Raw genomic sequence first — 115,047 nt, forward strand, 5'->3', positions numbered from 1 at the left:
ATATGAGAAATAAAAGAGTCTTATATATCAATGGTCATAATGAAACCTGTGTGCTGCTACCACTGGTCATAAAACCACCAAAAAAAAAAAAAAATGAAATACACATATACAAAACAATGTAAAAAAGTTATTACTGATGAGATGAATGCCCTATTAAGTAGAAAATTTGAAGTACATGAAGTAGAAGTGACCTTGCAACAAATGGCTCCCCTTAGAGCCCCTAGTCTGGACGGAATGCCACCATTATTTTACCAACACTTTTGGGGAATAGTTAGGCATGATGTTACCTCCTCCATCCTCATGTGGCTAAACTCAGGTATATTGCCCCAATCTTTCAACCATACTTTTATCACACTAATCCCCAAAATTAAATCCCCTGAATTTGCCCACAATTTTCGCCCTATTAGCTTGTGTAACGTGTTGTATAAAATTTTTTCAAATGTTTTAGCCAACCGCTTAAAAAAAGTTTTACCTTCTATCATCACCGAACACCAATCTGCCTTTACTAAAGATAGACTTATCTCTGACAATATAATGGTGGCATTTGAGACTTTACATTGTCTGCAAAGATATAAATCTGGCTCACATGGTTATATGACAGTTAAACTTGACATGAGTAAGGCATATGATAGGATGAAATGGCCTTTTTTGGAAGGTATTATGAGGAGGATGGGTTTCAATGAAGGATGGATAAACCTGATTATGCTGTGTGTGAAAACTGTTACTTATTCAGTGTTGGTGAATGGAGAACCTTGTGGAATGATTCATCCTACAAGGGGAATTAGGCAAGGCGACCCTATTTCCCCTTTTCTCTTCCTGCTTTGCACTGAAGGGTTGAATGGTTTGACAAAAAAAGCAGAAGGGAATGGAGATATCCTGGTTTTTCCCTTTGTAGAAGAGGCCTAAAACTAACACATTTGCTTTTTGCAGATGATAGTCTCCTTTTTTGCAGGGCAACAATGGAGGAATGTGGCAAAGTATTGGATATTTTGAATACCTATGAAGTTGCTTCCGGTCAAAAAGTAAATAGGAGCAAGACAGCATTCTTCTTCAGCAAAGCAACTGATGGTGCTCTAAAGGACCAAGTTAAAGAAGGGTGGGTTGTACCTAAAATTATGCAATATGAGAAATACTTGGGCCTACCATCCTTGGTAGGGAAAAGGAAAAAAGAAAGCTTCAATTACATTAAGGAGCAGGTGTGGTGAAAAATTCAAGGATAGGAAGGGAAGTTACTTTCACAAGCTGGAAGGGAGGTATTGATAAAATCAGTCATCCAAGCTATTCCCACATACACCATGGGATGCTTCAAAATCCCTATGGGCCTATGTAATGAGATTAAGGCCATGATTAAAAAATTCTGGTGGGGTCAAAGAGGAGAACAGAGGAAGATCCATTAGGTTAAGTGGGATGACTTGACCAAGGGCAAAGGAGTGGGAGGCATGGGCTTTAGAGATTTGGCAAAATTCAATGATTCATTACTAGCAAAGCAAGCGTGGCGGCTTTTACATAATCACAACTCCTTTTTCTACAAAGTGTTCAAGGCCTGGTTTTTTCCAAATACAACTATTATGGAGGCCAAGGACTCAAGAATGGGATCTTATGCTTGGAAGAGTATACTTATAGGGAGGGATGTTATTAAAAGGGGGGCTAGGTGGAGAGTCGGTGATGGGAAAAAATTTAGTATTTGGCAAGATCATTGACTGCCAAAGAAGCACCCTTCACAAGCATTTTTCTTTCCATTGACAGAATTTGAGAACTCTAATGTGGACATCCTTATCAACCCAAACAGTAGGCAGTGGAATGAAGAGATGTTATATGGGTTGTTCAATACGGAGGAAGCAGAGCTGATCAAGACTATCCCTTTAAGCAGTGAAGCTTCAGAAGATGTCCTGTTCTGGCCTCACTCAAGCAATGGTTAATATAGCTGCAAGTCTGGATATAGGTTTTTAAAAATGGAAGAAGAGCTGCCTAATAAACCACAGGAGGTCACAAATGATGAGAAGCAGCTGTGGAATGGAATTTGGTCAATGCGAGTTCCTCCCAAATTGAAAACACTGCTATGGCGTGCTTGCCAAGAAGCCATGCTGACGAAGAGTGCTCTGTTTCGTCGTACCATCTCAATAGATTCGCTATGTGTCAGATGCCACGCCCATTCAGAAGATTCGATGCATGCTTTGTGGTTTTGCTCAGAGTTAGATTCGGTGTGGTCAAATATGGAGCTTTGGAGTTTCCAGTTTTTAGTTCAGTTTGTGACTTTCAAGGAGCTGTTATCGTTGTTAATTAAAAACAACCATCAGCCAGAGCTTTTTGCAGTTACGGTTTAGACAATCTGGAACCAACGGAATCAAGTTCGCCTTAACCAACCAGCGGACTCACTCCATCAGATTCCCAACATTGCAAAGTCCTGGCTAGCTAGCTGAATATCATGCGAGGCAAGTGGCTACTGCTACTCCAATGCAGTGGACTCACCGTTCCAGCACTCATTGGAGGCCACCACCATTTGAGCTATTCAAGATTAACTTTGATGGTGCTGTTTTCGCACATGATAAAAAATCTGGCATTGGAGTTGTAATACGTGATCACCAAGGATTAGTGATTGCATCATGTTCAAAACCGGTACACCAAGTATTACGCAGCAATGATATTGAAGCAAAAGCTGCGGGCTGGGCTCTCTCATTTGCTTTGGATGTGGGAGTGAAACGGGCTGTATTAGAGGGTGATTCATTGACAGTTATTAAAGGGTTAATGGAGGAAGAAAGTTTGCTCATACCAATGGGTTTGCTCAATGAAGATGCAAAACAGTTATCTTAGCATTTCGAAGAATTACTTTACTCTCATGCAAACAGGGATTGTAATGTTTTAGCTCATAATCGGGCTTGACATGCCACTGGCATTCCAGATTTGTTAGTTTGGATGAAGGATGTTCCTTCACATTTTTATAATGTACTACAAGCCGATTTATTAGGCTTAGCTGAATAAAAGCAATTTCCGTTGTTACTCAAAAAAAAAAAAAAAAAGATGTAATTACCTATATCTTTCTTAAAAATAAAAATGTAATTACTTATATATCGCCATAAAAATAATGACTTTGTAGTACCTTTTTTTGTTTTTTTTTTGTTTTTTGTTTGACCTATATTATGATTTTAGAGTAAACACAATTAAATTATGTAAGACTGTAATGCAAAACCCATGTTTTACCCCTCAAATCTCAACATGCCACATCATCTTATTACATATTTAAAAATAAGCACAATCACACCTAATATTTCTAATACCCATATATAAATCCAACTAAATTAAGAGTTTATTGAGATGTTACTATGTGTGGTAGAATGTAATGAATTTAAGTAAAATGTTGATAAGACAATTTCTTATTGGATGATGTAAAATCCATTCTTGCCAAATTCAGACTCTTAAATTTTGTAAGGATGTGGTGTAAAATTTATGTTTTACCCCTCTAATCTTAACATGCCACATCATCTTATCACATATTTAAAAATAAGTACAACCACACCCAATCAATTCTAATATCCATATATAAATCCAATCAAATTGGGAGTTTATTGAGATTTTACTGTGTATAGTAGGATGTAATGAGTTTTAAGTAAAATGTTGATATGACAATCTCTTATTAGAGATGGTATAAAATATGGGTTTTACATCACATCCTTATCAAATTCAGACTTTTACTTATATATACACAACTCAAAAAAAAAAATTGTGAGTAATTGAAATAAATTTAATTGACAAATGAGATGAATTCAAGTTATACACCTAGTGCAATTTTACAAAAGTTTCACCATTTTTAAACTATACATCCTTATTAAATCTAATGGTGATAAATCACTACTTCTCATGTCATTACTATAGAGTAAATAATTATAGATTTTAGAGGATATCCTAGCATTAATGATTGTCTGTTAAATTTTTTGTTTTCCATTTCTTTCTTCCCCTTCTGTTTTTTCTTTCTTTTTATTTTTTTTGGATAAAGTGATAAACACACCTGTGAACCTATATTTACATCCATCTCTTTGACCACCTTAAGTTGAATATTGTATAATTGTATGCACCATGCAGTCATGCTTATAGTTATCCTAGGCTAGTGGCAACTCTATATGCACTATGATGAGTCCTTTATGACAAGTTCACTCGTTGAATTTTGCTCTTTATAAGTCCCACACCAACTCTAATATGTCAAAGAGAAACTTAATTTCATAAGAAAAACTAGACTTGATGTAGGTTTTTAAGAAATAAAACACCATCTTAGGATTAAAATGGGTAAATTGCAAATTACACTCCTAATGTTTAGGAGTGTTTGAATTTTACACCTTAAAATTTTAGAATTTAGAAATTACCTTTGACGTTTCAGAATTTGAATTTTACTTCTTAAAATTAGGGGGTGTCTGGATTCTACATTCCTAAATTCTAAAACTTTTGAGTTAAAAATCTAAATATCCCAAAATTTTAGGGAGTAAAATCTTATCACTTTTAAAATTTAGGAGTAAAATTCAAATTATAAAATGTTAGGGGTGTAAAATCTAAATACCCCAAAGTCTAATGATTAAAATCTAAATTCCAAAATTTAAGATGTAAAATTCAAACAAATCCAAACTTTAGAGGCCTGATTTGGGGGAAATGTGCATAATAACGTTGAAAATCATTTGTATATAGTTAGTTAGGCATTGCTTGAAACTATAAGGGAAAGTAGACATCTCGAGTTTTAGAAAATCGAGATCCATTTACATAAATCTCGAGTTTCTAAAACTCGAGTTCCATGCAAAAAAATTTTTAGTTTTATCGCCCCTATAGTGGCGTTTTTAAGTTTTATAGTGGCGTTTTAAAACCCTATAGTGGCGTTTTTCTGCAAAATTTTTTCATAAATGTTCAATACTAGATTCAGGCAGCCCTATAGTGGCGTTTTTCTGCTAAATTTTTTTATAACTCCATTTTTAAGCCCTATAGTGACGTTTTTAAGCCCTATAGCGGCGTTTTTTGAACTCGAGTTTTTAAAACTCGATTTTCACTTGGATTTTTTTTACGGTTCAGGCCTCAAAAACTTGATTTTTATCTTGGAACTCGAGTTTTAGACACTCGAGATGCTAGTTTTCAAAATTCTTTTGCAACGTGACAACTAACTAAATTTTTTAATATTTATTGTTATTTAAAAAAAAAATTCGCCTGATTTGCAATTTACCTTGTAAACTTTAGACGCCTTTTTTAAGCAATTTCCCAATCTTATAAATATCATAAAGAACTAAACGACACAGCTACTTGCAGGTGGCGAGATTTAACAGAAACACAGACTCACTCTCCCCAATTGCAAATGCATCAATAATGTATGGTTTAATATTCGAATTCCAATTTCGAAATCTGAGGCTCTGATCACAGTCCTCATTTTCTACAAACAAAAAATCAAATGGAGGAAGCCTCAGACAACAACAACAACGTTGGCGATAGTACCACTGACGACGAGAGCACTTGTGTCGCTGTTCGAAACCAAAACCAAAACCAAAACGACAATCCAAATTCGCAACCTGAATCGGAGGCTGTGGCGAAGGGAATATCTTCGACGCTGGGCACTGTGATTAGCGACTTCGATTCCAGAGCTCAATCCACTCTCACAAGCCAGGACCAACTCTCTTCCTCCATCGATCGTCTTACCCGAGGTTACTTTCTTTTGGGTCATCTTAGCTTTCCTCAAATTTGTGATCTTTTTTTTGCCTATTTCGTTTCATTCGCATGCGTTTGTTGCTCTTGCGGCCATTGTAGTGTGACTTGTTCTAGGCTTTTATGATAGAATGGGGGAAAATAGTGTTTCACTTTCACACTCTTTCATTTGAAAATGTTTCACATGATGTCCACTCCAGATGTCAACTTTTTTGTTAGATCAATGTGAAGTGGAACAATCTGAACTTGCTTTGGATATATGAGGATCATTTAGAGTTGCTGGGTAACTCTGATATTACATTCTATATGTATACAGGATCATCTAGAGTTCTTAGGATAATTTCATTGCAGAGTTTTTTAAATATAGCTGTTAGTAGTTTATGTTTTGTTATGTCATCAACAGTTAAACAAACATTTACAAGCAATATTTAAACAAACATTTACAAGCAATATTTTGGCATTTATTCGAGTTATTGATGGTAAGGTGAAATCTAGACCACTCATTTAATAAAGGATTTTAAGAATTTTATGGTGGAGTTACTTAGAAACTTTATAGACACCTCTAATATCTGAACCCCTTTAAAGCAGGGTTTGAACTTAGGACCACTTACTCTAATACCATGATAATTTACTACTTGTCCTTACTCTAATACCATGATAATTTACTACTTGTCCCAAAAGTTTAAGTTATTAGGAAATGGTGAATTCAATCATATAATTGTTATTCTAACATTGAGTGCATGCATGTGTGGGTATATGGGTATAGTAGATCTTCACGTATGCCATCTTCGTTTAATAGGTTGTGGCGCTTGTGTTCCAGTAGGTTAGGAGTTGTTTGATCAAATTCTTCCAAAGTAATGGCTTTTGAAAAATTTTCTGGAAAGGGCATTGTAGGCTTGAGATAAAGAAGAAATATGGAGAGGGGTGGATGAATGGTCTAGTAGGTAAGGGACTTCTTCTTATGGAGTGGACTTTGGATAGGAATAAGGTGGTTGTATAGCAGGGCTGGTGGCATTTTTGGGGATTTACCTTTATAGTTTGTATTTCTTACATTTTTCAATATGTTTTTGGATGAGTACACTTAGAAGGTATAATGGGTAATTGGCTAAGCAGATTCATTTATGCCCTAAGCTATTTTTTTCACCCAGCAACATTGCTCAAATCCAAAAGGAATAATTTTGTTATCTTCCCCTGTAATCCCTTTATTACAAAGTCAACCTTAAACTCTACCACAACAGTATCTTGCTTATTGGAGGACCCATAACTGTGAATATTGGCATTGACTATAGGCAGGCGGGCAGCTTGAGGTTTGGTGCATAAGTGTATTTATATAAAATGCCTCATATCTTGAGCCAAAGCCAGTGTGTTATGAAGAGCATGACTCATCTAACAAGTAGAACAGAATAGTCTTTTATTTGTTATATTTTATTTTTTGGCCGATGGAACTGAATAGTATAAGCAGCAGTAAAATAATTGAAGGAAAGAAAAAAGTTTCAACGTGCAAATAGAGTAGAGACAGTTGAAACATCATGTGATTACTAGGTACCTTTTGGATGTTGTTCTTCTCCAGGTTTGGAATGCATGGGTTTATGCCAAATTTAGTTGTATAGATGTTTTCAGCTTGGAGTGGTGCTTTGGGGATTTGGAAGAAGTATACTTGCATGAGGCATCCTTGAGGGGAATGACATGGTGTCAGAAGTTGTGGAGTTATACATAGGCAATGCTAAAGATGGGAATCCTGATGATGCTATTCTCTTGGCCTCTTCTCAGTCCTTTTTGGGTTTTCTTAATATCTTGTGCTTATGATTTTGATTGATGTGTGTGTGTGTGTGTATATATTCACTTTTTTCACTTTTGCTGATTCTCTTCTAATGAATTACTTAACAAATTTAAAGAGACTGGTAGAGTTAGGCTGATAAGCCTGTAAATAATCAAATTTTTCTTAGAAGATTGCTTATAGTCATCACTTAGAGAATGAAAATTGCCCAACTGTTTAAGAGTAGAATGCATGTACAAGAGTATGGGCTACTGCATCCTCAGGACACAGTTCACTTGCTCCATATTTGATGTCTTTTATTCTAAGTGTATTCTGGTTAGGAAGAGGAAAAATAAATTTTAAACGCATGTTGATTTTGTACTCTTTAAGTAAATTATATCAAATTAAAATGGAGATGGCAAAGGTAGAGGAGGATATTCTATGTAAAGATTTATTTGCTATTCTTAAAGCACATCAATTTAAGTAAAATATGGTCTTACCAAATAATTCATTGAGTTTATGTGGTCTTGATTCCTAGTTTAGTTGTCTAAAAAATTAGATAATCAGGAAAAGCCTAAGACATCAAGGGTCACATTTGAAGGCCTATAAGACAGTGAAGTGTGTTTACTGACTAATTACAACCCATGACCTTTAATTACTTGTAGGCCCAAAATATATAAAATTCTTTTGAATTACTTCAGATTGGCATATAGAGCAAAACCAGCAATATACAGCCTCAAAGAATAGAAAGTTTAGGATTGGTTTTAGCAAGCTCAGTCATGCAAGGTCTGAAGAGGTCCCCGTCCTGAAATTGAATTGATTTCCAATATCTTTGCGATATTGCTTCTATTTTTTGCGCTGAAGCTTTCATTTGGATTCACATATTTTATCGTCTTAGCTTATTATTCTACATAAATAGCAATGCTTATAAAACCAAATCAGGAATCGCATAAAAAGAACTTTTTACTCACTGTTCTGATATTTCTCAAGTAATGGGTTATAATTACTATGATCATGAATGATGGTCTTAATTAGTCAATGGTTGAACCATGATAACTTTTTTTTACAAGTGAATAATTTTATTCAAAATGAAGAAGGGAAAGCCACTTTCGAGAGATGTGATTCTATCCCTTTCTAAAGAATACAATCACAAATACAAAAATTCTGTAAAGTCAACAAATGACATTGAGAGGATGCTACCCTAGGCAGTCATCTAATCATACAAGGACCTCAAAAGAAACTCTTTGACTACAAAATTAGGTAGCTCAACACCATCAAAATTCCTGTTTCTTTCATGCCAAAGAGTCACAGGTGGTCAATAGATTCCCCATTCCTCTTACACATACAATAGCAATGAATGGGTAATCTATTGCGCCAAAGAGTCAAAGAGTTTCTTTTGAGGTCCATCTAGAAGTTTTGAGGGATGTGAACATTTTATTCTCGAGATTAAGTCTTTCTTCTTTCATACTTTACTTGAGTTGAGTTTAGCTTTACAAACATTTTAACGTTTTTCTATATCTGGTTTGTTGGATCATTGTATTTTGGGATCTTGATTGTTTTGCACCCTTAGTACATTCCTAGTGTACTTGGGTCTATTTTGTTTTCAATAAATTATTCGTTACTTATTAAAAAGAAAAAAAGTGCCCCTTATGGATATTAGCAATAGATGAATGAAAATCTGAATTGCATTCTTCTTGATGGATGTGATAGTTAGATCCACTTTCTATGCATTGCCTTTTTCTTGTTGTATAAGTTGGAATGCTATGTTTGAGATTATTATATTGACTTTAAAAAAAATGTCACATCCTTTGACAGAACTTGATCAATTGTTAGAAGATGCACCCTTGCCATTCATTATGCAGCATGCTGCCAAGATTTCTGGTGTTAGAAAGAGAGTCTCATCATTGAATTCAGTTTTAAAATCCATACAGCGTCGAGTTGATAATATAGATCGAATGCTATCGGCGGGCATGCTACACGGTATCTATAATTCTTCCTAGACTACCTGTTATGTTGTCTTAATTTTTAATAGTCAGTGAGTTTCTTGCTCTGTTGATACCTGTTTCCTCATTTTTGTGGTATAAATATGCTCAGCAATCTATGTGATTCTATCCCTTTCTAAAGAATACAATCACAAATACAAAAATTCTGTAAAGTCAACAAATGACATTGAGAGGATGCTACCCTAGGCAGTCATCTAATCATACAAGGACCTCAAAAGAAACTCTTTGACTACAAAATTAGGTAGCTCAACACCATCAAAATTCCTGTTTCTTTCATGCCAAAGAGTCACAGGTGGTCAATAGATTCCCCATTCCTCTTACACATACAATAGCAATGAATGGGTAATCTATTGCGCCAAAGAGTCAAAGAGTTTCTTTTGAGGTCCATCTAGAAGTTTTGAGGGATGTGAACATTTTATTCTCGAGATTAAGTCTTTCTTCTTTCATACTTTACTTGAGTTGAGTTTAGCTTTACAAACATTTTAACGTTTTTCTATATCTGGTTTGTTGGATCATTGTATTTTGGGATCTTGATTGTTTTGCACCCTTAGTACATTCCCAGTGTACTTGGGTCTATTTTGTTTTCAATAAATTATTCGTTACTTATTAAAAAAAAAAAAAGTGCCCCTTATGGATATTAGCAATAGATGAATGAAAATCTGAATTGCATTCTTCTTGATGGATGTGATAGTTAGATCCACTTTCTATGCATTGCCTTTTTCTTGTTGTATAAGTTGGAATGCTATGTTTGAGATTATTATATTGACTTTAAAAAAAATGTCACATCCTTTGACAGAACTTGATCAATTGTTAGAAGATGCACCCTTGCCATTCATTATGCAGCATGCTGCCAAGATTTCTGGTGTTAGAAAGAGAGTCTCATCATTGAATTCAGTTTTAAAATCCATACAGCGTCGAGTTGATAATATAGATCGAATGCTATCGGCGGGCATGCTACACGGTATCTATAATTCTTCCTAGACTACCTGTTATGTTGTCTTAATTTTTAATAGTCAGTGAGTTTCTTGCTCTGTTGATACCTGTTTCCTCATTTTTGTGGTATAAATATGCTCAGCAATCGATGTACTACATTGCAATGCCTTCTGCTCTGAACAATATAAATTTATGGCACGTTTGGCAATTCCTCCTATTCTATACAACAAATTTGATATGGATCGTGGAAGACACTACTTTGTGGTTTGAAAATACAATGAAGAATTGGATTTTTTTTGTTCTTTTTATTTTGGGTTCTTCCTTTTGATGGTGGGTGGAATAGGTTGAAGTGGATTAGATATGAAAGAAATTTTAGAAATTCTACTAGTAGCCCTAAAATCATTGGTTTTAATATCTAGCCATTTTCTAATTTAAATATGCTAAAATCAAGGCAACAACATTTAAAAACTCATGTCAACTTGTTATGGTAAAGTTCAAAAATGGAAAATGTAATACTATTTTTTTTTTTTTGATAAGTAATAAAGATGTATATTCAAGAACACTACCTCATGCAGAAAGACATAAGGCAGAGATAAAAGAGTACAGAGGACGAAGATAAAAAACAGAAAGAAAAGATACTAATTACAAAGGAGAGAGCTAAGAAACATAGGTAGAGAATCACTAGAGGTGAGTCCTCAAGTCCTAGACCATTCAAAAAGGGTGCCACTGAACGAAGGCAATAGCTGGTTGTCAGAACTTTCCATGTCCTCAAACATCCTTCAATTTCGTTCCCTTCAAAGACACCACATTACGCATAGAGGAGCTAAATTCCAAATGCTAGATGAATGCTTTCCAAGCCAATTCCACCTACCAAAGAGAGTATCCGCCACTAATCTTGGCAAGACCAATGCAATCCCAAAAGATCTAAACACCAAACTCCACAACTGGTAAGTCTTACCACAATGCAATAGCAGATGATCCACAGTCTCCCCATTACAATGACACATAATGCACCAGTCAACAAAGTCCATCCCTCTACCCTTCAAATTCTCACCTGTAAGTATCTTATTTATCCCATATAGCCGTCCACACAAAAAAGGAAACATACCGAGGGGCCTTAACCTTCCAAACACCTTTCTAAGGAAAGATAATGGGCAATGGATCTCTTAACTTATTATAAAATGATTGGATATCAAAATCCCTTTTCTTCGTCATCTTCCATCGCATTCATTCTCCATTCTCAATTGAAGGTAAATTAGAACCCAAAGTACAGAGAAATTCATCCACAACACCCATTTCCCAATTATTTGGTCTCCAACTGAAATGAACATCCCAGCTTCTCTGATCTCCTATCCCCAACCGTTTAAGAGAAGAAGCCACAAATGCCTCTTTATTGGAGGCAATCCCATACACAATTGAAAAGGTCAATTGAAGTGGAGAATCCCCACACCATTGATCCGTCTAGAGCTTCACTCTATCCTCCACCCCTACCTCAAACCAAATATATTTACTTAAAATCTCCCAACCCATACGGATGCTTCTCCACAAACCACATCCATGAGCTCCTCTATCTAGCTTGGAGGTCCATCCCCTCCATTCTTCCCCAAACTTTAGAGCTACAACCCTTCTCCAAAGCCTTGTCTTCTCAACCCCAAACCACCATAGCCATTTCCCTAGTAAGGTTTTATTAAAATTAGTTAATTTCCTTACTCCTAACCCATCATTCTCCAGAGGTGCACACACCTTATCCCATCACGCCAAATGTGTCTTGGATTCCCCCCATAAGAAATCCTTTTGCAATCTCTCAATTTTATTGGCCACATGCGTAGGGATAGTAAAAAGAGATAAAAAGTAAGTCGGAAGACTAGATAATGTGCTTTTAAGCAATGTCAGTCTTCCACCTTTTGACAAATATATCTTTTTCCACCTAGCCAACTTACGCTCAATTTTCTCCAAGATAGAATTCCAAATAGTAGGGGATTTGTGGGACGCCCCTAGTGGCATACCAAGATAGGTCATAGGCAAAGACCTAATCCAGCAACCCAGAATCTCTGCCAAGACATGGATATTAGGAACCTCTCCAATGGGAACCATCTCACTCTTCAAGACATTAACCTTTAATCCTGGCACAGCCTGGAAACAAAGAAGGAGCATCCGAACATGTAGAATCTGCTCCACATCTGTATCACAAAATAGAATCGTAACATCCGCAAATAAAAGATGCGAGACACAAACCCCTCCACCTTGTCTACCATCGGCCCTGAAGCCTCGAAGTAAACCAGCACTTTCAGCTCTTTTCATCATCTTACTGAAAACCTCCATCATAACTAGAAACAACATAGGAGATAGCGGGTCCCCTTGTCTCAATCCCCTCGAACTCCCAAAAAACTCAGCTGGAGACCCATTAACCAAGACAGAGAACTGGACTGTAGCTATACAAGTATGGATCCACCTACACCACCTCACCCCAAATCCCATTCTCCTCAACAAATCTAGAAAAGCCTCCCAATTCACATAATCATAGGTTTTTTCAATGTCTAGCTTACAAATAACCCCCGAAATCTTGCTCTTCACCCTACTATCAACACACTCATTGGCAATAAGAACTTAATCAAGTATCTGTCTACTGCCCACAAAACTGTTCTGAGCCTTAGATATCAGATGATCTAAGACCGCTTTCAAGCGGTTTGCCAAAGCCTTAGCTAAGATCTTGTATACACTCCCCACCAACTTTATAGGTTTGAAATCTCGAATATTGGAGGCACCATTCTTCTTGGGGATTTGGGGTATAAAAGTTGCATTAAGAGATTTTTCAAACTTACTGTGTTGATAAAATTCTTCAAACACAGTTAAAACATCCCTTTCCACAACTCCCCAACAATGATGATAGAAGGCCATAGAAAACCCATCAGGACCTGGGGCTTTATCTCCTTCCAACTCTTTGACAACTCAAAGAATCTCCTCCTTGTCAAACCTCCTTTCAAGCTAGTCCCTCTCTAGCCCCTCGATTTGATCAAACTCCAATCCTTCCACAAAAGGCCTCCACTCCTTTGTCTCCTTGTACAAGTTTTTATAAGACTGAACTACTTGGTCCGCCATCTCTGATTCGTCCTTATAAATAACCCCATCCACCTCTAGCATTCTAATATGATTATACCTTCTCCTGGAATTAGCCACCTTATGGAAGAACTTGGTATTGTTGTCTCCTTCCTTAATGCAAAGCATCTTTGATTTCTGTCTCCATGAAACTTCTTCTAAAGAAAGAAGGTTCTATATTTGAGATCTCATCACAGCCCTCTCCCCTATCTCCACTTCAGAAAGGCCATACTCCCCTTCCTTAGCATCCAATAATTTCAAGGCTTCCAACAATTCTTTCTTTTGACGACCTACGTTTCCAAACACACTTTGGTTCCACTGAATAATGTCTCCTTTCAGAGCCTTCAGCTTCTCTCTATGTAATACTATTATTTAGTGACAAAAGCACAAATCTATATTCCAACGGCTAAGTGCATTTTTTTTTTTGTGCTAAATGCAATTGATATAAACTAGATTATAGACAAAAGCAATGGTGTACAAAATAGTTGTCTAACTAAAGGTAGACAGAATTTCGGATAATCATGAAAGTATGGTATACAAACATATTTATTCCAACTTGGTGAAGTGGGGATTGAAATCAAACAAAGTAATGTACCTTTGTTTCCAGTTTCTGTATTTAATCATAAGCCATGTTTTGGGTGTCTATTTACAACAACACAATCACAATGGGGGTCCTTTTAACAAACTTTCAAGTCTAAATCCATTTTATCTGTTCGTACATTATAGATGACTTCTACCTGCTTGAAAAGAGTTTAGTCTTTAGATATCTCTGTATCCTTACAGAAATAAAAGTGTTGTTTAATTAGAGCATGTCAATATAGTTTACTTTTGCTGCATAAGCTGTGGTTTGAAGATTATACAAAAATAAGCTAGATACATGACTGTTCCTTTTGGCTGAAGTTGCAAGACTAGATACAAAGTAAAATAGCCAGGAGTGGATTGTTGAAATAAATGACTGCTATCCTAGTCAGAATCACTAAAACTTGTCACAAACAGAGAAACAAAGGGCTGTACAATAGTCCTTATCCAGGATTACCCTCATGTAATCAAAGATATGACAAATAACTTCATAGTGAGGTTGACGTGGAGCATGCATATACTAACTAACCAAATTAACAGCATATGTCAAGACATGTAAAGATAAGGTCCAATTGTTGGTATCAACTGAAATCAATAAACAATTTACCTTGCTCACCATGAAGATTAACAGTATAGTCCATAGGGGTATTAACTAGCCAAGCACCCAAGAAACCAGTCTCAGACAAAAGATCAAGAACGTGTCTCTTTTAAGTTAAGGAAATACCCTAAGATAAATACAACGCAGCTTCATTCCCAAGAAAATAATGAAGAACACCCAAGTCCTTGGAATGGAATTGCTGACACAAATATGTTTTCAAATCAGCAATATCACTGAAGTCACTTCTAGTAGGGGTGTTCATTGGCCAGTGCAGCCATTTTTGGGAAGGATTTCTGAGCTGCACTGGTAGTGTCAGTGGCCTGAAAATGCCAATGGTAGTCACTGCCGTTGGAATGGTTCTCCAGTAGCATCGGCAACGGTTTCATTAGAGTGGTGACTCAATCTGGATCAATGAGCTTGAGAGATCTGAAACAACCCTTAAATTCAAAGATTCAAAACACAAATCAAACCTAAACTACCACATTAGATCCAAAGGGGAGAGAGCTTACCTGGGATCTCAAAAAAGAGAGAAAGAGAGATCAGATCAGAGCTTGTGAGTGTGGTGGCATCAAAGAGAGAGCAGATCAGAGAGAGGGAGAGCATATCAAAGCTAAAGGCTAAAATAGATCTGGGCTGGGGTGACTGAGAGTGAAGAGTGCTGAAAGGCTTTTTTTAAGTATACACACAGCGGTGCGGTGGGGCGGTTGAAATACAAGACCTACCACCAACAGACCGGCCAGCCAAGATCAGAAAACAGATACTGCCTCTGACCACTGCCCCAGGCACCGTCGACATCCTCCTTTGGCAGTGCAAACTCCGGTCAGATCGTCGGTGCCAGATCAGTGGTGTTCACCCCAAACTTCTAGAGATAATAATATAATCCACATAAACAATCAAAAAAATAGTACCAGCAGAAGAATGACAAACAAAAACAGAATGATCAGAAGTAGAACCTTGGAAAAAACCATACCCAACTACAACTGCATTAAATTGATCAAACCTTTTGCAGTCAATAGATTAGGTGTTCACCACTAGTAACATATCCTAGAGGTTGATCCCTGTCTTGCATCCTCATGAAGTTCGTCACAACAATGAATTTCTTGGAATCTAAACAACTCAGACTATAACAAAAACCCCAACCAACAAACCAATATGTAGTAGTACACACCAAACCAAAACAAGAATTAAATTCAACCAATGAGAAAGTAGGGGAAAAAAATTAAAATCAACTTAAAACTCACATCAGATGGGGTCCAAAGAAAAAAAAAAGAGAAAAATCATCAAATGATGTAGTTGCCAGATTTGGTGACTGTGCTGGTATTGATGTCATCTTTTAGCTTCTGACATCAACACACCTCTTTCATCTAACAACAATCTCCATATGGTTTTAGCACATTCTAGGGTTCAATCAGGACACTCCTATTCCAAGTTAAGTTGTAAATATGAAGATTTTGGGTTAAGAGAAAGTAAGGGGGAGAGAGAGAGAGAGAGTTGCAAAAAAACAGTGTAGGGTTTTTATCCATCAGTCCCTCATCGTAGGACATATTCCTATGCTAATATAAAAATAACAATAGTAATTCTAACAGAAAATATTTTTGGATTAAAATCTGAATCCTATTATACATATGGTTAATTCATTTTTGTTGTTGTTTTACTTTTTTTTCTTGGTACTTAACATGCTTGCAACTGAAAATGTTATATGCATCATGCAGAGAAGATGGCCTCTGAAAGTGCTGGACAACATTAGCGTCGGTTGCTTGGAATCTTTAGTACGTGTTCTATTTTTATTTTTAATTTTTTTCCCTCTTTCACACTCACATTCTTTGAATAATTTTTTTGTTGTAAATTGTAACAGTAAATACAAGATTATGAATCAAGATTTTTCCCTAGAAATTGCAAACTGAGGTTCTTGGGAAAATATTTGCTTTGGATGGTCAACATTACAAAATGGTTTTATATACTGACACTTGAACACGAAATTTGTAACATCAAAAGTATTTGCTAAATGACACTTTTGAGTGGATTAGGAATGTCTAAAGTTAGGGAACCATACAATTTAGAGTTCAAGCAATTCTCACCATCTTTCTTATGCATATGGTGCCACATTAGAAATATTTCCAAATCAATTTTTTCTTACTGTACCCACAGAGAAAAATGTTTTCTCCATTCTACACCCTCTGCATCTTCACTTATGGACTGATTATTTCCAATATGGCTATCGAGTACTTATTCACCATGGTCAAGGACAAGGCCTTAGTTGTTCGCTACCTCAATTTACCAACAATAGTATTGAGGGAATTGAGTGATGCAAAATGAGATGGGAAATCAACAAACCTAATCCCAGTTACAAAGTATTTTGGTGGGGAACCCAGCTGTTTGATTTAATTACAGGCATGTTACACACCATGTGAGACATTTTGGAGAAATTGACATTTTCATGGAATGCAGATTTCTTTAATATTTTTTTATTTGCTCTGATGGATTTCTCATGATTTGGGGATAAAATTATGGAATACACAATAGAAAGGGTGAGATATTGGAGGAGTTAGCGGTTGTGGGTTGACATGGTTCTCGATTAAGTGGACTTGGCTGGCCTTGTTAGTTGTTAGCCTGACTTATTTAAGCTTATTGGTTAGAGTACTTAGAGTAGAGAAACTCTTGAATTGAAAGGTTAGGACCCAGAAGTCAGTAATTCCTTGGAATGTCCATGACCTCGAGTTAAAATGACAAGTATTGTTTTTAACCTGAACTTAGTCAGGATGAAAGTTAAAAATTGTTTCATGTGTAGGGTGTGCAGTTAATCCATATATGATGTGTTGGGTTGGTTTTCTATAGATTGATGGGTTGGGTTGGGTCTTAAATCTTTTTTGAAGCTTAAGTTGGGTCAAGTTTGGGTTGACAAAATTTTTAATCTGAGTGACTTGACTAGATCCACACCATTAGTATTTAAAAAATATGTACTTATTTTATTTTATTTTTTTGATCTATGCTATACTAAAAATAAATGACCCAAAATTTTTCCTTCTTTATAATTTCCACCTACACGATGTTATGCATCAGATTGAAACTTCTAATTTGATTTTAGATTTTGAGACTTAGTTTAAATAAGTTTAATTTATTTTAATATTTTGAGATTTAGTTTTGATAAAGTTGAAATACTAGGTCTAATTGTGTAATTATAATAATTTATTGAATAATGATTTGATATGGTCAAATAAAAACTCAATTTTTCTTTATTAGGCCAGACAAAACAGCTGTAATCCATCCTTACGGGTTGGGTTGGGTTAGAGATTTTTAACCTTAGGAGATTGGGTTGGCTGAAAGTAGAAATATATCTCATGCACAGCTCTAATTTCACAAGCCTTAATATATTACAGTAATGGGAGTTCCACATTTTCACCATTTCACTATTTAACAATAGCTGCAAGTCTACATAATACTCAACGTTCTCCAGTACAACATGGATTGTGATCCATACATATTTGACCATACATAGTGCATGCATATTTGACTATACCCTTCATAGTTGATGCTACAGTGTATGTACTATGAGGTGAGCACCATACTGTGGTTGGAGTTATAACAGGAGTAGGAGCATGACGATAGGATGGGGAGAGCTCAAATGAGAAGCGTTGTAGAATTGTTGTCAGTGCCATTTTTGCTTCCATCATTGCAAAGTTTTGTCCAATGCATATCCGGGGACCCCAACCAAGGGGAAGAAAGAAACTTTACCCTTTGTTGTCTTTGAAATTTTGAAATTCCTTCTGAAAACCTCTGGCCTGAACTCTGATGCATCGTCTCCCCAAAGTTCATGGTCCTAGTGAACGAGGACTGTTGGTAAGCAAAGCATTACTCCAGCTGGTAAAGACAAATTGCCAAGTTTTGTTTTGTTGTGAACACTTAGAGCAAGCATAACTATTGCAGGGTACAACCTTAGATCCTTGTACAATATCATGTTACCTGTGAATTTGAGATGTTTTACTTTAGTTTGCAAGATTTATGGCATCAAGAAATCATTGTATGCAATAAAACAATAGTAAAATAAATAAAAAAAAGGTAGATTCAAGGGAATGGTACCCCTCTTGAAAATTGATATGAATGCCTATATACGCACACACAGAGTCATGCATATGTGCATGCGTCTAGGAAAAATTTTATGAATGTCTAGAATGTAGTTGTCCTCCTACAATTTATAAAGAATTAAAAAAAAAAAAAAATGAAAAACTTAGTTGAGAAAGACACTTCAAAATAAAACATAAATGATACTTACAAGTCATCATGTGTCGAAATTCTGATATGAGAATTATGGATTTGCATAGCTCGATAGATCGAGAGGTGTCGAGCTAGTGTTGAGGTCCACTATTTTAGCTTTTCTTCACTTATTTCTCAGCTCAATCTTCACGACTTCAATGATATCACTTGTTTTGATTTATCAGCACATTTCTAGGAATGACAATTTTTACATGACTTGACCCGACCTGCGAAATAGTAGGGTTGGGTTTAGGTTTTTAAAATAAAACCCGAACTGGGTTTGGGTCGGGTGCTGGTTTTAGTGATACCCAGCCTGAATGTAGACCTAGACTCGATCAGAATATAGTCAAATTACAAAATTGCCCTATATATATATATATATATATTCTTAACCCATTACCCAAACCCTAAACCTAATCCCCAGCCGCCCCTCTCTCTCTCAAGCTCTAACTTCCACTCTCACTCTCTCTGTCTCTCAAGCTCTCAATCTCACTCTCTTTGCTAGCCACCTAATCAATCTCAGCCGCCCCTCTCTCTCTCTCTTTTTGTCTCTCAAGCTCTCACCACGCAACTCACCCAAACCACCACAGCCACAACCAAGCCAAGAAAAAAAGACCTTCGAAAAAAAAATCTTCACTGACGGATCATCCTAAATCCTTGCCACTGACAAGTCGAAACTCTCGTCAATCACGATCCCATACAGCTCTGCCAATAGCCACCAATAGAAGCCTGCGACCTTCATCGCTAGCTGCGGACTCACATCACATGAAGCTATTGTTACGTTGAGAGCTTCATTTTCTTTTTCTCTCAGTAAAGTAAGGGGAATTTGTCATGTGGTTGGCTAGGTTTGCCATTATTGTGAGCCAAATTTGTTGAGTTTTTTTGTGTTTTGTTGGTGGGATTTTCAGATTTGCTAATTATCCTTCTAAGTTTGCAAAATTTTTGGGATTTGTTGGATTTTTGGAATGGATTGGTTTGTTAGATCTTGGCACCCGTTTGGATGCCAAGAAAATGCTGTAATTATTTTTATTCATTTTTTGGTTCGGTTTATTCATTTTTGGGTTTGGTTTAAGGGCCTTTAGATTGGCCCAAAAGTGGCATGCCGAGACGAGGCTTGCGGGGTCCAACGAGGCAGGTTTGGGTTTAGGAAAAAACCGTTTATTAAATGGGGTGGGTTCGGGTAATAGGGGCAGGTTTGGTCATAAAAAAACATGCCCTGAACTCGATCTGTTACCATTCCTACACATTTTGTGATATTCTAAACACATCTTAGATCTACCAAATTACAAGTAAAGTGCATTTTGTCAAAGAATATGTTAACACATAATGAGTATGACCCTAACATATTGAAAAAAAAAATGCATAAAAAAAAATATATTGCTTTTAAATAAACAACCGAGTGCAAAGTGATGGAATTTCAAAACTATAGCCTTTATAATTATATTTGAGATTTATAAAAACAATTAATAATGCCGTCTTAAATAGTTTCAGAATAATCTTTAAATAATTTTCAAATGCGATAACTTTGTGCGGGTAATATATATATATATATATATATATATATATGTAATTACAGGGTACTTTTCTAGATTTTGGTGAGGAAAGGTAGTTTGCCCTCATACTATAGATTGTAGATTTTATCTCTACAATTATTTGCAAAAACTTATATATTTACTATATTCATCATACGTGCTTTACATGTGCAACAATGCTTTTTTATTTTATTTTATTTATTTGTTTTTTTGTTTGGTGTTATGAAGCTTAAAAGTGATATATAAATAACTTTTTTTTTTTTTTTTTTTAAAGAAGGAGGTAAGGTAGCGTGGAATAATGTTTAAAAATAAGATAGAGAACCGTAAGAAGTTGAAACCCAATGAGACATTTGAATTTATTGATTGGGATAAGAATTGTGATAAGTAAACAAATTTAAGATTTGAACAAAAATAAGAATGATATACGTTAGTGTGGATGAATGGGGATTTATGATAACTGCATAGAATTTGGATAACAAACATTTAGGAATGTTTTAAAGAATTCAAAAAAAAAAAAAAAACTTAAAAATTTTAAGATAAGAATGAGTAGTTTTTACTTTTTACATGAGGTGGGTTTTTTCTTTTTAAAGAAGTAATTTTGTATTTTTTTATATAAAGATAATTGAAGTATTTGAATTCAAATAGATAACAAATATTGATAGGAATCAAGTATTTGAATACAAATGAGTAGTGAGAATAACAGTTTTTTTTTCCCCTCTTTTGTATGTGAGATAGTATTACTGTTTTAACCTTTTTTGCTTTTTTGTAGGAAAAGAAAAATTAAACTAAAGGGTATTTTATTTTAGAATTTGTATGAGGATATTTTGGTACGCTAAAATTATAGACAAAATGAGAGAATCCTCTTATTAATAGTATAGATTCTAAATCTTTTTTTTTTTTTTTTGGGAGAAGAAGGTTGTAAATAACTAAATATCATTAAGAAAAAGCGGTCAAATCGGCTAAGATTTTAGCATTAAGGTGAGGTAGATCAATAAATCACTAATATGTCGACTATGTCTAGATTGGTTATGAGTTATAAAATTACCTTATCCCTTAACATGGACACAACTAAAATTAGAAAAGGTTTCTAAAAGGATCTTAGAATCCGCTATCAAATGACTAATTGAAGCAAAAGACGCTACTTCCTCTCCAAAAAATTAATGACTACAAGGGAATTACCTGGCCAAAATTGGCAAATGTCCATTTCACATAAACTTTCCAGCATTTTGCCCAATTTCCTAAACTAATTAGAGAAATGCCCCTATTTTGAAACTCGATTTTCTAAAAATCAAGTTCCAAATGTAAAACTCGATTTTTGGAACATTGAGTTATAACGAATGTGGACTTAGAGAAATTTTTTTTTTTTTTTTTTTTTGGCTAAGATTATAGCATTAAGGTGAGGTAGATCAATAAATCACTAATATGTTGACCATGTCTAGATTGGTTATGAGTTATAAAATTACCTTATCCCTTAACATGGACACAACTAAAATTAGAAAAGGTTTCTAAAAGGATCTTAGAATCCGCTATCAAATGACTAATTGAAGCAAAAGATGCTACTTCCTCTCCAAAAAATTAATGACTACAAGGGAATTACCTAGCCAAAATTGGCAAATGCCCATTTCACACAAACTTTCCAGCATTTTGCCCCATTTCCTAAACTAATTAGAGAAATACTCCTATTTTGAAACTAGATTTTCTAAAAATCGAGTTCCAAATGTAAAACTCAATTTTTGGAACATTGAGTTATAACGAATGTGGACTTAGAGAATTTTTTTTTTTTTTTTTTGAAACTCGAGTTCCATTTAAAAGTTCCATTTAAACTCGAGTTCCAAGAATTTTTTTTTTTTAATTTTTCGGTTCACAATAACTCGATTGTCCAAAAATTGAATTTTAAATTGAAACTTAATTTTTAGAAAATCGAGTTTCAAAACAAAGACATTTCCCTAATTAGTTTGGGAAATGGGACAAAATGTTGCAAAGTTTGTGTAAAAGGGGTATTTGCCAATTTTCTCTGAATTACCTTCTAAAATCATTGAAGGAACACCAATCTCTTGGGCAAAAACCAAAGCTCTTGTTGTAGCCAGTGCCTCGACCTCATCTACAGTGTGTGGAAGAGGAAGTCTAAATCTTAAATTTTTTTTTTTTTTTGCTGAGATAAATCTTAAATCCTTTTGATAATGAAATGTTTATTTCTTTAATTTTTTTAAAGTATTATATTCATACAGATGTGACTTTGATTTAGTAGTGGATAAGATTTGTTATTAGCTGTTACTTCATGGATTTTATTAATGGCTATCTCTCATTTATATTACTATCACCCATCATTATTGAAGGTTATGGGTAATGGCCACCTAACAAATTGACAAATTATATATTAGGTAGTAGCTTATTTTACCAAGCCAAAGGTCAAACATACAGTTGTTCAATGATGTTGTTCAATCTCTTTCATAGAAGAGAATGAGTTCTAATCCTTTTCCCATATTTGTGGTAAATATGTTAATAAAAAAAAATGTTTATCTGTGTTTTAATTGATTTAGTGGATAAGATTTGTTATTAGCTGTTACTTCATGGATTTTATTAATGGCTATCTCTCATTTATATTACTATCACCCATCATTATTGAAGGTTATGGGTAATGGCCACCTAACAAATTGACAAATTATATATTAGGTAGTAGCTTATTTTACCAAGCCAAAGGTCAAACATACAGTTGTTCAATGATGTTGTTCAATCTCTTTCATAGAAGAGAATGAGTTCTAATCCTTTTCCCATATTTGTGGTAAATATGTTAATAAAAAAAAATGTTTATCTGTGTTTTAATTGATAAAAATAAATGTTATTTCATGGATTTTAATGGCTATCTCTCATTTATATTAATATCATCCCATCATTGTTGAAAGATATGGGTAATGGCCACCTAACAAATTGGCAATTATATATTAGGTAGCAACTTATTTTACCAAGCCAAAGGTCAAGAATACAGTTGTTTGATGATGTTGTTCGATCTCTTCCATAGAAGTGAATATGGGTTCAAATCATTTTCCCATACTAGTGGTAAATAACATCACCAACAGTGGTTTTCATGTTTATCGGGCTGAAGACAACATCACCAGTAGTGGTTTTCTTATATGATTTTTGTGACAATGGGATAAATGATTTTTGTTTTATTTTTTTGAAATGGATTAAATGAATTAACTCGGCTATTAGAACTTAAACCCAAAAAGCCATTTTAAAAAATGCAGTCTCACAACGTTGATTGGTCGTTGGATTTGATAATCCCCCTTCAAATGGTTATTATATAACCTTTCCTTTCTTGCACACATTCGGTAGTTTTTTTTTAAAAAAAAAGAAACAGATCAGGTTGTATTATTAACAAGGGGCTGGAAAATCAGCTACAACAAGAGGAGTGATGTTGGATGGAACATCCTCCATTCACATAAGCAAGGGTGAAGAAAATCTAACTCTTTTAACTAATGTATCTGCCGCGACATTACCTTGTCTATAAGAGTGAGAGAAATAAATACTCTAAAAAGAGTTTACATAAAATAAAACATTGTTAATCAAATGGCCAAACATTGAATAGAGATTGTTTACAAATTTAAAAGAGTTTATCACAAACTCAAAATTGCCTTCAAGGATCATGTGAAAAGCTCCAGAATGAACCCTAAACATCTTTGTTAAAAATACTAATGTCAATTGAATTATAACATTCTTGATAAACTACTTTTAGGTACATAAGAAAAATGAGAAATGAATAAAATAACAAATGCAATATACATATGTAAAAAAAAAAAAAAAATGCAACATACATATATAAAATAAAAAATAAAAAACAAATGCAACACAAATTATATATTTTTTTAAAAAAGAAAAGAAAAAAGACCTAGAGAATGGGCCAACTCTGGTTGACTGTTACCCAGCTTTGTTTAAACTAGCCCGCCCATTTTTTTAGTGAGAACTTTAAACTTCAAGAGCCAGCCCACCAATATTTATGGGCCAACAAGTTCATAACCATTCCCCGCAACCTTTTTTAGGTGAAAGTGAAACTCTAATATCACCTTTAAATATGCTTTTCTCGTATATTATATAAGTAATAAATAAACAATAATAATTACTATACATATTAAATAATAATAAATAAACTTTTTTAAAAGAATAATAATAAATAACCTTAGTACAACTTAGGTTATGTTTGGTAACAGTTTTTGTTTTCTATTTTCAAAAACTTGTTTTTGGGAGAATAAAGAAAAAATCAATTTTCTTGTATTTTTGAAATAAAAAACATGTTTAGTTAGTTGAAATTTAAAAAAAAAAATACTGAAAATATGTTGTTACTAGGATTTGAATTCTAATGCTAACTCATTAAATGAGACAGATTGATTAAATTAGACGCATGTTTTTATTGATTTTTAAAAACTAGAAACTGAAAACATCTTTTTGCATGTTTTCAGTTTCCTTCGCAAATTGAGTTTTGAAAAAAAAATTTATTTTTTGTCCATTTTGGATTACCAAACAAGTTTTTTAGTCTCATAATAGAAAATTGTTTTTGGGAATAGAAAATAAGGGAAAAAGCAATTACCAAACATACCCTTAGTTTCTCTATTGCTAAAAAAGTTAGAATTTCCTTCTTCTTTTAGGCTGTAGAATTGTCGTCCATTTTTTTTAGAAGGTGTCTTTGTTTTCTCTAGGTACTAAGTGTGCCTATAGAGCTTGTGGATTTTTTTTAGGCGAAAATGCACTTTTCGTCCCTATAAAAAAAAAAAAAAAATGCAACATACATATATAAAATAAAAAATAAAAAACAAATGCAACACAAATTATATATTTTTTTAAAAAAGAAAAGAAAAAAGACCTAGAGAATGGGCCAACTCTGGTTGACTGTTACCCAGCTTTGTTTAAACTAGCCCGCCCATTTTTTTAGTGAGAACTTTAAACTTCAAGAGCCAGCCCACCAATATTTATGGGCCAACAAGTTCATAACCATTCCCCGCAACCTTTTTTAGGTGAAAGTGAAACTCTAATATCACCTTTAAATATGCTTTTCTCGTATATTATATAAGTAATAAATAAACAATAATAATTACTATACATATTAAATAATAATAAATAAACTTTTTTAAAAGAATAATAATAAATAACCTTAGTACAACTTAGGTTATGTTTGGTAACAGTTTTTGTTTTCTATTTTCAAAAACTTGTTTTTGGGAGAATAAAGAAAAAATCAATTTTCTTGTATTTTTGAAATAAAAAACATGTTTAGTTAGTTGAAATTTAAAAAAAAAAATACTGAAAATATGTTGTTACTAGGATTTGAATTCTAATGCTAACTCATTAAATGAGACAGATTGATTAAATTAGACGCATGTTTTTATTGATTTTTAAAAACTAGAAACTGAAAACATCTTTTTGCATGTTTTCAGTTTCCTTCGCAAATTGAGTTTTGAAAAAAAAATTTATTTTTTGTCCATTTTGGATTACCAAACAAGTTTTTTAGTCTCATAATAGAAAATTGTTTTTGGGAATAGAAAATAAGGGAAAAAGCAATTACCAAACATACCCTTAGTTTCTCTATTGCTAAAAAAGTTAGAATTTCCTTCTTCTTTTAGGCTGTAGAATTGTCGTCCATTTTTTTTAGAAGGTGTCTTTGTTTTCTCTAGGTACTAAGTGTGCCTATAGAGCTTGTGGATTTTTTTTAGGCGAAAATGCACTTTTCGTCCCTACATTTTGGGTCAATTTTTATTTTGGTCCCAAAATTGATTTCTTTGCAAATTTCATCCCTAAAATTTGAAAATCGTTTTTAAAATGGTCCTTGCCGTGAACCAATAGACGGAACCCTCCTACGTGGCAGACGGAGTGCCCTTATTGCTGACGTGTCGCTGACGTGGCCATTAAAATATTGTTAAAAATCATTATTTGGCATTTTTAAATACACATCAGCATTTTAGTTAATAAAAAAAAAAAAAAGCCCAGAAAATAAAAAGCTAGGTCAGAAAATAAATAAAAAATTTAAAATAAACATTAATCTAATTAAATTATTTTTCTTTTTTACTTTTCAATTTTTTTTTTAAACTTTTCATTCTAATTAAATTAGTTTTCATATATTAATTGTTTAAAACATTTTTTTCATGAGAGAATTTTCGGAATATTTTCTTCCCCAAATCTGTTCTTCTTCTTCCTCTCTCTTCACACAGACTCTCTCTCTTCCTTCCACCCAGAGCCCCTCCAGGAACAACCACTTTAGGAATTTGTTGATTCTCACTCTCCCTCTCTTTGATCTTTCTCTCTTCTAACCGATTGATTGCTCTGGAATGGTATTGGTCTAAATCGAGTTCTCAAGCTCGACCATGGAGCTTTTATGGATGAGTGAAGGCGGTGGGATCAGTTTGGATGGTGGGTTGGTTGGATTCGTCGGTTATGTATTGGTTGGTGGTGGCTATTGTGTGTTGTTGTGAAGCCCCAGATCTGTGGTGGTTGTGGATTGGTTTGAATTCGTGGGTTGCGATCGGTTGGTGGAGGGTGTTGTGAAACACAGATCAGTTGTTGGTGGGTATTGTGAAACACAGGTAGGTGGTTGGTAGTTGGGTGAATCACGGAAGCGAGAGAATTAGAGAGAAAGGTGTTGATGAACGACGGCTTGTATTGCTTTGGTTGTTGTCACGGCATGGCTAGTGGTAGTCGGGTTCTGGGTTTGTGTTCATTATCTGGGTTTTTGATGTGTGTTCACTTTTTGGGTTTATGTTCATAGAGGGATGGAGAGTTTAATAACATTGGGATTTTGGTTGCAACGTTTGTTGTCAATTTTTTTTTTTCTGGTCAATCTGGGTTTTTGCTATCATCTCAGGCTAAGATTTTGATACCGCTGGGACTGTGTTTGTGTTTGATCTCTGTTTCTTTCTTTTTCTTTTTTTTTCTTTTTTGTTGTTGAGATCTGAGTTTGAGTTATTGGTTGTTGGGTTTGTGTTCTTGTAATCTGGGTTGAGTTCTTCCTTGCTAGGTTTGATTGGGAAGAACACGAAGAACAAGTGTAATGTTCTTATGAAATGAAAATTAATAATAATAAGTAATATTTTTTTTAATTAAATTAGATTTAAGGTTTTATTTTTAAATTTTAATTTCTTTTTTATATAAATTTTCTGACGTGGATTGAGTAAAAAAATTAAAATGCTGATGTGTATTTAAAAATGCCAAATAATGATTTTTAACAATATTTTAATGGCCACGTCAGCGACACGTCAGAAATAAGGGCACTCCGTCTGCCACGTAGGAGGGTTCCGTCTATTGGTTCACGACAAGGACCATTTTAAAAACGATTTTCAAATTTTAGGGATGAAATTTGCAAAGAAATCAATTTTGGGACCAAAATAAAAATTGACCCAAAATGTAGGGACGAAAAGTGCATTTTCGCCTTTTTTTTACCCCAGGTTCGAGGAATCAATCTAGATAAATGTGAACTATAAGACTTTAGGTAAACAACTTTTAGGTATATAACATAATATATTTCACACTCAAATCATCAATTGAAAAAATAAATAAATAAATAAATAACACTAGAGTATAGGCCAAAGCTGGTCTAACTGGTACCAAAATTTGATGAAATTAGCCCGCACAGATATTTAGTGGCAGCTTTGAACTTTTACATTGTCCCACCAAACTTTATGGGCCAACAAGAACATATCCCCACGTTAGCCTCTGAAAGTTGAAACCTGAAACCCTAATTTCACCTTCTTCTTCTTTTTTGTTTGTTTGTTTGTTTGTTTGTTTGAAAAGACCCTAATTTCGTCTTTTAATATGCTTTTTCTCATATACAAATTAAATAATAATAAATAACATTTTTTTAGATTAATAATACTAAATAATCTTAGTATAATAACTTAGTTTCTCTGTCGCTAAGAAAGTTAGACTTTCCTTCTTCTCTTAAGCTGTAGAATTGTAGTTCCTTCTTCTACAAGGTGTCTTTGTTCTCTTTAGGTACTAAGCGGGCCTATAGAGCTGGTGGGGTTTTTTTTTCAGGGATATAGGAAACAGTCTAGATAAATATGAACTATAAGACTAATATATTTCACACTCAAATCATCATTTAAAAAAAAAAAAAAAAAAATCACTAGAGTATGGGCCAAGCTGGGATGACTGGTACCAAAATTTGATGAAATTAGCCCGCCCAAATTTTTAGTGAGAGCATTGAACTTTTACATCGGCCCACCAAAGTTTATGGGCCAACAAGTTCATATCCCCACGTTAGCCTCTTTTACCTGAAAGTTGAAACCTGAAACCCTAAATATTGCCTTTAAATATGCTGTTCTCCTATGTTTCTCTTCATTGTGTCAGTGCGAGTTGTGGCCGTGTGGCTTGTGTTCTATGCTTTTCCTATTTGTGGTCTGTGTGTGTTTTTTTTTTTGTAGGAACATAAACAATGGGAAGATGATGATACTAGTTGTCGCCCCAGTCTTACAAGCATCTCTGTATTTGATGCTTCATGGTGATTGACATACTCTTTTTCTGATTCCTCAACAAACCCATAAAAAAAAAAAAAAATAGATTTTTGTTTTTGTTTTTTGGTAAAGAAAGTATGCAAAGGAGGCGTGATGATTGTTATCCATACAAGTCTGTATATATCACAACTTGATGATTCTACAACATGCACTACCATCTGATCTCTTTTTGCTCTTTCAATTTCTATTTCTTATTGTTGTATTTTTTTTTTTAGTTGTTTATTGTGCAATCAAGGATGAAAATATTTCCGATAAGTACTGATTTTACAGTGATTAGTACACAAATAATCACCATCTTTCGGCTGAGATTGCATTTACTTTGATAAAATTATATTTATTTTTTTGAAGACTTTTTAGATTTGCCCTTGTATCTGACGCCTAGATTTAATTCTTTGTGGCTGGGCGTTTCGTTTAAAGGGCAGAAATTAAGAGGTTTTTAAACAGGTTGCGACACAGTTTGCTTCTTTCTTTCATAAGCTTGCTGTTACATTATTCCTGCTTACATTTATTTTTCCTTTTCACTTCAAAATTTCTCTCTTGGATTTTTAAAATTATAGATATTTTATCTACTGTTTTGAATGTGCAAACATAGCGTTGGTTGTGACTAATTTGAAAGAATAATTTTAGTAAGGTTATTTATCTTTTTGTAAAACTTAGGTATGGGTATATTAGGTTCTCCTATTGAATTGGTTGTTTTAATTTAATTCTCCTTGAAAGTGCAACAAGTGTTTGAATTCAATTGGGAACCCAATGTAATGGACCAAAGTTATTATCTTTATATGACACAAAATGAAAAGAAGTAAATTGGTACATCCAATTTCCAACTCCTTGGTCAAATTCATCAATTCTCAGTTTTCTCACTGCAATCTGATGCAGTTTACATTATATTTTCTCCTTTGTAATTAATCAGATGAGAAAATAATATAGAACAAGAAGCAAATGGAATGCTGCAAATTAAACTCGGACATTCACGAATCAATCTTAGGAAAAGAAACTTGCTTGTAGCAAATTGATTAACAAAATTGAGAAATATTTCCAGAAAATGTTCAGAGTAAATTGAGGACCTTGGAAAATCAACATATTTCTTTGATATGGAGGTTGCATACTTGCTTTATTAAACAAGGGATGTTCCTGTCTCAACACTGATATGCCCTCAAAGGTCTTCAATGTAACAAAATTTGTCACCTAATGAACATGCATGATGGTGAAACCGGAGCGTTTTTTCATGTAAGTGACCAATTAGATAGATGGTTTACTTAATCCTCCATTGGATTACTAGGCTAATCAATTTATGGACAAACTACATTTGGATGCGACACATCAGGTATTATGATGCATCAAGCAGACATAGGCCAAGTAATTTCATGTCAGCTTCCAGCGTCAATCAAAATTACATGCATATTGTTGTGATGTCAGCTGGGCAAAATGCAGCGACAATCGTCAATCGGTCATTGAATACTGCATATAACTTGGTCAGTCACTTACTTCTTCGAAGATCAAGAAGCAAACAACTATTTCACGTTCATATAGATCAATGACTACTACTATTTGTAGTGAGATTACTTTGATTAAAACTGCTTTTGGCATAACTCATTACAAACCAAACTATATTGCGACATCAAGGCTACCATTTAGATAGCCTCAAATCCTGTGTTCCATGAGTGCACAAAGCACATAGAAGAAATTGTTTGCTATAATTGCTATTTAGTATGTGAGAAATTGAAAACCAAGCTTTACAAGATTACCTACATCTCAACAAGTCAACTTCTGAAATCCCCTTCACCTAAATCTCCTCCAATAAGGCCAATCTTTTAGTGGTTGAGATGTGACCATGCACCAAAAGACCCCCGCAGCCCCAAGCAACTCGTAGCATTTGTCTCAGCATCAAATTGGTAGGATATGGATCAAGGTTAGGTTAAAGCTATCAAATGGAGTGCAGCCCATTTTAATTAGAGCTATTTGTTCTACTTTGAAGTAAAAGAGTATGCCCTATCATGGTACAGAGTGAGCACTACTGCAATGTTCATCTTTCAAGAGTTTTAAATTTATCTGTTGTTACTTCATTTAATATTCACTTATTTAGTAGTATTCTTACATAGGATGAAAATTTCAAATAGATATTGTCAACAACTTTTCTTCATTTTCCTTTTGTACATATTTTGTTATGCAGATTTGAAAGACTAAAATTCATACATGCTTAGTGGTAATGTATAGCCATATCTATATTTTACAGCTACACAAAGGGAACAGTGTCATATGCACTACATCATGCCATATCGTGGTCGCGTAACTTTAACCAGATACGCATCATGCTGCTTACTATATGCAGGTCACACAGTGCCAGATATTTACCACACCAGGCTTTGGTGCAATAGGATTCAGGCCTGCTTTGGTGGAATTTGTGATATCTCTACTAGAATTTTGTTTAGGGACTGAGGCCTTGAGAAGAAAGGTGCATGATCAGAACCTTTAAGCCAAAAAACCTGTTCTGGGGGATTTGTATTTATTATGTTCTCCTGTAGAGCAGCTGGTATGGCAGAGTCTTCAGGAGTTCCAATGTAGAATCTCCGCATAAAGCCATAATGCGCATCAGAAAGTGAGAGTTTCTCTATAACAGGCCCAAAAGGTATTGGCCTCATTGAAACTAATGACAATGCAACGTCCTGGACATCAAGGAAAATAAAAACTTAATCTTCAGCGTCGTATTGATATCACACTCTTAAATTAGACCTGGTCCAAGAATGTTTAATTCAAGCGGTAATGACAATGTTATAAAGATACCTTAGCAGGACTTTGATTGAACAAGAAGTCTTTCACCAATTCTTTGTCAAGACCTATAGCAGTTGGGGGCTGATCTTTCCCATTTGTGTACAAAAATCTCTGAGCTTGCTGCATCAGATCATTTGAACCAGTCTGTAATAGCATAGATAATCAGTTTAAGAAGTAAGCCGAGTACATAAATCTCATGCTAGAAAATAATATTTGGAACATTGGACTACAGAGCTTCCTTCATACTAAATTAAATCCTATGCAGCAAATCTGATATAACAAGATGTCAAGGATTGAAACTAATCATAACAAACAATACGTTCAAGAGTGCAATTCATCAAAATAAGGGGTCTAAGTATATACAGATCTAAAAGAATTAAAGTTAAGTATATCCTCTCCATTTCACTGGAAATGAAGGAAGTACATTCCACCTATAAGATTTTATTTCTTGGATTTTATAGTGTATAGAGTGCTATGTAATTTAAAATTTTAAGTGGTGTGACACTAGATACACGATTAAATTTTTAATGTTTAATCTGAACTATGAAATGGATCAATTTCAAATGAAGATGATCATTTTACAGAGAGACATATATCTCACTACATAGGAAAAAGGTAAAACCTTGAAGTCACTTGGAAAATAAAATGAGGTTTCCCTTGTTACAGTTATGAATTATGAATGAAACCAAAGGTACATGAGTTCAATATAATTCTCTCTTTTCTTTCCCACTTTTTAAGTCCAAGAAATTATAGAGTGAAGAACAACCTGTTGGGAAAACATATCAAGGAAACTCTGCCCACTACTCAACATTGCTGCAGCTATAAAAATTGCTTTTGAGATTTTAGATGGAAACAACTCCATTACATATGAAATACAAGCACCACCAAAATCATGTCCCACCAAAATCACCTGCATTTAAAAGAAAACTATTAGCTCCAGTACATCTAAATGGAAAAATTTACCAACATTACTGCTACTGATATGGATAAAAATGGCATAAAGATGTTAAAATTGGCATATTGTGGATCAACATATACCAATGCTGAATTTAGTTTCAATCATTTCTCCCACAAAGCATATTATGGATCAACATATGTCAATGCTGAATTTAGTTTCATTTATTTCCCTATAAAGCTTTAAAGTTTCTTATTTTCATAGAGGCAGGTGAATTTTACCAGAATATTTTTCCCACCTGAATATATATATATATATATATGAAATTATAGATAGAGAATTGAATAAAATATATTTATACTAAATTAAAGTGCAAGAAAGTGAGAATACCAAAAATGATTATTGCTTAATCATCCCTTCCTGTATTAGTTATCTCTGTATAAGATAACAACAATATGAGGGTCTTATCCTTGTAAATTGCAATTGAGAATAACAAACCAACTAATCAAAGGCATTGGCCATTTTTTAAAAATTTGTTTAAATACCTTATAAGCATATATGAATGCCAAAAAATAATAGTGCACTGTAATTTCACATTATTATTCTAACATAGATTCAAAGAGAGAGAGAGAGTAGAAAACCTTTTCTCCATCTCCAAGTTTCTCTAGGATATCAGTAAGTGGCTTTACGTACTGTGCAAGGCTCGTAATGCTGTTTGTATCAAATGTATGAATTCCAGAACCTGCTAAGTCAACTGCATCAACTCTATATCCACTTTCTTCCAATAGTGTGATTGTTTTATACCAACACCAAGCACCAAAGCCACCTCCGTGAACAAGAACAAAATGTATGGTTTCCAGGCCATCAATATTTAGATCCTAAGGAATGGAAATTAACAAAATGATGTTGGGTGATATATATAATTGGAAGAATATACTTTTATTGGATGACATATATATAACCATCATTCTTTCCATCTCCTAATGAACAGTGCTGTAAAAAAATACAAAATCAAAGTGATTGTATGCTAGTATTTGAACAGCATTTTGAGTTAAGAAACCAATGATAGTTATAATTAACGCATGTATGATGGGCAATTATAAGAAATAGATAATATCAAATTTCCACAAACTCAAGCAAAATGCATCCACACCAAACTGCCTAATCCCATTAACCCTACTCCATATTCAGTCCTTACTTGAAGCCTAGATTCAATTGCATACTTTCTAAGTACTGTCTTTTAGTCTCATTACGGATTCAGTTTTGATGTCAAAAGCATTCAAATTGCTGAAAAGGTAATTCTTTGATGGTAAAAAGTAATAGGTAAGCAACAAAAAAATGTTGCCAGGAAAAAATTACAGCTTAATAAAAAATATAAAAAAGTAAAGAAGTGAAGGTAAAAAAGTAAAATTAGTAAAAAAAAATTTGTGAGAGGTAGGGGGTGAATTGCATCGGATCTCAATCCGTAATATAGGTAGACTTGTCTCGTATGGCCGGAGTCAGAAGAAAGTAGCTTCCTTCAATGTGGCAAGAAGGTCATGTAACTTAAGGCTAAAGCACAACAAAGATATTGGACATGACATTTCCCCTCTTGGGTCTTCGAATTGTCGAGGTCACTAACTAGTTACGACTCTTCAACATACAAGTTAGGCCACAACAATGGAATCCATGGATGTTTCCAGCCATCATTTATGAAAAACTTTTGTGAACGTTTGATGTTTGACCAAACCCACTGAATTTTATGGTTTGAGTTGAAATCTAACAAGCCCATGATGCAATGCTTTGTCCTATGACAAATGAGAACTCTTTGCTTAAACCCTCGTAAAAACGTGATGTAATCTAATATTATAGTATATATTAATCCTTTAGAATAAGATATATTAATCTTTATTTTTTATAAAGACCAAGAGGTCGCTCTTTGAACCGGTCCGTGAGCTATTGTACAGATTGACCAACTCATTCAAAGACTATTGAGTGTGAAAAAAAAAAAAAACTCAAATTCCTATCCTTTGTCGGAATGGATTTGGCTTGCATCTAATGCTCTATGTACCTAGATGCAAAATGGACACAACATATATATTAAAAATACCATATGTTAGCTCGATATTTCGTCTAGAGCACGGGATAAGTCTTATCCTGCTAGAATAATGGTTAAATGACCGTATACACTCAATCTCACATCATAAAAAGTTAAAAATGATAAAATTAAGATTCAACTCTTTTAAGTCCATGTAGTATATTAGGTTTCTCAATTCATTTCAAGCATGTTGTTGTATTAATCAAATAATCATAAACAATGTTATCTTCTCTAAGCATGTTGTTGTATTAATCAAATTATCATAAACAATGTTATCTTCTCTAAAGAAAATTAAATTCAAAGCAACTATATGTTTTAAAGAGAAACTTATATACTGTACGGTAAGAAACTCTATATAAGTATTAGCATATTAGAAAAAATAGTTAAATACTTACATTTACCAGTTCATAATAGCTAGGTGGTGGTTTATCAATTATCATCCACTAGCTTTACATTTAATTGTAAAAAAAATTGATAATAGTTCAATTCACAAAAAGGAGGAGGAAGAAGAACAAGAAGAAATAAAACTATATTGATGAAAATCCAGACTATACGAAATCAGTTTTCACTTGGGAATACTTATGTTTTTTAGTAAAAGAAGTATAAAACTATGACACAATTAATCATCCAAAAACCATAGAATTCTCATTTTTCCAGTCATGAATCAACTTTGAATAGCTCAAAACAAGCATTATAAACACATATTCTCCAGCAAATGAACTCAAGAATCACTAAAAACCAAAAAGAAACAAAGTCAAACCTTGTTAACAAGCTGAAGAGGCTGAATGAGAGAATGATCAGTACGTGACCTCTGCCTAGAACTTGAACTCTTTGGAAGCTTTTTAGGAGCAGCTGTAGATGGGTACACCACAGAAGTGGACCTGTTAAGGTTAACGGGTAGAGAACCGTTCAGCTGATGCTGGTGGAAGAGGAAAGCTGCAGAAAGAGCCTGTTGGTGAATGAGAGCATCATCAAACTCAAGCTCCTCATCCTTTTTCTTAGTCCTTTTGGTTGAAGAAGAGTTTGGTAAACGTTTTGAGGGTTTTTTTGTGAAGGTTACCTCCTTGGGAGTGAAACATGCCCATGAGTTTCCCATTTGCTATGCCAATGCATGTAAGTTAGAAAACGAGGCTCATATGATACTTATGTGAATGGAAAGTCTATGCTAGGGGTTTGGACTTTGAAAATGCTAGCTAAGGCTATTTAATTTTGTGTGTGCTAGAAGAATTTTATGCTTATACGTGTGAGCTCCCAATTTAGTATTACCCCTATTTTAATGTCTACGTGTGAGCTCCAAGTTTCCTCCTAATAGGGCCAAAATGGCCAAATATCAATATTTGCCAAAATTATTACTATTTTACCACTATTTGAGAAATATTCAGCAATTTATCACTTTTTGAAACTTAAGTTTGTGAAATTTGATTTTGACATGGGACTTGAGTTTTAAAAACTCGAGTTCCATAAAAAATGCCACTAACATGGATTATTTTAATTAAAAAATGCCACGGGGGAACTCAAGTTTATGAAACTTGAGTTCCTTGCAATGTGTTACTCAAATTAATAAAACTCAAGTACCATGTAAGATTCCTTGAACCTGATAGAAAAACATGAACCCAGAAAATTAGACATGGAATGAACCCAAAAGAAGAACATGAACACAAAAAAACTCAACAACTCAATTCTAGATCTAAAGAAACTCAACAATTTAGCAACCCGTTCAAACCTCTATGGCTAATGATTCTCTTGCCGCTGCATGCCACTGCCACCACCGGCGGTGGCTTCTCTTCTTATTCCCCCTCTCACTTCCTCTCTCCTCAACTTGGTTTGATCTCTTTTAACTAAACCCAAAGACCCCAATCTTAGGGATCATGTACAGAGTTCAATTGGCAATTTCGGCAGAGCAGATATAAGTAGAGAGAGATTGAAAATAATACTGTCCCAAGCAAATTTGAGTTTTTTTTTTTTTTTTTTTAGTTGCTCAGACTTTATGATTTTTTTTGCTCGAAAATTTTGGTTTAGCTAACAATTGAGATTTGAGACTCTTGCCACTGAAGAATTACAGCATCGATTCGACACAAAGCTACTAGAGAGTGCCAAGGAACGTATGACTTATGTAAGGAATTTGTTAGAATTCTACTCATATCAAGCACTTCATCAGTTAAGCACAAGTCTAGAAGGAACTCGAGCTCCACAAGCTCGAGTTCGAGATGACATTTTTAATTTAAAAAAAGTCTAGCTCAGCCACTGTCACAGTGGAAATTTTTAATGGAACTCGAGTTTCTAGAATTTGAGTAACATGCCAAACTCGAGTTTGAGGAACTTGAGTTCCAAAAGAGTAGTAGATTGCCAATTAGTTCCAAAATAGTAGTAGATCGCTACATATGTCGACCAACAGTGGTATCTGACCATTTGGCCCCTAAATAGGACACTTCTAAATTCTAATACTTAAGCACAAGGTGGTGTCATGTATATTAGCATTGGTCAATACAATACACTATGAGACAATTAAATTGAATACATGGTACAACCATGTGTGTGTTTGAATTTAATTAAGAGTTGTACCTACATAACTAACTTTGTTACATAGATAGTGGAGAGAAGATGCATATGTTATGTTGGATTATTTAGACCCCTGTACTCTCAGATTGTTTAACCTCATTAATTAACTAAGTTACTTAGATTTCTTTTCAAATCTAGGTTAAACACAAACAATCATATCACTAAGGTGCAGAAAAGTAAAAAAGACAAGCGATATGATGACCTAGGAAAACCAATGAAATCGTCCAGTTTTAAGGTAAAAAAGCTGGGGAGGATTTAACCTAAACTATTCTTAATGCAACAAATTCACTATATAGAATGGAAGTTTTACAATAGATTTCCCCCTAAGGGTCCGTTTGTTTTGGTGGTAAATAATTTCAGGAAATCATTTACCACCTGACCCATGTGTTTGGAAGGCAAGGAAAATGCTAATTTCCGGAAAATATGGCTCCACTTTGACCATATTTTCCCCTTTGACCCGGAAATGGTTTTACGCTTTTATTTTACCTTCAAACCATTTCCGGGTCTCGCACAAAAACGCACACAAGAGTAGACGCACAAAATAGAGCCTCTGAGAGAAATTGATTGGGAACGAAACAGAAGAAGAAAACACACAACAGAGAGAGCCAGAGAAATTGATTGAGAGAAATGAAAGAGAGAAAACGCCGGCGACATTGAGAGAGCCAAGAAACTTGAAGAAGACATCCTCCACGCCGAGACCATCTGAGGAAGAAGACACCGGAGCTCGACGCCGAGACCACGCCGAGAGAAGTCATCCTCCACCACTCATAACCGCGCAGTCCGATCCACCTCCGATCTGAGAAACCCAGACGTCACCGAGCCGATTTCGACGCCGTTCCACCACCACCACTCAACGGCGAGTCCGATCCACATCCCGATCTGAGAAACCCAGAGCTCACCTCGCCGATTTCAACGCCGATCCACCACCACCACTTAACGGTGAGTCCGATTGCAATTTTTTTTTTTTTTTGATTGAGTCCGATGGCATTATATATATATATTTATTTGTTTATTTATATATTTATTTACATAAATATATACATATTTATTTATAAATAATATTTATATATTTATTTATATATTTACATAAATATTTATATATTTAGGGTCTGTTATGGTGCCTAAGGAGAATGTGCCTAAAGTGCCTAAGGAGCTCAAGGGAATGGTAATTCACAATTTGTGTTTTTTTTTTTGGCTTTGTAATTTTGAATGTAGTTTGTAATTTGAGAGGGTTGTGAATTAGTGAAGAATGTGTGTTTATGTGATTAGTGCTTGATTGGAATTGAGAGCTTATATGTGATTTAGTGAGTATTGGATTGAATGCCCAATTGAAGTGAATTAAATTTTAGAGCTTGTATGGGATTTAGTGAATGCCCATTTGAAGAATTTTAAATTTTGTTTAAATGTGATTTAGTGAGTGCCCAATGTGAAGGGCTTTAATGGTTTTAAGTGATTTAGTGAATGCCCACTTGAATTGAATTAAATTTGAGAGCTTTATATGTGATTTAGTGAGTGCCATTTGAAGAATTTTGAGTTTTTATTTTATTTATTTATTGTGATTTAGTGAATGCTTGTTTGAAAGAATTTGAGTTGTGCTAGTGAATGTCTGCCTGAAGAGTTCTGATGTTTCTATGTGATTTAGTGAATGCTCCATTTTGAAGGTTTGAAGAGATATGTTGTTTTTTGTGTATGCTGGTCTGAATTTGAAGAGTTAAGTGCATGTCTCTATGTGATTTAGTTAATGCGTAGTTGGAATTGAGAGCTTATAGTTATATAGATTTAGTGAGTGTCTATTTGAAGGGTTCTAATGGTTTATGTGATTTAGTGAATGCCCACTTGAAGTGAATTAAATTTGAGAGCTTACATGCAATTTATGAGTGCCCCCATTTGAAGGATTTTGATGGTTCTTTTTAATGTGATTTAGCAATGCTTGTTTGAAAAGATTTGAGGAGTGCGCTATTGAATGCTCACTTGAAGAACTATAATTTTCTATGTGATTTAGTGAACCCCCATATGAAGGTTTGAAATGAAATGTGACTTTTAGTGTATGCTTGCCTGAATTTGAATGGTGCTACATGATTTAGAGGACTCTATTATGAATTTGAAGAGTTATATTTAGTAAAGGCCATTTGGTAATTTAATGGCTTTGATTGCCCTTGCTTTTGTGGGTAGATTGATTGTGAGGAAGAATTTTGTTGTCACACTACCTCCTATTTGGTTATTTTGTGTTCTGAATTCTGGTGGTGGCCTGTTAATTTTTTCAGCTATTCCTTCTCAATGCCATTCTGAAAAAGTGCTTATTCTTAGGCTATAGGTTATGCACTATGCTTCTATCTAGTTTGCTGACATAGGACTTTTTATTTTTTTTTTTTTTAAATTTGCAGGAAATGGGTTTGTTGGAGGTGAAGCATGGTTTGCTCTCAGATGGCGGAAACCTTGGACTTCTCCATAACAATGCACGTCTTATTCATCGGGCTTTCTCCATTGGAATTCACTTTTGTTGACCTACCCTTGTATTATATACGTAGTATTTTGTATTATTGGGACAATACAATTGCCCAAATTATGTATTTAAACTGTTTAGATACCACGAGTAGGTATCATTTTTGTACACCATGGAGGTGTAATGACAATGGTGAACGATTAATGTGACTGTTTTTATATTAATATTATGGGTATATTTATGGAAATCGATTTTTGTTGTTGAAGTGGATGATTATTTTTGTACTGTTACAGATATATCTAGGCAATGCAGGTACTTGAATTTGGATGATTAATGTTGATGTTGAAGTGGATGATTAGTTTTGTATTGTTACAGGTTTGTCTGGGTAATGCAGGAGCAGAAATTTGTAAGGAATTTCATATTTTCCGTAAAATGATCCACAAACCAAACATAGGAATTGATTTTTCGTAAAAAATGAATTTTATTTTTCGTAAAATTTTTGACCGAACCAAACATGAGAATTGATTTTCCGTAAAATAAAAAGCATTTTCCGTAAAATATTTGACCGAACCAAACACTGGAATTGATTTTTCGTAAAACGATTTCCGAGACAGCCAAACAACCTGAATACATTTTCCTTTTCCGGAAAATAGCATTTCCGGAAAATATGTATTTTCCGGAAAATGTTTTACGCGAACCAAACGCAGCCTTTCTCTCCATCTCCTCCTCTCATCTCGTGATCTGGTTTCCACCTCTGAAAAAAACTCTAGTAATCAGAAGCATAAATGGCATTTCAGATAATTTGTTGCTCTCTTGAAAACAAAGTTTTGGGATAATTATGGTTGGTATAATGAAGAAGAAACGGTCATCTATGTTTTGTACACTCAAAAATTCATGGGACTGCTTAAAACTTGGTTTTGGGTACCATGCCTGATTGTAAAAGTATCTCTGTATCTATCTAAAGTCTAAACACCTTCGGGTCTATTGGTTTTAGTTTCCAGCTTCCCCTCAATCTTATAGGTTTCTTGGGATGACTAGAAGATTTGCTGAACGAGAGTGAAGTTTGTTGTGTCTGCTGAAGTTTAGCATCTTCTTGTTTTGGGCAGTGGATACTGAAATTAAGGGGTGGCTGCTGCTGAAACTAATCTGATCTTGACCAATCTGCTGGCCAAAAGCCACCAGAAGTGCTTCTTCTAAAAGGAAAACAATTAATCTGACTATAATTTGCTGAATTTAAGGATTTAAGACAATCGGCATTGCTTCTTTTATGGAAGATCAAGATGTGTGTTAAGTGTGGGTATTAATTCATTAGACGGTCCATACAGCAGAACCAAGAGGAAAATGACAGTAGCTCTATATGAACTGTCCTTGACATCATCAAGTGTAAAAAGCAAATATTTTGTTGATTACTGGGGTCCGAATTCAATTTACTTAGAGAGAAAAAGGCCCAGCAGGTAGCCCGTTTATATCACTAGCCCAAATCATGGCTTTGTTTTATGTAACAAAGGCTGCATCTGGGCTGGCCTTTATTTAACATTTGCAATATATCTTTTCAATTTGGACTGACGATTGTGGACAGTTGGCGATGAGTCTCCGTTCTCACCCACAGAACTATAGATTTAGCTTTTGTGTTTTGAGAAGAGCGATAGATTTAGCTGAGTGAGTGAAATTCAAATAAGTCTCACAATTAATTTAAGGATAAAATTTAGTTACAATATAAGTTGAAGTTTGAGACTACAGTCTGGCTCAATATTATTTTATTGAAAATGAATTTTAACAAATTTATCATTAAATTATATCTTCTTCTTATATCTTCTGTGCTTGCAAAATTTCTTGAAAATTAAAAATTAATAGCTATGTCATTAATAAATTGTTTAAATTGCAAATTTTTGTAGTTTAAAATTATGGGTAAATATAAGTTTATATATCATATAGTAAATAATATTCGATTGACACAAAATTTGACGTGTATATTAAGAGGGCAAAAAACATGAAATTTAACAGTTAGATTTTTAAAATATTTAGTAATGTTTATTTTATTAATGTTATAGTTTCAGACTATAACCAATTTTGAAACTAAATTTTGTCCTTAATCTAATCTCTTTTTATGGTAGTTATTGTTGAAGATGAAGAGAGAGAGATTGAAAATAAACTGTAATATTTCCTTTAAAGTAAAAACTAAGGTCCAACTGATTCTATTTCAAATATTTACTTCAAAGTGAATTCGATTGCTAATTGCTTCCAAAAAAAAAAGGTGAATTAGATCAACATCTAGACTCTAGTGCCATATAAAAATAACACCATCTCCTCTATCCGAAAGGATATTTTATTGTAACTGAACTTATATAAATAAGTTTTTAATTTTAAAGAATAACCTAGATAAAATTCATAGATAGGAAATTTGTTACGTCAAGGTTGTTAAAATCGCAATCCTACAATCCCACTTATATTAAACAATTAGAACCATTGAAGAAGCAGAATCACAGCTAGGATTGTTGAGATTGCACGATCGATCCTACGAAAAGATCCTTCAAAACTTTTGAGTTTGAGCCATGGCAAGGTTAAGTTGATTCAGCCCTAGAGGATGGAGCGACTGATCTCCTTTATCAAGAAGGTTTCAGACTGCAACAGCGTAGTCATGGTGTGCAGAAGTACATATATTTGGGATTGTGGGTCCATTAGACTAATTGTAGGAGTGCATAGCCTGTTTGGTTTTCAGGCAGGGGACATGTAGTAGTGGGTTATTTTTGTTCCTACTTGCATGGGATAAATCGAATTGTTTAGCCAGAGTTGTTGTGTTATTGGAATTCATTGTAATGTTAGGTTTGTTAGGATGAGTCAGAATGTTTAGTTGGTGGAGTGGTTGAGTCATAAAGAGAATCTGAGTCCTTTATTTTATGAGTCATTCTGAGTCCTTTATTTTTGTTCCTATCTGTATGGGATAGATCGAATTGTTTAGCCAGAGTTGTTGTGTTATTGGAATTCATTGTAATGTTAGGTTTGTTAGGATGAGTCAGAATGTTTAGTCGGTGGAGTGGTTGAGTCATAAAGAGAATCTGAGTCCTTGGAATAATATTACCGCACCAATTATTTTACAATATTTTTATAATTTTTTTTTATTTTATATTTATACAAGATAGAATTTCTACTATAACTTAATCTAAGTGTATATGTGTGTGAAACTTCTTCTTGGAGACTTGAACCCCGACCTTTCCCTCCACACCCCACAAGCATTTATACTTTTGTAGTAACCACCGCACCAAAGGTGCGCAGTGGTTACAAACTGTTAATATGACTAACTTTTATTGGTACCATTGATATTACTTTTTCATCTACTAATAACAACTCACCACATCAGTAATTTATAAAAAAAATTGCGAAAAAATTTGTATCTTTAACATTATTCTTATTTTAGATTGAGTTGGTATTTGAGTCCTTAAATTTAGCATTTGAACGTTAGCTTTCATTGTATATAAATAGGTGGAATTATCTTTATATATTAAGAGGATTCAGAAAATTAGTTATTGCCTTTTTGATTTACAAAAACACTCATAATTTAATTAACTTATCCTTATTACTAAAAAATAAAAAAGGAGTTCAAATTGTAAATCGACAAAAATTAATTATAAAATAATGAAAAAGTAAAAACTCTCCAGAATCCCTACCTTCTCCTTAAAAAAACCATCCCACCTTTTATCAAACAAAAGAAAAACTACCCCACCATCTTTTTTTAAAAAAAAAACCCACTCACAGTTTCTTATTAAAATAAAACTGCCCCATATCACATCAAAAAAAAAAAAAAAACTCTCATAAATCAATTAAAAAAAAAAACAAATATGGAGACCCCAATTTCAAACACCAAATTCATTAACTCAATGAAATTAAGGAAATCATTTTTAAATATCAACATAAAGATAAATTGGTTAAAAACACATCTATTTATCAAAATTTAATTGTCTTTAGTTGGGTTCCCATATCCTTTAAAACAAAGCGAAAAACACTTTGAAATCATCATTGATTTTTATTTTTATCACTATGGCTTATACTACACAAATTAACAGCAAAAAAGCTACAAATAAACCTACAGAATATGAGTTCTAAAACAACATAAAAAAAAATAGCTAACTTTATAAATAATCAATTAGAATGTTCTTTTTCTTTCTCTTTAGTTCTAAAACAAAATACATTTATGACTTTCTCAAACACCCAAAGACTCAAAGAGAATCATAACCTTCACAAAATTCACAACATCTGACTTCAACATCAAAACCGTTAACTACCGTCACTGAATAAAAAATACAAGCCCCCTTCCTTGATCATAGCCTACTCATGTGGGTTAGGATCAAATGGTACAACAATATTGGAGTTATGTAGGTGTCGTTGAAAGATTAAAGGTAAATGACATTGTTTTTTATCTGGGTGTGTTTGAGATGTGATGGCATAAAGGGTTGTAGGCATGGTTGTCAAAATAATGATCTAGATTGTAGGATCACACAATTTTACGATCCCACCTCACCAAAATGTTTAGGATCACACTAGGATCGTATAGGATCATATAGGATCGTAGAACATATGGGATCCTACCAATTCTACCTATTCTGCCAAAACATCAGTTTTTGGTTTTTTCTTTTTTTTCTTTTTTATGAGATAAATTTTTGGTTTTGATGAAGCTTTAAGGGTTTTAATTTTTCTATGTTGTGATGGTACGACTTTTTATTTTTTACTTATAAAATTATGTTAACCTAAGCATATATTTTCTAGTTTCTAGTTCACTTGTAATCAAAATAAATGAATACTTCATCATTTCTAAATGAAGAATTTATATTGGTTTTGCTACATTTTAAGCTATAATGTTTTTAAATTTGCTTGATCAATATACTAATTTGTGTTATAATTGATGAAGTATGGGACCAACTGGTTGAACACTTCGGCTTCGGTGGACCACAACACTAGCGGAGGCCTACAAAGAGAGAAAGCAATCAAAGGGTGACCGGTGTGAGCCGGCCAAACACCCTCCGATGATGAAGTTAGTTTTTCCTTTGATGGAGTTCTAACTTTTCTCAACGAAAAATTCCAAGAAATTTTCTCATACCTTTGCGTGGTGAAGACCGGGCCTTATATAGGGTACCCTAGGGCGGTTACTAGTTTAGTAACTTCCCCCAGTATCTCGGAATTCGGACATAACTTTCTCAACGGCTATGAAAAGTCATAACCATCATTGGAAGTTACATGTAATAGAGGGATTCGTGGCGATGAACGCGGGTTGGTGAACCGCTACAAGGTTCGCCGAGTATTCGTGTAGTTGTCCATGCGATCTGCGCATGGACGATTCTTTGTCGTGTCGTGTGGTCGTCCATGCACCTTGTGCATGGACGACTCTCTTGACTTCATTCCCTGGATCTGATCAATTGTCCAACATTCCAAGGACGTGGTACCTGGACGAATTGGAGACGGCTTAATGGTCTGATGTCTGGCTAACCGCAACTCTCTGGACGACCCGTCTGGACGAACCAGAGATGTGATTTTTTGGTTACATCAGTTGCCCCCTTGTCCAGAGTGTCGTCCAGGGACATTATGGGGATTTTATCCCATTTACGTGGCCACGTGTCACGGTTTAATTCGTTGAGCAATTAAATCGATTGCATTTCCCCACACGATTGCCACGTGTCATTTTCTTAGTGAGTGGTGTCGCTTCGCTGACCCCAGTTCTGGGCCCTATAAATTGGCACATTCTCTTTCTTGCCCTTCACCTTTCTCATAAACTTCCTTCCGCTATCTCGTCCAAGAATATCGTCTAGCGTTTCGTCCTAGTTCTCAGGTACTTCCTCTTCCTTTTAGGTTTTCGTCTTGCCCTTTTCTTTAGTTATGTCTTCGTCCAGTAGTACAGAGAAAGAAATAGATGAGTATCAGGACGTTTCGTCTGGAAGCTATGAGAGTGGTGAAAGTAGTACTAGTTTAAGTAATAGNATTCTTCTAATGTGCAATGAAGGGACTTCATGGAAGGGATACAAATCTCAAAGCAAAAAGTATAAAGAGTTGGAAACGCTGATTTCAAAATATCACAAATTATGAACTTTTGCAATCAATAAATTCAGTATGTTAAAAGCTCTCTTTAAATTTAAAACGAACTCACTGTAAAGAGTTGGGATTCATGAAAAAAGATGTCACAACCAAACACAAGCTCCCATTGAAGCCTGTTACTTGCAACACAATGTGACACCAACACATTGCGAATTTTTTTATTATTTTGAATGCTGCATAATTAAGGACATAGTCAACTCATTTCCATACATTTCAACTAAACCAAGAGTATCAATGTCTAGAGGGAATAAAAGAGACTCGGATGTCATCGGAAAAAAAAAACCTCCAATTGCAATGCTTCTACCAAACTACGAAGACCAAAGATACACACTAAATAAGCCATGTATCTGTATATACCCACCTATGTAGAGACAAAAAATTCAAATGGTGCCACGGAGATAGATTATGGGTTGTTATACCTGATCAGGCTGCAGGACATGAAGCCTAACCCACAGCCCCTTCAATTCTCCCACAAGACAAAGTAGACTTGGGAGACTCAGTCTCTTATAGCTTAACAGCTTAAGCTTCATTATAGTGGTTGCAATGCACAAACTTGTTGTCTTTTATTGAGACTTTACAAAGTGATCACTAAGATATAGTACAGAGAAACTGGGCATCATTGCAAAGTATTGAATATTACTTCTAACAAATTAATTGCTTGTATAAACTGAAATGTGATTTTACACCATTAATCTACAGGAATAATGAAAATAATATTGGACTGTGGTGTACTTTCATAAGAAACAGCCTATTCATACATGTTAATGGAGTAAATATAGATGATAATAGAAGTATTAACCAAGTCAAAGATCATATAGAAATCATCAATATATTGATTAATAAGATTACATGATACTTGGACCAAATATTAAGAATCTTACAACATTTACTTACAATGCTAGCAAGTTTGTGTCACTACACCACTAAGCTTGTACCCTAGGTGATCTAGGAATTGAAAGTACAAAATTCTCCATTGCTTGTTCCAAAATAAAGGACCCACTACAACCCAAAACCCAACCACAAATCCAAGTGCCATACTTACAAAAAACCAATCCACCATTTGCCCACCAAAATCCTTGCCCCATTTGTTTTCAATGTTTGGTTTTACAAAATGTATAGTACAATTATCAGTAAGTGGAGGTCCACAAAGCTTGTTTCCAAAAAAACTAGATGCATTAAGGCTCTGAAGCTGAGTGCTTGAAGGGATTCTCCCAATCAAATTGTTGTTCGACAAGTTCAAGTGGCTCAAAAATGTCAAAGTTGACATACTTTGAGGAATTTGACCTGAAAGTTGGTTTATAGAGAAATCAACAGATTCTATTGATCTCATATCACCTATATTCTCCGGGATCCTTCCAGTCAAGATATTAAATGACAAATTCAATGATTGTAGTCCTTGAAGACTAGCCACTTCTTTAGGAATCTCTCCTGACAAATTGTTGTTGGAAAGATCTATACTATTTACCAGTTGAAGTGTGGTGGAATATTCAAGAGGTTTTCCCTTAATCACAAGCAATTCACTTTCAACAAGAAATTCACTTTCAACAACCCCATTACCATAATCTAGTGACACATAAGCAAAAGTTATGGGATCATTTGAATTGTTATTTCTGGCCATCGTAATGAAATTGTTAACACATTTAGGTATGCTTCCAAACAGCTTATTATGTGAAAGGTCAAGGATTTGGAGAGAAGTTAGAGCACAAAGTTCATCCGGGATTTGACCATAGAAATTATTGGAGTGAAGGCTGAGAATCATCAAGCTTGAAAGTCTATGTCCAATCCACTTAGGTATGCTCCCATCAAATTCATTTTTGCCAATATCAATAATAGACAAGTCTTTACAATTTTTCAACAAAAATAGAAGTTTTCTGGAGAATTTGTTGTTGTACAGATGCAAAGACTCAAGATTAATTGAAGATCCAATGGATGTTGGAATTTTACCAGTGAAATTGTTGTTCCCCAAATTTAAGACACGCAAGCTTTGCCACTTCATCCAACAATTACTTATTTTCCCTGATAAAAGATTTTTTCCAAGATAGAGAAATTCCATAAATTTGGGCTCATTCATCTTGTAACACAAAAAGTGAGAAATAGATCCAGATAGTGAATTGTTAGAAAGATCAAGAAAGCTCACATTTGAGGATATACAAGGTAATGGACCTGTGAAGTTATTTGAACTCAAATCAATTGTTGAAGAATAGGACAAAATCAGAGGGATATGTGGAATCTCTCCATAGATTTGATTGTGAGAGATATTTAGATAAGTAAACTGAGAAGACAAGTTCCACAACCAAGTAGGAACTGCATCTATAATCCCTGTGTTGGATATGTCCAAGCTTAGAAGTTGCTTTTGTGAATAGAGCCACAAAGGAAATTTTGACCCTAAATTCCATGATCCCAAAACTAAGGTGTTGAGTTGAAAAGGAGGGGTCCAATTGTCACTTACATTTAAAGTTAGTCGGTTCTGAAATGCAACAAGTGTTTTTAATCTTGTTAAATTGGCAAAATGAACTTCTAACACCACACCCTCCAACATATTGAAACCAATATTCAGAGACTCTAATTTGGAGAGCTGTCCAAAGCTTTGAGGGAGAGTTCCGTTAATTTGATTCCTCTGAAGGTCCAAGGATCTCAAAGAGGAAAGATTTCCTATAGACCATGGAATTGGACCTGAAATTGAATTATACCCCAAAGAAAGGATGACCAGATTTTTAAATTGCCCAAGTTCATCAATCAACTGCCCAGACAGTTGAGCACCTTGCATTTGTAAGATCTCTAGTCCATTTGAAACACATCCTGATAGACTTTCAAAGATTTTAGATATCTCTTGATCCCATATGTTGTATGACAATCTAATTTCCCTTAATTTGCAAAGACTACCTAAAGATCTCGGTACCTTTCCTTCAAGTTCATTGGAAGACAAGTCTATGCTAATGGCAGATGTTAGGTTTCCAATGGCACTAGAGATTGTACCCTGCAAACTATTGTCCCCGAGGTTGAGGAACTCAAGATGACTAAAACTGTACAGCCAATTGGGGATTGAAGAGTTGAAATCGTTTGCAGATAGTCCGAGGTGCCTAAGTGAAGTCAAGTTCTGGAGATGAACAGGGATAGGACCTTGAAACTGATTCCAAGATAGATCAAGAGAAACCAGATTATGAAGACCAAAGACCCAAAACAGAATGGAAGTGTTTTGAAAACGGTTGTACGAAAGATCAAGAGTGGTGAGAGATGAAAAGTTAATACTACTGGGTATCGGTGGTGGGATGAAACCAGAAAGTGCACAATATGACAATCGCAACTCTAACAAGGAAGGGAGTTTGTTTATCTCCTGTAGCCAATCAGAGGCTTGGCTAAGGTTTGCAGAACTCAAATCAAGGTGTTGTAGTAAAGGAAGACCAGAGAGCCATTGAAGGTTCATGGCATACAAATTATTATAACCTCCAAGATCGAGATAGTGCAAATTAGAGAGATTCCCAAGTTGATGAGGAATCAATCCCTCAAATCCCGCATTGGAGAGATTAAGATATCTTAAGCTCCCCATAGAACCAAGGAATTTGGGAATGTGAGTACCACCGAAATAATTGCCACTGAGGTCTAAGTAAATCAAATGCTTCAAATCAAGCAGAGAAGGATTTATCTTACCGCCGAACACTGACCTCTCATAAGTTTGCAATTGAGCTTCATATTGGGCTTCATCGGTAGGAAGCAATCCACCGGAATATTGATGAGTCCAATTGTCATCCAGAGGATAAAAGGTTCTGAGATGGAGTTGGAGGACATGACCGGTGCGGTTGTGGCAGACAACACCGACCCAGTGACAGCAATCCACGTCAGATGCGGCAGCCCAAGAGGCAAGGCGGTTAGAAGGATCTGTAAGTTGTTGCTTGAAGTTGAGAAGGGCGTGTCGCTCGCTTTCAATGCAACGAACCTCAGAGTCGGCAGTGAGGAAACAAAGGAGAAGGGTTAAAGTAACAGCTATTATTATTCTCAACAAGGAACCCTCCTTCTTCATCATCATCATCATCATGCTTTTGCAAAAATAAAACTGGTTTATGATTTTGTTATGTTCGGTACCAATGGCATAGGACTTATTTATAGGAAGCGGACCCATCCATCTTTTTGTATTGTGCTCGAGGAGTTTGTTTGAGCTTTTAGTTGGTTTTTTGATGCTTTGAATTTCAACCACACATTAGGGATTGACTGACTGAGTAAGTCTGGTAGATGGGACCCTCTATTTGGATACATATCAATTTTCTAATTTATGAAAAATGCAACACATGCTAACTTGATTGGTCAGTACCCATTTATTATTTGCATTAAAATTCAACAATCTTTAGAACAAAATATATCCCACAGTGACTTAAGTCCCTGGTATTATGGTAGTGATTGTTTAGCAATAAAATGGCCATTTGGATACGGCTTATTTATTAAAAATTGAAAATTTATTATTGAAGACATTATACTAAAATAATTTTTAAATGTATGAATAGTACTGTAGAACCTAAATTTATATTGAAATTTGTGTTTAGATGACTTTTATGGGTCTATGAACAGTACCCATAGAACTCGTAGATAAAACGTAGACGTGGGGATTGGGCAAAACGCCTAATCCAAACACATGCTTATTGTACCGTGCTTGAGGAGTTTGTTTGATGCTTTCAATTTCAACCACACATTAGGAAGCGGACCCATCCATCCATCTAAGTCTTGTAGATAGGACCCTCTATTTGGATACATATCAATTTTCTAACTTATGAAAAGTGCAATGCATGGTAACTTGATTGGTCGATACCCATTCATTACTTGTATCAAAATTCAACAATCTTAAAAAACAGAATATGTCCCATAGTGACTTAAGTCTCTGGTATTATGGTAGTGATTGTTTAGCAACAAATGGGCCATTTGGATACGGCTTATTTGTTGAAAATTAAAAATTTATTACTGAAAACACTGTAGTAAAATAATTTTTAAATATGTAAATAGTGCTGTGAGACCCAAATTTATATTAAAATCAGTGTTTAGATGATTTTTGTGGGTCTATGAACAGTACCCATAGGATCTGCAGACAAAACGTAGACATGGGGATTGGACAAAACACCCAATCCAAACGCACGCTATTGTATCGTGCTGGAGGAGTTTGTTTGATGCTTTCAATTTCAACCACACATTAGAAAGTGGACCCATCCATCCATCTAAGTCTTGTAGATGGGACCCTCTATTCGGATACATATCAATTTTCTAACTTATGAAAAGTGCAATGCATGGTAACTTGATTGGTAATACCCATTCATTACTTGTATCAAAATCCAACAATCTTTAAAACAAAATATGTCCCACAGTGACTTAAGTCTCTGGTATTATGGTAGTGATTGTTTAGCAACAAAGGGGCCATTTGGTATTGGAATGATATCATCTTGATAAACTATTATCCAAGAGTAATCACTAAACACAAAGACAAACTCAAACTTCATAAACAAAATAGATTATCTCTAAAGAGTATGGACAACGGACCATTCCTCATAAATTCATAACATTTTGCAGTTCAAAAGGCTTTTCATCATGTCGTTAATGCTTGGGACCAACTCTTTTAGTTGTGGAATTGATCCGGTTGAAGCTTTTCCAAAAGAGGCACTTCTCCTTTGTCTATTATTTGAAAATATAATTGTATACCCATGTATCCTTCATGTAACCTAAGACTTATCAAACTATGAAGACTTAAAGCACTTTTAATGGACTATTCATTAAAAAAAAGTAACAACTGAATACTCAATACTTGTATTAATAATTGTTCACCTCAAACATGCTAAAAAATATTATTTTTTATTGGATTCCTACTGGGTACTTTCTAAATACTGCCTGAAGTTTAAGAGCTTCGCGTGGAGAGTGAGCATTAATCTCCTCCCCAAAAATGATAACAGACTATGCTAGATGTAATACAACTTTGAATTCAATAAAACCTAATATTTTTATCAAAAAAGTACAACATATCTTCTTCTTCTTTGTCATCAAGCATCTCAAAAATAAAGAGACAAGAGGAATCCAATTCACATACTAATCCACGTAGCTACAAACAGCTACCACGCTGCAAATGTAATTCATGTAAAAACTTACTACACATAAGCATCTTAAGTGGGGCCATTACAACATATGGCAGACATGATTGGATAAGATTTATTAAAATAAATAAATAAATAAATAAAACCCTAACATTACAATGATTTTTTTTAAAGGTAATATTTTATAATATCCCAAAACGAAAAATCTAGCACCAGTCCTGATGGTTTCCTTTTGTTCCAAAATCCATATGATGATGACTTTATACCTTCAAATGAGGTGTACAACATAACCAATCAATTTTGTTGGACGCATGCCACTTAATATCAAAATGGAAAGGTACAAGTTATTTTAAAAGAAGAAAAAAATATCTCAATTCTCTATAATACACTTCTCTCTTGCAGATCCAAGTGAACATTTGACATCTAAGAAGTAGCTGAGGAAGAGAGAACATCAAGATACCGGTCAAGTCATTCACTGACAAGCACAAGCAGGAGGTTGGAAAAATGTAACGGTTGAAAATTCAAAATATATACATTAGAATGAACCAAAGCTTTTGGTGATCGATCTCTTGAATCAATAGCTCCTTTGACTATGTTTTTGGTTGGTTTTCATCTGCAGAAACACATACATCAGTTATACTTTCTAATATATGTATTCATAAAATGATGAAAATTAAGCATGAAAAGCTTAAAGCTTTAATGTAGAACTGACCTCCTTGAGAAGGATCTTCATGTACAAAAAAACTTGCGGCGACTATCAGATAGCAAAGAATAAGCATAAGACCTTTAAAATAATTAGAAGTTCCTTCCTGCAAACAAAACATTTGGAACACATAAGAATTTGTGTACTAAATTACAAAAAGATTAATAACAATCATGAAAATGGAATCCACAATAATTAAGAGACAAGTTATTAGCACAAAACTTATTTAAAAAACAATTGAGCAAACAAGAAAACTCAGAAAGTATTTGGAACTTATTTAAAATGCTTACTAGCCTCTTCACAGGAGCCATGCCTGTGTTCAATTTTTTTTTTTTTTTCAACAGAAAAGCATAAGTAGTTATAGCTCATAAGCACATGCATTTATTTTTTATCAGAAGAACAAAGATAGTTAAAAATGGTAGTTAGTGCAAAAGGTGGAGCATGTGGGAAGTTACTATGGTTACTACTTCTAGTTATAATTTAGTTTGTATTATGTTCTAAATTTTAAATGTGGCCTAAAAAATTAGGTGTTTGACATATGTTATTTTCCTTAATTGACCCTATTATTCAAAGTAATTTTAATTTACTGTGATTAATGCGAGGGTATTTTGGACCATTTAAAAATTGGACACCAAAGAGTCATATTCTCTTTAATAATAGAGATATTCAGCTTATACAAGGGCGTACCATGGCAAACATTATTTAAAATGCTTCCTTGCTTTAAAATCATTTGACCAAACTATAGGTTTTTTTTTTCTTAGTCACCAAATTACAAACCTGCAGCATGAAGGCTACAACTAAGACAGTTATGAAAAGCGTTGCTGTCTCGAAAAGCCGAAAGTCTAAGTCCATACGTTGCCCCATCATCCAACCAACAACTACAGAAAAAGGAATCTGCAGCAATAGAATAATGATTTTAGCAGATATTGACACCAAAAAAGAAAACCTTCAATAAATTTATACTAAACAGAATAATCATCAGTACAAAAAGAATAACCTTGTATGAATGACCCTTCCAAAGACAAAATGAATCATACAAGATGTTCTTTTCCTTATTTTCTCTAAATTAATCTCTCTTTTATTTTTCTTTTTCTTTTTTATATTGTTTAAATTTTTCTGAAGGCTTTCTTGTTTGAGCCACAATAAACATCACATCACAGGCAACAAAAATCACACAAATCAAATTCATGTAAATAGGTCTGAATAGGAGCATATCATCGAAAGTGTACAAGTTTCAAGCCAATAAAGGTGGCAACAAAAGCTGCTCAGATAGAAGAAATTACTCATGATAGTAATTATAAGAATCACCAGCTCTCTTTTCCAATTAAATAGTTTATCCATTAGCTGGGACAGCCAATGAGATGAAAAACTAAAGGCTGAATAAGCCTAAATTCCCAAATTCTAGAAGATGGCTGGTTTTGATAGAGATTGAGACCTCTGTTATATTCACTTTTGTCTTGGAGGAAAGAGGACCAGGGAGGGGAAGATCATGCACCATTTACTAATATACTTTTAGCGATGAAAGAGATATTTTAGCAGAACTCCAAAGCAATTGAAGAACAAGAATTATCATTTTCTTGTTCCTATGAACTTGTCAGTTACTCAATCCCTAAAAAAGAATACATCTAGTGAATCGTGAAGAACGTAAAGGTTAGAGGATATATTGAAGATTGAAACAATTTTCTATTTCAGTGATTAAAATATTGGTTTACATGCAATTCAGATTCAAAAGTAAAAATATGAAATATCACTCAAGTCAACAAACTCTTATATTTTGGAAGTACAAATATAAAATAGCTTCAGAAGGAACCCATCTGGTTAATGCTTACCCCAAACATAGATATCTGCGTTGATGATCCTATTGCCACTCCTAATGAAATGTCCTGTGAAGAAACTCAATTATTAAAACTAAATTCTAAAAAATTAAAAAAATAAAAATGTTAGAAATTAATGTCAGAAAGCTTACGAGCTTGTCTTTCATGGCAAACATAATAGCACTTGCATGCTCTGCGGCATTCCCCACAATTGGGAGCAAAATAACACTAATAAACGTAAGTGGCATATTCCATGCAATAGATGTTCCCTGCAAAACGATCAAACCAATCAGAATGTTCATAAATCATTCAATTACAATAGCAAAATGGTAATCTTTCTCATAGAAACTATGGAAAACCCAACACTTTGTAATCTGAACAACCATGTCAAGTGAGTACAATCACCAATATCAAAGAGAAGAGGCAGCAGAGTAAATGAAAAGCAGGAAAAGAGAGAGGGGGAGAGGGGAGGGGAGGGGAGGATAGAAAAATGGTCCTTGGATTGGTGAAACACTTGTGAGGGTTTTGCCCAATTCACCAAGGTTTAAATGAGTTTTCAAACTAATGCACACCTGCTCCTTTGCCAGACTTATTGCCAGTCATTGGATACGAGTCAAGTTGCTTTCTTTGAAGTGAATATATTCATTAGTTTATGAATTAAAGGCAATTTTTTACGCATAAAAATATCTGGAATTTCATAAGATTCCTGCATATAGTTTTACTTTTAGGGTTATTTTCTTAATTGCATTTGATCTAGATTCTTCTGGAGTTTGTAATAGTATTAGGATTGTTCTATTGGGTATTCTTAGCCATTAGCTTACAAATCAATCCTAGAAGACACAGTCCTAATAGGTTGAATAAGAGTCAATCAGTTTAAGAAAAATGCTTCATTGTGTTTAGACAATTTAAACGTGATCAATGGAATTACAACTAACTTGCATTGTTGAAAAAATGTGAGCCTAGAATGATCTCTCTCTTCTTCTTCCTTTTTAGTCTGCAATTACGACTAATTTGGTTTTTTTTTTTTTTTTGTTTTAATCAGTAAAGAAGTAAAAATTTTTATTAATGAGAAAAAACGAGGACCAAGTATACAGGTAATATACTCTACAACTGATTTGGGTTAAACAGTGTTTGATATATTCTTTAGTTTATGAATTATGGGCATTTTTATGCACAAAAAAAAATCCTGAATTTCACATGATTGCTGCACATAATTTTATTTCTGGAGTTATTTTCTTAATCATATTCAGTCAAGATTATTCAAGAGTTTGTGGTAGTAATATGAGAGTTTTATTGGGTTTACTTAGCCTTTAGATTACATATCTCCTAGGAGTGACAGTCAAACTTGATCAGTCCATATAAAATGCTTCATTGTATTTCAACAATTCAAACTTGATCAATGGAACTTACTGATTTGCATTATTGAAGATGTGTACCTAAAATGTTTCACTCTGCTATTACTGTTCAAGTTTCTGTTCACACAGCCCCTGAAGAGCAATAAACTTCTTGCTTTTCATTTTTCACAACCCCAAATGAATACATTCCACTTGCACGTCAAAATCCTAAAATAGTAAAACCCACATACTTTCTCTACCAAATAGTCACAATGTAACCCATCAAACAAGCCTTTTAAGTTCAATTATTTGTTGCTGCCCAAGAAATCTTGCAACCCGCTTGTTCTCTATTGCAGCCCTTCCATTCCATTCAATCCTACCCTTTTTCCAATTCACAAACAAATTACAAGCCTAAGCAATATTCCATATTTCTAAAACCCCAACTTTCACACCCTAAGCACAGAGAGATTTGGAAAATCTACCCCATGTCACTTACGATCAGTGAATGCCCAAAAACATGATAGAAAAGTGACCATATACCAAAACAACATTTGATATGAACATATAACCATGACCAAAGAAAGTATTATGTTATTAGACTTTAGAGTATCGAATTGCAACAGCTCATATACGTAAAATAAAATGGGTAAATGGAAATTATATATATCCTTTAGTAACATTCTTCAAAGAAATTTAAGCCAAAAAAAAAAAAAAAAACAAGATTTATCCTTCAAAGAACTAAAATAATAATTTTTCAAGGAGAAAGGAACACTAACAAGAAAATATTACCTCTATTGCATGAACTAAATATTCAGATAGGATTGAGATCCATGTAGTCATAATGAAAAGCCAAATTATTGATTCCCATTTTGAGATCTCAGCACTTTCATTGTCATTCGAGCCCTCTTCAATTGAACTCCCATCCTATGTTCATACCACATAACATACCATAAATTAAATTATTGAACAATCCAAGCTAAAAGAAGTGCTCCCACCAAACATGACAATGAAAATATTTTTTTGATAGTTAATCAGAGAAACTATTATTAATGAGAAAAAATGAAGAGTACAAGTTGTTCATGATGACGAATAACAAGAAACAGAAGAAACAAACAGCAAAACAAAAGAAAGAATATCATAAAGATAAACTAAGGGAAAACATAAACTCTAAAAGAGACGAAAAATTAGTAAAGCCCCAACAAGAAGCCCACTCAAAAAGACTGCGCTGGCATAAAACCTTTAACTCATCCAACGTCTTCTCCATGTTCTTGAAGGAGTGACGATTTCTTTCCAACCAAACAATCCACATTAAGCACCCTGGAATCAAATTCCAAATATTCGAGTTATGCTTCCCAAGCCACTGATAATAGCAAAGATAACAATCCCACCACCGATCTTGGCATAACCCAATGAATACCAAAAGCCTGAAGGACCATAAGGTATGTGTAATAGGACAATGAATCAGAAGATGGTCAACTGACTCCCCATCACCACAACACATACAACACCAATTTACCAAAGGGCGACCCCTAAGCAAGAGATTATCCAAAGTGAGAATCCGATCGTGAGCAGCTAACCACAAGAAGAAGGCTACTCGCTTAGGAATCTTGGGTTTCCACACACCCTTCCAAGGAAACAAAAATCAAGAGTACCCTAAATTGCTTGGTAAAAAGAACGGGTATCAAACTTACCATCCCCTTTGAGCCGCCAACAAAGAGTATCCCTCCTCACCCCCCGAGGAATACGAGGGTGGATAAGCTGAAGAATAGAGAAAGATGCAGCTAGCTCCCAATCTTCAAAAGCTCTATAAAACCCTAAGTCCCACACTCTAAAAGTACCTCCTTCCAGAGTCCACAAAACCTTAAAGATTCGAGCATCCTTAGCAGCTAAACACACATAGAGCTTAGGATAGAGATCTTTAAGGGTATTATCCCCAATCCACCTATCATGCCAGAAGCGAATGCGGGTGCCTTCACCCACTACAAAAGACAAATGCTTAGAAAAACTCTCCCACCCTTCATGAATGTTTCTCCAAAGACCACATCCATGAGTCCTCCTGCACACTTTCGTACACCACCCCCCTTGACCCTCACCGTATTTTGTGGAGATAACCCTCCGCCAAAGATGGGTAACTTCATGCCCAAAACGCCACAACCATTTCCCTAATAAGGCTTGATTAAACGACGCCACACTTCTAATCCCCAAACCACCCAATTTAACAGGTAAACACACCTTTTCCCAAGCCACCAAAGGGTATTTGAAACTCCCCACATAAGACCCCCAAAGGAAATTCCTCTGAATACGTTCCATTCTAGCAGCCACAGCTTTAGGAACAGTGAAGAGAGATAGAAAGTATGTTGGAAAACTTGAAAGAGTACTCCTTAGTAATGTGAGCCTACCACCCTTAGATAAATAGAGACGCTTCCACCCTGAAAGTTTCTTTTCCATCTTCTCCAAAATAGGATTCCAAATTGAAGCTGTCTTAAAAGAAGTTCCCAACAGCATTCCCAATTATTTCATAAGCAAACTCCCCGCTCTACATTGCAGAATACTAGCTAATTCAACTAGATTATTCACCTCCCCAGCAGGGACAATCTCACTTTTCCCAACATTAACCTTCAAACCCGTAAACGCCTGAAAACAAGACATCGCCAGCCTTATGGACCGCAACTGATCCCTAGATGCATCACAAAATAAGATAGTGTCGTCCGCAAACAACAAATGAGAAATACGCACACCAACAGAATTCACTGCTCCCACACGAAAACCACGAATAAGGTTATTCTCCTCTGTCTTCTTCAAAATTCTACTTAAAACCTCCATTATCAAGAGAAACAAAAGAGGGGATAGAGGGTCTCCTTGTCTCAACCCACGAGAACTTCCAAAGAAACCTTTAGGGGAGCCATTTACCAGGACTGAAAAATGGACAGAAGTAACACAAGCCTTAATCCACCCCCTCCATTTCAACCCAAAACCCAATAGGATACACCATATAAAGAAGGCGCCTTGTAAAGACTCAATAGGTCACTAAGTTAAATATATGTAGCATTGAAAAGTGTACTGAGCTATATAGAAGGTAACAAGTTACTTCGTCCTTTAGATTAAGGTCCCTCACCCCCGATTACCAAATTATTCAAAAAAAAAAAAAAAAAAAAGGTGTAGTATACATGTCTCACCACCTTGATAGCTTTTAAAAAATATGTAAAATTCAACATTTCTTTCTCAATTCTTCTAACAACTAAAATCCAGGGTTTATTATTGTGTTAAATATGGAACCCACTAATTGAATTACCCTAAAAAAAAGAAGAAGATAATCATAAACCAGAAAAATGCTGTGAATGGTGAAGTGGGTCAAAACGTGGGACAAGAGCTACTTTTTTGTATTTTTATTTATTTATAGGAAACTCATGAATTCCATTTCAACTGAAATATAACAGTTACACAGTATTAGGCCTGCACTTATCTTCTAGTATTCACTGTTTGAGTTACAACCCAACATGGATCTTCTTCCAGTACAAGAGCTACTTAGGAATAGTGAAATGGGTAAAAGAGTGATACGGTTTGGTGCGTGGATATTTTTTTTCCCCTTTCTTCCAGTCGGGGTCTGTTCCTATAAGGTGAGCAAGCTTTTACTTTTTTTGGCTAGGTCAGGGGGATCAAACTAGTTAAGAAGTTCAGAGGGTAATAACCCTTTTTTGGCTCCACCCTTGGTTTGGTGTATTTGGTTTGGTAGTAAGAAAACAATAAATTCTACCAAAAATATAAGAAAGTTATTTTTTTAAAAAAATACAATAAAGAACACATGGTACTAAATTTTACACATTTTTTCTGGATTTTTTGGAGGGAGGGGGGATGTTTAAAAAGTCATAACCAACCTCATTAAGAGCTTCATAGAGATTCCTATGAGACTTTAGCTGGAAAAAGAGGTATGCAGCATATGCAACAAGCATGATGCAACTGCTAAATCTTGAAAGAGCCAACTCTGACTGCCCAGAATGAACTTCAGTGTGTGTATAATGAAGAACAGCCGGAAAAAGTAGGCCCATGACTGCCATCAACAGCAATCCAGAGTTCACAACAGCAGTTTCCTGCATACCACTTATGCTTTAGCATGAAAGATACAAGACAAATAAGAAATAAATAAATAAAACCCCCAGAAAAGCTCCTAATACCCACCTTCGTAAACCGCTGTTCCTTTTGGAAAACAAGCCCACCACAAAAGAATGCACATCCAAGCACCAGCAACATGTTTGATAGAATTGAGCCCAATAATGACAACTGAACAACACGCACCATTCCGCTTTTCAGTGCATAGATTGATATAATAAGTTCTGTTGCATTACCAAAAGTAGCATTCAATAGGCCTCCAACTGCAAGTTCAAATTCACTACATTAAAAAAAATGCAGCTAGAATACTAATTACTAACCTAAAGATGAAAGTAGACATTGCACATGACACTTGTTAGAAATTGAGTGACAAAAAGAGGAGAAAAAATAAAGGGCAAAAGCAAGAATTAATGTGGTTCGGTCTAACAGACTGTGTCTACATTGGAAAGCACATGGCAACTACAACTTTTCTATATTGAGTACATGTTACAATGGGGACCCAATGTAGGGTTTGTATCTCTCTAACACTACGCCTAAAATTCGACGATGTTAGAATGCACCAGACAAATATCAAAGGTAGTAGACTACAATGGTCAGTGATCATGGCTAACACAAATTGCCAGAAAATACGACGACAGATGGAAGCATTACTAGTGGCTGAAAAAAGCGTTGGCATACCAACAGCTAGAATGACTTTAGTTGTGGAGCATGGACCACATCAACAGCGGTTGTTCGATATGTACCCTTAAGAGGCTCAATAGTGATCATAGTCACAGGGTGATCTGAAATTTTGGCACATGTAATGTGTGACGTACATGCAGGTGTGTTATGCTTGCATGAGACAAGATGATGTGGCAAGATTGCATGGCAACTTGCATGGGAGTATGTCACTGCTTGTGTTGATGTAGTTGTCCTACACAAGTTAGTGTATCCAACATAGATGGCGCAATTCATGGAGTTGTCAGCATGTGAAAGCACATGTGGTCTCCTATCCTAATGACAAGTGGTGCATGGGCCTAAATGATGTCAAGGTATGTGGCGTGTTTGTTTTAATAACTAGCAATATTTGGGCTTCAATGATGTCAGGGCATGTAGCGTGTATGTCTTAATAACTAGCAATATTTGGGCTTCGAACTAGGTTATTTGGCTCACATACTTTGGAATGGTTGTTGACTGAGCTTACAAGCTCAAAAGCCCACTTATGAAGTTGGACGTTGGGAGCCTAGGTCCATCATGGTATGTGTGATGCCCTAGATTGATTGGATATTATTCGAGTATGTTGTGCAAGCTTGTGTTGAGTCCCACATTTGGTGTGTACTAGATAGATCTTGGGTTTATAAATGATTGTAAGGAGTTCCAATTATAACTTTGACTAGTCCTTTTGCGGTGCAAGCACAGATACAGCTAGCAGTTTCCTCGAGCCATTAAAAATGATATTAGAGTAAGCCTAGTAACGCCATGTGACTCAAGGGCACTGCACAGCACAAAAGGTGACAAACAAGGACGTGATGGGTGAGGAGATCTGTTTTACTCATTGGTTAACGGCGGCTATGGGTGATTTCAGTGGAGTTCTAGTGATGATGAGGCTTGCTTGGTCCAGAGGACAATGGCACAAGCTGGTTGGTACAAGTTTCAATTGTGAACTAAGTCAACTGACGTTCACACAGAAGACCAGATCCAGTAGGCCGACCAAGCAATGAAGGAGCTTGAAACTTTGGGTTCATGGCATGGCAAAGGTAGATGGTGATGCCCACAATGCAAGAATTACCTTGGTTCAACTTGACAACCTATTTCCATAGCGGAAAGCCATTGGCAGCTACATCTTTTCTATATTGAAATATACATGAACCCAATATAGGGTTTATATGGTAGCCAACTCTAGGGTTATTTAGCTTGCTCTACGAGTACGTGGGTAATTGGGCCTACTATGAGTTTGAGCCTCTTGGACCATAGAATCTCTAATAATACTAAATCTAAATGTTTCAGGAACATGCATGAACAACAATGTGGGAGTATTACACTGATGTAGTTTATAAGGCAGCAACAAAATATATGACAATGAAGTATGACTGGTGAACCTTGCCTAATACAATTTCCACCCCCTTCAATCATTCACATGACCATGAATATGCTTAATAAAAGGGCAACTAAAAAAAATGTAAAAAGACAACCCAAAAAAGAAAGGTTCCCTTCACAGCTATGTTCACAATAGCTTTTTAACAAGATTGTTGCTGACAAAGAAGAAATCAAGTTCTTCTCCTGATCAAGAATGCATTTTGAATCAAACTCATACTAGCCAAGAAGATTTTTTTTTTGTAAGTCTAATTACCTCAATGAGATCAACAGGAAGGCAGAGAGATAAATAAACAAACAAATATATGGTACTTGCAAGAAAGAATATAAAAGCATACCAACATCCAATAAAAACAAAAAAGAAATTGTGGAATTTCTGAGGTTATAAACTAAAACAGGACCGAAGAAAAAGAAAAACTAAGAAAGCTACTAAATTGACATACAACAAAAAACTTTACCTGTAGGTCCAGTGAAAAAAGCCAGCTGCCTAAATCAGAGTGAAAATCAACACATTAGCTACTTAATAATTCATATTCTTTGGAGAGAGAGGGAGAGAGACTGAAAGCCTTACTCTGTAGCATAACCTAAACGCTCAGCCAAAGGTGTTATACCCAATAAGCTTAGAAAGAAGACCCAAGCCTGCAATCCACCTCAAAAAAATGAACAAAAACAAATTTAAAAAATGATACAAACAATTCAAGGCAGGGACAACTCACATGACCACCATTCAGTTTCTTAACAAGAATTGCTATTGGCCCAAAAGGGATCAGCAAGTTGAGTTTATTTGAGAAAACTACAATCTTTATGCTCTTATACACATTCCTCAACATTACATTAATGCTAGCTTGCAAATTTCCAGAACTCGATCCTCTTTCAATTTTGGGAATAGAACACAACTTGTTAGTTTCTTTTTCCAGGCTATAAGGACTCTCATCATCCAATTCATGTACTGATTCTCCATTTAGTGCCCCCATCTGTTAATCCCAAAAACATATATTACAAAATTTATTAAAAAAAATCCCCATAAACCTCAGTACAAGAAGTTGCTTTGTATGCCCAAAATGAAATTATTTTCTTACCATACACAAATTGGGCCAGAAACTAATGCTTTAATTTTTTATGACCATAGCTGAATGCATGCAATGTCAATTGAGAATGTTGTTATAGCATTAAAGACAGTGGGAGAATCAAGAACCACCCAAAAAAGAGAAATGGAAACAAAGGCTGAAACTTACTTGAAGCTGAGATCGGCTGCTATCCATCAGTTCCTACTAAAAACACAACAATTATTCCACATTCATGGGAAAGCATCGCCTAGATGTAGTTTCCTCAACATCAAGGCAACAAGGTCCTAGAATCTTTAGTGCAGCTGATACCATAAAAACAACCATTACATTAGCAAGTTTTTTTATTTTATTTTATTTTATTTTATTTTTTTTGAAAATCCATTACATTAGCAAGTTATTTATTAAGAAAGGGGGGGGGGGGGAATGCAATGTCAATTGAGAATGTTGTTATAGCATTAAAGACAGTGGGAGAATCAAGAACCACTCAAAAAAGAGAAATGGAAACAAAGGTTGAAACTTACTTCAAGCTGAGATCGGCCGCTGACAGGTTGTAACTTATAATCCATCTGTTCCTACTAAAAACACAACAATTCTTCCACATTCATGGGAAAGCATCGCCTAAATGTAGTTTCCTCAACATCAAGGCAACAAGGTCCTAGAATCTTTAGTGCAGCTGATACCATAAAAACAACCATTACATTAGCAACTTTTTTTTTTTTTTTTTTGTGGAGAATCCATTACATTAGCAAGTTATTTATTAAAAAAAGGGGGAAAAAAACCTTTATATTGAGATGTATCCTATATCTCTTAACCTAAAGGAATCATTTTCTATGAATTACATCTATCTGCACCAAACTAAACTTGATTAGGTATCTAAGTTCTAACATTTCGCTGCTGAAATTGTTTTTCTTTTTTTGGCAAGTGGGGTCTACATACCATTTCCAAAATCATACAAAATATATGTATATATTTTAAAATAATAAGAAACCATAACTTCCATAATCCTTCATGTCAACACAGAAATCCCATATAACCAAAATCTTTAAAATCACGTTCAAACTAAAACACACCAACAAACCCCACTAGAAACTAACACCATAATCTCTTGCATCTAACTTTAATTTAAAAATAAAAAATAAAAAAAGAACCTTGCCAATTAGGGTCCTCTGATCTGAAATTCCGAATCACCTGCAGATCAAAAAATCAACAGCAAATTTCAAAATTTTAATCTTTTTCCACACCCCAGATAAATTTATACAAACCCCAGATAAAATTATAAAAAGATAGAGAGAGAAAAACAAAATAAGATGAGAAAAACAATAGGCTGAACTGAACACATACAAAGAAGAGTTTTTGCAACAAATAGAAGTCTTTTACTACTTCTATTAGCCTAATTTCCAATTCATAAGAGCCAGAATAACCAAAAGCAAATCTTTAGGCTCTAGCAAGCACCCTGATCCAGAACTTGTTCTCTCTGTCTCCTCTCTCTCTCTTTGTCTATTTGCGTACATAAAAGTTTTCAAAAACCGTGTACTTTTACTTCGTGAATGCACGAACTGAAATATGCGATACGATACAACCAACGAAGTACCAGTTTAAAGACCACTGTGTCTTTGCCGTCTTGCCACTGCACTTTCCTAGAAACTTCCCAGCCTCTATTTTTCTTTTTCAATTTTCTTTTTTTGATATATTAAAATGAAAGAAGTGCGTTTGAAGTGTCAGTGTGTGTGTGTTTTACATGTGATAAGATAAGGTGGTCGTATTAAAGTCTTAGTTACCCAAAAAAAACAAGTGTGTTAACTGTTACATGAAAATAGATGTACTTTCCTAAAGAAGTATGAGTTTCTGTGCAATACGGTGACAGATTTTGGTCTTTGTATTTGTTGTAGAAGTAGTAAGTACGGTTTGAGGAATTTATATTTAAGACCCAAATGATCTGTACCATTGATTGTGCAGGTCAAACTCTCATAGATTTTTGCCAGAAACCACGGGCCAAATTTAAGGTTCTATGGACTCGTTTTTACTGTGTTTTGTGTTACATGTAAGTGGTCAAACAAGTAAAACAAGTCATTCAATCAAAAAAACAAAAAAGAGAATAAAACTAGTCCTTAGTTGATATCTCCGAAAATTGATAGGTAATTCCCAAATATAATGACGTTAATTATTTTGCACAAAAATGTTTGGTGAAAAATATTCATATAGTATTATTTAATTAATATATCAAAAATCAAATGAAATAATTTGTATATAATTCTGAAAATTAAAATGTTGATGTAGAAAAATTAGAACTTTCAAAAGCTAATATAGCAAGACAAGAGAAAATCATTAAAAAAAAGGTCGAAAACTTTCGTTATATGATTATACAACTAAATACGTGGTCTGTATTGTGTAAAATATGTATTATTGTTTCTTAAACATTTTTGTTTATTGTACTAAACTCAGTTGTTCTTTTTTTTTTTTCAAAATAAAATTATCATAGACTATTAAATTCTTTAATAAATAAACATATTTTAATTTTATTAAATTTTAATTTTTAATTAACGACAACCCTTGATCAGTGCTATAAAATTATAATAGGAATAGAAAATAAATTATATCTACTTTTGCTGTATTTCTTTGCTTATAAAAGTTAAAAGTATAAACAAAAAATTGGAAAAATATATTCCCATATATTAGATTATTTAATTGATTTCATAAATTCGTTGTGCGTGTTTTTACATTTTTATAAAAGTAGAGTAGAAATGCAAAGAAAAATTAACTGAATTTTGTGATAAAATTTAATGAATTATTATTAAAATTCATATAAGATTAAAAAAAAAAAAATCAAACTTTAAACACTTTTTGCTTCTCTCACGCAACACCCTACGTCCACCTAACAATCTATCATAAAGGTTTGAAGTCCATATATAAAGCCTAACTTTGTAATGTAAACTACCTAATTGAACACGCTAAAACTACCCAACTTTGACAACCGCGATTCATTTTGGCCAAATAATACTGCGGTGAGACTACGCAAGGACTAATTTATTAATTCATAATTCAGCAACAAAAAAAAAAAAAAATTTATTAAATTCATAATTTTTTTTAGGAAGACTAAAAACAAATCAACTATTAAAATTTCAAAAACTAAAAATGGAAGTTCATTCAAATCTTAATGACCAATTAATATTATTTTACAAGAATCAGCTTGGGTCCAATACTCATGTTCGCAAAATCATTGAAATAACGACACATGTTATAATTTTACCATTTATCCACATCCTAACAAGTCCAGTTTGCATTAGTTCCAATACTTGCATATCATTTTCTATCAAACAAAATATCATATATAACAAAATGTGAAGAGAAAAACATATTTCAAAACATGTTAAGAAAAGAAAAAACATATTTTCAGAACGACCCTTTAGAAGTCGCCTTTACGAAAGGTTCATGCTACTTTAAATTTTTTGAGTTGAAAGCGATAGAATTTTATTCAAACTATTATTATAATTTCTGTTACAATGGGAAGAAGACATGATGGCAATCTTTTTTTTCTTTTTTGATTGAAGACATGTCGCAATCTTGAATCCACACTGAATTTATGGTCACGTTAATAGTTACAAATTGGAATTAGGACAAGCATGGGTTTCTTTCTTAGGCCCGGACCAAGATTGAAACTTACCTTGCCGAGATTCATGGCGTAACTTCTAATCAAAGTTTTTATTTAACTTATTGAACCCCACTCCAATTTAATTCAATTCTTTTTTTTATAACGTATCAGAAATTTTGGTCAATATAAGAAGGCTATGATGGACCTTTCCATTCTGCTTTATAATCAATTATGGATAAATCAAGATACATAATTACATATAGCCAAAATAAATAAATTGAAAAAAAAAAAAAAAGACTTTCTAAGCCTTCATTAGCCTTTGTATAGAAAGAATTATATGTCCAAATATATTTTTGGCTCCTAGAATTTGATTTAAGTTCAATTGTTGCTCCAAAATTTTAGAAGGTACAATTTAGTTTTTTTTTTTTTTAATATTAAAAAGACATCACTTTCACTATTTTTCATTTAATTTTATGTTAAATCACCTTTTAATTTTAAGAAAGTTATTTAACAGATGGTAGTACTTGGAGTCTGTTTAGATACCATTTATTGCTAAAAACTGAAAACTTATTGTTGAAAACACTGTAACAAAATAATTTTTAAATGTGTGAATATTGCCGTGAGACCCATTTTATAGAAAAAATTTGCTGAATTTTGTACTTGCTGGTCCCGTGAACAGTGCACAAAACCCAGCCAAAAAAACCACAGACGCACAAAACGCCACTCCTGCTGCTATCCAAACTCACACTTGGTAGGTAGGATGAAATTTTAAATTTTCAGGGACTAAAAGGGTACATTTGATATATTGAATGTAGATTATATTAGGAATAATAATCTTTATTACTAGAAATAGAAGACATTGTGATAGAATAACTATTACTATTTATAAGTTTGGTTGTTACATATAGTCATAGAAAGCTAGTAAAATATGAAGTACAAGGAAAATTTATATTTTTGGAAATACGTTAATTTTAAAACCTATTAAATGCACTAAAGAATATTTATTACATCAATTTTAAAGAGGAATAACTATTTTCCAATTTAGAATAATTATTCCTATGTAATAACTAATCAATGTGATAAAGATGCAACCAAATGACCGAATTATTATAAACGTGAATAACTATTCCATTACAGAAGCTATTATAGCATATCAAACATACCCTAAATTGTTTATCACTTCTTAAAAAGGTGAAACCAAAATGGATTAAATTTCAAAAACAAAAAATTTATTTTACCCAAAATAAAAAAATAAATAAAGGAAACAATTTTTTTTTTAATTTGTTAATCTATTCAATATTCAAACAATGTAAAAGTATGTTTAAATGAGTTAATTTTATCTTAAAAAATCAGGTTTGTTAAAATTTAGCTCTAATGGAAAACGATAGATTATTTTTTTGATTAATTAATTAATCAAAAAAATAACAATTCTTAGTAGTAATTGAAAATAGAATCTATGTAATAATCTGAGCAACTGTCATTTATGTCATCCGCAATGAAGCCAACCTCAGTGCAATATCTCTTTGTTGATTTGATTTGAGATACGAACATATAGCAATTGAGCATTCCACCAAAAAAACTAGTGGGTAGGATAGAATAACTTGACAAGCCCCCAGTGTGAATATTTTGATCTTTCTTTGTAATGCTAAAAGATATCATAGCCAAAAACACCATTAGTCGAGCCAGTCCACACTAAACCATCTTCAGGTCGTGGCTTCAAATGATGGGAAGACCTGGTCTGGTTTACAATATCAAAATTGCATACCTGGTTTTATTGGTCTATAAGCTCTATAACTTACACAAGCAATCCTCATAGAGAAACTGAGGTGGGGAAATTGATAAAGCCTGTATGTGTGTTGCTGGAGATGGTCCATGTCTTGACAAATCCACATCTTATCCCCTTTACCAATTCGCCATCTTGAGTGAGTCGTGACCCATTCCTAATAATGTCCCTAGCTTTGGGCAATGCTATGCTAGGGGCATATGAGGAGTATGGTAGGACCCTAGCCTCCAAGACTGAACAATTTGAAAAATATTTGGATTTAAAAACACAAAACAATAGAGTTTGGGTTTTTCATAAGTCTTTACCCTTGCTTGGCTACCCTCACATCTAGTTAAACACATGTTATTTCAGAAAAATTATAGGATTAAAACTTATATCACATTCATTTTCATAATTATTTGATGTAGTTGATTATAAGTGGTTGAAAAAAAAAAGTAGGTTCATGTGAAAGTAACGGATAGTTAATTACAATTTGCCACATAAGATAATTGTGAAAATGTGTGTGAAATAGATAATAGTTCTAGAATAATTCTATTATAAAATTCCAGCCCATCTATTGAATTCTGTTCTCATTCCCTTTGCTCCCACAAAATTTACCCGTAACCCATTTGGAAAATGAAAATAGCTCATTGCACATGTTGGTATAGCTTGTGCCACAACTTCTATAAAAATTTCTCATCCCGTTTGAGATAGTAACCTCTCCTTCCAATTATTTATCATTTTTCCAAAATCCTAAACTTAATTTCATCAAAAGCTTTATTTTTGCTCCCCCCAATCATTGGAGGCAAGGCAACTTGAAATATTTTCTCCAAAGGGTCTAACCGTTTAAGTCTAATGCTCTCATAACATTCCTTATGTCCCTCTGTATATCAAGAGGCATTCGTGCTAAAAAAACACAATGATCTCTTCACAATTTAGTTTTTGCCCCGAAGCTTTTTTCATATGTAGTGAGCGTTTGTGAGAAGTGAAAACATGAACCTCCACTTTTGGGACAAAATTGGGAAATGCCCCATTTGGGTAAAAATAGCATCATAATGCCCTTTTTTCCAAACTATATAGGGAAATGCCCCCATTTTCTAACTCGATTTTCTCAAAATCGAGTTATAAAAAAAAATTCTGGAGCCCTATAGCGGTGTTTTTAAGGACCTATAGTGACATTTTCAGAATCTATAGTGACGTTTTGTAACTCGATTTCCATAAAATCGAGTTATAGGCAATTTTTTTAATTTTTTTTACCTATAACTCGATTTCTTATAAATCGAAGTTTTGTAACTCGATTTCCATAAAATCGAGTTATAGGCAATTTTTTTAATTTTTTTTACCTATAACTCGATTTCTTATAAATCGAGTTAAAAAACGCCACTATAGGTCCTAAAAAGGTCACTATAGGCTCCTAAAAAACGCCGCTATAGGACCTAACTCGATTTTGAGAAAATCGAGTTATAAAAGAAGGGCATTTCTCTATATAGTTTGGAGAAAATGGCATTATGCTGCTATTTTTACCCAAACGGGGCATTTCTCAATTTTGTCCTCCACTTTTGCTCAAACCTCATTTTTAGCATTACAAGCTTCAAATAAGTCCATTCCACCGCTCATAGCCATGAGCATGAGCTTGAATACTGCCAATTTTGATGTATTTTTCCTTAGTGCTTATTTTCAATGTAATGCAATGACTCAAAAGCACTTTTGTTGTCTGAGATAATACAAGAAAGAATTCTTTTAAGTCTGCTTGCCAAACATTTTGGACACTATCTCATACATTACAACACTTTGAACACTATTTTAGTTTTCATGTAAAAATTTAGTTATACCTTAATAAGTTGCTTTCTAAACTAAAAACATAAACAATGTTTTAAACTCTTGCAACGGTAAAATTTCAGAAACAAGATGTCAATAAAAATTACATTAAATTTAGTTAACCCAAAAATCAAAGTAATAATAGAGATTAAATTTAATAAGGATGTGATGTAAAACCCAAGTTTTACCTTTCCAATCCTAATATGTCATATCATCATATTACATATTAAATAATAAACACATTCACACTCAATCAATTTTAATACTCATTTGAAAATCCAACTTAACTATGAGTTTATTAAGATATTATTATGTGTAATAAGATGTATTGAATTTTAAGTAAAAAAATGATGTGACAATCTCTTATTGGATGATGTAAAACTCATGTTTTACACCAAATCCTTATCAAATTCAGACTTATAATAATAATGTAACACTCATATATCTTCACTGTTCAACTCGTTTAAAATAAGTTGTGAAAATCGGTTCCAATTAGTTTGATTATATAAAAAATTTTGTTATGGAATAGATTCAAATTGAGGCAACATTTAGTATATTGAATTTTAATAATAAAGAACAATAATCATTAAGTGAGCATAGTTAAATATAAATCATATCTTATCTACAAAACAAAACAAAATAAATAAGTGGTGCAAAATTTAAGTGGTGTCCTAATAAGTAATCACCAATGTTTTGCACAATCACTTTCGTGCGGGTCAAAATTCGGTCAAGGTCTCGACTCGGGAGTCGGGTTGGCTCAGGGAAACGAGCTAAAAGAAAATCCACATCTTATCCCCTTTACCAATTCGCCATCTTGAGTGAGTCGTGACCCATTCCTAATAATGTCCCTAGCTTTGGGCAATGCTATGCTAGGGGCATATGAGGAGTATGGTAGGACCCTAGCCTCCAAGACTGAACAATTTGAAAAATATTTGGATTTAAAAACACAAAACAATAGAGTTTGGGTTTTTCATAAGTCTTTACCCTTGCTTGGCTACCCTCACATCTAGTTAAACACATGTTATTTCAGAAAAATTATAGGATTAAAACTTATATCACATTCATTTTCATAATTATTTGATGTAGCTGATTATAAGTGGTTGAGAAAAAGAAGTAGGTTCATGTGAAAGTAACAAGTAGTTAATTACAATTTGCCACATAAGATAATTGTGAAAATGTGTGTGAAATAGATAATAGTTCTAGAATAATTCTATTATAAAATTCCAGCCCATCTATTGAATTCTGTTCTCATTCCCTTTGCTCCCACAAAAATTTACCCGTAACCCATTTGGAAAATGAAAATAGCTCATTGCACATGCTGGTATAGCTTGTGGCCTTGTGCCACAACTTCTATAAAAATTTCTCATCCCGTTTGGGATAGTAACCTCTCCTTCCAATCATTTATCATTTTTCCAAAATCCTTAACTTAATTTCATCAAAAGCTTTATTTTTGCTCCTCCCAATCATTGGAGGCAAGGCAACTTGAAATATTTTCTCCAAAGGGTCTAACCGTTTAAGTCTAATGCTCTCATATGTCATATCATAACATTCCTTATGTCTCTCTGTATATCAAGAGGCATTCGTGCTAAAAAAACACAATGATCTCTTCACAATTCAGTTTTTGCCCCGAAGCTTTTTTCATATGTAGTGAGTGTTTGTGAGAAGTGAAAACATGAACCTCCACTTTTGCTCAAACCTCATTTTTAGCATTACAAGCTTCAAATAAGTCCATTCCACCGCTCATAGCCATAAGCATGAGCTTGAATACTGCCAATTTTGATGTCTTTTTCCTTAGCGCTTATTTTCAATGTAATGCAATGACTCAAAAGCACTTTTGTTGTCTGAGATAATACAAGAAAGAATTCTTTTAAGTCTGCTTGCCAAACATTTTGGACACTATCTCATACATTACAACACTTTGAACACTATTTTAGTTTTCATGTAAAAATTTAGTTATACCTTAATAAGTTGCTTTCTAAACTAAAAACATAAACAATGTTTTAAACTCTTGCAACGGTAAAATTTCAGAAACACGATGTCAATAAAAATTACATTAAATTTAGTTAACCCAAAAATCAAAATAATAATAAAGATTAAATTTAATAAGGATGTGATGTAAAACTCAAGTTTTACCCTTCCAATCCTAACATATCATATCATCATATTACATATTAAATAATAAACGCATTCACACTCAATCAATTTTAATACTCATTTGAAAATCCAACTTAACTATGAGTTTATTAAGATGTTATTATGTGTGATAAGATGTATTAAATTTTAAGTAAAAAAATAATGTAATAATCTCTTATTGGATGATGTAAAACTCATGTTTTACACCAATTCTTATCAAATTTGGACTTATAATAATAATGTAACACTCATATATCTTCACTGTTCAACACGTTTAAAATAAGTTGTGAAAATGGGTTCCAATTAGTTTGATTATATAAAAAAATTTGTTATGGAATAGATTCGAATTGAGGCAACATTTAGTATCTTGAATTTTAATAATAAAGAACAATAATCATTAAGTGAGCATAGTTAAATATAAATCATATCGTATCTACAAAACAAAATAAAATAAATAAGTGGTGCAAAATTTAAGTGGTGTCCTAATAAGTAATCACCAATGTTTTGCACAATCACTTTCATGCGGGTCAAAATTCGGTCAAGGTCTCGACTCGGGAGTCGGGTTGGCTCAGGGAAACGAGCTAAAAGCTCGAGCATCGACATTATTGGCTTGTGGACTCGAGACAAGGATTATACAATATATATATATATATATACAGCTTAAAATAATTGTTTCCTTTTTTTTTGAAGGATTCCAATTTGTTAAGTTGGGGGGTCACAATTAGTGGGTCCTTATTTATTTATTAAGTTCATAAAATATTTGGTGTGAATTGCTATTAAGTGGATTTTTTTTTTTGAAAGGGAATTGCAATAAGTGGGTATGACTTGCCTTGTCAAATTAATGATAATTACCTACCATTCCAAGTCTATAATTATAGCTCAATTTTCATGTCAACTGTTGATAGGTCCCTCCATTTCAGTTCAATAATTTTTAGCCGAATCTAAAATTGTTTTGTTTGGTTGAATTCTTGCAAATGAGTTTGAGCTTCAATGTTAGTTAATGCTCCAACAAAGTTGGGCTCGGCCTCAATTTTCTTTTCCACCCCAGTAAATTGCATGCAATTGATTGCCAGAAAAAACTGCAATCAATATTGAATTTTCTAATGGTCAAATTTTTTTTTTTTGAATTTTCTATTCAGAAAACAGAGTCAATAAAGACTTTCTCAATCCTCCTTTTTCCAAAGGAATTTATTGTTTTGAAAAAACTCAAACAGGTTCCTCAACTTTATTATATTGATTACATAAGATATTACCAAACTTAAACGCACAACCATAATAGCTTAATTTCTGTGCTGACTTATACAATGTTTTCTTTCTCTAGAGACATCTAGATTCTAGAGACAACTTTTCAATTAGTTCATTCACCAAATTAGATAAAGGTCAAGAGTTAGACACAATATTTAGATACAGCTCTTTAGATTCATCTTTTAAGATTTAGTTATATGGCAATACTTAACTAGAACTACACTTTCATCCTATGAGAAAAAAGTCTTAAATTCTAAACCTTGTCTTAACCCATAAGCAGTTTTAATCCCTAAAAAACTGAAAATATTTACTTTTAATCACCCAAAAAAAAAAAAAAAAACACTTAAAATGATCACTTTGTGAAGTAATAAAATCTGTCCAGTCGGTTTTGTTACAATAAATATTAGAGATATTCTAGTGGTTTTACAAACCAGGCATTTTGATACCATCAATCCAATGCCAATGACAGCCAAATTCCTCATCAATCAGCCAAACATTTTCCACAAGAAGCTGCGCATAATTGAGAATGCAGCCTTGATTCCTTATCATGAAAAGGATAGGACCAAGGTTGAGAATTATTGTTGTTATTCGCCCAACAATACTGACTATTATTCCTTCGCAAACAATTTTGTACTACAAACAAATGCACCCGGAAAACAAAAAGAACAAAGGACCAATTAATAATAGTTATTATTAATTGTCCCTTCGCAAAAAATTTAGTACCAAAACTTGACCCCTACAATTACAACCAATTCGCCATGAAACTAAAAGGACCAAAGTTGAGACCAAATTCATCCAAAAGCAGCGATTTTTTTTTTTTTTTTTTCCCATAAGCAAACAATTTTGTTTCTTTTTCATTTGTAAACCTTGTAATATGTTGTTCCATTTTCAAAATAGACATCCTAAACTTTAGGATCATCCTTTTTTGATGTGTTCGTTAATTCAAGTCAGAAAAATCTAATATTTAATTAAGAAAAGGGGAAATTGAAAGAACTAAAAAGAAGAAAAATCAATTTGATGTGTTCGTTAGTTCAAGTCAGAAGGGGAATAGAATAGTTGAGTTAGATCCGAAGTTATGGACTGATGCATGCCTCCACCAGAAAAATTGTTCAGCACTTGTTTGGATTGAGAGGCTTGCTTGGGTTATAAGCCACTTATCCTTTTTCCTTATTGTTCTCCCAGCTCCCCTTCTTTTTCAGGTGTTTGTAACTTGTGAGAAACCTTTATTAAAGTAAAATTATGCGTGATGCATGCACATATTAGAATTTAAACTAGTGTTAAAGTCATGTTAAGCATTGTCCTTGCCACATACAATGAAATATATAGATCACAAAACATACATGAACAGGTGGAAATTGAAAGAAATAAGAGCTATTATTTAGCATATGTGAAGACATATCTCCTTTGGATCACCCAATAAGAAAGTCTGGTTGTCATTTTCCCAATGTGCATTTCTTTCTCTATTACCGGCTTCTGTGTAGACCTAGCTCTTGATTCATTGTTTTGAGTTTTGTTTAAATAATGGCCAAAGAGCTGTAGCTCTCAAATAATGGCACTTCGTTTCGTGGAACGGTGGAAAGAGTATGATGGAGGATGAGGTTGGCTTCAATACTCACCAGGTGTAACTCACAAATCAAAATAACAAAAAGGATTGTTAAAACAGTGAATGATACTAAAATGAGTATGACCAGGTAGCAATAGATATATAAAAAAAGGGGCAGGTTTGCAGTATATATGTTGGTTTTCGTTCATATGCCTTATATGCCAGATTTTTTTTAATGGCTGGATTTTTATTAATTTGCTTTCCTGGTAGTGTAGTTAGGTCAATTTTTTCTGGAAACCTGTCAAGAAGGATCTGTGAATGAGTTCATAAAAATCTGTTAATTTTAAGTAGGGTTCATGGTTCAGTTGGTTGTACTTAGGGGTGTTCGTGATGTGGTATGGTGTGGTGCAATTTTGGACAATTTTTAGCACCGCACTTTGCTGTGCGGTTTAACTAAAACCATAATTGCACCACATTTCATTTTTGTGGTTACATGTGTGGTTTTGAGTTTAGCCAAAACCATAACCGTACTGCACCTCATATTTGCGATCACATGTGCGGTGCGGTGTATAAGATGCAATTTGAACGATTTGAAGTCAGTATATTTTTCAAAATTTGGGCTTTTCCTACCCCAAAACTAATTTTTCATTTTGTTTTGGGCCAAGTTTTAAATTATTGAGCTAATTTTTCTTTACTTTAGGCTGGTTTTTCTAGTGAACACTTGCTAGGGTTTTCTTCAGCATTTCTCGAGGATCCACCTGCCTCTGGTGGATCTTGTGCAACCTGGCCCAGCTCCTACCTGCCTCCCTTTTGGGCTTTCTTGGATGCCACCTCTTGTTTAAGTCTTTGGCCCATGCTTCTCTTTGTACCTCTTTTTCTTCCTAAGGCCCAATACTTTTTTCTTTTCTCCCCATGGTTGGGCTCCTCCCTTCATTATTTTTTTAAGGACCAAGCCTTTCTTCTTCATGGGCTGGGCCTCCCCCACTTTTAAGGGCCTGGTTCCTTATTACAATTTTGAACCTCAACAGCTTTCAGGGTCAATGGACTCCACAGGATATATTAGAGTTGCTACAAACTCCACCATTCCGTCAACAAGTAGATCATTTACTTATGTGAGAACATTTCTGTTGCATATACTGCTATGATGTTCAGAACATTTCCTTGAAACCATGTGGCACAAAATGTTCGCAAAAGAGAGCCATCTTTATTGGATCCAAACATGCAGAGAGTTGTTGCCAGTTTTTTTATTTTTAGTCTTCACAATTCATTTTTAGAAAAGGAAATAGAGAAGAAAAAGGGGTTTCAGTTCCTTATTTAAGAGGGGGTTGTTATGTGACCATTTTCTTTTCATCTTTTCCTTGCAGACAACTTCACCATTTTGTCCTTTCTTGAGGCACTTGAGGATTCAGTTTCCCGGACATTAGATTCCCAGGAGTCAAGGCAAGTTGACAAGGATTTAAGATCTCAATAAATGATCACGTGGATGAGTCATAGTGGAGGTACTTTCATACTTCACCATTTGCATCACATTTTGTATTCTATTTTATGTACCACTAATCACAACTTGTCATTTTTTTTTTTTTTTAAATTTTAACTTTAGCTATTTTATAAGAAAAGTTAATTAAATAAATACGTAGCAAGTTGTGATTGATGAAACATAAAATAGAACACAAAAATGAGACTCCTCTACTCTCAACTTGTATTTTTCACATGCATTTAGGAAAAATGTTTTTTTTTGGTTGGTTTTAATTTGCATTTATAACTCCTCTCTACATTGATCTATAACCTTTTCTTTTTAATAAAACAATCACATTAAGCGTCTCATTGAAATGATTGAATTAGATTACTGTTTTTGATACTCCATTAGCAATGTGAATTATTTGGATAGAAAAAGAATAATCAAACCGTTGTAGGAGCAGAGCTCTAGTAACTTCACCCAAAAGTCTTTAGTTCTAAGAAGTTTGTATGGTTAAACGGGAATTCTAATCAAGGCGAAGTATTCTTCTGTTGTAAAATTCATTGTTCGTTAAAATTTAAGTTGTAATTTTGTAGTTGTTGTTCTAGTGTACTTGTGTGCTAGAATAATTGTCTTAGATCAACAAAAATGATATTTTAATTTACTGCAGCAGGTAGTTGAAAAAAAAAAAAAATCGTTGCAGGTAGAGCTTATCAATGCTAGTTTGAAATAAGGGCGTGGCAATGGATGAAATTATCTATTTCATGCTACTTTTATGTTTTTTTAGTTCTATAACATATTATTGTAATATATATTTTAGCTATATATTGTTATTTACAAATTCAATTTATGTGATTGAGGTAAAATAAATCAAGATTAAATCATATATGTTCATGAAAAAGATTATATCATATATGTTCATAAAAAAGATTAAATCATATATCATATTTGATACTTTTTTCGTGCATTGCGCCATATGTTAAAACTCTTTAAAAAAAAAAAGTTGGGAGAAATTACTTTAGTTGTCCAAATCATATAATATATTATAAATTTGGAAAATTATATTTTAAATCCCATATTTTAAGGGTTGTAACAAATTAAATCATGTAGTTTAGAAAATAACAAATTAAATCCTAAATCTTATGAAATTTGCAAAGTAAACCTCGATTGATTTAAGTAAAACTATATTGTGTTTGAAGTTTAATATAAATTCATGAGTTATTTTTTAAAATTTTTAAATCTCATGGTTTAGTATTTTACTTTTGAATTTATAGGTTTTAATTTATAACTTTTTAAAACATCAAGGTCTAATATGTTGCTTTTGAAACTATGGAATTTAATCCGTTACTTTTTAAAATCTTAAGGTTTAATTTGTTGCCTTTAAAACTATAGAATTTAAAGTAAAATATTAGGTAAAAGTTGTGTTATACTTGCGGTGGCCTCCCATCTTATTTAATTAATTTTTAATGTCATGAAGTGCACTATAAAAATATTAAAAATTGTATAGCGTAATTTTATTTTTGTCAGGGAGACATTAAACTTATTAAGTATTAACATAGTTTATTTAATTGAAACTCTGTTATAAGGGTTCATATTTATTATATTTTAGTTTTTTTTTTTGGCCATGTAATTTGAAGAAATTTTAAAAAAGGATTCATTACTAATTATTCAAGTTGAATTATATTATTAAAATATTTTCTTATTTTACATATAATTTTTACTTAATCCATGCATCACATGAACATAATATTAGTGTGTATATGTACATAATTTTTTTTTTTGGGGGTTACATAATTAAGATGAATATTTTTATTGGTTACACCTTTTCTACAAATTAATTAATTTAAAATTTTAATTATTTGTGTGTGTGTGTGTATATATAATCAAATATCATTTAAAAATACTTTTCTATAAAACTTCCCCTTTGCACGCACATGTTAATGTCTAATTTTAGACCAGTTTTATACACAGCATTTTAATATTTGTTTATTGAAGTGCAATTTTTTTTCCCCAAATGACTATTTTTTACATCTACAAAAGAATAAAAATAAAATATAAATTACAAATTACAAATTACAAAAACCTTTAAATTGGAGAGAGTGTAATTAGAAACTATACGTGAATAATGATGTGATTTTTTGTGTGTTTACTTTAAAACTCAATATGTACTTTAATAACAAAATTGAAAATACAAAAAACCGGTTTGGGGAAACATCAGTATCACTTAGACCTGTTGTTGTGAGTGATTGGAGAAATGTCACTTGGGTCCATCGCTGACGACACCACTTTTATTGCCGTATGAGTTTGAGCTTCAATGTTAGTTAATGCTCCAACAAAAGTTGGACTCGGCCACAATTTTCCTTTTTCCCCAGTCTGCAATTGCATGCGCTTGATTTCCAGAGGAAACTGCAATCAATATGAATTTTCTATTGAGAAAACAGAGTCAATAAAGACTTTCTAATCCCCCTTTTTCCAAAGGAATTATTGTTTTGAAAAAAACTCAAACCCGTTCCTGAACTTTATTATATTGTTTATATAAGATATAACCAAAAAAATTTTTTAAGAGAGTTTCAACCTATGACGTCCGTTTTTGATAATAACTCTTTATCATTACATCAAAATACCAATCAGTTTTTTTTTTTGATAATAACTCTTTATCATTACATCAAAATACCAATCAGTTTTTAGTGTAGGCGGGGATTGAACTCCAGATTTTTTATACAACCATCAAAGATTTTACTAGTTGAGTTAACTGAAACCCATAAGATACGACCAAATTTAAATACAACTTATTAGGTATTGTAATTTTAATTCTTTAATTAATTAATTCAACCATAGTAACTTCTTTCCAAAAAAAAAAACCATAGTAACTTAATTTCTCTGTTGACATTTTCAATGTTTTTGGATTCTGCAAAGCCAACTTTTCAATTACCTTGCTCGTTGAAGGATTAGATCAAGGACAAAACTTAAATAGAATACTTAAGCGTACTTAAATTCTATTCCTTAGAACCATCGCACATTTATAGTATTTGTAAAATGTGAAGGGCAAAGGCCGGAGTTCAAGTTTCCAAGAATGAAACTCACACACTTAAGTTCTATTTGTTGAAGGATTAGATCAAGGGAAAAAGTTAGATAGAGTACTTAAGTTCTGTTTTTTATTTTTCCTTCTTAAAATTTAGACATATAACTATACTTAATTAAAAATATACTTTTATGAGAAAAAAGTCAGCCATGGTCTCTAAACCTTAACCATAAGCAGTTTTAATCTGAAAATCTTTTCTTTTAATCACTAAAAACTAAAATAAATAAAATAAAATAAAAAACTTAAAATGATCACTTTGCGAAGTAATAAAATTTGTCCAGTCGGTTTTTTACAATAAATATTAGAGATACTCTAGCGGTATTACGTAAGCCAAATAAGTCACAGAAAATAAGCTATATCAAACTAAAGCTTAAAGATAGATGCACAGGCAGATATTGCATTAAACCACAAATAGAATACATCGAAGCAGGCTCCTAGTAAAAAAAATTCATCAAACTTCAAATACATGTAGAACCCTTTGCAGCACAGCACATTAATTTATTTTCATTATCTTATCTACTATAATTAAGAAAGCATCAACATTCATTCATACACCTACACAAAAGCAAGCACATACAAGCATATAACACAACAAGCATTAATAAGCGAAGACATATATTATATTCCTCCTCCTTGCTCCTTCCAACCTCGATTCCTATATATTATTATTTGGAAAATTTTCCTGCAAATAACCAGCCCAATCCTTCCTTCTCTCCCTAACAGTACTTCCTTCTCCAAATCCCACATCTCTTCTGCCCTTAACTTGGTGAAAACCCATTCAAGTGTGGATAAACCACTCATTGCCATGAGTGCAGCCACAGAGAACCCAGCCACAGCTCCCCCAAGCACAAGGCCAGCAAAGAAGATTATAGGACTGAAGAGCAACAATAGAGGTGTGCTAACAAGTAAGATTGCCACTGATGCCATGAAACTCAACCCCATCGTGCCCAAAAGTGGTCCTCCTATGGCCATGCCAGCAAGTGATGCACAAACCACTTGACTCCCATGCACATGTCGTTGGTGTTCATGTCCACTAATAAAGACCTCTCGATTCTCAGCCATTTTAATGGTTCTAGAGCTCCTTCTATGGTGTAATGTGTTTTGTTTTGATTGTGTAATTGTGTTGGTGTTATATATGAACATGGTGGTGGAGCTTGAGTACGTGTTTAATAGGTGTTAAGGTTGAATCTTATGTGGCAATTTCTGAGTGTTGATGTAGCACATGTTAATGTAGGCTGTGACACGTATACCTATATATAGTTTTCGCCGACACCGAATGAATGAGCAATAGTGATTCTACTTTTTATAAATAAAAAAGAAAAGAAAAGAAAAGAATGAGCAATGATTTTGGTGGAAAATAATAATTATTACATACAGTAAAGTTATTGCATAAATATACAATTTGCAGATTAATGTCCATTTTAAAAATAGATAAAAATAACTAAGAAATTTATTTATTGAAAATTCTAGATATGATTAGACTAATTTTCACAAATATCAGTTGTGATCTTATGTATAAGTGATGTAATCTAATTATTAATTGACAAATGTGCAAATTGTATCAAAGCATACGACAAAAATATGTGTCCTTAGAAGAACTATTATTCATTACCTTCACAGTCACATCAATTTGTAATAAAATTAAGCAATTTATTTCATAATAACGTATTTAGTGAGTAATTACTGCACCACATTCATAACAATACAATTTATATTTGTAAGGGCGTGTTTGGATACCGTTTATTTGCTGAAAACTAAAAACTTATTACTGAAAATACTGTAACAAAATATATAATTTTAAAATGAGAAAACACTGTTGTTAAAACCTGTTCCCTTTTTCACTTCATGGCTGGTCCATGAACAGTGCCCCTCCCAAACACAATCACAAACTGCAGCTCCCAAACACACGCTAAGTATACGTATTAGTGATGAATTTGGGCAATTAGCACACGAGGGAAAGCCTGTATAAGTGTTTTATTCCCAATCAAATAATTAGAAGTTGGATTTTTATATCTATGTTGCCTAAAAATCTGCATGAGAATAGGTTGATCACAGTTCTATGTAGTGAAATTTACAAATCTTAAAATCCAGGCGATTGGTTAGCAGTTATATTTGCATTCAATTATCAACTAAATATATATAAATGTCTCACTTTTTAAAGGAATATTTGATTTTTTTTAGGCAGTGCAGACTCAAGATCATGTGGCTTCTTCATCTATGAATCCAATTTCATTGCCCTTCTCATCGGCGATTCAATCTCTTGTCAATAATGGTAACCTGTGAAAAAATCTTTTATTTATATGTGTATATGCATATGCCTACGCAATTTTCTTTTTATTTTAATAATGTGCATAACTTTTTTTTTAACAACAAAAAGTTTAAAAATTAGTCTTGAGGAATGTCTAATCATTTGGTATTTGCATTTGACAGATAACAATAACAATGAAGATAACTTGGCTGTTGCTGAGTCTCCTGAGGAAATAGAAGAGATTAGGTAACCATTATGAAACTAAAAAGTTCGAATATGATGGAAATAGAAGAGATTAGGTACCCATTATTAAACTAATAGTTAGAAAACGATTTGCTTAGTAAGTTGAATTAATTATTTTACTCTTAAGTTCTGGCTTGTATTTGTTAACATCTACGTTCATATTTCAGTAGGTTTTTGTTTAATTCCTTGCATTTGAAATTGCTCTTACTTCCCTTATCTATTTGTCAAATATATATATATATATATATATATTTATATTTTGTAATACAGAAACTTAGCTGAATGAGAGGCAACAAATAAGCGTACAAAATTACAGCATATACACTTGACACCAATGGTAAGCCATCATTAAAAATATTTATTAAGGTGATACTTTATAGTAGAATATGAGAGATGTTACGTCTACAACAATTTTACAACAAATCACAGGTAGTTAGTTGTTATTGGTTCAAATTTGAAACTAATATTAAGATTACATTTTTGCCCCAACAATAACAACCAGTAACAACCTACCACTTAGGATTTGTTATAAAAATGTTGTAAAAATGTTATAGATATATCATTTCTCAGTAGAATACATGCAGTTTTGGGTTTTATATTTAAGCTTCGTTTGGGTTGCATTTGTGTTTTCACACAGACAGGTTTTTGGCTGTTTTTATTTTTAATTTATTTTTATTCTATTTTTATTCCAGCACTTGGTGCACTGTTCATAGGACATGAACAGGGCCAAAATGGCCCTTTACCATCAATTTTCGAAATATTTGGCAAAAAATCACTGTTTCGGAAATAAACAGGAATCTACCACTTTTTCAAGTACTCGAGTTTGGTGAACTCGAGTACCCTATTTTATAATTTCACCGTGGCTGCTGAGCTAGAAATTGGTGATTAAAAAAAATTAAGTGGTACTCGAGCTTGGAAAACTCGAGTACCATGCAACACAATACTCGAGTATACCAGGCTCGAGTACCTTTTATAAAAAAAATACAGAAATTTTTTTTTCTACAGTACTCGAGTTTAGCAAACTCGAGTACTGTGTAATTTTTTTTTTTTGGTTTTTTTTTTTTTTGCTTGAGGATAATTGACAAATAAACATAGCCCAAGGCCCATGCCGAGGAGAGCAAGCTATTTCTGAGGAGAAGGGGGGAAGCCTAACTTCCTGGATCCACGCCGAGGATACCTTGTCCTCGGCCTGACAAAAGTGATTTCAGGGAGTGGCTAACCCCAAAGTAAGCTGTCACTCTCGCATTTAATGCACTCAACTAACCCTCCTGGCCGCATTAATGGGAAGGTAACCCCTTGGCAGGATAACGTTGGTTAGAGTGAGCCACTTGAGTGCTGATAAGGCCTCCGATGGGACGGACAACCAGAAGAAAAGCGAATAGACGGTTAACAGATGGAAGCAGGAGATAGGAAGATGGAAACTATAAAATGAGAGCCAGTAAAGCCAAAAAGAAGGAGGGGAAAAAAGAAAGGCCTCCTCGGCCACAGGCCGAGGAGCATTCCCTCATTTGTAAGAAAACACTTAGCCATTTTTAAAGAGAAGTTTGGGCATGGTGATCAACGGCCAGCACCTAAGCCTGTCAGCCCACTCTCTATAAATGTATTGTTTGGGCTTGTTGGGCTGAAAACCCAACACTCAATTCAAATTGAGTCCTTACAAGTGTGTATATGTACATAATTTTTTTTTTTTTGGTTACATGGTTAAGATGAATATTTTTATTGGTTACACCTTTTCTACAAATTAATTAATTTAAAATTTTAATTATTTGTGTGTGTGTGTGTGTGTGTATATATATAATCAAATATCATTTAAATTTACTTTTCTATAAAACTTCCCCTTTGCACGCACATGTTAATTTCTAATTTTAGACCAGTTTCATATACACAGCATTTTAATATTTGTTTATTGAAGTGCAATTTTTTTTCCCCAAATGACTATTTTTTACATCTACAAAAGAATAAAAATAAAATATAAATTACAAATTACAAATTACAAAAACCTTTAAATTGGAGAGAGTGTAATTAGAAACTATATGTGAATAATGATGTGATTTTTTGTGTGTTTACTTTAAAACTCAATATGTACTTTAATAACAAAATTGAAAATACAAAAAACCGGTTTGGGGAAACATCAATGTCACTTGGGCCTGTTGTTGTGAGTGACTGGAGAAATGTCACTTGGGTCCATCGCTGACGACACCACTTTTATTGCCGTAAGAGTTTGAGCTTCAATGTTAGTTAATGCTCCAACAAAAGTTGGACTCGGCCTCAATTTTCTTTTTCCCCCAGTTTGCAATTGCATGCGCTTGATTTCCAGAGGAAACTGCAATCAATATGAATTTTCTATTGAGAAAACAGAGTCAATAAAGACTTTCTAATCCCCCTTTTTCCAAAGGAATTATTGTTTTGAAAAAAACTCAAACCCGTTCCTGAACTTTATTATATTGTTTATATAAGATATGACTAAAAATTTTTTTTAAGAGAGTTTCAACCTATTATATGCTTTTGTTGAGTTAACTGAAACCCATAAGATACGACCAAATTTAAATCCAACTTATTAGGTATTGTAATTTTAATTCTTTTATTAATTAATTCAACCATAGTAACTTCTTTCCCCAAAAAAAAAAAAAACCATAGTAACTTAATTTCTATGTTGACATTTACAATGTTTTTGGATTCTGCAAAGCCAACTTTTCAATTACCTTGGTTGTTGAAGGATAAGATCAAGGACAAAACTTAAATAGAATACTTAAGCGTACTTAAGTTTTATTCCTTAGAACCATCGCACATTCATAGTGCAATAGTCGCTCCACAAGTATAAGTATTTGTAAAATGTGAAGGGTAAAGGCCAGAGTTCAAGTTTCCAGGAATGAGACTCACACACTTAAGTTCTATTCGTTGAAGGATTAGATCAAGGGCAAAATTTAGATAGAGTACTTAAGTTCTGTTTTTTATGTTCCCCTCTTAAAATTTAGACATATGACTGTATTTAATTAAAAATATACTTTTATGAGAAAAAGGTCAGCCATGGTCTCTAAACCTTAACCATAAGCAGTTTTAATCTGAAAATCTTTTCTTTTAATCACTAAAAACTAAAATAAATAAAATAAAATAAAAAACTTAAAATGATCACTTTGCGAAGTAATAAAATTTGTCCAGTCGGTTTTTTACAATAAATATTAGAGATACTCTAGCGGTATTACGTAAGCCAAATAAGTCACAGAAAATAAGCTATATCAAACTAAAGCTTAAAGATAGATGCACAGGCAGATATTGCATTAAACCACAAATAGAATACATCGAAGCAGGCTCCTAGTAAAAAAAATTCATCAAACTTCAAATACATGTAGAACCCTTTGCAGCACAGCACATTAATTTATTTTCATTATCAGTCAGCCATGGTCTCTAAACCTTAACCATAAGCAGTTTTAATCTGAAAATCTTTTCTTTTAATCACTAAAAACTAAAATAAATAAAATAAAATAAAAAACTTAAAATGATCACTTTGCGAAGTAATAAAATTTGTCCAGTCGGTTTTTTACAATAAATATTAGAGATACTCTAGCGGTATTACGTAAGCCAAATAAGTCACAGAAAATAAGCTATATCAAACTAAAGCTTAAAGATAGATGCACAGGCAGATATTGCATTAAACCACAAATAGAATACATCGAAGCAGGCTCCTAGTAAAAAAAATTCATCAAACTTCAAATACATGTAGAACCCTTTGCAGCACAGCACATTAATTTATTTTCATTATCATATCTACTATAATTAAGAAAGCATCAACATTCATTCATACACCTACACAAAAGCAAGCACATACAAGCATGTAACACAACAAGCATTAATAAGCGAAGACATATATTATATTCCTCCTCCTTGCTCCTTCCAACCTCGATTCCTATATATTATTATTTGGAAAATTTTCCTGCAAATAACCAGCCCAATCCTTCCCTCTCTCCCTAACAGTACTTCCTTCTCCAAATCCCACATCTCTTCTACCCTTAACTTGGTGAAAACCCCATTCAAGTGTGGATAAACCACTCATTGCCATGAGTGCAGCCACAGAGAACCCAGCCACAGCTCCCCCAAGCACAAGGCCAGCAAAGAAGATTATAGGACTGAAGAGCAACAATAGAGGTGTGCTAACAAGTAAGATTGCCACTGATGCCATGAAACTCAACCCCATCGTGCCCAAAAGTGGTCCTCCTATGGCCATGCCAGCAAGTGATGCACAAACCACTTGACTCCCATGCACATGTCGTTGGTGTTCATGTCCACTAATAAAGACCTCTCGATTCTCAGCCATTTTAATGGTTCTAGAGCTCCTTCTATGGTGTAATGTGTTTTGTTTTGATTGTGTAATTGTGTTGGTGTTATATATGAACATGGTGGTGGAGCTGGAGTACGTGTTTAATAGGTGTTGAGGCTGAATCTTATGTGGCAATTTCTGAGTGTTGATGTAGCACATGTTAATGTAGGCTGTGACACGTATACCTATATATAGTTTTCGCCGACACCGAATGAATGAGCAATAGTGATTCTACTTTTTATAAATAAAAAAGAAAAGAAAAGAAAAGAATGAGCAATGATTTTGGTGGAAAATAATAATTATTACATATAGTAAAGTTATTGCATAAATATACAATTTGCAGATTAATGTCCATTTTAAAAATAAATAAAAATAACTAAGAAATTTATTTATTGAAAATTCTAGATATGATTAGATTACTTTTCACAAATATCAGTGGTGATCTCATGTGTAAGTGATGTAATCTAATTATTAATTGACAAATGTGCAAATTGTATCAAAGCATACAACAAAAATATGTGTCCTTAGAAGAACTGTTATTCATTACCTTCACAATCACATCAATTTGTAATAAAATTAAGCAATTTATTTCATAATAACGTATTTAGTGAGTAATTATTGCACCACATTCATAACAATACAATTTATATTTGTAAGAGCGTGTTTAGATACCGCTTATTTGCTGAAAACTAAAAACTTATTACTGAAAATACTGTAGCAAAATATATAATTTTAAAATCAGAAAACACCGTCTGTTCCGTTTTTCACTTCTTGGCTGGTCCATAAACAGTGCCCTTCCCAAACACAAAATCACAAACTGCAGCTCCCAAACGCATGCTAAGTATACGTATTAGTGATGAATTTGGCAATTAGCACATGAGGGAAAGCCTGTATAAGTGTTTTATTCCCAATCAAATAATTAGAAGTTGGATTTTTATATCTATGTTGCCTAAAAATCTGAATGAGAGTAGGTTGATCACAGTTCTATGTAGTGAAATTTACAAATCTTAAAATCTAGGCGATTGGTTAGCAATTATATTTGCATTCAATTATCAACTAAATATATATAAATGTCTCACTTTTTAAAGGAATATTTGATTTTTTTTAGGCAGTGCAGACTCAAGATCAGGTGGCTTCTTAATCTATGAATCCAATTTCTTTGCCCTTCTCATCAGTGATTCAATCTCTTGTCAATAATGGTAACCTGTGATAAAATCTTTCATTTATATGTGTATATGCATATGCCTACGCAATTTTCTTTTTATTTTAATAATGTCCATAACTTTTTTTTAACAAGAAAAAGTTTAAAAATTAGTCTTGAGGAATGTCTAATCATTTGGTATTTGCATTTGACAGAGAACAATAACAATGAAGATTACTTGGCTGTTGCTGAGTCTCCTGAGGAAATAGAAGAGATTAGGTAACCATTATGAAACTAAAAAGTTCGAATATGATGGAAATAGAAAAGATTAGGTACCCATTATTAAACTAATAGTTAGAAAATGATTTGCTAAGTAAGTTGAATTAATTATTTTACTCTTAAGTTCTGGCTTGTATTTGTTAACATCTACGTTCATATTTCAGTAGGTTTTTGTTTAATTCCTTGCATTTGAAATTGCTCTTACTTCCCTTATCTATTTGTCAAAAAAAAAAATATATATATATATATATTTATATTTTGTCATACAGAAACTTAGCTGAATGAGAGGCAACAAATAAGCGTACAAAATTACAGCATATACCCTTGACACCAATGGTAAGCCATCATTAAAAATATTTATTAAGGTGATACTGTATAGTAGAATACATATAGTTTTGGGTTTTATATTTAAACTTCGTTTGGATTGCGTCTGCGTTTTCACGCAGACGCATTTTTGGCTATTTTTATTTTATTTTATTTTTATTCTAGCACTTGGTACACTGTTTATGGGACATGAACAGCGCATCAAGGCAAATGCACAGTATTTACATTAATGAACAGTAACTGAAATAATATATTTTTTTTATTGTTTTTAGTTTTTAATTTTCAACAAAATAAATGATATCCTAACGCACACTTAAAATCTAGTTGTTATTTCTTGTGGTCTTCCTCAAGAAGATTGAAAATCCATATGTTTATTTTCAGGCAGAAACTGTTGCATCTGAAGGGAGGAATATAACAATGTGGCCAACAAGGCTTGGAATGCTCCAAGCTACTAATTATTCATTTGATGCATCCTTGAACTCTACTAGATCGGTATGTGCCAATGAATCCTACTTGAATGCTAGTATATCATATGTGAGGTGTATTTTGTTAGTTTTCTCCAATATTTCAATAATTTTATCACTAAAAATTTGTAATATTTAGTGTTTTATTTTATAAATAAATCAGAAATACAATAAGATCAAGGTGTAATAATTTGATCATACTATATGTGTTTAAAAATTTGAAAATTTCATGATATTATGACTAATATAGATAAGCCTGTTTCAAGCCTATTAAAAAAAATGCAAATATCATTTTGATAAATAAAAATAAAAATATCCTTCAATAACTATTTTTAAAAGCTAATTTGGACCACGCTACATCAACATTTTGCAAAAAATTTGTAAAATTTTTTGTGCATCTAGCATCACTCTTCTTTTAAATATGGCAAGAGGAAGCCATGGATTGAGAAAACATGAGATTTTTTTCGTAATTTATTGTAATAAATAAGAGAGAGAACATTAAAACATACTATATTAATTAAGTTAAATGATTTTTTCGAACTGTTAAACTGCTTAGAGATCTATGGTGGATAAAATGTGTAACTTTTGTTGGACCTTGTAGTAGCAAAAGTAACTAAATTTGTACAAGAATACCATATTTCTAATCAATTTTTTATCATATAAATCTTAGAAAACTGATATCAAAATTTCATTATACTTAAATAATTGATGAACCACTTAAAATAATTAATATAAAAAATATATTTATTTATCATATTATCAGTCTTTTAATTACATAGAATAAATACTAAAATATTGGTTATATAATAATATCACTAAAAGAAGTTAAGAAGTCTAAATGGTCAGGACTAATTTTAGTAAATTCACAAATATTTAATTTTTATGGCTTTTGTATCAATTGTTATCAAAACATATATATATATATATATATATATATATATTTACTCCATTTGTTAATTCAATGAACTAATACTATGATGTATATGCAAACTTTATTGAGGTGTAAACCTAAATAAAGAAAATCTCAAAGAATGTACTACATAGCAGAACATCATACTCTCTCACATGAGATCTCTGTTTTTATATATACATCACTTGAAGATTTTAATTATTTTTGTTTTTTTCCTTTTTATTGGGTTGATTGGGATTGAAGCGGGAAGTTTAGACGGATACATTTGGTCCTTCCAAATGGTAATAAAGTGGGTTGTATCGACGGGTTTATGGCATAACAGGAGACATTGTAGGAATTAACTTTCTCTCAGCTTTTCTGCTATTATATATATATATATATATAATAACATGATTTCTTGTTTGAGTTTCATTATTTTGTGTACTAAAATATCCTCACTCAAATTTTTAAAATTTAAAAAATAACCCTAGTTTTTAGTTAAATAATTAAAAGAAATTGAGAAACAAGTAATTTTAAATTTAAAAACACAAAAAACACAAACCAATTAAAAAAGAAATTTACTATTTTTTTTTTCTAAGTTTGGCTTTCAAACTTTTATTAACCCTCACGTACAAAAATATCCAAAAAATTAAGACATTATCTCTATTTTACTTTTAAATGTTATATCACTAAATCCAAAATAAAAAATAAAAAGAATCTCATTTCACGTGTAAAGTGCGTGTGACAAGTCTAGTATATATATATATATATATATATATTGATTTGTTGTTAAATTGCTTTTCTATTTAGTTCATCAAGGAATAAATTTGTTATAATTATTAGAAGAGGATATATAATCCATTGATGCTAACTTCTCACGGATCAATTATCACGCATTGCAAAACATTTAGTTGGCCCTGAGCTAAATTAGTAATCTTAAAATTCTGCCTCTTCCTAGGGGCTCTAGCTTTTCGATTTGGGCATGACTGTCATGGTAATACAAGCTATCTATAACAGTTAAGCTAATAAGTAACATTGTTAGCAATCTCACTGAATTACCCAACACTGGCTGAATAACAGTTAGTTTCATTTGTTTATTGATTTAAGAATTTATTTGCTGTGGAGGAGAGGAAGATGCATCAATAGCAATATAGCTCAAATGTTCTATTCCCAGCCGATTATTTGTTTTTTTTTTTTTTGTTGGATTTCTTTGATGTTAGAACCTGTTCTGTAATAGTCTGGGTTGCTCACTTCGATTAAAAATAAATAAATTCTTTATAAGTATTAGTACTACTGATTAAGGTAATAATATATCATAGAAAACACTTTTAAGGGTATTCATCTAGAATCTAATTGTTGGTTCTTGTAGTCTTGCTCTCAGTACGTAACAATGAATTCATCAACTATCCCCTACACACTTATTATCTATTTCTTTATGATATTTGTTTAAAATTGAAAATACATGTTTTTTTTTTTTTTTTCAGTCAGAAATTGATGCATCTACGAGTACTATGGCAATGTTGCCGCCACCAAGGACAGGAACACTCAGAGCAAATCAGTTAGAGCCACCCCACATTACTCATTTGATGCTTTCTTGTATTCTACTACCTCAGTATGCACCAATGAATTCACCAATTATCTCCGCAAACTTATCATCTATTCATTTATGATATTTGTTTAAGATTGAAAATACGCATGTTTATTTTCAGGCAGAAACTTATGCATCTGCAGAGAGGACTATGCAATGTTGCCACCACCAATTACAGGAAGACTCCTAACAAATCAGTTGGAGCCACTCCCAGATTGCTTATTTGATGGTTCCTTGTATATACTACCAGCCCAGTACGTACCCACTACCCTTCCACACTCTTAATTATCTAGTTATTTATGATATTTGTTCTGTTAATAATATCTAATTTGTTATTCTATTTAATTCAATTAGAATAAATTCGTTATAATTATTGGATCTACTGTTTAAGATGCTAATATAATGTAGAAAAAGATCATTTGAACTTGTATGTGATCATTTTTATTTTTCAGGAACAATTTGGCCCTAATTTAATGGTGCAGTTGTCAAGAGACCAACCCAGTCAACCAGGTCCCCAACCTGGTCAACCAGGTCCTGCCCAAGTTCTTCACTATCCACATTATTATTACTCCCACAACATTCCTTATCCACCACCCAAATGATGCTTCAAGGACTAAGATGGTTTAAGTCTTTAAGATTAGCACATTTTACAAGCAGCTTATTTATCGCATTTTTTTAATTGAATTTGTAGTATCTATGGCATGATTTTATTTGGTTTTGTTTATTTCAAATTCTAATACTGGAATGATTTTATTTGGTATTATTAAATTTAAATTCTAATACTTTGAAGTTTTTTTTCTTGTGTGGTATAACTGGTTTATTTTTCAATTGTTTGATGCAACAACACTAAACATAATCAACCCCATTGTCCAAAAAAATTGACAAAACAAGGCTAGTAAGATTAATAGAATAACATCATTGGCATGGTTAGAGGTACAAATTTTGCTGCTAGACATACCCACCTAGTCTTATAAACCTGCTCAAAATTTGAGAGTTTGGACTCCTATCATTCTTTTCCAACGGGAGAAGTGAATAACATGCTTGTCTTTGGTACAAGATTTATCATTTATTTTGAACAATATGTTATACAAGGTAAAGCTACAACCACAAGATACCACCATGTTCTCCTAAAGACCTAGTGAGTCCCTCAAATGGTGAATGGACTCTTAAGGACAAAACTTAAATGCCCCTAATACTGCAGTACATAAATTTCAATTTTACAGCTCAATGGATATGTTCCAGAGGTACAACTCTTGCTCTGGAACTCTCAAAGAAATGGTGACCAAACCTGATCCTTCTTCATATTTGAATTCTATTTCCTGCAAATCAACTGTTATCCTCTTGGGTCTAGCTGATGAATAAGCTCCAAATAGGCCACACCCTCGAACTTTCAAGGCAACAATTGTATTTGTCTTAGAATCATAATTCATTTCTTTAATGGCTCCACCTGAATTGAACATCTTGATTAAACCTACGGCAGCAAATTTAACCCCATTGTGGAGTTCCTTAACGGGAACCACTGTGAAAACTTCATATTCTCGGGATTTTAGTGTGATTGGAATTGCTGCATCCTTTGGAAGATAAACTACTTCCCCTGCAATTAGGACCACAAAAATTTCATTAGAAGAATTAAACAGTAAACAGTTTTTTTTTTTTTTTTATTTATAATTTTTAAATATTACATAAATGTTATGTAGCATGGTGTATTGTGGCTAAATGCTAAACCATGCCTTATTAGGTTTGATTGTACGAATTACAAAATCAAGGATAAATATACATACCACCAAGATGGGAAAATATAACAGTATCCCCAGTCCATGTATCATCTGCAATTCTCGGCAAATAATCAACATCTTTAGCCCTAATCACCCCAGTAATAGTACCAGGATTTTCATTGTGGATAAGATTTGTCTTTCCAACCTTACACCAGCCAGCTCCCTGGCAGTTGAAGACTCCCACAACTCCATTAAACTCATTGAGATTCCAAATCTTTAGAAGACTGCACAATCAAGAGCTAAGTTAAACATAAATGGCCCTAAAACACACAGCATTTGTGGAAAGTGAATGACAGATTCTTATCGGGGTGGAAATTCTGTTAAGTCCAAAGGCCAATCATCATTGTTATCATTATTTACCTTTTTCCATCTCTCGCAGGATCAGAAAACAAGCAATCCCGTGTTGGTCTTCCTGGAAGTTTGGCTCTCAATATAGAACCATCAGGAAGTACAAGCTTCTTTAGGAGATTGAAGTCGTGGTGTCCAGGCTTGTCACTGCACCACCATATATATAGTAACCGAAATAATATATATATATATATATATATATTTTTTTTTCAGTTTTTAGTTTTTAATTTTTAGCAAAATAAACTATATCTAAACGCACACTTAGAATCTAGTTGTTATTTCTTGTGGTCTTCCTCAAGAAGATTGAAAATCCATATGTTTATTTTCAGGCAGAAACTGTTGCATCTGAGGGGAGGAATATAACAATGTGGCCACCAAGGCTTGGAATGCTCCAAGCTACTAATTATTCATTTGATGCATCCTTGAACTCTACTAGATCGGTATGTGCCAATGAATCCTACTTGAATGCTAGTATATTATATGTGAGGTGTATTTTATTAGTTTTCTCCAATATTTCAATAATTTTACCACTAAAAAGTTGTAATATTTAGTGTTTTATTTTATAAATAAATCAAAAATACAATAAGATCGAGGTGTAATAATTTGATCATACTATATGTGTTTAAAAATTTGAAAATTTCATGAGATTATGACTAATATAGATAAGCCTATTTCAAGCCTATTAAAAAAAAATGCAAATATCATTTTGATAAATAAAAATACAAATATCCTTCAATAACTATTTTTAAAAGCTAATTTGGACCACGCCACATCAACATTTGGTAAAAAATTTGTAAAATTTTTTGTGCATCTAGCATCACTCTTCTTTTAAATATGGCAAAAGGAAGCCATGGATTGAGAAAACATGAGATTTTTTTTTTTTTTGGTAATTTATTGTAATAAATAAGAGAGAGAACATTAAAACATACTATATTAATTAAGTAAGATGATTTTTTTGAACTGTTAAATTGCTTAGAGATCTATGATGGATAAAATGTGTAACTTTTGTTGGACCTTGTAGTAGCAAAAGTAACTAAATTTGTACAAGAATGCCATATTTCTAATCAATTTTTTATCATATAAATCTTGGAAAACTAATATCAAAATTTCATTATACTTAAATAATTAATGAACCACTTGAAATAATTAATATAAAAAATATATTTATCTATCATATTATTAGTCTTTTAATTACATAAAATAAATACTAAAATATTGGTTATATATATAATATCACTAAAAGAAGTTAAGAAGTCTAAATGGTTAGGACTAATTTTAGTAAATTCACAAATATTTAATTTTTATGGCTTTTTTATCAATTGTTATCAAAACGACTAAACATTCTAAATCAATTATTATTATTATATATAAAACTATTTTATCATATAAGGAAGAATTTCATATTTTTAATAAATTATTATAATTAATAATTAATATATATATATATATTTACTCCATTTGTTCATTTAATGAACTAATACTATGATGTAAATGCAAACTTTATTGAGGTGTAAACCTAAATAAAGAAAATCTCAAAGAATGTGCTACATAGTAGAACATCATACTCTCTCATATGAGGTCTCTGTTTTTATATATACATCAATTGAAAATTTTAATTATTTTTGTTTTTTTCCTTTTTATTGGGTTGATTGGGATTGAAGCTGGAAGTTTAGACAAATACATTTGGTCCTTCCAAATGGTAATAAAGTGGGCTATATCGACGGGTTTATGGCATAATAGGAGACATTGTAGGAATTACTTTCTCTCAGCTTCTCTGCTATTATATATATATATATATATATAATAACATGATTTCTTGTTTGAGTTTCATTATTTTGCGTACTAAAATATCCTCACACAAATTATTAAAATTTAAAAAATAACCCTATTTTTTAGTTAAATAATTAAAAAAAATTGAGAAACAAATAATTTTAAATTTAAAAACACAAAAAACACAAACCAGTTAAAAAAGAAATTTACCATTTTTTTTTCTAAGTTTGGCTTTCAGACTTTGATCAACTCTCACATACAAAAATATCCANATTTTGATTTAGTGATATAACATTTAAAAGTAAAATAGAGATAATGTCTGAATTTTTTGATATTTTTGTATGTGAGAGTTGATCAAAGTCTGAAAGCCAACTTAGAACAAAAAAATGGTAATTTCTTTTTTAAACTGGTTTGTGTTTTTTGTGTTTTTAAATTTAAATTTTTGTTCTCAATTTTTTTTAATTATTTAACTAAAAATAGGGTTATTTTTAAATTTTAATATTTGTGTGAGGATATTTTACTACGCAAAATAAATTATTTGTTTTTTTTTTTTTGTTGTTGTTGTTGTTGTTGTTGGATTTCTTTGATGTTAGAACCTGTTCTGTAATAGTCTGGGTTGCTCACTTCGATTAAAAATAAATAAATTCTTTACAAGTATTAGTACTACTGATTAAGGTAATAATATATCATAGAAAACTCTTTTAAGGGTATTCATCTAGAATCTAATTGTTGGTTCTTGTAGTCTTGCTCTCAGTACGTAACAATGAATTCATCAACTATCCCCTACACACTTATTATCTATTTCTTTATGATATTTGTTTAAAATTGAAAATACATTTTTTTTTTTTTTCAGTCAGAAATTGATGCATCTACGAGTACTATGGCAATGTTGCCGCCACCAAGGACAGGAACACTCCTAGCAAATCAGTTAGAGCCACCCCACATTACTCATTTGATGCTTTCTTGTATTCTACTAGCTCAGTATGTAACAATGAATTCACCAATTATCTCCGCAAACTTATGATCTATTCATTTTTGATATTTGTTTAAGATTGAAAATACACGTGTTTATTTTCAGGCAGAAACTTATGCATCTGCAGAGGGGACTATGCAATGTTGCCACCACCAATTACAGGAAGACTCCTAACAAATCAGTTGGAGCCACTCCCAGATTGCTTATTTGATGGTTCCTTGTATACTACCAGCCCAGTACGTACCCGCTACCCTTCCACACACTTAATTATCTAGTTATTTATGATATTTGTTCTGTTAATAATATCTAATTTGCTATTCTATTTAATTCAATTAGAATAAATTCGTTATAATTATTGGATCTACTGTTTAAGATGCTAATATAATGTAGAAAAAGATCATTTGAACTTATATGTGATCATTTTTATTTTTCAGGAACAATTTGGCCCTAATTTAATGGTGCAGTTGCCAAGAGACCAACCCGGTCAACCAGGTCCCCAACCTGGTCAACCAGGTCCTGCCCAAGTTCTTCACTATCCACATTATTATTACTCCCACAACATTCCTTATCCACCACCTAAATGATGCTTCAAGGACTAAGATGGTTTAAGTCTTTAGGATTAGCACATTTTACAAGCAGCTTATTTATCGCATTTTTTTAATTGAATTTGTAGCATCTATGGCATGATTTTATTTGGTTTTGTTTATTTCAAATTCTAATACTGGAATGATTTTATTTGGTATTATTAAATTTAAATTCTAATACTTTGAAGTTTTTTTTCTTGTGTGGTATAACTGGTTTATTTTTCAATTGTTTGATGCAACAACACTAATCATAATCAACCCCATGCATTATGCATTGTCCAAAAAAATTGACAAAACAAAGCTAGTGAGATTAATAGAATAACATCATTGGCATGGTTAGAGGTACAAATTTTGCTGCTAGACATACCCACCTAGTCTTATAAACCTGCTCAAAATTTGAGAGTTTGGACTCCTATCATTCTTTTCCAACGTGAGAAGTGAATAACATGCTTGTCTTTGGTACAAGATTTATCATTTATTTTGAACAATATGTTATACAAGGTAAAGCTACAACCACAAGATACCACCATGTTCTCCTAAAGACCTAGTGAGTCCCTCAAATGGTGAATGGACTCTTTAAGGACAAAACTTAAATACCCCTAATACTGCAGTACATAAATTTCAATTTTACAGCTCAATGGATATGTTCCAGAGGTACAACTCTTGCTCTGGAACTCTCAAAGAAATGGTGACCAAACCTGATCCTTCTTCATATCTGAATTCTATTTCCTGCAAATCAACTGTTATCCTCTTGGGTCTAGCTGATGAATAAGCTCCAAATAGGCCACACCCTTGAACTTTCAAGGCAACACTTGTATTTGTCTTAGAATCATAATTCATTTCTTTAATGGCTCCACCTGAATTGAACATCTTGATTAAACCTACGGCAGCAAATTTAACCCCATTGTGGAGTTCCTTAACGGGAACCACTGTGAAAACTTCGTATTCTCGGGATTTTAGTGTGATTGGAATTGCTGCATCCTTTGGAAGATAAACTACTTCCCCTGCAATTAGGACCACAAAAATTTCATTAGAAGAATTAAACAGTAAACAGTTTTTTTTTTTTTTTTATTTATAATTTTTAAATATTACATAAATGTTATGTAGCATGGTGTATTGTGGCTAAATGCTAAACCATGCCTTATTAGGTTTGATTGTACGAATTACAAAATCAAGGATAAATATACATACCACCAAGATGGGAAAATATAACAGTATCCCCAGTCCATGTATCATCTGCAATTCTCGGCAAATAATCAACATCTTTAGCCCTAATCACCCCAGTAATAGTACCAGGATTTTCATTGTGGATAAGATTTGTCTTTCCAACCTTACACCAGCCAGCTCCCTGGCAGTTGAAGACTCCCACAACTCCATTAAACTCATTGAGATTCCAAATCTTTAGAAGACTGCACAATCAAGAGCTAAGTTAAACATAAATGGCCCTAAAACACACAGCATTTGTGGAAAGTGAATGACAGATTCTTATCGGGGTGGAAATTCTGTTAAGTCCAAAGGCCAATCATCATTGTTATCATTATTTACCTTTTTCCATCTCTCGCAGGATCAGAAAACAAGCAATCCCGTGTTGGTCTTCCTGGAAGTTTGGCTCTCAATATAGAACCATCAGGAAGTACAAGCTTCTTTAGGAGATTGAAGTCGTGGTGTCCAGGCTTGTCACTGCACCACCATATATATATCTAATATGAGAAAACCTGTAGTTTCATGTTCAGAGCTAGCACAAGTTCATGAGCAAAGATCTTACCTGACATAAATAGCACATCCTCCCACAGCACGAGCTGCTCCATGATATTCAGCCATCGGATGTACACTCTATCATCCCAAACAATTTTAAAATTAGAATTTAACATATTGACCAGTAATCTACAAGTTCAAAGTAAAACCAAAAAATCCAATTTTTTAGCTTACATGGAACATGTCCCAATCTGGCTGCATAAATTCCCCAAGAAAAATGGTGTTATAAGCAACAGAAGCAATATGAATTGTGTGTGATGCTGGATCTCTTGGCCAGAAATCATCTGATGCCCTTATAACAGCTGATCGCTTTGCACTATACAGTACCAAAGGCAAAACAAATCAATATGGTTTGAAACTCTAGAGGAATGTTAATGTCAAGAAAAGGAAAAACAGGATTTCAAAAGAGTAACTACCTGTACAAACCATCTGTGTTGTGACTCATGCAAGAAATAATTCCATTGTCAGGGAAGTTTCTGGATATAGACGCCTCTAAGGCCTGATGGTATTTTCTAGCAAGTTTAACCCTCCCACCATGGCCTGCCCCAAGAGTTTCAAGGATGTTTTGAACATCAACTTTGACACCATCAATACCAGCTGATGCAAGATATGAGTGGAGTTCATTGTAGAAGTTGAAAACTTTTTCAGGGTTCACAAGGCCGAGCCCATTTGTTGTAATGCTTTTTAAAGCATGACAATCCTCATTTGATTGAACCCCGGGAGATGAAACAGGATAGGCCAACTTAGATTCATAATGTTCCATTTCAGTAACACCAGGTTTAACACCACCCCAATATCCTGTTATCGCATGCCATACATAGACATACCTGGAAATTCACAAAGAAAAGCATAAATTCCTTATCAAATAATAGATGCAACACTAAGATTTGAAACTCTAAATAAGAAAAACCTACTTTAGAGCATGCTGATCCTTGATTTCACCAACAATGTGGCAGAGTCCCAATGCAGGATCCTCTACCCTGTGACCCTCTTTACCATCTTTCTGAAATTTGTGGTTTTCTTTGATATGTGTCAACCTGTTTGCAAAGCTGAAGGACAAGAAAAACGCCAAAACAGCAACTATTGTTAGCCAAAGAAAGGAATGGTGGCAAAACAAACAGAAAAGTCTTTTGGATCAAGCACTCACTTGGCACTGTTATCAGCTTCGCATTTAATACCAGTCAGATCCATGCTAACTGATTGCCATCCATCATCAATTATAACAAACTTTGGAGGAATCCCACCCTTCTCTAAGCTGCAAAAGTTTTACTAATTAGCATCTTTTATAATGCCAGAACCATGTAATTTTTAGGAAAAATGTTAAATCACCACTAAGTTTACTACAAAACCAATGGCGAGAAAAGCTAGACAGAAGATACCTCTCTAAACCTTCCTTCACGCCTTCTGAAGTGACATCAGTATAGAAAGCATCCCATGTACACCAGCCAAACCAGTTCAACATGTCTGGCATCTGAACCATATAACATATAGAAATTAGAAGTTATGGAGTTAAAGTATGACAATGAACAAAAACGTACTTAAGCCAGAGGATACTCTGAAGGAGGGAAACTGTACCTTCTTTCTCTCACGATGACAAAATGTCTGTAAATGTTTCTCAACGGTCCTGTTCATAATGGAAATAAAACTAAAGTTCAGATATGTATAAGGAAATATCATTTTTGCTTCTCTAAGTCAAACACTATAATAAAACTTGTACAGATTAAATACATTTAAGAAGATAGGATCAAGAATTAATACATGAGGGTGATCAATTTCACATAGCATGTGATAAGAATCATAAGATTTAAACCTTTAAGTACTATATGAAACAAATATATATATATATATATAAGAATTTTACTTCTATGATTCTAAAGGAATTAATGTAAATGTGTTTTCAATTCTTTAATGACTTAGACTCGAAATTTCAAACTGGACACAGACAATGAATGGAAATTAAGGGATACTGGTATTGCCAATATATAAATGTGTATCAAAATTTAAGACTTACTTGACTGCATTTGTGATGACATCAAAGGGGTCTGGTCCAGCAGCCACAAAAACCAAATGACTCCCCTCGAAATCCTCAACAGCTGGATCTCCTGCAAAGAATTAAATTTTTTTTTTTTTCATATCCATTTCAAAGATAGCCTAAATGTCCATAAATTGATCAAACAAAAGCTAAAACGTTTCATTTCATACCACTTTCCAAGCAAATTTCCAACTCATTCTGCTCGTTTCCCTGAAGAACAGCCCTGAAATCACCTTCAAGAATTGGTAAGAAAACAACATATAAGGCAGATTGGTCCACGCCATCTTTGCTTCCTTGTTCAACATTAGAACCATCGCGTGCCTCAACAATCAAAAACTGGGTCTCAATGGGTATGTCTTGGCCACAATTACCCATCCTCTGTGTCATCCACCACATCTTGAAGCGAAAAACACACATAAACCGCAATCCCCTGCACAACCATTTGAATTCATTACAACATGTAAGGAAATAATCCAAATTTTGATCCTTACCCACATAGAACACTTACAGACCATCTTAAAAGAACCGCACAAATTATGACTTAGAAACTACTCCAAAAAATAGAAGTATGAAACAAGTCAACAACAAAATCCCAAAGCTGTAACATTACAAATTCTCTTATCAAAAGCTTGAAGTCCCCTGTATATTGAAAACTTCACATTATACTGTAACTAAAACAACAAAGAACATTTACCACATATAACACATTACAGACCACCTTAAAAACTCCTCACAAATTATGAATTGGATAAGTTAGATCAGAATTCCAAAAAATAAATTATACATATAAAAAAGTTTCATTAAATCCGCCAAACAAAAAAGGATTAGGATCAAACAACAAAATCCCAAAGCTTTAGGATTGCAAATCCTCTTATACAACAATGAAAACAAGCAAACTTGAACAAAAGATGTGCTAATAAAGAATATATATATATTTTTTAATTTATAACCAAGAATCAGAATAGTCATATTGTCATATTATCTGAGCACACAAACATACTCAGATAAATTCAATGAGAACCCCATAACAATGTTCAAAAAGAAATAAAAAAGAAGAGAGAGAAACATACTCAAGCTTCCCAATAGGAAAGACCCGGCGGCTTCCCATCTGATTGGATCTGACCCCAATGAATGCCCCATTCACCAATGCACCTCCTGTGGCTGCTGTCACCACAATGTTTTCATGCACTTCATGCAACACTTTGCTCCCCAACACCACCAAACTCCCATCAGCCACGCTTATCCCCGCCCCAACAGTCATCTTTTCTCTCTCTTTTCTCAACAATAACAATCAAGTCTTAATAAGTCTCAAAATTTTATGATCAACTATGAATTCTAGACAGATTAATAGAAGACTGAGCAACAAGCAGCTGGCTTGTTAAAATTATAATACCAACTATGGACCAAGTAAAACACAACAAAAGCAACACGAGACAATAACTATTAACTACAACGACAATTTAGGATGATAGATACGTGAAAGCAAGCTATGTAAGTGAGTAGGTGACACTTGGAGAAGTTCATCCATGTATAGTATTTATAGGTGACACAAATTTAACACATGAAGCCCATGTTGAAAGATCAAGGAGTCGGTTGCAAATGTGATTTTGCAAACTAGGGACTCCGTCTCCGTGGCTGACTCTGTGGGTGGGACCCACTTAAACAAAAAGCCCTTCCTCAGACAGCGTGTAAAAAAATATCTATTAGTAGATTACAACTTTTTTTTTTCACGGTCGTTGGAAAGTTTGGAATCTTTATTAAACTTTCAATGAATTCGTTGTAACATTCGGCGCGACACGTTTGTCGAAATCTAGCTCTGTTGTAAATACGTATGGCACCTTTGTGATAAAGTATGACATGTCAGAATGTGTCAGCTCTTTTTACAGACATCCATGTGATTGATTCGGCCATGCACCTACCAATAATGAATCATGACTCATCACAGGCCGTTGCTTTCGTGGACACCTTATCACCTACCTTTCATGCCAAATCAGGATAAGTTTTGTTTGTCATCTTTGAAATCCTAATATCACGTACACAATTTTATTTATTTATTTTTTTCGGTCATTGAATTAAAAGATTTACACCTTACAAAAAAATAAAATAAAATAATAATTAGTGTTTTAGTCCAATAATAAAACTAAAAAAAATCATGAAATGGGTACCATAATTTTGGAATACTATTGTTTTTATTTTTTTAATGATTGATTTAATATAAAAAGATGTAACCAAACTAATGTCTTTTTTTCTCTCCAAAAAAAAAAAAAACTATTGTCTTTTTTCGACGGACTCATCAAAGTGCGAATAAAGAAAAAAGGAAGGACGGATATAAGATAACTCACCAGGAACTTGTAGTTGGATACGACGAGTGACGGATACTTGAGTGAACGGGTTGTGCTCTGACAGACGTGACGGACTCGCTCTGACAAATCTCTTCCAGCAGCAAGTGGAGAAATGAGAGGCGGAGGCCTAATATTTATACTGAGAGTGCACGGAAGACGAAGCGACGCCTCGTTCCAAAACAACAGCCACTAACAAATTGACATTTGGCACAACGCATTAATGCACCAGCCCTGACTCAGCATTGTACGGATGAAAAATTACAGACAGGCTACCGAGTTTTAAATCCTTCACCCCATGGGTCCGTACATATGTGCTGACGGACCCATCGGGTGAGGGGCAGCTGAAAGGGGAAAAATCTCTTAAGCCCAAGTAGACGGATCCATCGTTTGCACGGCCCTATATGGACGGACCTATTGTGAACGGGCCGGACACAGACGGGCTGAATTATGCTGGCTAGATTGTCCATGGGCCTGTTGAGCCCCTAAGGAGGGATATTTTGGCCCATTCTCGTAAGAGCCCAAATAGAGTCCTTGCGCTAGTAGGACTTCGGAGATCTGGTATACTTGGTAAAAATCTTCCGCGTAAGGAGGAGACTTGTTCATCACGTTTTGGACTCCATAGGAAGAGTCCTATAAGGAAAAGACTTCCGCATCAAGGAAGGGATGTCAATCTCAAGCCACTATAAAAGCCCCAATACCCTCATAAGCCAAGGTACGCATAATTAACCCTCTCTAGCACTCTAGAGTTGTGAGCACTCTTTCTGACTTGACCTTCGGAGGGTATTTGGCCGGCACCACACCGGTGCTCTCTATTAGGTCCTCTTTTTTCTGTGCAGGTGTCGTCTCGAGGGTGCGAGCATTGTGCAACCCACTGTTGATATTTTCGGCATCATCATAATCTAAGGTAGTACGATTAGAAATCGTTTCACATTATTAATTTTACCAACTTATTTTACTATTCGATTTATTTTTGCTGTTATTCATAGGTCCTATTATACTTTTTGATACAATTTATAAGTCACACTGTAGTATTTCAACTAAGTTTTATCTTTATCTACAGTACTTTCAGTAAAAAATTTTCAGTTTTAACAAAATAAGTGAATCTCCAATAAACTTAGGATTTAGTTTAGGTTTTTTTTTGGGGGGGGGGGGGNTGTCTTTTTTTTTTTTAATTTATTAGTAAAAATATTTTTATTAATATTAATTACAAATATATATATATATATATAATCTCTGAATACTTATGAAAAAATTTGTACTTGTGTGTAAAATGTAAGTGAATGTGAATACAAAGAATGATTTGATATTATGAGTAATGGGTTTCCTCATTTTAACATTTGGGGATCCCCTTGGGGGGGGGGGGGTTGTGGAAGAAAATGATTCTTTTGATAGGTATGAAAAAAGCAACCCCTATTGAAAAACTAATTAGATATTTTTTTATACATCAAAGAATATATTAGATTTATTTGAAAAGTAGTTTGATTATTTGTTTATTTTTGTATGAGAGAGTTATTGGATGTATTAGATATTGGGATTTGGAGTTTAAGTATGAGAGGTTTATGTGTTAATTTGGGCATGTAAGAAGGTTTGTTCATGTTTGTGATAATCTATGAGTTTGGTAAAAGGTTAAGTAGTTGAGTGTACTTATAATTCATATATTGTTGATAGTAAACTTTGCTTGAGTTCATAAATGTAGGTTTGGTGTTAGTCAAATCACATTAAAGTGGAGTTAGGTGGAGTTAAACAGTAATATAGTAGCATCCAAATCCTAAAAATCTAAATTTATTTAGAGCTTTCACCTCAAAGAGTCAAAGGGTGCTAATATATTTAGCTTTTAGTACGTTAAAAAACTATTTTATTTATTAATACACATTTTATCAAATTTTTTAATTTTACATACAACTCATTAAAATAATATAAATAATTTAACATATTAATAAAAATCATTAAAATGAACATGAGAGAAAGGTAGGGAAGAGACTGGAGAAAGAAAATAAAAATCATTATTAAAAAAAGTTGCTACAGTGAACTCTTATATAAGAGTTCACTATAAGTGAATGTTAAAAAAATTTAGATATAGCATATTTGTATGTCACATAATTTTTTTTTAGTATGAAGTGCTAAAATAACATTTGAGTGATTTTACCACATTTATTGAATGTTCTTACATTGGGTCTCAAATGGATAAAGTGCCAAAAAATAACATCCATAAAAAATTAAATTAAATGAGGGAAGCAGCAGGCAAACACAGCAATTTGAAAACTGAAAATTATATATAGGGTCATGCTAAGGGCAATGATTAAAAATCCATTTTATGAAAGTTTTGATACTACTTTTATGAGAAATAGAAAAAGCTGTCATAAAATTAATTGTTTTTTTTTTCCCATAAAACTTTCTTTAAATAAATTGTTAACTATTATCTTAAGAGCATCCGTTAGCATTTCCCATATATATACCAAGCATATAAGTCATAATTTTTTTGATAAGCGAGTAAGCTATAATTTGATACCATATACACTTTAAGGACCTATTATGTAAAAGTGATTTTTTTAACTTTAGGAAGGACCACATGTCATAGGGATGAACTAAATTACCATTTTTTTCTTTGTCAAAAATTTAAAATTTTAGGTGCGCCATGGCCTCCTTGGTCCATAAATTATCCATTGAAAATGTTACAAATGGTTCTTGTTTTATACTAGTTAATTGCAAGTGGCAATTTGATTTTGTGAATGCACACGTTATATTTGGTGTAAAAAAAAATGTACATGTACTTTGCATCATCACTTCAAAGCATATGATAATTTGATATTATCAATCCTACTCATCCTATATAAATATTTAAACCCTTCATTTTCTTTATTACTTTTCAAGTTTCAACCAATTGCAAATGATTCAATTAAACTTCAAATTTGCTTCTACCATTTTTTTTTTTTTTATATATATATAGTAAAAGACAAATATAGTAAAGCAATGTTGAATGTCATTAAAATGTACATAACCGGTTTGAGTCATTGTAAGGTGGCGGCATTCAACACAATATAACATTTTGTGTCAACGTCGAGTTGGGTAGGCCTTTACTAGTTGAAGGAAGTTAAGTTTCTGTTTCTGTTTTTGTTTTTTTCGAACACTGAACTCATGAAATAATTGAAAAAAATCTTCATTTCAAAAACTATTCCTCACAAAAAGTAATAAATGGGCTTCAGTGTTTCACATAGACCCATGTGCCCCATTCCATTTTGAAATCCAGGAGTTTAGCCCAAAACTCCAAAAGCTCCAAACCCAAAAAGTGACACTGGATCCTATAAAGAGTTCTTTAAAGAAAGAATACACATGTAAATGGGAAGAGAATGCGACATTCAAGTGTCAGTGGTGTGGTTGATTATGGAATGAGTGGCTAATATAACATAGTTTGACTCAAATTCATAGGTTTACGATTTTTGATTAATTGATGTTTCTATCTATTATAGAATTGTGTTAACTAAAAGTGCCTGTTAATAACAACTTTATGTTATTTTTTTAGCAGTCTTATAGGCTGTAGGGTCAGCTTTATAGGGATAAAGATATATTAACATAGGTTGTAAAGCTAGTTTTATGTCTTTTTCGTCTTTTTCTTTCATTTATCTAATTTTTTTATTAAATCAGACCCACATTATTCCAACCTTAACAAGCACACATAGTACTTGTTAACATTTACATATATTATATTAATTTCTCAATCTGAATCACCCTAAAGTGTGCTCTCCCAACAGGATATAATGTCTCCACATATATAGCATATTGGCATCTTTTTTGTCTTTCTTCCTACAAGAGGACATTCACATGAGACATAAGATTCAGAGGAACAAGGGCAATAGGCATGTGGACTGTGGAGTGCGGACAGTTTGCCAGACAAAACACATGTGAAAGCACATCTATGATCCAAATTTGTTTTTCTTTTTAGGGTCTCGAGAGGGGAAGGATCCAAATGTGGTCTTACTCAAAATTGTGAGAGATTTTTATGATGAGGCGGACTCAATACTGTAGTAATAATTCAATTATTATTTTTAGAACTGCAAATGAGTCAAAAACATTTATAATATGTAGTTCTGACCCCCCCCCCCCCCCCCCCAACTAGTTAAATTGAATATTTGGTCTTCAACATTTAATTTTTTTTCTTTCTAAATTATCATTTTCTTTAAAATTTCACTTTAATCTCTATAATTTCAAAATTGTTTTCACAAGATTTTTTGTGCTATCTTATGTAATAAAAATACTTGCATCGCAAAGATATTTCATTTTACATCATGGCTTTTCGTCATCAAAGTGATATTGGTTTCTTGAATTTCATTTGCTATATTATTATTTTCCATTCATTAGCTGATGATAATAGCTTTTTTTTTTTTTTTTTTTTTTTAAATATTTTAAAATATAAAGAAAAAGTTCGAAACAAATGTTAAAATGTTTTTTTTTTTTGAGATAAAAAAAATGGTAAAATGTTGATGAGTAAATATACAGTCTACACAAACTTATTTATGTTTGATTACTTATTAAATAAACAAACTCAAGCTCAATTTTAAGGCTCGCTTATCAAAGCCAAGCTTGAGCAAGACAAAGCTCGTGAAACAGCCCATGAATAAGGCCAGTGACCAGGTTCATAAGTAAGCTTGATTTTACCAACATCTTTATATAAATCATTAGCTTAGATTGTAAATAGTCATAACCTTTTACAACTTTGAGTCTTTGACATGTAGACTTGGACTGCATTTCCTTTTAAGCCAGGTACTTATACTCGCTATTTGGTGCTTAATTGAATTTTTTTTATTAATTTAAAAGGAAAAAAAAAATTGATTCACAATCTAACCTATTAATTGAAGGAGATGTTTTTAATATTTTATGTTGTATTTTCTAGTGAAATTAGGCTTTTATTTCCCTTTTCCTAGTTGAATTAGGACTTTATTTGTTTTTCATTTCTTAAATAGAAGTAGGTTTATTATTTCTTTACCTAAAAGGAATAGGAGAAATAGTATTCCTATAAATACACTATATAAGGAGGTGGTGGATTATTATTATTATATGGTTATTAATAAAGGTTTTTTTTTTCCTACTAGTTCTACGATGTCCATTATATAATGATTATTCTTTATAATTAAGTTAAAGTACCAATAAGTTTCATCTTGATATAGGTAGGATTTGAACCCAAGTTACTTATTCCACAATAAAAAAAAAATTTACTAGTTGAAATAATTGTAACCATCTCAAATTTAAATTTAAATTTTGGAGAATTTTTCTAGTCGTAGGGGAGGGAATGACATCATTCCCTCTAATTTAGTTTATGTTTTTTTTTTTAAATAAAAAAATTAACGTTTTTGTGAAATTAAGAAATTAAAAAAATTAAGGCGTTATTTTGGTAAGTTGACGGCAACAACTAACATAATACTAACAGAAGATTCAATTAGGAATGAATGGAACTTAGAGGACTGAAGAAAAAAAAAATGAAACTTAGAAGGTAAGTTTTGCATTTTAGTCAAATAAAAAGTAATATATATATATATATATATATATAGAAATGGGTTCAAGTTACACCTGGTGTAACTTCATAAGAGTTACACCTTTTTTAAGCCGTAGATTTCTAAAAGATCAAACGGTTAAAAGAAAACACTATTGTTCATCATTATATCATTAATTACTTACCAAATTAATAGCATCCTCATTATCTCTTTCCTTATTAATTGCTAATTGTGTTTTTTTTCCTCTCTCTTTAGTCCTTATTAAGTCCTTTCACTGTAATCTTTTCTTTTTTTTCCCTTCTCCTGCAATTCATCCACGTCAACCCAACAAAAGATAAAGTAAAAAACAACATTGCTCGAGAATATTTTTTCTCCTTTGCATGGCTGCTGCCTCCTCCTTCTCTAAGCTATCTATCTTCGCTCTACGCCACGGACCAATTCTCTACCACGTGCACATGTTGGAGGGTCAAGCCAAACAAAGCATCCACAAGTATCATCTTGCAAACAAAAAAGAGATTAAACATAATTAATACTTAAATAACAAAGAGACAGAGAGATATTATTTTCAGATTCAATTAGTTTGGGCACAATAAATTCTACAAATTGTTAATAAAAATAACATTATGTTTTTTTTTTTTTGAGGGGGAATAACATTATGTTATTCTAATAACAACTTGACATGTAGATCATTATGAAAAAAAATAATAGAAAATGCTATTAGATTGGCACAATACCTAATATTTTTCCCACACCCAAAACCTCCTCCGGGGCGTAGCTATGTGTAAGGGTGGGGGCCGTGCGCCCCCCCCCCCCCCCAAATTTTGAATTTAAAAATATATATATATATATATATTATTTTAATGTTTTCTAAATTTAGTCTATAAAATAAGAGTTGGTCCTCCCAAATATTTGATTTAGTCCAATGATTAATTGGTTTAATAGTTATAGAGACATAACATTATTTTTCGCAATTCTATTTTTTGTAAAATGTGATCTTATATCTGTTAAATATTTGATAAAGTTTGGCACCAAAAATGTTTGAATCTATATCTTTTTTAACCCGTCATGTGGCAATTAACAAGTCATTGACTCATTAAAAAAATATTATTACTAAAACTACACATGAAATGTCTCTTTAGTTTCCACATAGAGTTAGAGCAAGATAACTTCAAATATGTTTGGAGCTTAACTTCTTCCTCCAAGTTTTAAATCATTTATGTTTTTGAAAATTTTATTAGTTCAATTGAAAGATTATTCGTTCCTCAAAAGAAAATTGAAAGATTATTTTATTAACTTTAGTATAAAATTTGATATTTGTATAAAAAAAAATGAAACTTTTTAAGAATTTCACTATAAAAATGGTAAAAATGAATTTTATTTTATGAAAGATTGCTATCAAACATAATTGTGATTGAAAATACTAAGTTTTTTTTTTTTTTTTTTTTGGCGTATGTATATATATAACTTATCAAATAAAAAAAATGTGTATATAATTAAAAAAAAAAAAAACATTTGTATATATGTGGCCCCCAAACAAAAATTCTTGGCTCTGCCCTTGCCGCCTCCCTATGTTTTCACTAGTCCATGATGTTTTCACTGGTGCAATTTTTCCACAGTGACAAAACTGCATCCAAGGACTTCCAAGTGCATGTGATGAAGTTGAAGAAGACGTGGTTGAGGGCTGATGGTGTTGGTGCAGTATATCCATATAATCTGAAGAAAATGGCACAAAGAAATGCTATTATAGGCCTTGGAAAGAGGTGGACTTGTTTCATTCAGTGCTTAAGATACGCACTTGTGATATATTAGAAACGTTTGATGAATTGGAGGAGAAGGAAAATAAAAAAGATTGCAGTGAAAAGACTTAATAAAGACTAAAGAGAGAGAAAAAAAAACACAATTAGCAATTAATAAGGAAAAGATAACGAGGATGCTATTAATTTAGTAAGTAATTAATGATATAATGATAAATAATAGTGTTTTCTTTTAACCGTTGGATATTTAGAAATCTACGGGTTAAAAAAGTGTAACTCTTATTGAGTTACACCAGTGTAACTTGAATCCATCTCATATATATATATATATCAAATAATATTCTCAAGGTGTAATATTACAATAAGAAAAAGCATTGATGAAATAAATAGATATAGCANTTAGTTTATGTTTTTTTTTTTTTAATAAAAAAATTAACGTTTTTGTGAAATTAAAAAAAAAAAAAAAAGGCATTGTTTCGGTAAGTTGACGGCAACAATTAACAGAATACTAATGGAAGATTCAATTAGGAATGAATGAAACTTAAAGGACTAAAAAAAAAAATTGAAACATAGAAGATAGGTTTTGCATTTTGGTCAAATAAAAAGCAATATATATATATATATATCAAATAATATGCTCAAGGCGTAATATTACAATAAGAATATAGCATTGATGAAATAAATAGATATAGCAAATACAAATATCAGTTGAGAAAGGAAAATAATTAAACCTCCAGTTTTTCCAGAAGCTTAACCAATGCCTGAATATCTGCACCATTTTCTATAACAGAAAGTTCTAAATCACCTCCATCATCTTTGTCATCAGCAAGTGAAAGAGAAGCATAACCTGATCTCACTGAACTCCGTGCATCCGATGCTTTACTGTCCTTGGCCTGGTTTGTCACAGAGGGCACCCATATTGCTAATCCAACAGCGCCCTAATTGCAAAATTCACAGGAACAGTGGGTAAAATTCAAGCATTATAAAATTGTAGACATCCGTATTACAATAATACTCAAACTCGAAGTAATGAAAATCTATTCATCAAAAACAATAAAGCAACAATAGAGCCTGAATCCCAATATTGCGGAAAGATATGGAGAATTCTGTATCTTCATATAAGAAGGAGAAGAAGATTTCCATTTCAAGCAACCAGAGCTTTGCATAATATTATCTTCATATGGCTGTTATGCCATCCGTTACTGTTTCAGAAACTGGAGCAGCTGCAAGAATTAAAGGAGTACTTTTGGAGAATTTATTACACTATGCTTTGAAAGATCAATGCATTTTTCTCAGGCCGAAAGTGTTGGGGACAGAAATCTATTTCCAATAGGCCGGCCCAACAAAATTTGGAACTTAAGGCAAAAAATTTATATGGGTCTCTTTATATGTAAATATTAATTAAATAAAATTATATAATACTAATTAAATTAAGACTAATTTGATTAAATACAAAAATTGATGAATAATACTAACTAAAATAAGATTAATTTCATATAGAGGATTGAACGTCATAGCTAAACCATAATTAAATAAAAAAACTAAATATATATATATTTTAAATTACTTTTACTTGAATATATGACTATACATAATTAAGTACAATTGTAATATAAATTTTATAATTTTATATATTCTTTTTAAGAGAAAGAGATAGATTTTATTTGGTGTGTGGCTTTGTAAGAGATTAGTTTACAAAAAATAAGGTCTCAAACTATCAGAGAAGATTAGTCATCACTGATGATCTATCACACTTGCAGCATTTTTTTTTTGAAATATTTTTAGGGTTTCAATTGGTTTAAATTTCTAACGATCTCCTATCTTAGAAGCCTTGTTAGAAATGAAAAAAAAAAAAAAAAAGTACTAAAGATACGAAAAATGTTCATAATATAATGTGATAATGACTATAATTGATGAATTTCAACAACTTAAGTTATTTGTGTTTGAATTATTTTTTCATGTGATTGGTGACATGTCAGTTAAATTTATTAGGGGTGTGCATGGGTCGGATTGGGTCAGGTTGAGGGGATTTTTTGACCCAACCCACCATGGTGGGTCAAAAAAAATTCGATCCAACCCAACCCATCACATAAGTCCAACCCAACCCACATGGGTCGGGTTGAACCTATGGGTTTGACAAATTATTATTATTATTATTAAATTTATTAAATATATTATTATTAGTATATATTATATATTTTTTAAAAATATATAATATTATTATTAGTATATTATATATATATATATATATATAANAAGACGTGGTTGAGGGCTGATGGTGTTGGTGCAGTATATCCATATAATCTGAAGAAAATGGCACAAAGAAATGCTATTATAGGCCTTGGAAAGAGGTGGACTTGTTTCATTCAGTGCTTAAGATACGCACTTGTGATATATTAGAAACGTTTGATGAATTGGAGGAGAAGGAAAATAAAAAAGATTGCAGTGAAAAGACTTAATAAAGACTAAAGAGAGAGAAAAAAAAAACACAATTAGCAATTAATAAGGAAAAAGATAACGAGGATGCTATTAATTTAGTAAGTAATTAATGATATAATGATAAATAATAGTGTTTTCTTTTAACCGTTGGATATTTTAGAAATCTACGGGTTAAAAAAGGTGTAACTCTTATTGAGTTACACCAGGTGTAACTTGAATCCATCTCATATATATATATATATCAAATAATATTCTCAAGGTGTAATATTACAATAAGAAAAAGCATTGATGAAATAAATAGATATAGCAAATACAAATATCAGTTGAGAAAGGAAAAATAATTAAACCTCCAGTTTTTCCAGAAGCTTATCCAATGCCTGAATATCTGCACCATTTTCTATAACAGAAAGTTCTAAATCACCTCCATCATCTTTGTCATCAGCAAGTGAAAGAGAAGCATAACCTCTCACTGAACTCCGTGCATCAGATGCTTTACTGTCGTCCTTGGCCTGGTTTGTCACAGAGGGCACCCATATTGCTAATCCAACAGCGCCCTAATTGCAAAATTCACAGGAACAGTGGGTAAAATTCAAGCATTATAAAATTGTAGACATCCGTATTACAATAATACTCAAACTCAAAGTAATGAAAATCTACTCATCAAAAACAATAAAGCAACAATAGAGCCTGAATCCCAACATTGCAGAAAGATATGGAGAATTCTGTGTCTTCATATAAGAAGGAGAAGAAGATTTCCATTTCAAGCCACCAGAGCTTTGCACAATATTATATATGGCTGTTATGCCATCCGTCACTGTTTCAGAAATTGGCGCAGCTGCAAGAATTAAAGGAGTACTTTTGGAGGATTTATTACACTCTGCTTTGAAGGATCAATGCATTTTTCTCAGGCCTAAAGTGTTGGGGACAGAAATCTATTTCCAATAGGCTGGCCCAACAAAATTTGGAGCTTAAGCCAAAAAATTTATATGGGCCTCTTTATATGTAAATATTAATTAAATAAAATTATATAATACTAATTAAATTAAGACTAATTTGATATAAATACAAAAATTGATGAATATTACTAACTAAACTAAGATTAATTTCATATAGAGGATTGAACATCATAGCTAAACCATAATTAAATAAAAAAACTAAATATATATATATATATATATTTTAAAAAAATTACTTTTACTTGAATATATGACTATGCATAGTTAAGTACAGTTGTAATATAAATTTTATAATTTTATATATTCTTTTTAAGAGAAAGAGATAGATAGATTTTATTTGGTGTGTAGCTTTGTAGGAGATTAGTTTACAAAAAATAAGGTCTCAAACTATCAGAGAAGATTAGTCATCACTGATGATCTATCACACTTGCAACATTTTTTTTTTTGAAATATTTTTAGGGTTTCAATTGGTTTAAATTTCTAGCGATCTCCTATCTTGGAAGCTTTGTTAGAAATGAAAAAAAAACAAAAGTACTAAAGATAAGAAAAATGTTCACATATAACGTGATAATGACTATAATTGATGAATTTCAACAACTTAAGTTATTTGTGTTTGAATTATTTTTTCATGTGATTGGTGACATGTTAGTTAAATTTATGGTAAAATTTGTGAAATCTTTAGTATGATCTTAAAAAGAAGTACCAATTATTTAAAAAAAAAAATTAAATTTTTATAAAATTTTGGACCTTTTACTTAACAAGGAGATGGGGCCTTATTTTAGACTTAGTAGGGAATTTTTTTTTTTGGTTGCGGGGCTTTAGGCCTTGGCCGGCCCTGATTTCCAAGCAAGATAAATGTCGGGCGATGTGCTGTTTGACAACATTGGAGAAAAAAACAGTAATGTTTTTTAAGAATGCAGCATACTGTAGAAAATCAAGAAATGTGTGATGGACTGTAATTAACTAAAGCCAAGGTATGTAACACCAAATTCTGAGAATTACTATCCAGTTGAGAAAGCAAAAGCAGCTACATATGAGGTAACTATCAAGCAAGAATTACCATGAGAGGAAGCAATATCCTGTAATCTTTTGTCATCTCAAACAGGAGGACTGATTTCTGCTCTCAACCACTTGGGGTCTAAAGTGAAAAGTTTAAGTGGTTTTGTTTTTTGTTTTTTTTTTTTTTTTTTTAATATTTAAATACTAAATAAATAATATTTACTGATTTTTTTAAAATTCATATCCAAATAAATATTTTTTAGTAAACATTTATAATGAGAAAATATTTATAAATAAATAAACACAATTTATAATTAAAATTATAGTTTAACTAAAAAACAAAATTTAAAGTATAGAATTATAGAATTTGGTTATTGAAACTTTTTAATGTTGTGATCATTTTATACTTTAAAGACTAAACTTGCACAAATAAAAATTAATTTATTACATGGTTCAATAAATTAGTATCACTCTAATACTAATCATTGATATAATATATATCTAATTATCAATTGGTGTGATAACTTATAATAATTAATAAAGTAAAAATAAAAGAGACAATGCGTGTAGTGTGGGCGGGTTAGTGTCTTTTGTGATGGTGTGTGGGCCATGTGGCTGTGGTGTGCTACAATTGCTAATATGCTATGTCTAGTGTGCAGTGCAATCAACAGTGTGCTATCCTATCCGCTGTGCAGTGGCCAGTGTGCAGATAAAAAAAAAAATTGAAATATTGAATAAAAAGCCAACAATTATCACAAACCAGTACTCTTCAATCTTTATGAAAATTTCAGAGAGAGAGAGAGAGAGAGAGAGAGAGAGAGAGA

At 33.1% G+C, this 115,047-nt stretch overlaps 8 protein-coding genes, 2 long non-coding RNA genes and 3 other non-coding genes across 18 annotated transcripts; 7 read left to right on the top strand and 6 right to left on the bottom strand.

Moving 5' to 3' along the window:
* The first annotated feature begins 1,952 nt into the window (after positions 1 to 1,952).
* Positions 1,953 to 2,811, top strand: LOC112029338 (uncharacterized). The gene is made up of 2 exons (XM_024062028.1): positions 1,953 to 2,318; positions 2,461 to 2,811. The coding sequence occupies exons 1-2, from the start codon at positions 1,953 to 1,955 to the stop codon at positions 2,809 to 2,811; spliced, it is 717 nt and encodes a 238-aa protein (XP_023917796.1).
* A 2,454-nt stretch (positions 2,812 to 5,265) lies between these two features.
* On the top strand, positions 5,266 to 9,438 carry LOC112002278 (uncharacterized). The gene is made up of 2 exons (XM_024034436.2): positions 5,266 to 5,666; positions 9,239 to 9,438. The coding sequence occupies exons 1-2, from the start codon at positions 5,417 to 5,419 to the stop codon at positions 9,421 to 9,423; spliced, it is 435 nt and encodes a 144-aa protein (XP_023890204.2). The 5' UTR covers positions 5,266 to 5,416; the 3' UTR covers positions 9,424 to 9,438.
* A 788-nt stretch (positions 9,439 to 10,226) lies between these two features.
* Positions 10,227 to 16,670, top strand: LOC112002277 (uncharacterized). The gene is made up of 2 exons (XR_002881875.2): positions 10,227 to 10,387; positions 16,345 to 16,670. It is a non-coding gene; the product is annotated as an uncharacterized LOC112002277 (long non-coding RNA).
* A 12,162-nt stretch (positions 16,671 to 28,832) lies between these two features.
* Positions 28,833 to 28,921, top strand: LOC112002307 (small nucleolar RNA U31b). The gene has a single exon (XR_002881881.2). It is a non-coding gene; the product is annotated as a small nucleolar RNA U31b (small nucleolar RNA).
* Positions 28,922 to 28,990: 69 nt separating this feature from the next.
* LOC112002305 (small nucleolar RNA Z195/SNORD33/SNORD32 family) lies at positions 28,991 to 29,075 on the top strand. Its single transcript, XR_002881879.1, has one exon. It is a non-coding gene; the product is annotated as a small nucleolar RNA Z195/SNORD33/SNORD32 family (small nucleolar RNA).
* A 57-nt stretch (positions 29,076 to 29,132) lies between these two features.
* Positions 29,133 to 29,220, top strand: LOC112002306 (small nucleolar RNA Z196/R39/R59 family). The gene has a single exon (XR_002881880.1). It is a non-coding gene; the product is annotated as a small nucleolar RNA Z196/R39/R59 family (small nucleolar RNA).
* Positions 29,221 to 30,810: 1,590 nt separating this feature from the next.
* Positions 30,811 to 35,766, bottom strand: LOC112002303 (putative methylesterase 11, chloroplastic). Its single transcript, XM_024034460.2, has 5 exons — positions 35,409 to 35,766; positions 33,213 to 33,449; positions 32,443 to 32,586; positions 31,689 to 31,820; positions 30,811 to 31,570 (listed from the first exon to the last, which is right to left on the bottom strand). Exons 1-5 carry the CDS (start codon positions 35,742 to 35,744, stop codon positions 31,286 to 31,288), a joined length of 1,134 nt encoding a protein of 377 aa, XP_023890228.1. The 5' UTR covers positions 35,745 to 35,766; the 3' UTR covers positions 30,811 to 31,285.
* Positions 35,767 to 37,575: 1,809 nt separating this feature from the next.
* LOC136065320 (uncharacterized) lies at positions 37,576 to 39,627 on the top strand. Its single transcript, XR_010626958.1, has 3 exons — positions 37,576 to 38,146; positions 38,314 to 38,372; positions 39,592 to 39,627. It is a non-coding gene; the product is annotated as an uncharacterized LOC136065320 (long non-coding RNA).
* Positions 39,628 to 46,629: 7,002 nt separating this feature from the next.
* On the bottom strand, positions 46,630 to 49,764 carry LOC112017476 (receptor-like protein EIX2). The gene has a single exon (XM_024049926.2). It carries the CDS (start codon positions 49,762 to 49,764, stop codon positions 46,630 to 46,632), a length of 3,135 nt encoding a protein of 1,044 aa, XP_023905694.2.
* Positions 49,765 to 51,897: 2,133 nt separating this feature from the next.
* Positions 51,898 to 64,607, bottom strand: LOC112017509 (vacuolar cation/proton exchanger 5). 4 transcript variants are annotated; one of them, XM_065768371.1, is made up of 14 exons: positions 64,233 to 64,607; positions 64,045 to 64,079; positions 63,413 to 63,564; positions 62,541 to 62,798; positions 62,396 to 62,463; positions 62,283 to 62,311; positions 59,821 to 60,014; positions 59,520 to 59,732; positions 56,434 to 56,568; positions 54,463 to 54,579; positions 54,326 to 54,379; positions 53,274 to 53,390; positions 52,506 to 52,602; positions 51,898 to 52,406 (listed from the first exon to the last, which is right to left on the bottom strand). In XM_065768371.1, the coding sequence occupies exons 3-14, from the start codon at positions 63,455 to 63,457 to the stop codon at positions 52,384 to 52,386; spliced, it is 1,350 nt and encodes a 449-aa protein (XP_065624443.1). In that variant the 5' UTR covers positions 63,458 to 63,564; positions 64,045 to 64,079; positions 64,233 to 64,607; the 3' UTR covers positions 51,898 to 52,383. The 4 variants fall into 4 exon arrangements, with proteins under 4 accessions (XP_065624443.1, XP_065624442.1, XP_023905733.1 ...); XM_065768370.1 differs by having other exon boundaries at positions 64,040 to 64,079; XM_024049965.2 differs by lacking the exons at positions 63,413 to 63,564; positions 64,045 to 64,079; positions 64,233 to 64,607 and adding exons at positions 62,904 to 62,953; positions 63,060 to 63,217.
* A 15,455-nt stretch (positions 64,608 to 80,062) lies between these two features.
* Positions 80,063 to 80,581, bottom strand: LOC111985889 (oleosin 20.3 kDa). Its single transcript, XM_024017535.2, has 2 exons — positions 80,213 to 80,581; positions 80,063 to 80,074 (listed from the first exon to the last, which is right to left on the bottom strand). The coding sequence occupies exons 1-2, from the start codon at positions 80,579 to 80,581 to the stop codon at positions 80,063 to 80,065; spliced, it is 381 nt and encodes a 126-aa protein (XP_023873303.2).
* A 5,333-nt stretch (positions 80,582 to 85,914) lies between these two features.
* On the bottom strand, positions 85,915 to 86,322 carry LOC112004721 (oleosin 20.3 kDa). Its single transcript, XM_024036959.2, has one exon. The coding sequence runs from the start codon at positions 86,320 to 86,322 to the stop codon at positions 85,915 to 85,917; it is 408 nt and encodes a 135-aa protein (XP_023892727.1).
* A 5,674-nt stretch (positions 86,323 to 91,996) lies between these two features.
* On the bottom strand, positions 91,997 to 101,774 carry LOC112000223 (probable galactinol--sucrose galactosyltransferase 1). Of its 3 annotated transcripts, XM_065768367.1 has the most exons (15): positions 101,318 to 101,773; positions 100,418 to 100,677; positions 100,227 to 100,317; positions 99,791 to 99,839; positions 99,595 to 99,686; positions 99,363 to 99,470; positions 99,130 to 99,264; positions 98,632 to 99,042; positions 98,390 to 98,531; positions 98,226 to 98,293; positions 98,006 to 98,140; positions 97,652 to 97,869; positions 97,273 to 97,464; positions 94,815 to 94,822; positions 91,997 to 92,470 (listed from the first exon to the last, which is right to left on the bottom strand). In XM_065768367.1, exons 1-15 carry the CDS (start codon positions 101,506 to 101,508, stop codon positions 92,228 to 92,230), a joined length of 2,343 nt encoding a protein of 780 aa, XP_065624439.1. In that variant the 5' UTR covers positions 101,509 to 101,773; the 3' UTR covers positions 91,997 to 92,227. The 3 variants fall into 3 exon arrangements, with proteins under 3 accessions (XP_065624439.1, XP_065624438.1, XP_023888085.2); XM_065768366.1 differs by lacking the exons at positions 94,815 to 94,822; positions 97,273 to 97,464 and having other exon boundaries at positions 91,997 to 92,604; positions 101,318 to 101,774; XM_024032317.2 differs by lacking the exons at positions 91,997 to 92,470; positions 94,815 to 94,822 and having other exon boundaries at positions 96,899 to 97,464; positions 101,318 to 101,772.
* Positions 101,775 to 115,047: the final 13,273 nt, after the last annotated feature.

Source organism: Quercus suber, unplaced genomic scaffold (assembly GCF_002906115.3).
Source record: "Quercus suber isolate HL8 unplaced genomic scaffold, Cork oak 2.0 scaffold_926, whole genome shotgun sequence".
NCBI classification, from domain to species: domain Eukaryota; kingdom Viridiplantae; phylum Streptophyta; class Magnoliopsida; order Fagales; family Fagaceae; genus Quercus; species Quercus suber.

What these genes read in the sequence shown, in the direction of transcription:
- LOC111985889 (XM_024017535.2), bottom strand. Translation starts at nt 80,581, where the DNA reads ATGGCTGAGAATCGAGAGGTCTTTATTAGTGGACATGAACACCAACGA.
- LOC112029338 (XM_024062028.1), top strand. Translation starts at nt 1,953, where the DNA reads ATGGAAGAAGAGCTGCCTAATAAACCACAGGAGGTCACAAATGATGAG. An exon ending in CAGAGCTTTTTGCAGTTACG is followed by an intron (nt 2,319 to 2,460) that starts GTTTAGACAATC and finishes ACTCCAATGCAG; the next exon opens with TGGACTCACCGTTCCAGCAC.
- LOC112002303 (XM_024034460.2), bottom strand. Translation starts at nt 35,744, where the DNA reads ATGGGAAACTCATGGGCATGTTTCACTCCCAAGGAGGTAACCTTCACA. An exon ending in CTCTTCAGCTTGTTAACAAG is followed by an intron (nt 33,450 to 35,408) that starts GTTTGACTTTGT and finishes TCCATTCCTTAG; the next exon opens with GATCTAAATATTGATGGCCT. An exon ending in AACTTGGAGATGGAGAAAAG is followed by an intron (nt 32,587 to 33,212) that starts GTTTTCTACTCT and finishes TTTTAAATGCAG; the next exon opens with GTGATTTTGGTGGGACATGA.
- LOC112017476 (XM_024049926.2), bottom strand. Translation starts at nt 49,764, where the DNA reads ATGATGATGATGATGATGAAGAAGGAGGGTTCCTTGTTGAGAATAATA.
- LOC112002278 (XM_024034436.2), top strand. Translation starts at nt 5,417, where the DNA reads ATGGAGGAAGCCTCAGACAACAACAACAACGTTGGCGATAGTACCACT. An exon ending in CATCGATCGTCTTACCCGAG is followed by an intron (nt 5,667 to 9,238) that starts GTTACTTTCTTT and finishes ATCCTTTGACAG; the next exon opens with AACTTGATCAATTGTTAGAA.
- LOC112000223 (XM_065768367.1), bottom strand. Translation starts at nt 101,508, where the DNA reads ATGACTGTTGGGGCGGGGATAAGCGTGGCTGATGGGAGTTTGGTGGTG. An exon ending in TTTCCTATTGGGAAGCTTGA is followed by an intron (nt 100,678 to 101,317) that starts GTATGTTTCTCT and finishes ATGGTTGTGCAG; the next exon opens with GGGATTGCGGTTTATGTGTG. An exon ending in GTGAAGGAAGGTTTAGAGAG is followed by an intron (nt 99,471 to 99,594) that starts GTATCTTCTGTC and finishes AAACTTTTGCAG; the next exon opens with CTTAGAGAAGGGTGGGATTC.
- LOC112017509 (XM_065768371.1), bottom strand. Translation starts at nt 63,457, where the DNA reads ATGGATTATAAGTTACAACCTGTCAGCGGCCGATCTCAGCTTGAA. An exon ending in TTTTTTCACTGGACCTACAG is followed by an intron (nt 60,015 to 62,282) that starts GTAAAGTTTTTT and finishes TTGAACTTGCAG; the next exon opens with TTGGAGGCCTATTGAATGCT. An exon ending in TTGCCATGAAAGACAAGCTC is followed by an intron (nt 54,380 to 54,462) that starts GTAAGCTTTCTG and finishes GTTTCTTCACAG; the next exon opens with GACATTTCATTAGGAGTGGC.
- LOC112004721 (XM_024036959.2), bottom strand. Translation starts at nt 86,322, where the DNA reads ATGGCTGAGAATCGAGAGGTCTTTATTAGTGGACATGAACACCAACGA.